This window comes from Hibiscus syriacus, unplaced genomic scaffold, assembly GCF_006381635.1.
Source record: "Hibiscus syriacus cultivar Baekdansim isolate YM2019G1 unplaced genomic scaffold, ASM638163v2 tig00110474_pilon, whole genome shotgun sequence".
NCBI classification, from domain to species: domain Eukaryota; kingdom Viridiplantae; phylum Streptophyta; class Magnoliopsida; order Malvales; family Malvaceae; genus Hibiscus; species Hibiscus syriacus.
In genome coordinates this window covers 1,200,369-1,311,503 of record NW_024062753.1, presented here as the reverse complement: position 1 = coordinate 1,311,503, position 111,135 = coordinate 1,200,369, and the positions used below count along the sequence as shown (strand labels likewise).

The 111,135-nt window shown below is 34.7% G+C and overlaps 9 protein-coding genes, 1 non-coding gene and 4 pseudogenes across 10 annotated transcripts; 8 read left to right on the top strand and 6 right to left on the bottom strand.

Moving 5' to 3' along the window:
• Positions 1-17,904: 17,904 nt before the first annotated feature.
• LOC120128130 (synaptotagmin-1-like) lies at positions 17,905-22,826 on the top strand (the record flags this gene model as incomplete). Its single annotated transcript, XM_039145895.1, has 12 exons — positions 17,905-17,997; positions 18,731-18,829; positions 18,938-18,988; positions 19,093-19,216; positions 19,832-19,950; positions 20,031-20,132; positions 20,980-21,054; positions 21,323-21,399; positions 21,499-21,745; positions 21,830-22,180; positions 22,265-22,396; positions 22,626-22,826. Coding segments are annotated over 12 exons (1,602 nt in total), but the record flags the coding sequence as incomplete, so codon positions are not given.
• Positions 22,827-23,139: 313 nt separating this feature from the next.
• Positions 23,140-25,676, bottom strand: LOC120128007 (peptidyl-prolyl cis-trans isomerase CYP21-1-like). The gene is made up of 7 exons (XM_039145792.1): positions 25,382-25,676; positions 24,751-24,832; positions 24,608-24,655; positions 24,342-24,365; positions 24,046-24,220; positions 23,687-23,770; positions 23,140-23,448 (listed from the first exon to the last, which is right to left on the bottom strand). The coding sequence occupies exons 1-7, from the start codon at positions 25,478-25,480 to the stop codon at positions 23,286-23,288; spliced, it is 675 nt and encodes a 224-aa protein (XP_039001723.1). The 5' UTR covers positions 25,481-25,676; the 3' UTR covers positions 23,140-23,285.
• Positions 25,677-26,546: 870 nt separating this feature from the next.
• LOC120128012 lies at positions 26,547-28,540 on the bottom strand. Its single transcript, XM_039145795.1, has one exon. It carries the CDS (start codon positions 28,538-28,540, stop codon positions 26,591-26,593), a length of 1,950 nt encoding a protein of 649 aa, XP_039001726.1. The 3' UTR covers positions 26,547-26,590.
• Positions 28,541-38,921: 10,381 nt separating this feature from the next.
• LOC120127975 (peptidyl-prolyl cis-trans isomerase 1-like) lies at positions 38,922-39,447 on the bottom strand. Its single transcript, XM_039145764.1, has one exon. It carries the CDS (start codon positions 39,437-39,439, stop codon positions 38,924-38,926), a length of 516 nt encoding a protein of 171 aa, XP_039001695.1. The 5' UTR covers positions 39,440-39,447; the 3' UTR covers positions 38,922-38,923.
• Positions 39,448-40,087: 640 nt separating this feature from the next.
• Positions 40,088-40,171, bottom strand: TRNAL-CAA. The gene has a single exon. It is a non-coding gene; the product is annotated as a tRNA-Leu (tRNA).
• Positions 40,172-42,041: 1,870 nt separating this feature from the next.
• Positions 42,042-46,597, top strand: LOC120127997 (SH3 domain-containing protein 2-like). The gene is made up of 10 exons (XM_039145782.1): positions 42,042-42,175; positions 43,819-43,941; positions 44,019-44,088; positions 44,187-44,338; positions 44,566-44,667; positions 44,946-45,146; positions 45,420-45,482; positions 45,573-45,707; positions 45,804-45,878; positions 46,305-46,597. Exons 1-10 carry the CDS (start codon positions 42,116-42,118, stop codon positions 46,410-46,412), a joined length of 1,089 nt encoding a protein of 362 aa, XP_039001713.1. The 5' UTR covers positions 42,042-42,115; the 3' UTR covers positions 46,413-46,597.
• A 2,607-nt stretch (positions 46,598-49,204) lies between these two features.
• On the top strand, positions 49,205-59,762 carry LOC120128094 (annotated as a pseudogene).
• A 1,947-nt stretch (positions 59,763-61,709) lies between these two features.
• Positions 61,710-68,767, top strand: LOC120128153 (annotated as a pseudogene).
• A 1,105-nt stretch (positions 68,768-69,872) lies between these two features.
• LOC120128151 (WD repeat-containing protein 13-like) lies at positions 69,873-76,518 on the top strand. The gene is made up of 13 exons (XM_039145907.1): positions 69,873-70,227; positions 70,631-70,740; positions 70,972-71,041; positions 71,379-71,526; positions 71,642-71,779; positions 72,287-72,426; positions 72,766-72,813; positions 75,330-75,440; positions 75,533-75,714; positions 75,785-75,906; positions 76,024-76,100; positions 76,184-76,336; positions 76,367-76,518. The coding sequence occupies exons 1-12, from the start codon at positions 69,973-69,975 to the stop codon at positions 76,292-76,294; spliced, it is 1,512 nt and encodes a 503-aa protein (XP_039001838.1). The 5' UTR covers positions 69,873-69,972; the 3' UTR covers positions 76,295-76,336; positions 76,367-76,518.
• A 322-nt stretch (positions 76,519-76,840) lies between these two features.
• Positions 76,841-79,468, bottom strand: LOC120128152 (chromatin remodeling protein SHL-like). Its single transcript, XM_039145909.1, has 5 exons — positions 79,349-79,468; positions 78,919-79,264; positions 78,361-78,429; positions 77,395-77,530; positions 76,841-76,996 (listed from the first exon to the last, which is right to left on the bottom strand). Exons 1-5 carry the CDS (start codon positions 79,419-79,421, stop codon positions 76,970-76,972), a joined length of 651 nt encoding a protein of 216 aa, XP_039001840.1. The 5' UTR covers positions 79,422-79,468; the 3' UTR covers positions 76,841-76,969.
• Positions 79,469-88,434: 8,966 nt separating this feature from the next.
• On the top strand, positions 88,435-91,870 carry LOC120128147 (annotated as a pseudogene).
• A 735-nt stretch (positions 91,871-92,605) lies between these two features.
• On the top strand, positions 92,606-94,210 carry LOC120128149 (40S ribosomal protein S25-4-like). Its single transcript, XM_039145905.1, has 4 exons — positions 92,606-92,742; positions 92,857-92,931; positions 93,042-93,176; positions 94,043-94,210. Exons 1-4 carry the CDS (start codon positions 92,740-92,742, stop codon positions 94,154-94,156), a joined length of 327 nt encoding a protein of 108 aa, XP_039001836.1. The 5' UTR covers positions 92,606-92,739; the 3' UTR covers positions 94,157-94,210.
• Positions 94,211-94,951: 741 nt separating this feature from the next.
• LOC120128128 lies at positions 94,952-96,420 on the top strand (annotated as a pseudogene).
• Positions 96,421-106,664: 10,244 nt separating this feature from the next.
• On the bottom strand, positions 106,665-107,182 carry LOC120128150 (protein RADIALIS-like 1). The gene has a single exon (XM_039145906.1). It carries the CDS (start codon positions 107,145-107,147, stop codon positions 106,905-106,907), a length of 243 nt encoding a protein of 80 aa, XP_039001837.1. The 5' UTR covers positions 107,148-107,182; the 3' UTR covers positions 106,665-106,904.
• Positions 107,183-111,135: the final 3,953 nt, after the last annotated feature.

Below are 111,135 nucleotides of genomic sequence, written 5' to 3'. Positions count from 1 at the left end.
GGCTTTGCGACCTACAAAGCCGTCGTCGATGGATGAGGAAGATTGGGAAGAATTGCAGCAGCGAGCGGCAGGAACCATACGATTATGCTTGGCGGACGAGGTCATGTATCACGTCATGCATCTATCGTCTCCAGACGAAATTTGGAGGAAGTTAAAAAGTCAGTTTATGTCCAAATCCTTAACAACAAAACTGTATCTGAAGCAGCGCCTGTATGGGATGAAGATGCAGGACGATCACGATTTGACGCAACACGTGAATGTCTTCAATCAAATCGTTTCTGATCTGGCTCGGCTTGATGTGAAAATTGAGGATGAAGACAGAGCGATGATTCTGTTGTGTTCGTTGCCTCCCTCTTATGAACACATGGTGACTACTCTTACATATGGGAAAGAGACTATCAACGTTGAGGAGATTACTGCAGCCTTGTTGGCTCACAACCAGCGGAAGCAGAATGCAGGGGAAAGCTCTCAAGCCGATAGCTTATATGTCAAGGGTAATCGAGATCGTGGACGGAAGCCAGAGAAGGCAGGGTCCGGGAAGCGGAATTCCAGATCCAAATCCAGGGATAAGAAGACAATTCACTGTTACAAGTGCAAGGAGGCGGGACATATGAAGCGAGACTGTCCGAAGTTGAAAAAGCAGACTGATGAGAAGCGTGATGGCTCATCCAAGTCTGTGAACGTGGTCGAGGATGATAATTCTGATTGCAGTGAGGGTGATATGCTTTCTATTTCAACGACACAATTGACGGATGCTTGGATTATTGATTCTGGATGTTCTTATCACATCACGCCAAATAGGGAATGGTTTTCGACATACAGGCCGGTTAATTCTGGTTCGGTTTATTTGGGTGATGATCGATGTTGCAATATTGTTGGTATTGGTGATGTCAGAATTAAGATGCACGATGGTTCCGTTCGGACGTTGAGTGGTGTTCGACATATCCCAGACTTGAAGAAGAATTTGATTTCCTTGGGCACTTTGCACAAGAATGGTTTTATCCCTAAGGCTGACGAGGATAAGGAAACCATTCGGATTGTTAAAGGAGCATTGACTGTGATGAAAGGCAAGATGACTGCAGGGAATATCTACATATTGTTAGGGAGTACCGTTGCAGGTGGAGTTTACTCTGTTGAGTCCTGTGATGATACGACAAAATTGTGGCATATGCGCCTTGCTCATCTTAGTGAACGTGGTATGGCAGAATCACACAAGAGAAACTTGTTGCATGGTGTCTGTTGAGTTAATCGATCTACGGAATCGGCCAAGAGGGGGGTGAATTGGCAATTAAAAATTTCGTGGAAGCTTTTGCAGAAAATTTAAAGTAATTGCACAGCGATTTACAGTCGTTCGACTTTCTCAAACAAAGTCTACGTCCACTACCTTAGCTATCCACACTAAGGATTTTCCAACAAATTCACTAATTTGTTCTTTCTTTTGAGGCCAAAGAGATAACCTTACAAAATCCCTCAAGAGTATACCCCAACTCTTGAGAACACTCTTTTTCCCAAAGAGAAGATTACAAATTTGCAAACTTACAAGAAAACCTCACAAGGTAAGATGTTGCACAATTCTAGAACAAAGAAAAGAACACTCAAGGAAATACAATTGAGTACAAAAGTGTTCTTGAAAGCAAATGAATATTGGATGAAAAATAGGCTTGAAATACTCAAACTTGAGGTTTGATGCTTCTCTTTGATTCTCTCTTGATTCTAGTTGATTGATGTTTCTTGTTGTTGATCAATGGCTCCAGAACTTGTTTAAATACCCCTTGAATCAATTCTGAACGTTGGTGATAATTAGTGGGGATAATAGAGCCGTTTAAGTGTGAAAACAATTAATTTTTCTAGGTGGAGCGTCTCATGCATCGATGCATGATCAAGTATGCATCGGTGCATTCGTGTAAAATTCAAATATTTGACCGTTGGAACACTTGATGCATCGGTGCACCAAGTGTGCATCGATGCATGAAATGCATTCGATGTTTGAAAATAGCCTGATGCATCGATGCATGGCTTGTGCATCGATGCATCAAATGCATTCGATGTTTTGAAAATATTCAGAGTGCATCGATGCATGGAGAGTGCATCGGTGCATGGAATGCATTCGATGTTCAATTAATTCATCGATGCATCGATGCATGGACTGATGCATCGGTTCATGCCTTTGAATATTGATTTAAGGCTGTTTTTGGTTCAAAATACTTTGTGAAAATTGTTTCAAAAATAGTTTAAGTACAAATCACAATTTTACACATTTAGTAAGGATTAAAATTGATCTTGAAAAACTTGGAGTAATATTTTGATATTCGGTTAATTGAATCGAATTTGTAAAATCATTTGTGAAATCTTAAAATTCATTTAACTTAATTTGTTATATCGAAATATCAAAAATGTTTTCAACAATCTCCCCCTTTTTGATATAACAAAACATTTGAATAATTTTAAGATTTGTTTAAGAAATTATTTTGAAATCGATTTTGAAAAACTTACTCCCCTTACTATAGCACATCTATAGCACATCTTAAATTTTCTCCCCCTTTTTGTTAAATCAAAAGACTCTATATAAACGTTTTAAACAAGAATTTTGAAAAACATTAGCCAATTGATTTATTAATAATAAGTTGCTAAGATCACAATCAAAAGAGAGATTAGCCATTAGTTTTCATAAACAATATTCATAATAAAATGTGAAATGGCATAATTGGTCATATATCTAATGATGCAAAATGAATAAAATTCAAACCAAATATATTAAACATTCAAGCATCCAAACATCCAAACAAACATAAACATTCAAATCAAAAAGTTTAACAATCCAAGTTCTTAAAGTTTAAAACCAAATATCATCAAATAACGTTTAATCATCCATAGCGGAATCGGGAGGAGGAGGAGGATAATGAGCTCTAACTTCAAGAGTAAGAGCATCCATACGATCACGCATCTCCCTCTGAAACTCAGAAATCGTAGACTCCATGGAAGCAAAACGCAGATCAAACGACTCTAGAAAAGATTGGAAATAAGGTGGCGTTTGATCATCTTGCCGAGCTGGTACTTCCTCGTCAATATCTCTCATAAGCCTTTGAAGCTCTGGATCATTATCAGCGTCAGGAGCTGGAGGAGGAGGAGGAGCACGAGAAGAACTAGGAGCAGCTCGTGAAGAACTAGCTCCCGGGGTTTGCTTACCGGATCGAAAAGACCATAGTCCGGTGTTCTCATCCAATTTCCAATCCGATTTCTTTAAGGATGTGATATTGATTGGATTTTGGAGCGGAATAGGATTGTCAAGGGAGACATCTAGGCCGAGTTTGATAAACAAATTGCTTAGTAGACAACCATAAGGTAGGGTTTCTACATGCTTTGAGGGAATGATGTTTATGATATCGACAAGCGCGCTAAAGACAATATGTGGAAAATTGATTTTCTTTTTGTTCTTTATACAGTGCATTTACCATAAGTCTGTAGTACGTAGTGTGGAGTACCGACCTGCAGATAGTCTAAACCACCAAGAGATCATTAAGTGAAGAAATCGATCGTGGTGAGACCTAAAGGTACTGACACTAGCATTAGGGAGATATGGTTATTCCACATCTTCCTTCTCATTAAATAAACCCTCGTCATCTAAACCAAAATGAGATGCGATGGATTCAGAAGTAATATTGATATATTATCCTAAAAGATAGGATCTAATCGCTATAGTACCGCACTGAGTTGTGTTCTGAATACAAACCGCATTGGAATAAAATATGCGGACAAGTTGGTGAAAGACGATGGGTTGAAGAGAAAATAGTTTATCAAACTTCCATCGGTGAAGAATTGAGAGGTATTCAAATTCAAGTTTTATCATAGCTTGTAGAGAAGGAATACGCTCTTCCCTAATACGATAGGATTGGAAGGAGTTCATGTACCTAGAGTACAATTCATCCCTACGGTTTTCAGGCATGTTAAAACAAATACTAATGAGGGATGAAGGAATATTGGATGGATTTTGAGGTCTAGGAGCGGGAGGACGGTTTTGGTGAGACCGACTCGAGGATGATCTAGGGCGTTTGGGATTAGACATTGTTAGGGAAATCGGAAAAGAAATATCACCTGCAATTTAAAAACACATGTATGCACAAAATTCAATCCCAAAACTCAAATGAGTCCTCAATAATTCAAGGTTCTCTAACATAATCCTAATGGGCAAAGTTTTGAAAACTATTTAAAATTAATATCATAATACGCATAGTTTTCATGAAAACAACACAATTGAATCAATAATTTTCGAATAATAATAATAATTTTTTTGAATTCGAAATTTCCAAATAATTTTGAAAAATTATGCGTTTTTGATGAAATTCGTTGTAGAAACTAGTTTAGAATCATCATATAGCCAATGCCCGATAATTATTTCAAACTAGAACTAATCTAAACTAGTCCTAAGTTCAAAATTTTAATGAAATAGAGTTTTTGTGAAAATACCTTGAAAAATTTGGATTGAGGGGAATGAGGAGATGTTTTGTGCGATTTAATGAGTGTAGCAGGTTTGTAGGATGAAAAACTTGAAGAATCCGATGTTTTCCCGAAGATTTTGAGCAAAAATAGAGATTTGAGGTGAGAGGGGGACGAACGGCCGAGAGTTTGTGTTTTAGGTTTTGAGAAAAATGAAGAAGATGAAGATTTTAAACCTAAAACCCGACGGATGCATCGGTGCATAGTCTTATGCATCGATGCATATTCAAGGATGCATCGATGCATTGTTAAATGCATCGGTGCATGAAGTGCAAAAATGTCAAAAATCCATTTTAAACACTTAAATGCTAAATAATTTGGCTCTAATGGTAATGGCAACTCATATATATCAAAAATTAATTATGTTCAATCAATCAAATTATCTTCAAACTTTATTTGAACATAAAATTAATTTTTATTAAGAATCATAAACTCCCCCTAACTAATAGCAAGAATACAATCAAAATTATTATTATAAGCATTTTTCAGTATTTATTAAAAGTGCTAAATTATTTTAAACACTAAGTGAAGATAGGTCAGTTAAACCTAATTCTCTTCTAAGTGTCCAAAATCTTTCTTTATCTAAGGGTTTTGTAAAAATATCCGCTAATTGGTGCAAAGTATCAACAAATTCTAGAACTACATATTCCTTAGTGACATGGTCTCTAATGAAGTGATGTCTTATTTCAATGTGTTTAGTTCTAGAGTGTTGGATGGGATTTTTAGTGAGACAAATAGCACTAGTATTGTCACACTTGATAGGAATAGTACCTACTTCAATTCCATAATCAAAAGTTGTTGTTTCATCCATAAAACTTGTGCACAACAACTACCAGCTGAAATGTATTCGGCTTCAGTGGTAGATAATGCAACACAATTTTGTTTCTTTGAAAACCAAGAAATCAGCATATTTCCAAGGAATTGGCAAGTACGGAGGTGCTTTTCCTATCTAATTTGCATCCTCCATAATCCGCATCAGAAAAAGCATGCAAGCTAAAACTAGAGTCTCTAGGATACCAAAGTCCTAAACTAGGAGTGTCCTTAAGGTATCTAAAGATTCTCTTAACAGCTAGTAAATGTGATTCCTTAGGACATGATTGAAATCTAGCACATAAGCAAACACTAAACATAATGTCCGGTCTACTTGCAGTTAGATAAAGCAAAGAGTCAATCATTGACCTATATAATTTAACATCTACACATTTACCTCCTTCATCTAAATCAAGCTTTGTTGAAGAGCTCATTGGAGTGTTATGAGGTTTCCCATTTTCCAGTCCAAACTTCTTGAGCATATCTTTGACGTACTTAGCTTGATTAATGAAGATGCCATCTTTTCTTTGCTTGATTGGAGTCCCAAGAAAAATGAGAGCTCCCCCATCATGCTCATCTCAACTCACTTTGCATTAGCTTAGAAAATTCTTGGCAAAGAACATCATTAGTAGAACCAATATTATATCATCAACATAAATTTGAACTACTAATAAATATTACCTTTTCTCTTTAAAAACAATGTAGTGTCAACCGTTCCTTTTAAAAAACCTTTTCAATTAAAAATTTGACAATCTTTCATACCAAGCTCTAGGAGCTTGTTTTAAACCATAAAGAGCTTTTGTCAATTTTAAAACATGATCCGGAAAATTTGAATCTTCAAAACCTGGAGGTTGTTCCACGTACACTTCTTCTTTTAACATTCTAATTGCTTCCATCCTAGCTACGGGAGCGTATGTTTCATCATAGTCTATGCCTTCTTCTTGAGTATAGCCTTGAGCAACAAGTCTAGCCTTGTTCCTCACTATATTACCACTTTCATCAAGTTTATTTCTAAAAACCCATCTAGTACCTACAGTAGATTTATTACTAGGCCTTTCAACTAATGTCCATACTTTACTTCTCTCAAATTGATTTAATTCTTCTTGCATAGCCATAATCCAATGTTCATCTTTTAATGCTTCTTTGATGTTCTTAGGCTCTATGCATGAAATAAATGCAACATAATTACAGATATTTCTAAGAGAAGATCGAGTAGTTACCCTTTTTGATGGATCACCTATAATTTCACCATCCTTGACATAGTTGTACTCTCTTGGAAAAGATACTTCCCTTTCTTCAATGGTTGTATTCTCGAGGGGATCATGAGTTTCCTCATCTTTTGTTTCTTCCTTTGATGATGATTCTCCAACGTCATGTCTAACGTCATTTGCTTGTACAATACCTACATCATCATTAACAGAAGAATCCTTCCTTGGAAGGGGATTATCATCGAAAACAACATGTATAGACTCTTCTACAACTAAAGTTCTTTTATTAAATACACGATAAGCTTTAGAATTTAAGGAATAACCCAGAAAAATTCCTTCATCACTTTTAGCATCAAATTTGCCAAGATTTTCTTTACCGTTGTTTAAAACAAAACATTTACATCCAAAAGGATGAAAATAGCTAATGTTAGGCTTTTTATTTTTGAGAATTTCATATGGAGTTTTCTTTAAAATTGGCCTAATCATTACTCGATTTACAACATAACAAGCGGTATTTGTGGCTTCCGCCCAAAAATATTTTGGCAAATTATTTTCACAAAGCATGGTTCTAGCCATTTCTTCTAAAGTTCGATTTTTCCTCTCAACAACTCCATTTTGTTGAGGGGTTCTAGGTGCTGAAAAATTATGACTAATACCATTAGAATTACAAAACTCAATAAATCCAAGATTTTCAAATTCAGTTCCATGATCACTTCTAACACTAGTGATAGAGTAAGCTTTTTCATTTTGGATTATTTTTGAAAATGTGATGAAATTTTCTATTGCTTCATCTTTAGTACTTAAGAATAGAACCCAAGTGTATCTAGAATAGTCATCTACCAAGACAATGCATATTGTTTCCTCCCAAGCTAGTAGTTCTAGTTGGCCCAAAAAGATCTAAATGGATCAATTGTAATACTCTACTAGTTGATACATCATTAATAGATTTAAAAGAAACTCGTTTTTGTTTTCCTTTAGCACAAGCATCACAGATTTTATCATTATCAAATTTAAGCTTAGGCAACCCTCTTACTAAGTCTCCTTGAAATAACCGTTGCAAAACACTCATACTAGCATGACCTAGTCTCCTATGCCATAACCAACTATCATGCTCATCCTTAGCAACTAAGCATAAATTAGTCATATCAATAGAATCTAAATGCACCATGTAAATGTTTCATATTCTATGACCAACAAGCATAATCCGATTAGATGCAATGTCTATGACTTTACAACCATTAATTTCAAATAAGACATTGAATCCTTTATCGCATAATTGACTAATACTCAATAGATTATGCTTTAATCCATTCACATATAAAACATTCTTAATTTGTATGGAAGAGGTATTACCTATTGTACCAATACCTTCAATGTGACCTTTTGAATTGTCTCCAAAAGTCACTTCTCCTCCATTTTTGGCGTTAAGCTCAATGAACCGGCTTTTGTCTCCGGTCATATGTCTTGAGCATCCACTATCAAGGTACCATGAATTTGAATTTGTTTCCCGTGCCTTGTAGCAATGCTCCTTTCCCTACAAACATAGATTAATTTTTGATTTTTGGTACCCAAATTCTTTTGGGTCCATATTCATTAGTTTCCAAAATCCTAGTCCCCTTAGGTATCCATTTGTGTAGGATATCTTTATCTTTAGTGGTAATGAGTCCTTTAGGAACCCATATACTTCTAAAGATTTTTCCATTAGAGGTTCTTTGGGGACCTCTATGATTGTAGTTTCTAAAACTTTTTCTAACAAAGTTGGATTTTGAATTTCCACATTTTTCAAAATGTTTTGTTCCAACTTTATCAAAAGAAGTTTTAAGATCATCAATTTTCTTTTGATGATCATCATTGATCTTTGAAAGTAAATTTTGCAAATCTAAATTTTTCTTTTCAAACTCTTCTATTTTGATTTGCAAATCTTTGATTTTACTTTCAAGATCGTTGTTGGTTTTGGATATGAGTTTGTTTTCATTTTTCAATTTTGAAACATCATTTTTATATTTTAAAAACAATTTCTCATAATCCGAAGCCAACCCATTGTACTCCTCAAATAACTCATCATAAGATAAATCATCAAAATCGGATGAGTTAGAGGTTACCTTAGAATCTTCCCCGAATGCCATCAAGCACAAGTTTGCTACTTCTTGTTCCTCTTCATCGGAACCTTCTTCATCGCTCCATATAGCCACATGAGCCTTGTCTTATTCTTTGATTGACCCTTTCTTTTCAATTGTGGGCAATCATATTTGACATGCCCTGGTTTTCTGCATTCATAGCAAATGATCGGGTCCTTCTCTTTTGGTTCATTTTTGAGACCTTCGTTTCGTTTGAATTTTCTTCCTTGGTAAGGTCTCATCATTTTTCTGAATCGTTTGGCAAACAATGTCATTTCCTCGTCATCATCATCATTATTAGAATCACTCTCATCTTGTGTGGATTTGAGAGCAACTCCAATATTTTTCTTCTTCTCCTTTTCCTTTGGTGTCTCTTCAACTTTATCAAGGTCCACCTCATCTTCAAGCATCATCTCATGAGTGAGGAGTGAACCGATAAGTTCTTCAAGAGTTAAGGACGATAGGTCCTTAGACTCGATGATTGCCGTCTTCTTTGATTGCCATGATTTTGGGATGGAGTAGACTAACTTCCTCACAAGCTTTTCATTGAGATGATCTCCATATGATTGAGACCATTGACAATCGTTGAAAATCTATCCGTCATAGCTTTGATGTCTTCATTTGGTTTCATCCTGAAATTTTCATAGCTATGCATTAGAATACTGATTTTTGATTTCTTTACCTCATATGTACCTTCATGTGTGACTTAAAGCTTGTCCCATATTTCTTTGGCGGTTGTACACGATGAAACTCTTCCGTATTCATCTGGTCCAAGAGCACAAAAAATAATATGGATGGCTTTGGAGTTGAGCTGGAACATTCTTGTCTCTCCTTCACTCCACAACCTTGGATGAGTGATAGACTTGATGTATCCTTCTTCTACGGCATTCCATGCTCCCATGTCACTTGCTTGAATGAAGTACATCATTCTATTCTTCCAATAGGCGTAATTAGCTCCATTGAAGAAAGGAGGCTTGTTGACGGGCATCGAATCAAGACCGGAGTCGTAATTTGAAGTGGAGGCCATTGATGACTTGGTAATCGATGTAACTCTTCCCGAATCGACTCAAGAGGCGATAAACCTTCAAATGAGTGAGGCTCTGATACCAATTGTTGAGTTAATCGATCTACGGAATCGGCCAAGAGGGGGTGAATTGGCAATTAAAAATTTCATGGAAGCTTTTGCAGAAAATTTAAAGTAATTGCACAGCGATTTACAGTGGTTCGACTTTCTCAAACAAAGTCTACGTCCACTACCTTAGCTATCCACACTAAGGATTTTCTAACAAATTCACTAATTTGTTCTTTCTTTTGAGGCCAAAGAGATAACCTTACAAAATCCCTCAAGAGTATACCCCAACTCTTGAGAACACTCTTTTTCCCAAAGAGAAGATTACAAATTTGTAAACTTACAAGAAAACCTCACAAGGTAAGATGTTTGCACAATTCTAGAACAAAGAAAAGAACACTCAAGGATAAATACAATTGAGTACAAAAGTGTTCTTGAAAGCAAATGAATATTGGATGAAAATAGGCTTGAAATACTCAAACTTGAGGTTTGATGCTTTCTCTTTGATTCTCTCTTGATTCTAGTTGATTGATGTTTCTTGTTGTTGATCAATAGCTCCAGAACTTGTTTAAATACCCCTTGAATCAATTCTGAACGTTGGTGATAATTAGTGGGGATAATAGAGCCGTTTAAGTGTGAAAATAATTAATTTTTCTAGGTGGAGCGTCTCATGCATCGATGCATGATCAAGTATGCATCGGTGCATTCGTGTAAAATTCAAATATTTTGACCGTTGGAACACTTGATGCATCGGTGCACCAAGTGTGCATCGATGCATGAAATGCATTCGATGTTTGAAAAATAGCCTGATGCATCGATACATGGCTTGTGCATCGATGCATCAAATGCATTCGATGTTTTGAAAATATTCAGAGTGCATCGATGCATGGAGAGTGCATCGGTGCATGGAATGCATTCGATGTTCAATTAATTCATCGATGCATCGATGCATGGACTGATGCATCGGTGCATGCCTTTGAATAATTGATTTAAGGCTTGTTTTTGGTTCAAAATACTTTGTGAAAATTGTTTCATAAATAGTTTAAGTACAAATCACAATTTTACACATTTAGTAAGGATTAAAATTGATCTTGAAAAACTTGGAGTAATAATTTGATATTCGGTTAATTGAATCGAATTTGTAAAATCATTTGTGAAATCTTAAAATTCATTTAACTTAATTTGTTATATCGAAATATCAAAAATGTTTTCAACAGTGTCAAAAGCTGTAAGCTCGATTTTTGCAAGTATTGTGTTCTTGGTAAACAGACTAAAGTCCGTTTTAAGACTGCGAAGCACACAACTCAAGGGATTATTGATTATGTGCATTCTGATGTATGGGGGCCTTCCACGACATCGTCTTTGGGTGGATCTAGGTACTATGTTACTTTTATTGATGATTTTTCACGGATAGTTTGGGTGTATTTTTTGAAACAGAAATCTGAAGTTTTTGAGAAGTTCAAGCTGTGGAAAGCTGAGGTAGAAAACAAAACATGACGAAAAATCAAGTGTTTGCAGTCTGACAATGGTACGGAGTACACAGATTCATAGTTCCTACAATTCTGTAAGGAGCATGGGATTCAGAGGCATTTTACAGTGCGCAAGACACCACAACAGAATGGTGTTGCGGAACGAATGAACAGGTCGTTGAATAAAAGAGCCAGATGTTTACGGTTGAATGCGGGGCTTCCCAAACACTTCTGGGCTGAGGCTGTTAACATGGCGTGTTACCTTATCAACAGATCGCCAAGGGCATCGCTGGCTGGGAAAGTTGCAGAAGAGGTATGGACTGGTCATGATGTTAGTTTTGATAACATATGAATTTTTGGTTGTCCTTCTTATGTGCATGTACCTGCTGATGAGAGATCCAAACTTGATGCAAAATCGAAGGAGTGCATTTTTCTGGGTTACAAGAAAGGTGTCAAAGGATTCATGTTCTGGGATCCAGTTGCGAAGAAAGTTATGATTAGTAGAGATGTCGTTTTTGATGAACAGTCCATGTTGCAGCAGAAGCAAGACACGACAGTGGCGAATTTCGAGCAGTTTCCAGTTGAGAAACCAGAAACTTCTCAACCGACTTCTGGTGGTTCCACTATGGATGATTTGCAGGATTATAGTCTCGCCAGAGACAGGGTGAGACGGACGAATATAAAGCCTCCGAACAGATTGGGTTTTGAAGACTTGGTATCTTTTGCACTTATTGTTAGCAGTGATGATCCGGTTACTTTTCATGATGCCGTTGCTAGTCAGGAAAATGACAAGTGGATGGCAGCCATGGTTGAGGAGATGGAGTCTTTGAATCACAATCGCACATGGGAGTTAGTTCCCCTTCCTGAGGGTAAGAAGCCGATTGGTTGCAAATGGGTGTATAAGAAGAAACCAGCAGTAACAGAAAAAGAGGGGGAGAAGTTCAAGGCTCGTTTGGTAGCAAAGGGTTTTTCACAGCATAAAGGAGTTGATTATGATGAAATCTTTTCTCCTGTGGTCAGGTACACTTCAATCCGAGCAGTACTTGCATTGGTGGCTAGTTGTGATTTGCATTTAGAGCAAATTGATGTTAAAACTGCTTTTTTGCATGGTGATTTAGAGGAGCAGATCTACATGCGGCATCCTGAAGGTTTCACTCAACCTGGAAACGAGCATTTAGTTTGCAGATTGAAGAAATATTTGTACGGGTTGAAACAGTCTCCGAGACAGTGGTATAAACGGTTTGACTCCTATATGATCAAGATTGGCTACAACCGATGTGAGTATGATTGTTGTGTCTATGTTAAGAGCCTTGATGACGGTTCTTTTATTTTTCTATTACTGTATGTTGATGATATGTTGATTGCTGCGAAGAACATGGATGATGTTATCGGTTTGAAAACTTTATTGAGTCAGGAATTTGATATGAAAGATTTAGGTGCTGCAAAGAAAATTCTTGGAATGGAAATTTGCAGGGACAGAGACTCAAGGAAACTGTGGCTATCTCAACGGGGTTATGTTGAGAAAATGCTAGAAAGGTTTGCGATGAGCAGCGTGAAACCAGTTAGCACTCCATTGGCGAATCATTTTAAGCTCTCATCAGAACAGTGCCCTAAGACAGATAAGGAAGCTGAAGATATGACAAAGGTTCCGTTTTCTAATGCTGTTGGCTGCTTGATGTATGCGATGGTATGTACTCGTCCTGATTTAGCTCATGCTGTTAGTCAAGTTTGTAAGTACATATCTAAACCTGGTAAGCAACATTGGGAAGCAGTCAAGTGGATCTTTCGGTACTTAAAGGGTACTGTGGGACATGGAATTGTTTTTTGGAGTCAGCGGGATAATCCTTTGGTTGTAGGATATGTGGATTCAGACTATGCATGTGACTTGGATAATAGAAGATCTACGACAGGGTATGTCTTTACTCTTGGTGGAGGGCCTATTTGTTGGAAGTCTACTGTTCAATCTGTTGTGGCTCTATCTATAACTGAAGTTGAGTACATGGCAGCGACTGAAGCTGCAAAAGAAGCTTTATGGCTTACTGGTTTAGTGAAGGAGTTGGGTGTTCAACAAGGTGGAGTTCAATTGCTTTGTGATAATCAAAGTGCTATTCACTTGGCTAAGAATCAGATGTATCGTGCTAGAACTAAACATATTGATGTAAGGTTCCACAAGATCAGAGAGTTGGTTGCATCTGGAGAGGTTTTGTTTCAGAAGGTACATACTGATGAGAATGTCGCTGATATGTTCACCAAGCTAGTTACGATAGACAAGTTCAAGCATTGCTTGGACTTGTTGAATGTTTCGAGTTGTTAAAGAAGCAAGGTAACCCAACCCACATTGAAGTTTCCAAGGGGCAGGATATTCGCCAAGGTGGAGATTTGATAGGTTACGAATTATGTGGGTTGGGGGTGCGGGGGCTGTGGCCCCACGGTACGGTACAGGGTTGATTTTGTAATTATGTACCAGGGTTTTCTATTATAAATAGAGATGTAACCTAGACCTAAAAGATCATTGAATAAAACTTCTAGCGCCGCCTAGGCACCGAGGACGTAAGCATATTGTCGAACCTCGTAAAATTCTCGTGTTCTTTTGTTTTCTTTACCCGTTTTCGTCAACAGTTATTACATACAAAGGGAACCACCACCCCTGATAATCGGACCGTCGAAGACAGAATCCGACGGTCTTCTGATCCTAAGTCCGAACCCTATAAACTATAAATAAAATAAAAATTCACACTCGGAAGAAAAATGGAAGAAATGTAAATTAACAAGGAAGAAACCGAGATTCGGTGATTATTTGGTGAATTTGGAAGTGAAGAAGTTGAGGTTATGACGACACCTGAAACCGGTGATTTTTCCAAAAATAATCGGTGATCGGTATATATATCGATCTAACACCAGTCAGATTATATTTTCCTATTTAACATTCGTAGCAGTAAAACGCGTCCCTGAAACGCATTATATGCTAATTTAGCGCCACGTGGAGTATAGCGTGCCCCCTGTACTACGCTATACGCTGACTGGGTTACACGTGGGGTATAGCGCGCCCTCTGCTCCGCGCTATACTCCACATAAGGGTATAGCGCGAATCAGGGGCCGCGCTATACGCCGTACCAAAATTATATTTAACGTGGTCCCTGATCCGCTCTATATAATAATTACATATTACGCGGTGCAGGTACCGCGTCTTATATGTTTATAAATATCTCCGGTTCTCGCATCTCCTCGCATCTCTCCTCTCTTATAAATTAATACACTTTTTGTTCATTTTAATTTTGCAAAGAAAGCAAGTTAGTAAGTTATATATTTTTTGATCAGGTTACAAACTACTTCCTCAAACGTTTGAATCAATGCTTATGATGGTGTATTATAAGGTTATTTTCGCGAAGAACGAGGAAAGATACAATTACATCAGCCTCATCGATAAAGAAATGTGGACGAACGCATATGATGGTGGATATCGATATGGACACATGACGACCAACTTAGCTGAGGCAATCAATTCAACCTTAAATGGTACACATCACTTACCTGTAGCGGCTTTGGTAAAAGCTATATATTTTCGTTTGGGGGTGCTTTTTACGAAACTCGGGGGATAAGCTCAAACCTGGATGCAAGGCGGTCATGTCTATCACCCTAGATTAGTTGCAGATCTACAGAAAAAATTGCTGTATCAAATGGAATGTCTGTAACAAGCTTCTCAATAAGGCATGAAATGTTTCGTGTCACAGAGTTGCAGCGACCTCTTCAAGGGATTGAAGCTGTGTCGTTAAGAGTACATCTAAGGGACAGAACGTGCGACTGCGGGTTTTTTCAAGCTCTGAAGTATCCATGCTCTCATGTGATAGCAGCTTACTCGCATACACGTCAAGACTATAACCATTTTGTGGATCCCATATACATACTATCTGAAGTTTTTAAGGTATACGAATTTGAGTTTCCCCCTCATAGGTAATGACAAAGACCCTAATGAGGTTCAAGATTGGCTTCCGGTTGTACCAAATCCGAGTTTATTGAGGGAGCGTGGTCGTCCAAAATCCAATCGAATTCATTGCGATATGGATATTCGAGAAAGATCTAGACAAGACAGAAGATGTGGTCATTGTAGAAACCCATGACACACCAGAAAAACGTGTCCACTTTTGTTGTCATCAAGTAACAATTGATGAGGAAATGATGGGGAATTTGAGAGAATTTGGTGTGATAAAAGTGATTGAGGATGGGGGTATTTATAGGGAGGATGGGACGTGAAGGGTTGGGTATTTAGGGGTATAGCGCCCCCTGCACCGCGCTATACCCCACGTGACGCCAAATCAACGTATAACGCGGTTCAGGGGGTGTGCTTTACTGATACGGGTGTTAGATCAGAAAATATAATCTGATCGATGTTAGATCGATAAATATACCAATCACCGGTGATTTATTAGGAAAATTACCCCCGAAACCGGTTGTTGGTTCAGAAAAGTAAGTGAGTTTATTTTTGACAATTGCTTTATATAAGAATGTTATTGTATGAGTTTTTAATTGCTATTTTTCTATTTGGGTAAACTACATTATTAATCCCTAAACTTTAAGTTCTATATCAATTTTAACACTGATTTGTTATTTCAAAAAATAATAAATGATTAGATTACATGGCAATTCTTTATTCTGATTTGAAAGTTATACTCTCTTTTCTTCATTCCATCTCATTTTCATTTCTTAAAAATTAAGATTTTATGTTCATTTTCAGTCACCGTAAAAAATTCAATATCTTTTATAATCATGGATGATAATATGAGGGTTTAAGGGTCGTACTCTTAAAATATGTTAATTTCATGTAATTTAAATAATTTTTATTAATATTATAACTGTGTATCTTTAAATTTTTAATATAACTTCACAAAAATTTACATTCATTGTATAAAATCTTGTGTTTGTCCTTGTTTATGATCACCTCAAACGCGACGAACTCATATCATAGACATCTACTATTTTATTGGTTTAAATTTTCTCAAACTCTTTTCAAAAGTAATAAAATTAAATATAAAAACCTATCATTTTAGAATTTAAGGATTGAAAATTAGTCTCATCGACCTATTGTTGAATGAAAATGGACCACTAGAGCATCAATCATTTAGATGATTTTTTTTTTTCATTTTAGAATATGTTTCATAAAAAATAAATTCAAGTAAAAAAAAAGAAAGTGAAATATAAATATTTTAATATAATGGTATTTAATTTACCCTTTTCGATTCAAATTTATTATTCTCAGTTCAATCTTGTTTTACAGTTTTAAGAATGCCTTGTCAATTGTATTATGGTCCTCCTATTAAAGAGGAATGGACAAATTAATCCCTATACATTCAACAGGAGTAAAATGACCCCTGTAGATGTTGATGTGAAATTTTAATATGGTTTTAACTTAGGTATCGTTTTGCTTCTATCGAAACGTATAAAGATTTATTTAGTTATTTATTTTTAAGTGAAAATCAAAATACAATCTAAAATATAATACATAAATTCTATAATTGCAACTTACTGCAATTAAATTTTTAATAGAATGTATCCATGTTTTGGTTTAGGATATAATTTAGAAGCAGAACTGTTTTGTTGTCAATTTGAGTGGTCTCAATTAGAGGTGCATAAAAAATTCAAATATTTGATTTTACGTAAAAAAATATCTGAAATTGGATTTGGGAAAAGCCTTTTTTTTAAAACCGGATCGTATATTTAAAAACCGAATAGTATAACCGGTTTGAGAAAAAAATTAGACGATCGGTTTTTTTACTGGATTAAAAACCGGTTTGAAAAAAACCATATAAAAACCCAGATTTTTCGAGAAAAAAAGGATAAAAACCGGTTTTTTCGGGGGGAAATCCGATCTGGGATTTTAAAAACTAGCCGTTAATATAGTCGTTGGGGGGGTTTTGTGACCGTTTTTTTTTTCCTAAAAAAAATCACCATTTTTCCACCCTAAACATGTATAAATAGATTGAGGATGTATTTGGTTGATTACAACTTTCTCAAATCTTATTACACAACACCTAAACATCACTCAAATCTTATTTTTGTAATTTTTTGTTTATCATGCTACAAATATCAACCCTAACACAATTAAATCTTTCGTCAGGGGAAACCTCGAAGTAGTGTTGCTCATCACCACCGGTTTTTTTTTAAATCAGTTTTTTTAAACCAAAACCGGTTACACCATCCGGCCCTCCAAAACGGTTAGGATTCGAACCGATTTTTTTAAAATCTGATTTTTTGGCTAGGTGAAAAAACTGAATCGATTTGTATCTGATCCGGATCGATTTTTTATCCGACTTTGTGCATGTGTCTCATCTAAGTGTAGTGGACCCAATAAATAAAAAATTAGTTATGCAAAGCTCTTTGATGATTCGTTAATCATCAGTGTCCGTTAGAGGAGGTCTATTACCTGTTCATCTCCCCCGTCCTTTTAGTTCTTCTTTCACAATTCTTTCAATTAACATTTAACATACGGAACTTCCTACCGATATGAATTTAAATTGACCTTGGCTTTTAAATTTCCCAAGTAATGATCAGTGAAGGACAATTCCATTACTCCGATGTTTTAACTTTGATTTGCCGCTGCAATTAGTAAATGCTCGTTTGATTTCCCGGTTAGATTTCGGGGAAGAAGATTTTCATTAACGAGATCGATTGATCCAAAGAAATTCGTGATTCTAGGCTTTAATTACCGTTTGTGCGTTTGATTCGATGGGTTTTTTTGGTTTTGTGTTGGGCCTTTTGGATTCGGATTTGGTATGACAGCGGGTCTTGTGATCGGATATTACTTCTTCATCCACATCGATCCTAGCGATGTCACGGTAATCCTTGTTCTTTCATTGCTCTTTTGTTATTTCGGGTTAAAAATGCAGTAGAAATGTTTTAAGCTTAGAGTTCTTAGATTGAAGTTTCTTTTACTTTTATTTATTTATCTACCTATTTATGTTTGTTTTTGTTTTTATAACCAAACACAACATAGTTTGATGCTCATTTTATACATGGATTTCTGGTTAAAATATGTTCATTCCTTTGATGGTTTTTATCGGAGAAATAGTTTATTAGATGATTAATAGATGCCTATTAGACAGAAATAGCTTTTGAAAATTTTAAGATCGCTTAAGAAAATAGCATGTGTATTACCGTGGGGGAAGTAGTTAAATAGTTTACTTACTCCTTTTTTAATCCGGAATGAATTAATTAACCCGTTAAATTCTTCAATCCGGTAACTGGTGGGATTCGTAGCATTCAGAGTAAACTCAAATTCTTTAGATTAATCACATCGTACACTTATGTTGTTTGAAATTCTGACTTCATGGTTTAGTTTTGATTCTAGTACCAGGGCCTCTAGAGCTATTTTAACAGAAAGTAAGCTACAAATGAGTTGAGTAGAAATCAGGGTAGCTTCCCTCCTAGTTGCTTGGGAAAAAATGTGAAAAAAATGAATGCACAGGTCAGGGAGAGCTGAAGGGAAGAAAGTCAGTTGACATATTTGATATCTTTCTCTTTTGTTTTCGTTTTATGGAGTTACATTTATGTGCACATTTGTTTGTCCAGGATCCTGGAATCCAGCCATTGGTCGATGAAGATCCCGAAACATTAAAGAAGATGCTTCCAGAGATACCTTTCTGGGTAAAAAACCCAGACTATGAACGCGTACGTAAATATCGTTAGTGTCTGTCACATTCTTCCCATGTCCTGATGCCTTCTTACTGCAAGGAATCTTAAAACTACTTTCCCTTTTTTGTTTTGGCTTTTGAGTAGGTTGACTGGCTAAACAAGTTTTTGGAATATATGTGGCCAAATCTTAACAAGGTTTAACTTCTAGTCCCCACTGACAGTAGCCTTTTCTTGGTATCCTTTTCTTTTCGTTATATGCTTTTTCTTAGCTCTTTCTTCATGTATTTGTTCTTTTGTAGGCCATCTGTACAACTGCGAAGAATATTGCCAAACCTATAATTGATGAACAAATTTCACAATATAAAATTGATGCTGTTGAGTTTGAGACATTTACATTAGGATCTTTGCCGCCAACTTTCCAAGGTTAGTGAATCAATTACTCTTTAATGGTTGTTCTACCACCAGCCAATCTATTGCCATTTGTCCTTTTCCTTTCTTTTTGAAAGTCATCTCCAGGAGAAGCTGGGTAAATACTGAGAACTCTGCTTGGTGATCTTGAATAGGTATTGGATATAGCATAAATGGTATTGTATTTAGCATGTACGTTATTCTGGAATGCTACTTTCTAGGATGTGGTACATTATTGGAAAACTCAGCACGTCACGTAAAATCCAAGGGTAATTTATTTATTATGTAAACTATTCACAAAAAAGACAAGGTAAAAGTCACTTAAATTAAAAGACGAGGTAAATTATTTATTATGTTAATTTAAATACTTTGCACTGCATGCTGAGATAAAGTTCAGGCCACATGATAAAGGTCGGTTCCCTCTTTCCCATACACCAAAATAGATGAGTACCTTCTGGATTAGCTGTTTAGATGCAGAAACAGAAGCAACATACTCTCCCCACAAATGTTCAGTTTTTCAAGCCCACATTTTCATATAAAAAAGACATTTTTGAAAGTTTAATTTAGTTATTTTCTTTTATTTTTCTTCAGATTTCTCCCTGATCTTTTTAGTCTGCTTCTCATTTATAGGTATGAAAGTTTATGTCACGGAAGAGGAGGAGTTAATCATGGAACCATTAATAAAATGGGCTGCAAATCCAAATGTTACTATTGCCGTAAGAGCATATGGAATGAAAGCAACTGTTCAGGTTATTACTTTTTTACACTGAACTATTTATGTTGAACTGGGAGAGGTTGTTTGATAAATGTGTTGCTCGGATTGTTCCAGGTTATTGATTTGCAAGTGTTTGCCATGCCACGCATTACCTTGAAGCCACTGGTCCCAAGTTTTCCATGTTTTGCAAATATTTTTGTGTCCTTGATGGAAAAGGTATTAAGGTTTTAGATTATGGATTAGTTTAAATACAAATTCCCTTATTTATATCTTTGATGATTCGACATTTTATTGTGTTGAAGTATATTTTAGATTTTAGCTACAAATTTTGTGGCTATCCACGTAAAGTAAATGCTAGGTGTGCCGTTTCTTAGACATGTATGTAGTACGTAAATGAACTAATAGAAAATGGAATAGTTTTTAGTACACCAAACATAAAGGTAGCCAAAGTATAGCGTTAACTCCCTTAGAGTTCTAATTTACTTCATGACTACAAATAATTGAATGTTCGATCGAGTCTTTAGGCTTCAAGTAGATAGGCTATATGCTCTAGGACGTGGGGCAGTCTTGATGGTTCACAGGCCATTGTGCACGAGCTATGGTATTCTCTGATCTTTTATACACTGGTACCGAGATTTCACTTAAAGATGTGATTTTTAAATTTCATGATGGAAGTGCTACCGAGTTTCAGAATGATATTTTAATCTCCAAAATCAATCAGATAATTTTTTTCCTTTTTATTTTTTTGGTATTCAGCACGTTGACCTTCAATAAATAAATCCTAGCTTCCCATAGACTTTTTTCCAAGATCATCCTGTCTATAGGGATGTTGAGATAAACTATTATTTATATGTTCTGTCATTCTTGTGAAAAAATAAGAGGAATTTGTATGGATCACTCTTAATTGAATTCAAATGCACAAACAGCATTTGCGAAATGGGATAACCATGTCGTTGTTTCTACATACAACAATTCGTGCACTTTCTCTCTTTTGGATGCATTGTCCCTTTCCCTTTCACTTTTCTATGAATAGTGATTAGTTCCTTTTTTTTCTTGTCTGCAGCCCCATGTTGACTTTGGATTGAAGCTCGTAGGCATTGATCTCATGTCAATACCTATTCTCTACAGGGTTGTCCAGGTAAAATGTCATTTGGTGCTCTATCTTGTTGTCTCTTTCTTAAGTTTCTCATCTGAATGGTTATTGTATACGCTTTATAAAATGTTGCAAATTCCATTTCTTTCACCAGAAGTGCCATCTCTTTTAGGCATCTTTCTTCTAAATGCACAAGTTTTATCTACGCTTACTTCTTGTTTTGGAGACGGGAAAAAATTATCATTAATGCCCCCAACCGATTTCTGTCTATATGAATCATAGTTTTGAATGTTTATAAGACAATGTCATGCAGGAGATCATCAAATATCAGGTAGCAAACATGTATCTTTGGCCGAAAACTCTGCGAGTAGAAGTTCTGGATCCGGCAAAGTAAGCTTCAAGACAGCTCATGTTATATTCTATGTTACATTTGCCATTTTTAACTTTCACTCTTTCGGCCCTGACTTGTAAATCCATTTGAACATGCAGAGCTTTTGATCGACCTGTAGGGATTCTCCATGTGAAAGTTATAAGGGCAATGCAGCTAATAAAGAAAGATCTTTTGGGTTCATCAGACCCTTATGTGAAAATAAAGCTAACAGAGAGTAAGCTTCCAGCTAAAAAAACCACCGTGAAGATGAAGAATTTGAACCCAGAATGGAATGAGGAGTTCAATGTAACAGTTAAAGATCCTCAAACCCAGGTCTTAAAACTTCAGGTTATTGACTGGGAGAAAGTAAGTTTTCGTAGTTTTTTACTGATCCCAAGTGTCCTGTTTTTTTCATCAGTCGTTCCCTTAAATATTAGTTCTGTTTCTCAGCTTGGGAAGCATGACAAAATGGGTATGAATGAGGTTCCATTGCAAGATCTAGCCCCGGACGAACCAAAAGTTATGACCCTTGAACTCCTTAAAAATAAGGGCGCAGAAGAGTCTGCAAAGGACAAGTCCCGCGGACAGCTTGTGGTGGAACTAACGTATAAACCCTTCAAAGAAGAAGAAATACAGAAAACTTTCCAGGAGTCGAGAACATTGCAGAGGGCTCCTGATAATACACCTGATGGTGGAGGTATGCTTGTAATCATAGTCCATGAAGCAGAACATATTGAAGGGAAGAGCCACACTAATCCTTATGTGCGTATCTTCTTTAGGGGCGAGAAGAGAAAGACTAAGGCATGCTATTTTGTCTGAATAGCACCAAATCAGTAGAGTACATCGGTTGCTTGTATTTATTAAAAATGACATTGTTTTGTGCAGAAAGTAAAGAAAAACAGAGATCCAAGATGGGAAGAGGAGTTCAAGTTTATGTTAGATGAACCTCCCCATGGTGATAAAATTCATCTTGAAATTTGCAGCAGTTCATCAAGGATGGGCCTGCGGCTCTCAAAGGTACTCTTTCCACCAGTGCATTGCATGTTAATGTTATGTAGCATTATCTGCCATGCTTATTTTAAGTGACGTAGGTTTCCAAGGGACCCGTGTTTGACCCATTTTCCCAAGGGATGCGCCGTGGATGTCTAAAATGTTCGGCTCTATTCTACATGAATAGACAAACATACCTAAATGCATTTATGCATGCATGTGTCTATGTTAACCATATGTGTTTCTAATGGAACAGGAAAGGCTAGGTTTTGTGGATATCAATCTTTCAGACGTTGTTATCAACAAAAGAATCAACGAGAGATACCATCTCATAGACTCCAAAAATGGACGGATTCAGATTGAGCTGCAATGGAGAACTAAAGAGTAATATGCTTCTTTTACCTTAAACATTGTTGATTTGTTAATGAAATGGAACCATTTCTTAATGTTTTTCAGATCGAACAGGCCATTTCTTAATGGATATTTTCGCTTTGACCATGTTCATCTAAATCCAAATATTAATACTAGAGAAGATATTTAAAAATAACATCTATTTGATGTACTGTCAAATATACGTGTATATATCCGACATAAATATATAAGATAATTTTAGTGCTTTTATTCAATGATATCTGTAAAGTCATTTCCATTCCCATATCTAAATATGCAGCAAACGGACAATAACACACCCATTTCCTGGAATTGCTTGGAATTGTTTGTGTTAGTTGCCGATATAATAACTAAATATTTTAATGTGAAGACTGCTGGTCTTGGATCTAAGTTACTAGTTCATGAAGGAAATGATACAATGGAGCAAAATATGAAACAATTATATTAGAAAGAAATCAGCAAAGTCAAGACACACCAAAAAAGAAAAGAAAAGAAATCTCTGCTGTTTTTATATAACAAGGGAGCTTCATGTTTCCTCATCCCATCTGTTCTTGGGAATCTCTCCGGAGTCGGTGATTATGACTTTCTTTCTAGGTTTCCCGCTGTAAGTCCCGGCTCCCCCTTCGATCATAAACACAATGTCCATGCCCTGAATAACCTTACCAAAAACAACATGCTCCCCATCCAACCTGAAAAAAAATCAAACCACAATTAGAAATTAGCCAACAAGTTATTTTCTAAAGACAAATGAGATGTTCTATCTCCCCTTACTACTGGGATAAACAAGAACACTGTTTCTAATCTTTCATGATCGACACATTTCCATTAGTATATTAATAGGAAGCTTTGTTTGATGATTATAACTTTATAAGTCTCCACATTAGAATTCCACACACAAATTTATAGTTTTTGGGTCATAAAGCTTACCAACTGGCTTTGACAGTGGTGATAAAAAACTGAGAGCCATTAGAATCAGGTCCTGTATTGGCCATGGAAACTACACCTGCAAAAAATATCAAGAGAGAAATGACTGAATATTTGAAGATAAATTTACCATTAAACGGAAAATCAAGACAATGTTAAAGCTTTTAAGTTCAGAAAGCATTTGCTTCCATAAAATTCTGTCTAAACAAGATAAGCAGTTAACTAATAGCTTCTGCGTTTAGACCAATAAGCACTTTTGAAATGTTTTTTTCAAAAAATAAACTATCTTGTTTGGGAAAGTTTTTGCTGCCCAAAAGTGCTTTTGGCTTTCCAAAAGCATTCCCAAACGGACACACCTGCATGAATTCTTTATCTTAAAGTTCTCGTCACGAAAGGTGCCACCATATATAGATTCACTTCCCCTTCCATCACCATAAATTATATCACCGCCTTGAACCACGAATCCAGATATTATGCGATGGAAGGGTGTTCCCTTGTAACGAAGTGCTTTCCCATTAGCACCTTTGCCTTTCTCCCCTGCAGTTCCGAAGGAAGAATTTAAGCATATTTACCATGTAAAATTGAAACTGTGGACTATAAATACTCTGAACTGTTTTTTTTTTATTCGTACATAACTAACATAAAAAGACAAAAGTACCTGTACACAAAGCCCTGAAATTTTCTGCACACAGAAAACAATAGCAATATTAAGCAACATGTACAAGTTACAGTACATCTAAAAAATGGAAACAATTGGAAAAGAAAATTAATACACCCGATTAGCTGAAAGCTAAGCTTACCACACACAACAATGACAACAAATGACAAGGCTGAGAGTAGCTTGTACTCAACAAATATGCCAATGCTTTCAAGGAATTAAGTTTTTTTGCAACTAAAACTACTGGTCAGAAGATTGAAGCATACCAACAGTTTTGGGTACAACTTCACCATACAATCCGATAACAATTCTACCTGTAAAACACATATTATAGCAATGTAAGCTGGAAAAGGGACAAGTAAGATTTCTTCTCATCACCTTTTCAAGTAGGAAAGTTAAGGCATTGTACCTACACGCTGGCCATCAATATCGACATCCAAGTATACTCTGTGGGTGATTTCATGCTCCTCTTCTACAATATTCTCTTCTTCCTAATCAAGAATTCAGTGCAAATCAGTTAATACAAACTATTTTTGAGTTAAACTATCGCGATTGGAAGAATGAAGCAATATTAAATAAACATACAAAAGAAATTGCAGACTCAAGCTGATCTCAACAAAACACAATCAGAAAAGCAACAAAATCCTTTCACTTGCAAAATTCAAACTCAGAAACAAGGAAATGCTCAGATTGTAAAAGCATATTTTCCAAATCTTGGAAACAAGAAAATGCTCAGATTTTAACAGTATACTACAAAAGAAATGAACTTTAAACTAGGCGTATGTTACTCCGACTTGGTCACTTCGATGTTAGTGTCAGATATAGAAAAAACAAGTCTGTTCTACCGTATTAAACGCAAGAATCAAAACGAAACCAAGCCAACCAAATTCATGAAAGCTAAATGGAAACCCAAACCTGTTCTAGCGTACTAAACGCAAGAAATAAACAATATAATCCGAATTCAGATCCAAAGGCTACATATATTCACATATCCTAGAGATAGGTATTTAGAAATGAATAAAAAAGAGTTAAAAACGCACCCGCTTAGCTCCAGAGAAAGCGAAAATGAGTAGAATCGATAGCGCAATCAAGAGAAGAAGGAACCGAGGCTGTAACAAAATCGAGATCTCCCGACGCATCTTTTCTCGAAAGTTGATTTCTTTTATCCCCCTAATTGTTAACAATAAATCTTCATGTGATTTTCCATGAGAATTACATAGGACAGATAGAGATCTTGTATTTCTTCTCCAACACTATCACTGACAGATTCAGTCACCAACGAAGACTGAATGAGTTTGGGCGTCGAGTTTTATCTTTTCTTAATTAAAGCTTTTAAGCGGCTTAGTTCATATAACCAAACATTATATCTGAGTAATAATTCCTGGAAGTTATATTATTTAATTTATGATTGAAAATATAATATTATCAAATTATTTTATACTGTATTAATATGAAAGTTTATAAAAAAATTAATTAGATTTTATATAAATTTTATATTTAATATATTATTAATGTAATTAATATTATACAATATTAAAAAATATTGTATATATTATTAATATATATCTTTAACTTATGTCTGATAATATTAAGTTTATATAAAAATAAATTATAAAATAATAATAGAGGTGAATAAATTGTTACAAGAGAATTAAATAAACATATATATAACAAGAAATTTATTATTTACAATATTACATTAACTCCATCAAATAATATTATAATAAAAAGAACTAAAATATTTTTTCTCCAAAATCTTACATTTTGAGAATAATACAAAAGCAAACAAGATAATATTACCTAAAATCTTACATTACCATATCACAAACACAGGCCTCAAGCCCTTCGGTTATGATAAGAATTACGGGCCTTCTTTCAAAAATTAATTAATTTAATTGAATCTTTATGAATTATTAGGCCTTCAATTAAATGAAAAGCTTGTATTTTTTAGAGAAAAAAAATATTTCAACACAAAAATGTTGAAAAAAGAAACATAAGAGGGATTAGATTTTAGATGCATGCATTATTGATGGCAGAAAGGGTTTTGTTGAGTAGGAAAGGGCTCACTTTCGTCATCTTAATTCAAACTCCTCGTGACTTTGCACATCAAACAAAGGTTACTGGTGTGATGAATGCTAGATGTATATATATATATATTTATATATATATATATATAGATATATATAATTTGATGAAGGTGAATGGAAGTTACAAAATTGAAACTATAAAATGTTTCACAGAGATGAATTTTAATGGTATCCTCTTGAACCTCTGGATTGATAGAGTTCCAATCTACTCTTTGCTTCTGGTAATAAACCTTCAATGTCGGGATTTCCAGCTAAATGAGCTTGCTTTAATGCCCATTCTAGCACTATTAGCACTTCCTCTTGAGCAAGCACTTCACTGTCGGGAATATTGTACGCAATGTAACACAGAAGAGTCAATGATGGAAACTGCACCATCTGTTCCCCAAAGTAAACCAGTTGGATCAAATGCTTCACCCCGCCCGCCTCCACTATGGCTTTCGAGTGGTTAACATGGAGGTAGTTTTGCGGTGACGCAAACTTGTTAAGTGCAAACACGCCTTCCATCGAAACTTCAGCTTCCATTTCGTCCAATAGTTTCACCAACGGCCCGATGACCCTCGTTTCGGATGCTCGGAATGTCCTCGCCAAGTTCCCTATTGATTTTATGCACGGAATGAGGAGGTCCGAGTCCCCCTTATCGATGACTTTGAGTAATTGGTCGAGAACTGCTTTGGCTGCAGGGGCAGTAGGTTTGAAAGAAGAGCGTCTCAAGTCAGGATTTTGCTCGGCCACGGCCGTGATCTCCATTAATGCAAGGGAAGAGTAGTACCGAATGTCGTCGGTGCTCTTCTCTAACAAAATAGCAAAGCATAATAGAGCTCTGGATTCAGTTACGCTACGACAAATGCTGAGGTTTCCCTTGCAAAGCTGCCACAGAGCCCTTGCTGCCATTGCTTTCATTTGTGCTTTAGTGCCAGGGTCTTCGAATTCCCTTCCCTTAATGCTAGTTCCAGATATGGGGACATGGTGATGCGACCTGGCACCAGCAATTTGGTGGTGGGCGCCTTTGGGATGGTTAGCTTGTTTGTTGGGTAGCGGTGGTGTTGCTGAGCTTCCAACATTCTTGCCTTTGGTAGCCATAGTGTTGGTAACCACATTTTGCATTTGGCTAGGCGCTGCTGCTTGTTTCCCCATCGATTGATCTATATGACTCTGGCCTTCAGGGTCCTTTTTCTGGGGATCTTCCGGACTTTTACTAGCCAAAACAACCGAATGAATCGATGACGCTTGCTTGGTCACGATACTATACTTACTATGTTCCTCGACGGTCTCGAAGGCAAGATGGCTGACTAGAAACCGGATTATATTGTTTTGTGAAAAGTGGTCTTGGCATTTGGGGTGATGTGCAGCCAATTCGGAAACAGCCCAAGCCACCACAGTTTGAACTTTCATTCGACCTTCTTTGAGGATTTTCGCAAACACTGCACAAACACCAGCATTGACAATCTGTTCGACACTTTCAGCGTCACGTCCGAGCAACCCAATTGCCCTTGCCGCATTCTCCTGACCCTCGGGGTTCCCTTCCTTTGCCAATTTCAACAATGGAGGGACTCCTCCTTCCTCGATGATCAGCTTACCGTACCGATCATTGTCCCGAGCCAAAGACACTAATGAAGCAGAAGCATCGCACCGCTCTTCTATCGTACCTGTGTAAAGAATAGCGATTTGTTCCCATATAAGACATAATATAGGTTCATTCGCCGCAATGGGAGGAAGACCCAGATATTCATCATCTTTATTGTCTCCCGACACAGCCAAAAGCCACGAAACATCTCCTATAGAATTCTCGAGTTGCATCGACAGTTTCCTAAAGGCTGCTGCAGGAATAATGGTGAAAAGTCGCCCCAAGAGACCAGTTCTACCACACTTGAGAACGAGCGTTAGGGCCTTGTCAAGGACTTGTTCGGTGTCATCCACGATTCTCCGTGTCGGGCGTTCGTAAACTTCATTGCTAGCTCGGGCAACTTGACGGAGGAGGCCGGCTAGCTTGTCGGTCTTGGCTTTAATCTCTTGGCATTCTTGTTTAAAAGATTGTGCTTCATCCGCAGCCTTTGTCACCATATCCGCCACCTGTATCGGCCTTGCCAACAGTTGTTTCACAATGCCCGCCATGATGCAAGCGGACCCGGAAACAATGGCAAAATCCAATTACGACAACGATCCTTTTCAAGACAAAAAAAAATTATTCTAAACTGTCTGGTTTGAACGACAAGATAGCGCAATATTGTTTGAATGTATTGAGAAATTTATGTTAATACTTCCATTTTGGCACTGAGAAAATGAAAAAGGAAAAAAAAATGTAAAACCAGAGTTAAAGAAATGAAAGGAGTTTTCGTAAAGGAGGCATCATTGAATGCACGGTTTCCTCCGGAGAGGCGTGGCCAGGGAGGATGTGGTGGCGCCGCCAGTGAATGCAAAGAAGAAGATAGCTATAGATTTGTAATGGTCAGACGAGGTTTTCTCCATGTTTGATGTCCAAAAATAAGAGCCACCGCTCTTCTTGCGTTATATATAAGAATTGGATTGTTTTATCCATAAGTTTATTTTTATAAAATTATACTACTATCAATATGAAATCCCTTTAAATAAAAAAACGTTCGACTTTTACGCTTAATTCTCACGTTTTTTATAAATCAATTGGATTTAAATCGAAACCCAAATACAAACATCGCCCATTATTGTGAATGTTCAAATTAGCCATCATCGGATAAGGTTTAAGCACTTTGCTTTGAGATCCAATGAACCATGTGGCTCAAATCAAGCACGTTAACTCATCCTCTTCACTGTCACATGCATATATAAGTCTATGTTGCTTAGATTGGAACTTTTAATATTTTTTCATATCTTTTACTTTTTATTTACGAAATAACACTTAATTTCTATCAAATAAATGTACTAAAATTATAATCTTAATACACAAAATTTTATATAAACTAGTAGATTAATCACAATGATGATTTTTTTTAAAGATTACTAAATAACATAAATTAACCACAAAATAATAAAAATAGGATTATATAAAGATTGCTTAAAAAATTTAATCAAAAAACTCGAAAAATAGAATATATGAACAAATAACTTGAAAGATAAGCATGAGTGAGTGATTATGAATACTTGTCAATATAAAAAAAATCAACTTCAAAATTCAAATCAAGGGTGAATCAACAAATCAATTTAAAAGATGATATTAAATTTAATTATGAAAATATACTATAATAGCAAATTTATAATTTTATAAAAAAAATAATTATTAAAGAACTTAAACACAAATATAAAAAGAGAAAAGGTTAAAGAGTAGAAAAGAGAATAACATAGAAGACGAAAAAATTATAATAAAATATATGTAAGGGGGCATTTGGTTCAGGTCATTCCTCGTTTGGTTGGCAAACATTTCCAACATCAGTAATAAGTTATTCCCAACAATGGTATTTTGGGGTATATTACCGAGAATGTGATTACTCCCCTTCCCTTAGGTATTGTTACATTTCCAGCGTTTTGGACTAAAATACCCTTAAATATTTTTTCAAAAATATCATTCTTCTGTTGTTGAATAAAAAAAACTATGAATGTTAAATTATAAATTTATCCTTAAACTATTTTAGATTTACAAAAAAATCCATAATTAGAATTTTATATGAAATTCAGGGGTTAAAATAAAATTTTAGCCTTTCATTAAACCTATTTATCTTTTCAATTTTGTAAACTATATATATATATATATATATATATTATGAATTTAAATTTTTTAAAGAAAATATATAAATTAAGTATAGTAAAATTATAGTAGAATTCAACTTGTTAAAAAGACAAATATATAATAAGGAAAATTTGATAAAATATACATTCTAATAATATTTTATTCTTTAACCAAACATTGTAATCTTATATTTCTGCTAAACGAACCAAACACAACAATGCAACATTGTAACACCCCAACCCGTATCCGACCCGGATCCGAGTCCGAAGTGTCACATTGACTTTTCAAAAACCTTTACTTGTATAAAATAGTGAGTAATTTAAAATTTATTATTACATATAACTTATTCAAAACCTTTATCGAACTATTCAGAGCTTATACAATATATTATCTTGAATACATGCCAACTAGAAATTTATGTATTAAAATACATATTATTCACCTTTCTTCTGATCTGGCCTTTGGTAAGAAGAAATGACATGTCTTGCTCCACATTGCTCTTTACTCTTCTCACTTTGGTAACCTACGTGTGAAACAATCACACGCTAAGTCGATGACTTAGTGAGGCAATAAACATAAAATATAAACTATAGCTTGTAATCATGTATGAACCATTACTACTATCACTCATACCCTTATTCATGTAACAAATCCCTGTAACGCATATGCAATATATATCATTACATATAAAAACATATACACACATATATTCCTCACTCATCATTTCTATCATTAGCCTTATTTCACTATCCATATTACTATTTATATGTGTTGATCATATCCTCTTGAACTTAACCTTATTAACCAACATATGCTTCATGTAACCAAACAATACACATATCATCATATGACTCGTGCAATATACATATCAACATATATCACAAAAGCATATTTTTCACATGTAATATATTTATTGTTATATCTTTGTCTAGCCCATGTACATTTCTGAGAACTATAGATATGTGAGTTTATAGAGGTTGTGCACTAATGCTGTCACCGAAGTGCCGCGTAGAAATGCACCGAAGTGCCATATAAGGTTGTCCCTAAGGACCACATATCATTCCTTAAGAATCATATACATATGCCAAGGATCAAGTATGTGTCTCAAAAGACCTCACACATGTTCCGAAGAATATATATATGTCCCGAAGGACCGCGTAGACCCTCGACTCTTGGCATGCCAACTATACCTCTAGCTCTCATGACACATAACATGGGCATTAATCTTTATGTTATCACACATTCACATATACACATAGTCTTTTTATTACATTTTTATAAGATCACACGTAGTCAAGTAGTTCATTTCCATATAAATCACACATACACATAGATCACTTGCACGTAGAACATCTTTATATAATCATATGATTCAATTTACTTATCACATATACTTTTTCTTTCATATATCTCATGGCATATATCACATGGATCTTTATTTCATTCTCATATGATCACATAATCATGTAGTTCCCTTCTCCTATCACTTTGCATGGTTTTACATAAACATATATCATACCTTATTCATATATATATATATATATATATATATATATATATCTGCAAATACATGTAAGCCCATATTTTCTTAACTTATAACTTACGTTACATATGCATGTAATCTTATGACTTATTGTTAAATAACTCAAATAACATTGTATTATTACATACTTTGTTCCATAGCCATATATTTACATACCTTATACTTACCTAGTTTACTCTATTTCACACATAGTCACATAATCACGTAATTTACTTACACATAGATCATTTTCATACCTAAATCATATAACACCCAATTCTTCCTCATAAAGTTATATTTTATATTCATATTATATTATATTATCCTATAAGTAAATACTTATCTTATGGTTTGGTATAATCATTTATACTCAATTCCCTTCACTAATATATTATTCTCATATTACTCTATAGTCTAATCTTATTTAACTCATCACCTTTCTCATGTAGTCATATAAATCTATTATATTGATTATTATAATTGATCACGTATACTATTAACATGTATGGTCACCTATCATATAAACTATTTCACATTCCCATGCAATCATATAGACCATTCATATTAATTCCTATACTTATCACAATACATGTATTCACACAATCATTTAACACATATTGTAATATATATCACATATACCCAAATCAAACATATGCTTATGATCATAAATTAATGCATTCTAATATAGGAAATAGACTTGTCGCAAGTCTTATTTCCATTAAACATCATAAACTAACTTGTATGCACTCACCTGAGCCTCACTAAGTTCTAATCCACTTTTATGTTTTCATCTCTTTCGATTGAATCTTGACTTGATAATCGTTCCGGGACTTGTTCGTGCTCGATATCTATATGATCATACATTGATACATATCAGTATCCAATTGATATACTCCAATCTATCATTTCGTAGACCAAAAGAAAGGTATAATTCTATTTCCCTTTAAGTGCATCGATGCATAAATTACATTCGATGTTTCCATTTTTTAAGGGTGCATCGATGCACTTCCTGTGCATCGATACACACTGAACAATTTCTAGAAATTTACCCTTGATGCATCGGTGCACCTTGAATGTGCATCGATGCACATAGCCCAGAAATCCAATTTATGCCCGAAAATCCCCTCTTTTCAACTTAATTACTTCATATATCATTCCATTTCGTATTCTTAACTTACTTACTCCTATTCAAACTCATTTATCTCGTCTTGAACCTTAATATCCTCTCCTCTTTATTAACTTCAAGAATTATACCAGATTTCCAGCATGTTTCAAAACTCATTTTATCACTTCATATCTCTTAATTTAACCCTTGACAAATCAAATTTATCTTCCAATTTGAGTAATGAACTCTATTTTAAGATTTCACCCAAGAACCCCAAATCTTTAATCCCTCCTAACTCCATCATACTTTGATTTTAAGATAACTTAAGCTTTCTTTAAGCTTAGTTATCATCTAATAATCAAAACCTAACCTTAAAATCAACAATTAATCCATAAACAAAGAAACTTACCTTTGAGCTTGGAGATACGGGAGAAGGAAGAAGAAGAAAGAAAACTCTGGATAATTCTCCTTTTCCACGTGGTTCCTTATCTTATAAAAGAAATATAAAAATCTTACTAGTCAATTGACCATTTTACCCTTTAATTCATTCCATAATTACTAAATAACCTTCATCATATTTCTAATAAATCATTAAACTATTCAATTATCCTACTTTAATCACCAATTTCTAAAACTTTACAATTTGGTCACTAACCCGGTATTGAGGATGTTACAAATCTCCTCTCCTTTAAAGAAAATTCGTCCTCGAATTTTCACTGAACGAATCAATAAGAACACATATTCTATTGTTCTCATATTATCTCCTTTCTTAATCTTTTCTTCCTTTATTTCTTCAACTACTTTTTTTTATACATTTATCTACTGTCACTAATCATATAAACAGTAACTAGTAACTTTAATCCCTTTGTCTTTTCTCTCCTTCCATTATGCATTTTCCTTTGACCATTTCTACGACTTCATATAATATCACTAATCATGTAGACAGTAACATCCATTTCATCACTTAACCTCATAAATCCCTCTTTAATTGTCTTATAACAATAACCAACTCATTTTCCAACATCATTTGACCGAGAACACAACATTAGATCTTCTTTAAATATGATTCAACATACACTTTAAAGAATCTTTTTACATCACCTTGCACACTTTTCTTACTTTATATCAAAATTATCATCTACACTTCCATATAACCCTTATCGTATCTGATCCTTTAACTAAATTCTTTTTCATTTCTTTACTCCAGTAATCATTTATTTATTCCTTATACCCCAAATCATATCTTTCCCTTCATGTTCATATACTCTTGTCTTACCACTTATACTCATCTCTATGTATCAATCTTTATGGCATCCTCATAACTTTGATAACCCATTTACTTATACAAAACTTCATTCTTTATCATTTCTTATACTTGAATTTTCCTTCCTTAAGGTTCCATGCAAATACTTATCTTCTTTTCTACATCATAGCTATCTGATCAGAATACACAACTACATTCATTTCACATCATAATTGATTAACTCAACTTTACCTTTTCTTCCAATCTTATAACTTTTACTCTGACAATTAATCAATAACATTTGTCCAATCAAGGGCACAAACCTAGTCAACCAATCACATACATCCTTTCCAATCGAAAATATCTCAAAATTTATTTACTTAACTTGTCAATTTCACCTCCATTCTCATACATCCTGAAATTTCCGTTATTCAAACTCAACATCATAACTTCCTTTGTCTTATAAACTGATCATTGATATATACATTCTCAAACTCTTCTTATCAATCCTCAGCTTTACTCAAATATACAAATCCTTACTTCCTTTTCCTTTACTATACGACATTACTATGATTCAAAATATGCAACTGTATCCAGATCCATTTCATATTTTGGTTATCATATCCTGACAATATCTTATAATCTTATAATTCCAATACATTTTTATCACATACTCTGGTTAGCCAACGCTAACTCTTTCCATCTTAACTGCAAACCCTTATCATAAACATACTCTTGTTTATGCTCAATACTATCACTTCGTTTCAAACATATAAGCTCTGACTTTATACATCTTATACGATTGTCACTGATGCACTTATCCTTGAGTTCTTCTATAATTACTCACCACGTCATTCGATCTTTTTAACGTTCTTATGGTGACATGTGTTCACCATATTCTATCTTATCCACATACTAACAAACCTAATCCCTATCGCTTTTCCGATTCAAAACAATAAAGATCTTCTTTCACTATTCTAATATGATTTAAACTTTCTAAAATCAACCTTTAATCTTATAAGACACTTTCTGAGGTTTCTGCTCTTCATCTTGTCTGGCCAGGGTAAGTGAATTGCTATCACCATCAGATTTGTCAGCTATCGATTCACTTCGACAATTTCTATAATCAATTTCTACTATATTATACAAATCTTATTCTATTGGCAAGACAACATACTCCTTCCCCTATCAGATCAGAAATTTTTACTCTGTGTTGGCATGTACATATTTTATGACACTTTGGACTTTAGTTTATGCCGAGAATCGGTTAAACTGTAGCTCTGATACCATTAAATGTAACACCCCAACCCGTATCCGAGTCTGAAATGTCACATTGACTTTTCAAAAACCTTTACTTGTATAAAATAGTGAGTAATTTAAAATTTATTATTACATATAACTTATTCAAAACCTTTATCGAACTATTCAGAGCTTATACAATATATTATCTTGAATACATGCCAACTAGAAATTTATGTATTAAAATACATATTATTCACTTTTCTTCTGATCTGACCTTTGGTAAGAAGAACTGACTTGTCTTGCTCCACATTGCTCTTTACTCTTCTCACTTTGGTAACCTACGTGTGAAACAATCACACGCTAAGTCGATGCCTTAGTGAGGCAATAAACATAAAATATAAACTATAGCTTGTAATCATGTATGAACCATTACTACTATCACTCATACCCTTATTCATGTAACAAATCCCTGTAACACATATGCAATATATATATCATTACATATAAAAACATATACACACATATATTCCTCACTCATCATTTCTATCATTAGCCATATTTCACTATCCATATTACTATCATTTATATGTGTTGATCATATCCTCTTGAACTTAACCTTGTTAACCAACATATGCTTCGTGTAACCAAACAATACACATATCATCATATGACTCGTGCAATACACATATCAACATATATCACAAAAGCATATTTTTCACATGTAATATATTTATGCCCATGTACATTTCTGAGAACTATAGATATGTGAGTTTATAGAGGTTGTGCACTAATGCTGTCATTACAGCTCGTATAAATGCACCGAAGTGCCACGTAGAATTGCACCGTAGTGCCGCGTAGAAATGCAACGAAGTACCATATAAGGTTGTCCCTAAGGACCACATATCATTCCTTAAGAATCATATACATATGCCAAGGATCAAGTATGTGTCTCAAAAGACCTCACACATGTTCCGAAGAATACATATATGTCCTGAAGGACCGCGTAGACCCTCGACTCTTGGCATGCCAACTATACCTCTAGCTCTCATGACACATAACATGGGCATTAATCTTTATGTTATCACACATTCACATATACACATAGTCTTTTTATTACATTTTTATAAGATCACACGTAGTCAAGTAGTTCATTTCCATATAAATCACACATACACGTAGATCACTTGCACGTAGAACATCTTTATATAATCATATGATTCACTTTACTTATCACATATACATTTGCTTTCATATATCTAATGGCATATATCACATGGCTCTTTATTTCATTCTCATATGATCACATAATCATGTAGTTCCCTTCTCCTATCACTTTGCATGGTTTTACATAAACATATATATATATATATATATCCACAAATACATGTAAGCCCATATTTTCTTAACTTATAACTTACGTTACATATGCATGTAATCTTATGACTTATTGTTAAATAACTCAAATAACATTGTATTATTACATAATTTGTTCCATAGCCATATATTTACATACCTTATACTTACCTAGTTTACTCTATTTCACACATAGTCACATAATCATGTAATTTACTTACACATAGATCATTTTCATACCTAAATCATATAACACCCAATTCTTCCTCATAAAGTTATATTTTATATTCATATAATATCATATTATCCTATAAGTAAATACTTATCTTATGGTTTGGTATCATCATTTATACTCAATTCCCTTTACTAATATATTATTCTCATATTACTCTGTAGTCTAATCTTATTTAACTCATCACCTTTCTCATGTAGTCATATAAATATATTATATTGATTCTTATAATTGATCACGTATACTATTAACATGTATGGTCACCTATCATATAACCTATTTCACATTCCCATGCAATCATATAGATCATTCATATTAATTCTTATACTTATCACAATACATGTATTCACACAATCATTTAACACATATTGTAATATATATCACATATACCCAAATCAAACATATGCCTATGATCATAAATTAATGCATTCTAATATAGGAAATAGACTCGTCGCAAGTCTTATTTCCATTAAACATCATAAACTAACTTGTATGCACTCACCTGAGCCTCACTAAGTTCTAATCCACTTTTATGCTTTCATCTCTTTCGATTGAATCTTAACTTGATAATCGTTCCGGGACTTGTTCGTGCTCGATATCTATATGATCATACATTGATACATATCAGTATCCAATTGATATACTCTAATCTATCATTTCGTAGACCAAAAGAAAGGTATAATTCTATTTCCCTTGAAGTGTATCGATGCATTCCTTATGTATCGATGCATAAATTGCATTCGATGTTTCCATTTTTTAAGGGTGCATCGATGCACTTCCTGTGCATCGATACAAACTGAACAATTTGTGGAAATTTACCCTTGATGCATCGGTGCACCTTGAATGTGCACCGATGCACATAGCCCAGAAATCCAATTTATGCCCAAAAATCCCCTCTTTTCAACTTAATTACTTCATATATCATTCCATTTCGTATTCTTAACTTACTTACTCCTATTCAAACTCATTTATCTCGTCTTGAACCTTAATATCCTCTCCTCTTTATTAACTTCAAGAATTATACCAGATTTCCAACATGTTTCAAAACTCATTTTATCACTTCATATCTCTTAATTTAACCCTTGACAAGTCAAATTTATCCTCCAATTTGAGTAATGAACTCTATTTTAAGATTTCACCCAAGAACCCCAAATCTTTAATCCCTCCTAACTCCATCATACTTTGATTTTAAGATAACTTAAGTTTTCCTTAAGCTTAGTTATCATCTAATAATCAAAACATAACCTTAAAATCAACAATTAATCCATAAACAAAGAAACTCACCTTTGAGCTTGGAGATACGGGAGGAGGAGGAAGAAGAAAGAAAACTCTGGATAATTCTCCTTTACCACGTGGTTCCTTATCTTATAAAAGAAATATAAAAATCTTACTTATCAATTGACCATTTTACCCTTTAATTCATTCCATAATTACTAAATAACCTTCATCATATTTCCAATAAATCATTGAACTATTCAATTATCCTACTTTAATCACCAATTTCTAAAACTTTACAATTTGGTCACTAACCCGGTATTGAGGATGTTACAAACATTTCCAGTAATCTTATTCCTGCGGTAATCCTATTCCCGCCAGTAATTTTACATTCCGTGAATCAAACGCACCCAAAAGTGTTTTGATCAAGTAATGATAACACTTTCTTTTTAAACCACCTGTCAGTGTATTGAAAAAGCGTCCTTAAATTTGGACTTGATTGAACTATGCAAGGAGATGTATTTGAGTTTGAATTTTAATCATGCCTGTGTAACACTTAGGGTATTCTCTCATTTACAATACTAATACTAGTAGGAACTGGGAGACTGCTCAATATTGGTTCCTGTGTACGTGGATGAAAATAAATTGATCATGACAATGAGTAAGAGATATATTGGTTTAGGGAATCAAGAGATTCGAGACTTTATATTCATGTCAACTTCAAAACTGAAATTTTCATCAGCTAATTGACGGTTATGATGGAAACTAACAAAATCGCTATCTTATTCTATGGTTAGTTCTTGGAGAACAACCATTTAAAGGAACAAAAAGAAAACAGCATCATAAAATGAGGCCAGAAACTCAAAAACTTTGAATCTTTTGTTTTTTAAAGCTGTCCACAATCAGCAATAACAACAGGCTTGGAAGTCCTTCCACCGCTGGACCCGACCTTCTCGATGGCACGAACCACGTCCATGCCTTCAGCAACTCGTCCAAACACCACGTGCTTTCCATCCAGCCACTCCGTCTTGGTTGTGCAAATGAAGAACTGAGACCCGTTCGTTCCCGGTCCCGCGTTGGCCATCGAGAGGATCCCAGGTCCGGTGTGTTTCTTGATGAAGTTCTCGTCTTCAAACTTGGCTCCGTATATGGATTCGCCTCCGGTGCCATTTCCGGCGGTGAAATCGCCTCCTTGGCACATGAAGTTGGGGATTACGCGGTGGAAGGTCGAGCCTTTGTAGTGGAGAGGTTTTCCACTACGCCCGACGCCTTTCTCGCCGGTGCAAAGGGCACGGAAATTCTCCGCTGTGAGGGGAGTGCAATCTGAGAAGAGCTCCATCACGATCCTGCCAGCCGATTGGCCGCCGATCGTCATGTCGAAGAAGACCTTAGGATTTGCCATTGATGTAGAAAATATTTTCTTTGAAAAAAAAAACTAACGAGGAAAAGATTAGTGGCTTTATGAAATTAATTTTGATGGTTAGTTAGGAACTAAGCAAAGGGAAGGGAGTTTAAATAGCCGGACAGGCTTGTGGACCAATTAAAGATGGACACGTGGAATTGTGAGGATTTGCCGATATTTAAGGCTTGAATAGACTAACCTTTGGGACCTTAGGCTGTGGGAATTGTTGTTGTTATGGTTGTTGTGATTAGTATAAATCTTTAAATTATATTTTACTTTTTATTTTGACATATTTATTTTAAGATCTTATGTTATTTACGTCGAGTTAACTCCTAAGCATTATAATAAAATTCTTTCAAATTTGGATATAAAATATTATTTTAAGAACATAGAACTTCTTTTTTGTCTAAAATATTTAATATAAAATTGATACTTTAGTCAAATTTTCTTTTTGAGGGGAATTATTATTTAACCAATGAGTAGCTAAGTTCGTGGTGCTTCTGATGGATCGAACGGTGACGTGAGGGTGGATCGAACGGTGACGTGAGGGTTGACGACCGGTAGTTGACGAGCATCCAGGAGATGGAAATTAACTACCGAGAAGTCAGGCAGCATAAGAATCAGCAAACCATTATGCTAAAAAAACCATGTCAGAAGTGGGATTTGAACCCACGCTCTCTAACGAGAACCAGAACTTGAGTCTGGCGCCTTAGACCACTCGGCCATCCTGACCTTTTGATTTACTTTAAAAATGAATTTTAATAACTTAAATATAATAAGATTTTGATGCTGAGGATTCTGAAGTGAATAAGAAAGGAGCCAACGGGCAATCAGTTAAAAACGAAGTACATAACTCCCTAAACAAAGCCAAAAGACTGAAGAGTTAAGTTCAACTCTTCTAATGTTAATGCGATGCACCAAATCATGTCAACTTTGATGTTTACATTGCACCTTTCAACACTAAGCCCCAATGTTAACACTTATAGGTGTGAACTACAACTAACATAAATGGCCACGACATTCTGAATAGCAGCTTCTGAAACTTCTTGACAGCATTGTTCCTCAAACTCTTTATTCTTGTTGAAATACTTATGTTCGGCATCCCCATTTGATGCATTGATATATGCATGGATGAAAAAAAAACCTTAAAAATAAATAAACATATCCATATTCAAAGACATACTCATATCTAACTCTTATTCCTAAATTTCGTGGTTCAAAGTCAATTCGAGAGAGACTATAAGAAGTAATATCACGGTCTCAAGCAAAATGACAAGAAGAGATAGAATGATTCATCAAGGCAGCACCTCTTTTTATTCTTGATCTTACATGGATATGACTGATACATGGTTGTTTGTACTAGGATATCAGTGTCCAACATGAGTATACATCCCATAAAGGTATGTTCAAGATTCCCATATGTTTGAGAGGTCTTTAGTGGATCATATCCCAAGTTCATGCCCGGCATGAGTGTCATATGTATATATAAGAGCAAAGTTGCTATTGATGCACGTCTAAGGTTTTGATTGCTTCTGACTTACGATGAAGCTCATAAAGGATTGGACTGCATGAAATTTGGGTTTTTATGTAAGGAAAGTGGGCTTTTTCCAACTCATTGAACCAAATTATGCCTGCATGATGTTCCATGCAACACATTATATGCAGGTATACCGTTTTCTAGAAAGAGGACGAGAAAAGAAATCAAAGAAAGAAGATAAATGATTCTCCATCCATACAGATTAGTTTAAACGTCATAACACAGAAGGCGACTGATTAATCAAATTAAAAATTCTCCAATGCTGATTCAATTCATGGACTTTTCATGCTTATTCTTCATAAAGCATAAGTCTACCACAATTAGAATTCCTGGCTTTGCGCTCTAAGCATACAGATCTATGCCCCTTGACTCGTCATTGTATTGTGCCCCTTGATTCGCGTCATTTTTATATCAGGGTCTATAATTATGTGATAATATTATAACCCTTAAACTTCATCATTTTAAATGGATTTTTTATATTTTATTGTATTCAAATATAAACTAAATGATAAAAATGTGTTTTAATATAATAAAAATTATTTAACAAAAAATGAAATAATCCACTTTAGTATATCTTATAAAAAACACAAACACTTCGACTTTAGATGTATGCAAAATACAATTCGAAAATGATAAAGATATGTAATTTTACTACATCAATAATTAAGTTAATATTTTACCTATACTTTTAAAAATAAATTAAATATTATTTATTTTATTAATGTGTCATATTATCAAATTAAAGAAAAATAATGATGGCTGATACCTTTTTATGAATAATATTAGTGAGATAAAATCTTACTAATATTTCAATGACTTTGTGTAGTTTAACCAACGATACAAAAAGCAAACTACCAAAACAGAATAACACAAACTAAAAAATAGATAAAGGTAACATTGAATATATACCCAACAAAAGAAAGGCTCCTTGAAGAATCCGAATTTAAAAATTCTCCAAAAACACACACCGTTCGAGTTCGACGATTTGATTTCTCTCTCTCTCTCTCTCTCTCTATATATATATATATATATATATATATATATATATATATATATATATATATATATATATACACATATCGCTTTCTTCGTTTTCAGCTCTTCGAATCCATCGTTAAAGGTCAAATTGTGTCGCTTTAATGGAGGCAATCAGAAAACAAGCCTCCCGGTTGAGGGAACAAGTCGCACGCCAACAACAGGTTCTCTCTCTTTCTTAATTTTATATAGATCCGATATTTCAACGTTCGTTTCTCAGCTTAATCCATGACCTCGCTCTAAATTTTCATTAATTCTGTTATGTTTTGTGTTGTTTATATTTGATTTGTCTGTTCACATACGTGGTTTCGATTACGCGCTCGTTCAGTTTTTAACTAATTTTTGGATCCATTTTCGTTTGGTTTCATGCGTTTATGATTCCGAATCGATTCAAAAGAACTTAAAATAATTAATGTTGAATAAAAGTTGTTAATCCGAGAATAATATAGATAAATAATATAATGGTAATAATTATGAAATATCATTGTAAAAAAATAAATGATAAAAAACGAATTTATCATAACTTAGGATTGTTAAAAGTATAACAATCCGAGACTATAATCACGTATGAGAAGATAAAACAAACTAAGAGGTTGTTTGTTTACTTCAGAATGATTAAGCACTGAATGATTCAAATGTTGAATGATTTAGAGGCTGTGTATGAATTAGCTCTGAATGTGACATGTTGTTTGATAATGGCTCTGAATCATTCAGAATGTACTTCTGTGCTGAATCATTCAGAATGTACTTATGTACTAAATCAGTCAACACTGAATCATTCAGAGGTGCGAAACAAACGCGCTGAATGCTGAACGGTTCAACATTCAACGCTGAATGATTCTATTAAGAGGCAAACAAACAGCCCCTAAGTTAAACTTCTTAAAAATAAAATAAAATAAATAGAAAAAAATACTCTTTTTTATTGATCTTTTGATCGGAAACAATTGAGGCTTATCGCTACACAGTTTCCTTAACATAGATTTTCAGCCACTCTTTTAGTGCTCGAGATCGTTGGTCGTCTGTCTCCTAGGATAAAACAACTAGATGATCAGCTACAGTAACACAATTGTAGAGATCACGAACTATCATTGCATTCATCTATCACCGGAAAACTAATGGAGAAAAACTTTTCTTCTTTTGAACTAGCTAGCCAAAAACCTATTGAAAACTTATTATGAAATTGTGATTATAATCTAGCAGTTAACTCAGTATTTATAGGGGATTTTCAAGAGAGATTTACTCCAACTAGATATCTTTTAATACTCAAGTTTAAACAGATAATAATATTTTTTTAATTTGAAATATTCAAAACATAAAACCATCTTTTACTATTCAAACTTAAATATATATTATTTTAATTTAAAATGTTTAAAAATATATAATTATATTTAATATTCAAAGTTAACTAGGTAACTCTTACCTTTTAATTTTACATATTCAAAGGATAATTATCTTACTAATATTCAAATTAAAAATATCTTTTAATTTATAATATTCAAAATGAACATGAATTTAATTTAAATATAAAATCCATCAATAAAATTCACTATTTTTCCAACAATTAATTGTTATACGAACAATATGAAATGAAAAATGAAAATGAATGTAAAATATTAAAATTCTTAATGTATGTTGAATACAATTAGAAACCTTTCAGTATGTTTTTTATTTGTTTATAGCTATGTATAAGCAAGTAAGCATCTTAACGTGTTGTAATTCAAATACTTTGACTATTGTAATCTTGCACTTTTGAACTTATTCGAAAGTTTTGCTAAAAAAGACGGTTATTGGCCGAATGTTACTTCAGGCTGTCCTCAAACAGTTTGGTGGCGGGGGATTTGGAGGTTCAGAGACAGTAATTACCGATGAAGCCGAACTCAAACAACATCAGAAACTTGAGAAGCTTTATATCTCAACGCGTATGGCCAAGGTTGTTTAGTTGATACCTGCCATCAACTTTTGCCTCTTTTATTTTTCTCATTCTCGTTGGCCGATTTTGTTTTTCAGCATTTTCAAAGGGATATTGTCCGTAGTGTAGAAGGATATATTTTTACTGGGTCCAAACAAGTTGAAATAGGTATTATGTCAGTGAAAAAAAAATTAACATAGAAATTCCACTTTGAATTTAATAGACTTGCCATCATTGTTTTATTCTGTATTTTTTTCTTCCCGAAGGAACAAAACTGTCCGAGGATAGCAAGAAATATGGTTCTGAAAATACCTGTACCAGCGGTAATACGTTGTCAAAAGCAGCATTAAGCTTCGGACTTGCTCGTGCTCAAATGGAGAAGGAACGTGGGAATCTGTTGAAGGCTCTTGGCACGCAGGTTTCTCTACAATTTTTGTTAGTAGAACCTAAAATCCTCGAAATTTAGGTTTCTAAGTTCTTTGAATCCATGGAAGCAGGCTCATGCCTAAAATGTAAAATGTCATTTGATGACCTATACATGGATTCTTAGTTTTGGCATTTGTGGAGGATTTTTTTAACCTTCCCCCTGATTATTGTTTGCAATATAATCATCTAAGTTATGTTTTGAATGATTTTATTTGTTAGGTTGCTGAGCCACTAAGAGCTATGGTAATGGGAGCTTCTTTGGAGAATGCGAGACATCTTGCTCAGCGTTATGACAGAGTTCGACAAGAAGCCGAATCACAGGTTTTATAGGCTATTGCTATCTTATGCATTGGATGCTGCTTGCATTAATTCCTGCGAACATATGTACTCACTCATTCATGTATATTCTGAACAACTAGGTTTAGGATGTAAAAGGTTTGAATCCCACTAATCAATTGTGAAGACGGGGCTTCAAATTATATCCCTTTTGTTTCCTCTAGAGAGCTGTGGACATGTACACTTTGTGATTTATGATTTTCAAAGCTTAAACTTGAGAATTTGATTATGCTATAACTTTACACCCTCTTGGACCTAGACAGGTAATTGAAGTCTCCAAACGCCAAGCGAGAGTGAAGGAAATGCCGGTATATCACGAGAATATCATGAAATTGGAAGCCGCGGAAAACAAACTGGAAGATCTAAAGTCGAACATGTCAACATTGGGACAAGAAGCTGCTTCAGCAATGGCCAATGTTGAAGTCCAACAACAGAGGTTGACACTTCGGAGACTTATTGCTATGGTAATCCAAATTTATGTATATATATACTTAATTATAATTTACATGTAGCATGTAGGAACTTAATTTTGAAACATTTACCCTTCCTGGGTAATCTCATAAACAATTTTACCCTACTCCTTACTACAACAACAAAACCCTATTTCATATGCAATGGGATAAAGGGAGGTAGGGTAGTAAGCTGCCCCCAACGGTTGAGAGCAGCTCTGTGAAAAACCTCCGGCAGTCAGAACCCTACTCCTTACTAGATAACCTCATTTTATCTCTGGCCTGAAGGTTGAAGCTGAACGTACATATCATCAACAAGTCCTTCAGATACTTGAGCAGCTTGGAAGCGAGGTATGCAGTTTGTGCTACTGAGCCATTTTTCTCGATATTCTTTCACTGCAACTAAATTACAATATCATGTTTCCTCCATCTTCCGGATAGATGATATCCGAGCAACAAAGAATTGAAGCACCAAGTGTGGCGGACAACATGCCGCCACCTCCATCATATGAAGAAGTTAATGCATCTCAAACACACAGTGAGTCAACAGACGCGATGGGATACTTTTTAGGCGAGGTTTGTAACCCGGTCCTATATGATACCATTGGCACACTTGGATTACCAACTTATTATAATCTGTAAGATGACCGAGTAATTGATGTATTGTTGCAGGTTATGTATCCGTATAACGGTGAATCTGACACGGAGCTGAATCTCTCACTTGGAGACTATGTAGTTGTGCGAAAGGTTTAACCATAACTGTTTTATATTCATATATCTCTTCCAAGAATCTATTTTCACTTGTTGCCAGGGAAGAGAATTTGGTTATCCGGTTGTTTTGGTTTTAAAATACCGAAAAACCAAACATACTTGAAGAAACAACTGAAAAGTTTTGTTTTTTCACGTCCATTGGGTTTGGTTGGATTGAATAATATTTGAAATTCTGACCAAACCCAAATTAAAAAAATAGTATAATGTTTTTACTCAAGTGTCAGTTTGTTCGATTTTTCTGTTAGAAAAAATGTAAAACGATTGAATAAACACATCAAAGCTGAATTATATAATTGAATAAAATCGAAACCGGATGAACCGAGTTTGACCAGTTTCGGTCGGCTTGTTCCGTAAACTGACATTATACTCACCCGGATTCACTTTCTATGTACTCTTTGGCAGGTGACAGACGGTGGGTGGGCTGAGGGAGAATGCAAGGGCAAAGCAGGTTGGTTCCCTTTCGCATACATCGAAAGAAGGGAACGTGTTCTTGCGAGTAAAGTAGTATAAGTTTTCTAACACGTCTTCACCTTTGTTTGTTTGGCGTCTGAGAAAAAAAATTGTGATTTTTGTGTTATGTGTGCAGCTTTTCTTCTTGTGATATATATAATGTATGGGACCCTATGGGTATCCAGATAGAAGAGTTTTCGTCGTCCTGTGCCCTTATTTTTATGTGATTTATATAGAATAAATGCTGTATTTTCCCCATTTTTTAATATTCTTTTCATCAACATATTCGATTTTTATTTATTTGATTTTGCCATTAGTATTGTATTATATATTCAAAATGAAATCTAAATTTGAGTTTAAACATAGAATAAAAATAATTATTTTCTTTAAAATAAAGTGTTAATTGAGTAATTGACATTAATTTTTGAATTTGATATCAAATTTCTCATTTCCCCCCTCCTCTAATAGGTATTACATATTTAGAATTTGATATGTGTATTTTAAGTGTGCTTTATATCAAAACTAATTTGACTTTATGCTAAAGAAATTAAGGACTTCATTGATATATTTACTAATATTTTGAAGATTAAATTAAAATATTTTAAAATTTTATATTAATTTAAAATCTGAGTGATAATTTAGGGATGTTTGGTGAAAAAAATCCAAAGATGTGGGAGAGCGGTGGCATGTGAAAGGAGACAAAATTGAAATGAAGGTTGCACGTGAAGAATCAAAAGGAAAGGTGATGAGTGATATAGCTTGTGCTCGCGGTCACTAGGGGAATTGGCCAGGAACGACACTTGCCAAATTTCTCAAGTCATTTGCCCAGCAGCAGCAGGACCATCATCCCGCGAAGGCAGGGTCTGGCCGTGATAGATTTCACGTGCCAACTCCATTAAACTCCCACCGCTTCTCCTTCCCAATTCTTTGCTCGCTATATGCCAACGGACAACTCAATTTATGACACTACTATAAAAAATACAAATCTATTACCACAATAATTCTAATTTTTATTTTATTTTAACTCACTGCTGGCTCAAGAGACGAGCATTGTCTTAATATTAAACTTTGTATTATTGGAGCAGACAATCAACCCTTTACTCACCTTTTATTTTATTTTCTATTATTTCCATTAATCATCTCTTTTTATATATATCTCTCCTCGTGATTTATGGGATGATTATTGGAGGATCTTCCGGTTGTTTGAACAAATTTTCTAACAATTAAAATATTTGTGTTCTCGAAATATTATATTTTATCATTTATTAATGTGATTTTGCTTCCAGCCCCTAAAAAGATATTGATAGTACCTCAATTGAGAAAAGTACCGTTCATATATATAGTAGGTATAATATCATAAAACATCTATTAAATAGTCATTTTAGCATCTAATTTTTTAAAGTATTTTGATCAAACGTTTCTATTTTAGTTTTAAAAATTCATTTTAGATGAAAAAAATATTATATATATTAATCTCAGGGGATTACAAATAGTATTTGTTCTAAAAATTCTTAACCATCTGATAATGAAAGCTCAAAACACCCCTGCAGTCTCTAGTGCTCGAACATGAGACATTTAGAAATAATAACAATCCTTTAACAACTAAGTTAACTTGGTCCATACAAGTCTTTCTACCCTAAAATGAATAAAAAATCCAAAATAACTATTTAATCAAACATGATAAGCTCTTTTTCTAAACAAAATGTTAAGAACCAAAATACTTAAAATATATATATATAAGTTAAAGTGACAATTTAATTAAATGTTAGGAGTATTTTTTGGTATTATGCCTATATCATGTCATACTTATCTTGGTTTATCTATGATGTCAAACAATTGTGTAGTTCATCATGATTGATTTGAACGGAAAATCACAAAATTGTAACACTTAACAATTAATTTATAAATTTTAAAAATTAAATAACTAAAAAATGTTTAAACATTGTTCAATCGCATCTATTATACATTACCCTAGACTTTCCAATAAAATAAAAAGTAAATTATAGAAATAATCCCCGATTATGAGATGTTAATTTATTGACTTTCTCAACTATTAAAAATTACAAAATGATATAATGTATTTTTTTTAAGTATCAATTATTAAAAGTTATAAAATGGTCACCCGACTATTCATATATTCTAAGCTCATCATTTTTCATTAAAAAGTTGACAGTCGTATGAGTTGATGTTAACATACTAATTATGTTAAAATTATATTTTAGTTATGTCTATTGACACCATCGTTACTTTTAAACATTAACTCAATGACATAATGTTTCAAGCACTAACTCGACGACAAGATGTAAACAAAGACTTGATCCACAAAATATAACTCAAATATTTATGATGTAAAATTTTATCATATTTCAGTGAGCAAATTAATATCTAACTCAAACGACCGTCAATTTTTAACAGAAAAAACGTGTTTAGAATATATAAATAGCTGAATAATTATATTATAACTTTTAATAATAATTTTTTAATAAAATGATATTTTATAATTAAATAATCATTTTATAACTTTTAATAATAAAAAAATTCATCAAAACAGTAGTTTATAATCCGGGACATTTACGTACTTTATCATAAAATAAACCTCACACCTGAAAATTTAAAAAGGATGGAGTGATTGGGCGGACCAAAATAGATGCAATTTAAGCAAAAACCTACTGATTTTAGTAATATAAGCTTTGTCTTCTTTGTGGACATCCGCCAGTAATTGGCGCTCATTTTTAATTATATCTTCCAAAAATCCATATATTTCGAAACCCCACCGACTTCCACGTCACTCCATACTCCACTGTAAAAAACACAGATCTGTAACCCCCCACCAGTTCTTTGGGCTTCTTGCTTCATTTCAAATTTCATTATTTTTTTAAACATAATTTTATTTTATTATCTCTCTGCAACTCCCCCTTTGTCTTAAAGAAGACGAAACAGTCTCTTTCTTCTCTAACTTTTCTTCTAATTTCCATAGCTACTCTCATTCCAAGTTCATATTTATGTATATATTGAAAATGCTCTTCAGTCTTCTGCATGTCAAGCCATGTGAACTTACTGACACGCTTTTTCCTTAGTCTTCTTATTCGTATGTATTGTCTTTATTGAGTCACTGTCTCAGTGAGTCACGCACGCATTCTCTCTCTCCCTTGTATGGATTCTTCTTCTTACCCAACCAGAAGCAGCTCGCCGTTATCGTATCGGAAATCTTCGAGTTTCTCATCCACTTCTTCGACTTCTTCGTTTTTGAGCAACAAACTAACGCTTCACATGAGCTTCTCTTCGGCGTCTTCGTATTTCAACCCGGGAAGTGAATACGGTTCTCGATCCATGTCCGATTCGGTGCACTACGGTTCACAAAGTTTCAATGCTCGCACGCCGGTTGCTTACCCGTCGGACGAGATGATCGGCGAGCCATTGGATACGCCGTCGGGGGATAGTATTTCAGTCACGATTCGGTTTCGGCCATTGAAGTATGTTGTAGATCTGAGTGTATCATATTAGATCTCAATAAAGGAATTAATTTTCGGAGTTCTATTTTCAGGTAATGCAATTCATTTGATCTGTTTTATCTTTTTTTTCACCTGGTTGTAGTGAAAGGGAATTTCTGAGAGGGGATGAGATCGCATGGTATGCGGATGATGATAAGATTGTGAGAAACGAGTATAATCCAGCTACAGCTTACGGTTTTGGTAAGTGCTGAATTTGTTTTTGACATTAAAAGGGAATTTATTTCCGATTTGCCTTTGTTGTCAATTTCTGGAATTGCTGAATCTATCCATTTGCGAAGTAGCCTAAATGAATGAAGCAATATAATGTGCTGTTGGGTTTACTTATTTTTAGTTAAAATGATGATTTTTAAGCCTGACAAGTGGAATGAATGTGGAATTTGTATAAGTGTATTTGATTTGCCTTTTACAGACAAAGTATTCGGATCTCATGCTTCTTCTCAAGAGGTTTACGAGGTAGCTGCTAGACCTGTAGTGAAGGCTGCAATGGAAGGTGTTAATGGTATGGCAATTGAAATTTATGGAATGTGTATTGATTTCTTTCAGTTGATTGCTAATTAAATTTTAACTAAAGGTATCCAAAGATTAATCTACCTCATTTATTGTAATGTTGCTTTGTTTCACTTCTGAAATAATATTTTGTAATTGATTGAAGCTAATATTAACTTGTTGGAATTATAGGAACTGTTTTTGCATATGGTGTTACAAGTAGTGGAAAGACACACACTATGCATGTAAGTCTAATACTCTAATTGCCTCACTCAAACTTTTTTCCCCTATTGCTTATCCTATTTACTTATGAATTCTTTGAACTTTGTTGCATGTCAATTCTGTTTCTTATTAATAGAAAATTTGCTAGTTTTATGTTGCTTTGGGATGAAACTTTTATATATGGCAATTGGGGAGGAACTCCTTAAATACATAACTGTGTGGTTTCCTCCATAAATGGTAACAAACATTCAAGTAAAATAGGTACAGGTATTACACACTGTAAATGCTCTTTTTGGCATAAGGCATTGTATTTAAGTTTCTTGCATCATTTATCAGTGGAATTCTTGTATTATTCTGCGTTTATATTTGAAGTTATTCTGCATGAACTTAGAAACTTCGGAACTTTAATCTCAATTTCTAAATTTTGCTAAATTTATCCATTCTGAAAGTTAGTTTTCACATATATAACATGGGTAAAACTTTCATCAATTAGGACATATTTACTTGTATATTAGTGGTGAAACCAAGTCATGTATTATATATTTTCTTCTTATATCACACTCTCTATGTACCTTATATACTCTGGAAATGGCAGAAGAAAAAAAGATTTTTGTATCTGCGTTTTAGTTAAATTTAATTTTTACTACTTTATATCTGGGGATATTCTGTTGCCTTGAAACTGTATATTCCTTTGTCCCCTTATTGACAAAATTTTAATCACATTACTACTTAGTCCAATTAATATTAACATCCTGTGTGATACATCCTGATATTTATCAATAATTTTCCACCTTTTATTTAACATGAGTCTTATGTTTCTAATTTTATGATATGATAATAAAAAATTCCACTCATCTTACTTTTGACTCTTTTTTTTAATATCTACAGGGAGATCAAAATGCTCCCGGTATCATACCATTGGCAATAAAGGATGTGTTCAGCATCATCCAAGAAGTAAGTGTTCTGCCATAATTTATCAGGCAGGCCTAAATACAGGAACTGACAGATGATTGCTGTTTTCCCATTCCTTTTCAGCATGTGTTGTTTCTTAACCTTCTTTTGTACCTGTTTGACTTGAATTTGTTGGCTCCATTTTGATGCAAGCCCCTAGTTTTCTTCTCAATTTTTTTCCATCAGTTATAGAAATATAGTAGCTTGTTTTGATGTATGTCAATTGGTACAGCAGTACATTACATAAGTTACCTTTAGCACTTGATTAAAAAATGTTCTTTAAGTTCCATATTCATTTCTTTGCTTGGGTTTTTATGTTTCAATGCAGTCTTAAGGTTTATTTGTGCTTCATCTGTGCAGTGGCAATTGCATTTACTGGTTCCATAGGCAACTACTTACATACCCTTTCCCATTACCTTCAGTTTATTGGTGTTGAAAACTCGGTGCATTGATTATCTTGGAAAATAGTAGTTATACTACAGAAATGTTAGCGTGTTGGTCCATGGTTTTCTTGCTTCACATTGTTTTCTCAATTTGTATATGTAAAGTTTGACTAACTGTGCTCATATCTCAGACCCCGGGACGGGAATTCTTACTTCGTGTGTCTTATATTGAAATCTACAATGAGGTGAGTTGCACTTTCAATTTTCTGATTAAATTTCAACATGATCCTTGAGGTTTGAATTTCTTTCGTCTCAGGTTTACATTTCTGCTATAATTTATGATGTTCATTAAGAGTAGTTTTGTTCAAATATTAGTCGTATAACTTGTGGTTAAAATATTTTTCCTTCTGTTTCTTTTACGTTTAGAATTTTTTTATATGGTTTTCTTCTTATTTTGCTTGTTACATCAGGTGATAAATGACTTACTTGATCCAACTGGTCAAAATTTGCGCGTTAGAGAAGATGCCCAGGTATTTTGCTCAGCTTATTCAAAATTTTGCATTGTGTTTAATTTTGTTAATGGACTAGGTCTCATTCTCTCAAGAAGTCGTGTCTACACAGGACTCACATTCTCAATGTCTAATATCAATCTATAGATCTTCATTATAAACACTATTTTCTTTCTCAGTGGCCTTATGCTGATGTTATTGAAATGACTCAATAAAGTTGTTGATGGAATGGCTAGCAATTAAGGGCTAGTTTCATACTTTTGCTTATGTCAGCATTATCTTTCAGGGAACTTACATTGAGGGTATAAAGGAAGAAGTGGTTTTGTCTCCTGGGCATGTCCTTTCTTTCATTGCTGCTGGGGAAGGTGCTTGCTTTTTCTGTTTTCATGCCTTTTCCTAAATATATTTTCTTTCTACCTTCTATATTGATAATCTATTTTTAAGTGTGAATTTGTTCTTGGTGAACAGAGCATCGTCATGTTGGTTCAAATAACTTCAATCTCTTTAGCAGCCGAAGTCACACTATATTCACATTGGTAAACATTCTTGACATAGGAACTTACTTATTTCCCTGACAAAGTTTAGGGTATCCTTTAAATTTGTTTTAGTTGTTGTTTAGTTGATCTCAGAGGTTTTCTGAGTGTGGGTTTTAACTGTTCTGAAACAAAATGGATAATTTTGTTGTATGTTTCCTTTCTTTTCTATTTGGTTCTGGATTTGCAGATGATTGAGAGTAGTGCTCGTGGTGATGAATATGATGGAGTGGTCTTCTCTCAACTTGTATGCTTTAATTGATCTTTCATTTTTCAAGAACGTATATTTCTCTTTAATAAATGGCCTGACTTGTTAATTTCTTTGTTCCTTTATCCAGAACTTGATTGATTTGGCTGGATCTGAGAGTTCAAAGACTGATACAACTGGAATAAGGAGAAAGGAAGGATCCTTCATAAACAAAAGTCTTCTTACTCTTGGAACTGTAAGTGATTTGTATAATTTTTTTTATGGATGAATGCTCATTTCTTTCCCCTTGTTATTAAGAGGCTAGAACATACAAAACAATGTGCGTGTCCCTTCATCTAGGCTGCAGGATTTTAACCTATATTAAGTTGGTGGAAAAAATGAATTGAATCTTGACAAATGTATTTCCTCCAACTGTCGCAAATTATTCATCTCTGACTTGGTTTTATTAGCTGTTGCCTTTATTATTTTAGTTCTATAGTTTTGATCATCTGGTTTCATTGCGAAGGTAATAGGAAAGTTAAGTGAAGGAAAAGCTTGCCATATTCCATATCGTGACTCCAAGCTTACCCGCCTTTTGCAATCTTCACTAAGTGGGCATGGACTTGTTTCGGTCAGTTGATCAGTATATCTTATTTATAACTGTTTTCTTCTTGCTAATTCATATAGGTTCATTGGTTTTATCTTCCTCCGACATGAAATCATAATTTTCTGTCAGTTTTTTCCTCTAATCTTATTATGTAATCTGTCTGCAGTAATGCATCCTTTACCAACTTGTGATTTTTTTGCAGCTCATTTGTACAGTCACACCTGCATCTAGCAATATGGAGGAAACTCATAATACCCTGAAGTTTGCTAGCAGGGCTAAGCGAGTGGAAATCTATGCCTCACGTAATAAGGTTTCTATAATCTCTACATTTTTTCTATGAGCTAGTAGTAGAGAGATGCACTTAAGGCTGAATCTTATGCTGCTTTCAAAACTAAACTTCATTTCAGATTATTGATGAAAAATCATTGATCAAGAAGTATCAAAGAGAAATTTCTGTCCTCAAAGAAGAACTTGATCATCTAAGGAAGGGAATGGTTGTTGGTGTTAATCATGAAGAACTTTTGAGCTTAAGGCAACAGGTTTGGCAATTTCCTTTCTGCAGTTATATTGTTTTATTTGATGGCGTAACAATTTACCGTATTCTTCATGCTATATGCTCTTTTTGGGACAGTTGGAGGAGGGTCAGGTGAAAATGCAATCAAGATTAGAGGAAGAAGAGGAAGCCAAAGCTGCTTTGATGAGCAGAATCCAAAGGCTTACCAAGCTTATACTTGTTTCTACTAAAGTACAATCCCTGGAGGTTTGGGTGATTTACCTAGTCATCAAAGGAGTCATTCTGTTGGTGAGGAGGATGTAAGTTCTTTTGATAAATAGGTCAAACGAAAGGCTTATTGCTTTTACACTGGTGGTTGAAGAAGGAAGCCAACAAATTTTTCTAAAGGCGCACAAACATGTTTGTATATATGCAAATACATGTGAAGATACTACACAGCAAAGCCAAGTGCCCCATTTTATTCAAATGACGAAAAAGATGAAACAAAATATGTTCTACCTGTGAATTCTTCAGTGTTGATACCTGAACCATGCATCTGTATCACTAATCATATATGTCTGCTACTGAGTTTTGCTATCCTTGCATGTTTTTCTTTTTCTGGATTGTATTATGTGGTCATGTAAATTTTTTGTAGGTCTTGTTTTTTTAGTTTAATAGCATATTATGACTTTAATCTTTTTGGTACTTTTCCTTCATCAGAAACTGGACCTACGAGTAGGTGATGCTTTGCTCATAGATGACGAGAATCAAAAGGATTCTCCGTCTTTGGTATCAGCATTCGTTACGGATCCATGCTATGATTTCAAACACAGAAGATCCTTCAGCAGGAGGAATGATGAGTTCTCACCATCCAGCCATATGTTCACTGAGTCAACTCAAGCGGGTGAACTTATTAGTGGGAGTAAATTGCCGGCAGTATGTTCTGCTTTTTTCATTTACTTTAACATTTTTCTGTTTCTTTAATTAAGTTTCTCTTTTTCTGACTTGACAGTTAGATGGTCTTAGACCCACATATTTTTATTTTGTTGTCTTTTTAAATATTTTTTTATGCTCTAGTATTAAAGTCTCTGAAGCTTTCCTTTCTCAGAGTAGAGAGTAGTACTCTCTAATCCTCAATTCCACTTTATTTTCCTTTTCCAGTTTAGCTATTTGCAGATGAAATTTTACAACCCCTGCCACCAACACATAGGGTTTGTGTGCTAGATAAGTTTTAAATCATACTACAGTACCATATCATCCTCCATTATTGCTTTGGTTAATCACAATCAGAATTGCCTTCTTTATCCATACGTCTTTCTAGTTTTCTTAAATTGCTATATGTATTGCACTGATAAAAGGTAAGATTTCTGTGGTTATAGGGCCGGATGACATCAGATCAGATGGACCTTCTTGTTGAGCAAGTTAAGATGCTTGCTGGAGAGATTGCATTTAGCACTAGTACCCTGAAACGTCTGGTTGATCAATCTGTAAATGATCCTGAAAGCTCAAAAACCCAGGTATTGCTTTCCTGTCTTACATCTTTAGTACATTTTAATTAAGCGGCAGTACCAATGGATGTTCCTAATGGTAGGAAGAATTGGAGGGGTTGTTGGTATTCCTGATTACTTTTCTTCGGCAAAGACAAAAGGATGAACTGATCAATAATTAATACTTATTCTTTAATCTATTCTTACATTTTAATATTATCCTAGTGTCTGTGAGATTATAGGACTTATGACAGTGCAATCTGGACTAAACTTTGAGTTCTTGTATTTCCAGGATCTATCTACTCTAGAGTAAAATTTACTTAGTTTTTATAAAGGTCTTAATTAGCTTTTTCTGAATGCAGATTCAGAATTTGGAAAGAGAGATTCAAGAAAAGAAGAGGCAAATGAGGGTTTTAGAGCAACGCATAACTGAGAGCGAAGCTTCAATTTCTAAAGCATCATTTGTGGATATGCAGCAGGTAGTGTTATCTGTTTGTGGCAATGTTGTTTATACGTATTTTTTAAGATTATGGTAAATTATTTATTAGGATTTTATTGCCATTTTTTGCTTCTCTAACTCTGAACGATTTCTTATTGGCTTGTTGTCAACAGAAACTTATGAAGTTTATGACCGAGTGTAATGAGAAGAATTTTGAGCTAGAGGTTAGTGGTGTTCCATTCTTCTGATTTTTGGAGTTGAAGTACATTTCATGTGCACTGCTTTGCCATTGATTACGGCTTGTTAAACAGTGACAATTTTAAGTACTCAATTTTTTCCAGTAGTAGCGTGGCATTGATAGACAGGGTTTTTTACATCATTGTGTAATGAGTTTTATTCTTCTCCTTGATACAGATAAAATCAGCAGATAATCGTATCCTCCAAGAACAACTGCAAAACAAGGTCAGAGCCTTGTGATTGATGTCTAGTTTTCTCCATTAATAAAACAGTTTATTATGCCCTAATATAAATATTTTGTTGCATTTGGTCCTTTATGCGCATTTGGCTTCTTTATCAACTTGTTGATACTTACTACATTTATAATTGTGGGGCTATTTTGGCTTATAGTTTGGTGTGTTGGCAGTGTTCTGAGATTGAGGAATTGCAAGGGAAGGTGAATCTCATGGAGCTGCAATTGGCGTCTCTCTCCATTGACAATATATCATTGTCATCCAAACAAGGAATATCTGAAGAATACGTTGATGAGTTAAGAAAAAAGGTTCAATCTCAGGTAATTTACTTATTGCTGCAATTGTCCAAATCTTAATGGCTGTAGCTGTCTGTTGTCTTTAGTTTTAGTCTTCAAATGGTTTATCTGCATGTTGTAGTTTGACTTATTTATATAATCGATTTCAATGAAATTTCATGACCATGCCTCTACCTAAACTCACCTACATTATAGGAACAAAAAAAAAAACCGTTATCATGTGGGAACCAATTGCTTTTATATATTTTGTTTCTTATACCTTAAGAAATTTTAGTACAATTCAAAGCATGATGGTAGTAGCTTGCATTTCAAGTTTTGTGTCATCTTTTGTTATCTTTGTATAGGTGACATAAAATTCTCCTTTTGAGTGTTGCTTCTGCTACTTGCCCATAACCCAGTAGCATTTCTGGTATGCAAGTTCCTCGTAAAACTATTGTAGTTCATGGGGTCTAGACATGGACAATCACAAGAGGGATTGTCTTACATGTGGTTAGGTAGGAAAAGTACATAACAAAACATGGACTCTGGTACTATAGCAAGCATCTAACCTAAAACCTGTTGGTAGTAAGTGAAGAGGCCCGATTAAAATATGAGATCAGAAAAAACAATACTAAACAGGTGTGGGGTAACATCACTTAAAATTTTCTCTTAGATATTGCGTAAATTTTGGTGGAGGTATGTAGAGTTTCTATACTAAAATCATTCATTAGTGTGCCTTTGTATATTTAATTATATAATACGAGAATATCACTAGGTTAAGAGAAAAATTTTGATTGTCGTTGTGTATTCACTTCTCTTTCACCTTTGGGCTGTTCTAACTTCAAACTTGTGTTTATCCCTGCAGGAGATTGAGAATGAAAAACTGAAAGTAAAACAGGTGCAGCTTGCGCAGGAGAACAGTGGGTTGCGTGTCCAAAATAAAAAACTTGCCGAGGAAGCTTCTTATGCTAAAGAATTGGCAACTGCTGCTGCTGTTGAGTTAAAGAGTTTGGCTGGTGAGGTGACTAAGATCTCTATGCAAAATGCAAAACAAGAGAAGGAATTATTGGCTGCTCGAGAGTTGGCACACTCTCGAAGTCTTGCTAATCCAAATTTACATGGTGTCAACCGGAAGTACAATGCCAGCATGAGACCTGGACATAAGGGGTTGCTCTCTGGCCGCTCTTATGACTTTTCAGGAGTGGCTAGTGATGATTTTGAGTCCTGGAATCTTGATCCACATGATCTAAAGATGGAGCTACAGGCTAGGAAACAACAGGAGGCAACTCTTAAAGCTGCTCTAGCTGAGAAGGAATTGATGGAAGATGAATACCAGAAAAAGGTTGAAGAAGCAAAGAAGAGGGAGGAAGCTCTGGAGAATGATTTAGCTAACATGTGGGTGCTTGTTGCTAAGTTGAAGAAAGAAGGCGCTGCTAAGATTGATGGTAATACAGATGAGCAGCGTAGTAATGGTACAGACAATGTAGAAGTTCCAAAAGCAAACAACACTGAGAGCAACAATATCCTGAAAGAGAGACAGGCATCAGAAGTATCATCAAAACCAGCAAATGAAAGACCTAAGGAAGAACCCTTAGTTGTTCGCCTGAAGGTTTGTTCCTCTGCCAACTTTTCACTACCTTCCGTTTTTTCTTGAATTTTCCATATCCAATGTATATCTAGACAAAGTATGAGGATATGTTCCTCCAAGGATTCTCCAAATAAAAGGAAGAACAAAGAAAAAATAATAAACATACCCATGTCAGACACATACCCGTATCCAACATCACATTCATGTTTACTTTAGATTTCTGAAAGTGAGATTGCATACCTTGATACGTCTTGAAAAATGAAGATTGGGAACCGTGATGGGGTTTATGTGCCTGTGGATTGATTCACCGGTGGCAGAAAAAAGGTTTTCCTAGACGAACATTTTCTGTGTGATTTTTCCAAGACCAAATTACATTATTTCTCAAAGTTAGTCGATTTTCATAGACGACTACTGACTTAAAAGTCTAATACTAACAGGCTCGAATGCAAGAAATGAAGGAAAAAGAGATCAAGTCCCTTGGAAATGGAGATGCCAATTCCTATCTGTTGTAAAGTATATTCTGAACACCTATTTCTGCACCTCTTCCCCCGGTATTTTTCTTGTAAGTGATTTTCTGAGCGATATACACTGTCCTTTTTTTTGGCAATTAAGTGCTTATATGTCTAGAAATGTTTATGTTTTTTCCATTTTGCAGTATGTAAATCTTGTTCGCTTTCTTGTTCTGATGAGTGTGTCCAATTTATCGCATAAAGATTGCGAATATGCTTTTTTTGCATTTCACTGACACAACTATTCATACCCTCCTAATGAAAGGTCATGCAACTATCCCAAACTCGTCTTTTATTCTCAGATCTAATAGAATAGAGTAACTCTTACGAAAATCATTTGTTACAAGTATTTGTGTCCGACATTATTCAGATTTGAGGAAAGTATGATTCTTCAATATATGAAGAAAAAAACTTAAGCAAATTGACCATATGTTTGTTGGATGATGTGTACCCAACATCCGTATGCGATATTCACCTCGGGATGCAAGTAACAGAATCATTCTTGAATTCTGTTCGCATCAATAAAAGAACCATCCTGATTATGAAATTTTGACTCCACCCTTTCCTTCTTTTTGCAGGCTTGGGATCACCAGTTTCCTATTTTCGATGTGATAAGCGGGTACAATTCTTTCTTTAATTTATCTGTGTAACCGTTTTAAAGTAGTAAATCAAAACTTCAATGAGAAGCTGTAAAAATAATAAAAAGATTCAAGGTTTAAACGATTTTTGAAAAAAAAAAATTGAAGTTATTGATAAAAATGCAAGTACAAGAAGCTGCTTTGTTTTAAACTTTCAACTGTTTTGTACAGAAGATTTGTAAAATGTTCTTTTTGTTCATGAATCTCTTGTCCATGATTAATTTGAACCTTTTTCCTCCCTTCGCATGAATCTATTTATAGATATATATATGGATAAATATAACAACAACAACAAAACCTTGATTCTCATATGCAATGGGGTAAAGGAGGTAGGGTAGTAGGCTGACCCCAACGCCAGGTTGAGAGTAGTTTCCGTGAAGACCTCCGGCCGTCAGAAACATATATATGGATAAATGTTGTGTATTAAACGAAGTCCAAAAACAGTAAAAAAACAACCAGGTGTAATTTCATCAAGTGCTTATGTCACACCATGGTTTATAGACACTAGGACCTCTATTTTCTTTTTCGATGCGAGATTAATGTCCTATCAATTCGAGATGTGACACTTGGATATAGTACTACATGTCGAAACGATTTGAAATAATGGTGAAGAATAGAGAAACGAGTGAGGTGAGCATTTCGATCAGTCTCCACAGAGCAGCTTCATCGGCTTCTTTTTTATCCTAATTATTTTTTCTTTGATTTATATGAACGTTCCTTCCTATTATTACTCAAGGCCTATGTTTTCTTCCCCTTGCACCGACCTTATTAAATAATTTAACTCATCTTTCTTAATTGTGAAGTTAATTCTCTTGGACAATTCTATCAAATCTTATCATTATATTTCTGACATGAAAATCTATAATTTATTTATGATTAAATTATGATGGATCAAATTAATGAAATTTGATTCAAATTTTATGATGTTTGATTCGATTTTTTAAATGAATTGCTATTTGTTAATCATAATTTAAACAGAAAAAATTAACAAACCATTTAAAAATATTTAATGAACATTTATACGTAAATAGACCGCACGAGTTAGTAGGTCATTTGGTTATATAAATAATTTTTTTTAGCAGAACACACTAATTTTATTAAAAAAAAATATCTAAATTATAATGAAAAATTATGTTTAGAATCGTAAATTAAATACATATTAATATTTTCTTATAATCATTAATACAAGAAATTAGTCATTTAAGATAATAAAATGATCATACAAGGAAAATATCAAAAACATAATCAAATAAACTCGAACAAAAAATGTAGATACGAATATATCTGATTGCATCGATAAACGAACCACAAAAGGAGATCAAATTTTGAAAAACCTCTGACAAACTGCAAATCAAAGTCAAACGACGTGAAAAACTATATCCGAACATAAATAATGTATCTAAATCCAATCCGATATTCCAAAGTAGGAAAAATCAACATGATAACAAATAAATGTCATATTGATTAGTTGTGGCGATTTCAAATCAAACCCTGAGAAATAAGATAAATGAAAACAACGACTAAATTATCAAACACATGCCATTAAGACATAAAAATCAGTTATAAAGACAAACAAAAAGTGTCATAAAGATAAAATTATTAAAATTAAAAAAAAATAAAGATATAATATAACAAAATAAAAAAAATAATGAATACCGGTGGTCGATGACAACACCAAAATTTATGTTACCGTCGATCACAATAAGAAAAAGAAAAAATACTAACCGTACCCAAAGAAAATTTTTAAATATCAATATACCGGAAAAATTGACCATTACGCAAATATTAAAATAATTTACGATAACACAAAAAGAACTGCTACAAGTTTAAATTTAAGCTTAAGAGGAATGAGTAAGAAATTAAGTAATTATATATATATATTTAAAGTAATTATTTTATCTTTATTTGAACTAATTTGCGCAAGTAAGTAAAAATACGAATGAAATTAATTTATTATAATTATAAGAACTAAAAAAAACGATTAGTGGGGAAAATATCATAAGGAAACGAGAAAGAAAAAAATAAAAGGCTTACGTGGAAGCATATGGAGGTAAGAGAGCACAAAAATAAATCTTAACAATCTATCAGTTCGCTCGCTCCAGTTTCGTTTCTCTCCCTCTCCCCGCTGACACTGCGTTTCTGTTTTCTCACTACGCACACGCGCTGCTGATTCATTGAACTCCAAAAACCATACCAAAACAAAGGTGATTGAACACTCCATTGATCGATCCCGGCGTGCTTTCTTATCATCGGAAAGTTAACAGAATCTTAACCGTCGGTATAGTCGGGAGCCAATGGGAGACTCTCGTGGTGGATGCTGTCCCCCGATGGATCTGTTCCGTTCGGAGCCAATGCAATTGGTTCAACTCATTATTCCGATGGAGTCCGCTCGTCTCACCGTCTCTTATCTCGGAGACCTCGGCCTCCTCCAATTCAAAGACGTCCGTACGCTGTCCTTGTTTTTCTTTTTTCTTTTACTCGTGAATTGTGATCACTTGTGTTAATAATAATGTTGCTATTCAATTCTTAATTTCTATCGGAAATGTGTAATCTCACTTTGTTCTGCAATGTAATAGAACTTGAATTCCGGTATCGAGTCTTTATTGTAGTTTATAAAAAAAATCCTAGACTGGCATTAACTGCCCTGCCTTGTTAGTAGTAAGGATCGATATCTCGTTTTGGTTCATTTCTTCTCGATGATTGGTAGGGTTTTGGTTTCATGTATTAGTATATTTCTTTTTCTAGTTCTGTTTTATAGATTGTATGAGAAGCTATTTTGTTAAAGATTTCATTGATTTGATGGATCAGTTAATGGAGATTTGAGTCTGGTGTTTTTTTGTGTGTGTGTGTGTGTGTCTGTGATGCCTTACAGTTGAATTCAGAGAAAAGTCCATTTCAACGAACTTATGCTGGTCAGGTATTTTTTTTTTTTTTAATTTAATACTGTGGTTGATGCATTCTCGTTTACGTTAACAATTATAATGCTGTTAAGGTTCATTTCCATAATTTACTTTTAAGTATTATTTTTGAGATTTTTCGTTTTTTTCCTTTGTCTGTTAACATCTCTTTCTCATGAAGATTAAAAAATGCGGAGAGATGGCATGCGCTTTGCATTTTTTCAAGGAGCAAATGCTAAAAGCAGGCTTATCCCCTTCAGCAAAATCTGTGGCAGAAACTGACTTCGACGTGGATGACTTAGAGGTGCATTATCTGTTGCAAAGATATGGTTTATACTTTATATTATTCCTGAACTGAACCTTTTTTTTTAATAAAAAAAAATTGTAACTTGCTAGGTGAAACTAGGAGAACTTGAGGCAGGGCTGATTGAAATGAATGCAAATGGTGAAAAATTGCAACGTAGTTATAATGAGCTGGTTGAGTATAAGATTGTTCTGAAGAAGGTATGCCTTTTCTTTTTGCTTCCCTAATTAAGCTAGTCGTGGTAGCCTTACTAGTTCCCATACTTTTGCATGATGAGAAAAAGTATCATTAAGTATTTCTGGTGCAGTTGCTAATTCTTCCATTGAAAGGGTACGCATTTTTAGAGGAATAAAATATTCAGTATTTCTATCATCGAATGTTCTTGTTTCTAAAAAATATTTTAGCGGACTTAAATTAAAATATAAAATTTCTCTCTTCTGTAAATCATTTATAAAAAATGAAAATTTGTCATTCTCTCTACAGTCAAGTTGATATCTCTTTCATTTCCTTCCAGCTTGGAATGCTTTTAATAATTGCATATGATAATTTATTTTTCTGTTTAGGCTGGTGACTTTTTTCCTTCAGCCCAACAAAGTGCTACAGCTCAACGGAGGGAAATGGAATCAAGTCAAATGGGTGAAGAATCCATAGAAACTCCTTTGTTACAGGAGCAGGTATAGCAGCATCTTTCTTTTAGCATACTGTACTGATTAGTTTTGATGCATGCTTTTACTTATAAAATCTCCTGACTGTTCATGTAGGAAACCTCAACAGATTTGTCAAAGCAAGTAAAGTTGGGGTCTATAACTGGCCTTGTTCCTAGGGGGAAGTCTATGGCATTCGAGAGGATTTTATTTCGTGCAACTAGGGGAAATGTGTTCCTAAAGCAGGTTCCTATAGAGGCACCTGTCACTGATCCTGTTTCTGGAGAGGAGGTGATTGTTTTTGCCAGTTTTATTCCTATTCTTTTGATATTTTGAGAAAGGAGACAAAACTTAATTAATTATCATACAATATGTTAAAGTGGTGTTTACTGAATAATACTTGCATCACAGAATACAGATAGATATACCCACATATGCACGTGAAGGAATGTTTCTTGTGTTCATGTTACTCAGACTTGCATATGGTTATGGATGTGAATGTACGCAAATAGAAAACCCTTGATGGCACTGAAATGTTAAAATTGATCTAGTTTTTAAGTTTTTGAGAACAATAGGTTTCTTGGTAAATGTTTTTTTTTTGGTATTGATCATGCTTATGTTTGTTGTTAGTTGGTATCGTTTTGAAGCCCGGGCTTATGAAGAGAAGATCCTTAATCTTGAACCAAGTTTTGTTTGTCTTTGATTAGTGAATATCAATGTGCAGATGGAGAAAAATGTATTTATGGTTTTCTACTCTGGAGAAAGAGCAAAGAACAAAATTCTGAAGATCTGTGATGCTTTGGGAGCTAATCGTTATCATTTTTCTGAGGACTGTGGCAAACAGGCGCTGATGATTTCTGAGGTATGCATCATTTTTTCTTCTTCTTTAAACTGTCATTTCTTTATGCTTTTCTTAGTGGTTTGGTAGACTGGTCCTTCAATGTTTCTTACATAATATGTTGGTTTGTGTGACATTTCAGGCTTTCCAATTCTCTATTAATTAGACTGTTTGAGTTGCATGCATATCTTTGTTTTCATAGACCACTCCCTCAATTTTACTTCTTGATGAGGAACACACCCCCTGCCCTTGTTGTGATTGTTTCAATGCCACCCTTAACGCAACTTGAATCTTTCTGCTTTCTGTTTGGGATTTTTGTGATTTTTTTACCTGACTGGTCTCTGCGATCACTATAAATTTCAGGTATCAGGAAAAATTTCAGACCTAAAATCTACAATAAATGCCGGATTGCTTCATCGGGACCATTTGTTGCGGACAATTGGTGACCATTTGAGCAATGGAACCTTAAGGTCTGTTTGAAATTTAAATTATGTTACTTGTTGATCATCTTTTGCATGTGACATGTGCTTATGTTTTCCTCTTGCACATGAGATGCTAATGCATTGTTGAAGTCATAAATCGGCGAGTAAACTATTTTCTTTTACTCCTGTAGGTCAAGAAGGAGAAATCAATTTATCATACTCTGAATATGCTTAGTCTTGATGTAACAAAGAAATGTCTTGTGGCTGAGGCATGGAGCCCTGTTTTTGCCACAAAACAGGTATTAGTTTCCTGACCTTTCTTTACATATCCCTTTGTCCTTGATTGATATTTTTTAATTTGTGTCATCATGATCTTTGTTGAATTGTGGTTTGTTTGTACAACCTTGAAGAGAACTTTTAATTAATAGGTTAATGATGTATGACTTTGAGCATTTTTTATTCAGATTCAGGAGGCATTGCAGCGGGCTTCAGTTGACTCCAGCTCTCAAGTCGGAGCCATATTACAGGTTTTGCATACAAGGGAGTTACCACCTACCTACTTTCGCACAAATAAATTTACTGCTGCTTTTCAGGAAATTGTTGATGCATATGGGTAAGTTCACAGAAACTCTTTCAACCAATATAGCTCTGCTTAAATAAGAAGAAAAACAAAACCCAGAAAAAGTGATACCGATGAATTCTGAGTGCGAGTATATCCTAATTGTTATATCTAATTTGTTTCTGCACATTGGTGGACTGACCTGCTTCTATAACATATCAGTTCAAATTAAATAAAATCACTGACCTCATTTGGACCCTGGGAATTAGGTGTACACATTCTAATCTGTTCCTTTCAATTGTAATTTGATGCAAAATTGAAGGGATGAGGTCTATACTACATCCAAATTGAGAGAGAGAACTGAAATGGCTAGATAGATAAATTATTGACTGCCAAGCTGCATTGGGTTAGAAATGGAGAGTCGTGGTGAAATATTCCTAATGCATTCTTAAAGATTCTGAAAAGTTATTTTAGGTTACTATTGAATTTGAAGAAGAGATTGTTCAGTATTCATTTTTGTCTTATTTGACATATTCTCATTCTTAAAGCTTATTGTTTCGTATTCTGTTTTGGAGTCTGTCTTTTCTCTGTATATTGTATATCACTGTTCATGTGCTAATTATCATGTGACAGACAGAAATGTAATGCTCATTGTCACATTTAATTGCAGAGTGGCAAAGTATCAGGAAGGAAATCCTGGTGTTTACACTATTGTTACATTCCCTTTCCTTTTTGCTGTCATGTTTGGTGATTGGGGGCATGGAATATGCTTGTTACTTGCAACATTAGTTTTGATTGTCCGGGAAAAGAAACTTTCCAGTCAGGTAAGCTTGTGATGATATAATCAACTTTTCAGTTTCTAGAACTTTAGCGTTGGTGTGCAAAACTATTTGAGGACATATCGATTCCTCCATTGTTTTGTCCCTTTTCTGTTTATTTGCTACTTCTTTGTTGGTCTCATCGATGATTAAACTGCTGAAGGAATAAGATTCTCTTATGTTTTAACTTTGCTAACATGGTAAATAGATGTGTGACATTGGGTTATATTATATTACTAAGAGATTTTTGGTTTATTTTTGTGAACAGTAAAGTTCAATGAGGATCAACTTAATGTATAATTGTATACCATGAATGATATCATATAATGGATTTTGTGGAAATATGGCCTTGCCATGTTTTTGGTTTTGATTCGATGGGTTTCCTTACAAAGTAGGGATGCTTTTAGTTCTCCGTGTTTGTAATATTTATCTGCATTCCTTCTTGGTTTGTTGTCTCTATCGATGGAAACTAAGTTATAATTCTTGAAAACTGCAGAAGCTTGGAGATATAACAGAAATGACATTTGGTGGCCGTTATGTAATTATGATGATGTCACTCTTCTCAATTTACACCGGGTTTATCTATAATGAGTGCTTCTCTGTAGCTCTTGATTTATTTGGTCCCTCGGCTTATGCTTGTCGTGATCTCTCTTGCCGGTATTTCAGTTGGGATGTTACCAATGTTGTATACTCTTCCTACTTTAGTATAATCCCTTCCTCACAGCCTTTGGCTGCCTTTTTGCAGGGATGCATATTCAATTGGTTTGATTAAGGTGCGTGACACTTACCCATTTGGTGTGGATCCTGCATGGCATGGAACCCGTAGTGAGCTGCCATTCCTAAACTCTCTGAAGATGAAAATGTCAATCCTTCTTGGGGTGGCTCAGATGAACCTCGGAATTATTTTGAGTTATTGCAATGCAACATTCTTTGGTAATTGTCTGAATATCTGGTAAGTTTGATATGCTAATCGAGATATTTGCTTTGCTTAGATATTCCAGGTCTTTAGCTCACTACTGACTGAGGTTGCCTTTGCTTATGCATTCCTCAGGTTTCAATTTATTCCCCAGATGATATTTTTGAACAGCCTATTTGGCTATCTATCATTCCTTGTCATTTTAAAATGGTACACTGGTTCACAAGCTGATTTGTACCACATAATGATATACATGTTCCTGAGCCCTACTGATGAATTGGGGGATAATCAGCTTTTTCCGGGCCAAAAAACAGTTCAGGTTATTTCTTTTGCTTTTTATGATCATTTTTAATTTAATACCATTCTTTAGAGGAATGTTCATCCCACTTAATATTCTTGTGCATTGCTTTCCAGCTTGTGCTACTATTACTTGCCCTGGTTTCCGTACCATGGATGCTGTTACCAAAGCCATTTTTTCTGAAGAGACAGCATGAAAACGTATGTTATGCTGTTTCTCAATTTAGTACCAAAACATGTTTTTAAGCATTACTTCGATCCTCTTTCCATCACTTATTATCTTCTGCCTTTTCTTTAGAGGCATCGAGGCCAATCATACGCACCAGTTCAAACAACTGACGGCACTCTCTTATCAGAGTTGAATCATGACTCCCATGGTCATGATCATGAGGAATTTGAGTTTAGTGAAGTCTTTGTGCATCAACTCATACACACCATAGAGTTTGTGCTTGGTGCAGTTTCAAACACAGCCTCATACCTCCGATTATGGGCCCTCAGGTATGTTATGTTTTCAGTAACACCAATTTTAAACTTTGTTTTTGTTTGAATTTTTAAAAGATGGATTCTTTGGTGAGCTCATTTTTTCATTCACGTTCCATCTGATTTTGTAAACCCGATAAAGATACCACGCGGATAATCGTCCTTTTCGCAGAGAAATTGCTTTGTGCCTTCCAACATAAGCTCCCCAAGAATATGCTAGAGTTATTTTTTTACATATATTGTTTTCATTCATTTATACTAAAAGTTATCGAATTTTGTGGAAGCGGCAAATTCATCATGTTTGCTCTTCTCTTTTTGCAGTCTTGCTCACTCACAGTTGTCAGTTGTGTTCTATGAGAAGATTCTTCTCCTTGCTTGGGGGTACGCCTTTCGCATTACCTTATGCTTTTGCATGTGTCCTCAACGAGCAGAAATAACAAATCTTGACAGTTAACGTCTTATGATATTGCTCCTATGACTTATATTATCTAAATTTAGAATGAGCATTAGATAGGAGTATAATTAAATTAAACATGAGTGAGTGTATTCGATTTTATCTAAACTTCACGTCCATGTCGATATGCATATGATGATGGTGTGCGCTTTGCTTGCAACAGAAACGACAATATGGTCATCCTCGTTGTCGGTATCATTATCTTTATTTTTGCAACCGTCGGTGTATTGCTAATTATGGAAACCCTGAGTGCTTTCCTACATGCTCTGAGACTTCATTGGGTGGAATTTCAGAACAAGTTCTATGAGGGAGACGGTTACAAGTTCCAGTCGTTTTCATTCGCGTTGGTTGACGACAAAGACGATTGAAGCATCAAGTAGTCGAATAAAAAAACTATGTCGATGGAGTTGAATTTTGATAGGTAAGAAGTTCTGTTCCAACAATATTAGGAAATCGGATTTAAATGCACCCTCTGTATTGGGGAGTTGAGGAAAGCCTCAACATTGCTTTTTTTTTTTTTACTTCCCATTGGTCAGTTCTTTTTACCAGCATTTAATAAATTTATTTTTCTCTCTCTTTTGAAATAGAAGAAGTTACTAGTTGTTTACTTGCATGCAAACCTCTAAGTTCCAAAAACTTTCATGCAAACTGGTAGCAGGGCAGATTTTGTTACCTGAGTTCGATATTTATACATAAAGAATAAAAAAATTGTGTCATAGGTAAATTTCATTTTTTTCGTTTAAACCATGTGAAATCCATTAGTTTTAGGTGAAAATATAATTATGGAAGTAGTGACGGATCTAGAAATATTTTTCAAAGTGAAAACATATAAATTAAAAACAAAAGATTTTCGTATGGAAACGGGACACAAATAAATTTTTAGAGTGGTATATACATTTGCCACTAAATGAAAGAAAGAATGAGATTAAAATAAAATTGTTTATTTTATGTAAAAAAATATTTAACATAATTTTAATATTTCCTATCTATTTAAATTCATTCGATGTTTATATTTTTTGTAAAATTTAATATAATATATAAATAGATTTTATCTCTGTATATTATACAAACATCAGGTATATATATTCAAAAAATATGACATTAATGAATTGCTCTATTGCCAAACATTGTTATGAAATATATTATTTTTTAAATAATATCGAGAATTATGAACTTAAATATCAATAAGAAAATTTTAACCATTATTCTAAAGAGCTATTGACAATGAGAAAGATTATATAACTTGTGTACCATAAATACTAACATATATTATGTAAATGAATTTAATCTAGAAGTGATTTTAACGTATTTAAATTTTATCTAAAACATATTTGTTTTCGAATATTTTCCATTGACCGGAATACAGAAGTCAGAGCATTGTTTCATCTAGAACGGCGAAAATGATTTATTTCGATAATTCATTTAAATACAGCTAATAAAATAAACAAAAAAGGTAAAAAAGAGATAAAGGTGCGAAGTCGGTAGTTCTTTTGGGGGCGGGTATATAAAGGGCAAACTAGTAAAAACGAACGTGCTTCTTTCTTCTCTGCTTCATCTCGATTTTGATTTGAGATCCAATCCCAAAGCCCCAAAAGTCTTTGCTGTTGGTTTTCAGTAATATATGTATCTGCGCCTTATCCCCAACTTAAGCCCAAAGGTACTTGACGGTCTTTGATGAAGCGACGGCAACAAGTGTAATTCAATGGCGGAAGTTACAAGCATGAACAACTGCTCCATACACGACGGTGCCACCGATACCGAGACTAACAACGGTTGTACTACCAACGGTACCGTTATGGATACCGTTAAAGTCACTGTGAAGAAAGCGAATGTGAAAGATCCGGAAATTTTCAGTTGCTTGCTTCAACCGGCGAATTCAGATTCCGATCGCGATTCTGTCGGTGTTCGGCGATTTCTTCTCGCTCGCAAAGCCGAGTACGGTGTTCATCGCCGACTTGTAAGCTTTTATTCTTTCTCCTCTCAATTTGGCTGCGTATATTTGTAGGTTTTAGCTGCGGATCTGGATTTTGGTTTGTTAAATAGCATGATTTTGAGCTACTTTTATAGGATTTGCATAACTAGTAACGCTAGAATCATTGTTCCATTTGTTCGTATTGAAATGGAAGCTTTTAAGTTCGTTTATTTGTTAAATACGAAGCAAAACAAGTTCTTTTATCTGGTTTCATTTTACATTCACCAATTTTCCACGATTTCACTTCGTTATAGGTTTTCTTAAGCTTTCATTTTATTTACAAAGAAGTGGCAAGAGAACGTATCCTTTTTGTGAAAAATTATCTATAAAAATGACATTTTCTTTGTTTCTGTTTGGAATTTATCTTAATTCTTCAATTAATTTGAAGGGTTGGAGATGTAACGGAAAAGGTTATGTGGCTTATCGAAATTACATTAGTAGGCCAAGAAACTGGGAAAGTTCACAACTACCAAGCTACTCAAGCACTCCTGGGAACAGGTATCTTAACTATCCAGAACTAACGTTCTTTTAAACATTTGTTCATTTGCTTCACGAAATATGGCTATGAAAGTACCAACTGCAGCTGCATTTTTTAGATTGAATGAATGTCAGTGGCTAGGGTTAAAGATGTTTAATGAACAATCAAGTGCTAATTTTGTGAGTTCTACTTTAAAATTTTATGTTTTATAAAATTCTGACGTCAGGGTAATTTACTGGTTGATGCATCAGTGGGCGATGGATGTCAACTTCAAGTCCACTCTCACATTTGTTCGAGGTGGAAAGCTGGAGCTCAAGCAAGGTATATATAATATTTGTCATGCAATTTTCGTTCTCAATCAGTTAGGGCATGGATTATATTCTTAGTTTGCATTGTCCATTGCTGTCTGAATTCAGCAAATGACTCTTTTTATTTTATATTCGTTTTGATCATTTTTCAAGACCACTCATTCATCATGTTCTTGATATGAAATGAAAGAAAGGAAGGCTTTAATTTTCTTATTCATTAAAAACGGACTTCTTGCATGTCAAGGGATAAAACTTGTATGTTTCAAAGTCTCAGTTATTATAGGATTTGGAACCTTATAAACATGCCTTCAAAAGAAATGAAAGAGCTGCATACCTTTCCCTTCTTGCAGGATTTAAGAAGTGGAGCTCTGGCTTCAAATCATAGAACAAGTTTCAGCTCAAGCATGAGTGATAGTGATCGCTCTCATGGAAAAGGAGCTGAACCTGCATATTCGTTTGTGGGAATGCACTGCATCTTTGATCAGTGCAAAGCTGCTGGTACCTTCTTATAAATCTTTAATGCAATCTAAACTCCTTTCTTCTTTATCATGCTATTTTGAGCAGTGAATTTTGATCTTTCGAAATGAAGCAATATGATTGGTCTTACATGCAGTTACAGTTTTGAAGTTTGGGCACATGAGTTCTGATCTACTTGCATATGGGGCTGCAGATGGGACTTTAACAGTTTGCACTGTCTCTGACCCACCTTCAGTTATCCATCAATTAAAAGGCCACTCAAAAGATGTCACAGGTTGGATATACTGGCATTATATCTGTAGTCTTTCTTATATCTTAAAGTTTTTGCATCCATGCTGTCTGCTAATGTCTTCCATTTATTGAGATTGCGGTGTGGTCCATGTCTGGTTTACTTGGTCTATTCCATTTTCTTTATTCTCATTTTGGAGTTACTGTGGAGTTGAACTGGGTCAGCAAGGTTCTATCCTTTTACTTATGAATATTCCTCATGATATAAAATGGATGCTAGTCTCATTAAGTTTCCAGATATATTTGAACAATTCATCATTATGGTACCCTACAATAGCTCCTATGGCTTGCTGTGGGAATGATACATTCAACCAAATCTTTAAACAACTGGTATTAGGTGTGCATATATTCCCCTTAATCTAAAATGGATGCAAATTTACATGCTATATGTTATTGTTCTTCTCATTAAATTTCTAGATATTGGTAACTAGGATTGAGTATCATTTTGATAAGTGTGATTTGAATCTAATGGTTTTAACTATGTTTCTATCAGATTTTGACTTCTCATCTAACAATCAATATATCGCGTCATCATCAGAGGATAAGACTGTGCGAGTATGGGAGTTATCGAAAGGCCTTTGCATAAGAGTAATATATGGAGTCTCTCAACAATTGTGTATTCGCTTTCATCCTGTGAGTACCAATCGTCATCACTAATAAGATATCCAATTCAGGCCATGTAAATTTTTTATGGTTATTCTGCATTTTCTTGTTATCTGCTGTAATATTGAAACCAATTCCGTTTCAACCATCCAATTTTCTTATCAAAAAAGAAAATCTGCTCCAACCTGTGAACATGAATGCTTGGTTTATATGGCCTAATTTTAATTGAGGCTGCAAAACAATCTTTATGTCTTATGAAACTTTAGTTTATATCTTGAAAAAAAAATTGTGGATATACATTGTATGTATATTTAATTTGGGTCAACTGCTGGCTAAAATGTTTCTAATCTCTTATTTTCTTGGCCATAGGTAAATAACAACTTTCTTTCAGTTGGCAACACAAATAAAGAGATCACTGTAAGAACTCCTCCATGTCTTTACTTACTCTTAATTTACAGCTTCTTAGCAAAGTGAGAAATAACCTGTTGATCATCTCAAGTCAAATTTAATGAGCAATCACTGTGGTTGATGTAGTATGGTAAATTGGGTAGTCTATATCATCAAATTTAGACTCTAGATATGTTAGCAAAATTCATTACTTTCTCTAGTAAATTGTTTTGTGAATTTTGATGTTTAGCTTGGGGTAAGACAAGCCTCTGCCCGTTTAAAGATCTACAGTGAAATGTCCAGTTGGAAAGCTTCCACACTATCTATGGCGGGCAGATTGGTGTTGATAAAATTAGTTCTGTCCTCCTTGCCGATTTTCTTCCTCTCTGTTTTCAGAATCCTGAGTAAGGTTTATAGGAAGTTAAATTATCTTATGGCTAACTTTTTGTGGGGAGAAGGTTCTTCAAAAAGTCGAATTCACTGGGTGAATTGGAAAAGGGTTTGTCAACCCTTCGAGGAGGGAGGTTTGGGAATCTTGGATTGAATTTCGCTAACAGAGTGCTGCTAGGTAAATGGGTATGGAAGTTCGCAAATGAAAAAGACACTCTTTGGAAGAACATGATTTGTAGTAAACATAATGTGAGTAATCTGTCTTTAGACCTCAAAAAGGTAGTCTCTCCTTCGGATTCTTGGATATAGAAGGGTATTACAAGAAACTATTTGGCAGATGATGCAATTGGACATGGTTTGTGATCTCACTCGAAGATTCAAGTAGGCAATGGCAAGTCTATTGTATTCTGGCACGATGTTTGGCTAAATGAGGATTCTTTAAAGAATCAATTTCCAAGGATCTATGTTCTTTCTAATAACAAGTGGGGAAAAGTTTCAGAGTTTGGCAGTTTCTTGAGTAATAGATAGATTTGGAACATTCAAACGAGAAGGAAACTATGTGATTGAGAGCTGGATTACTGGATTCAATTGATGTCATTATTGGAGAATGTTGGTATGTCTGATTCGGTGGATGATTTTCTAGCGTGGTCGGGGAAGAGAGATGGACTGTTCACCGCTAAAGCATGTAGGTTGACTCTTTCTACCAATTCAGGGGGTAGTTTCAAATGGAAAAGGTTCGTTTGGTCAGGTTTGGCTCCCCCAAGAGTTGAAACTTTTCTGTGGCAGGTCTCTCATCAAAGATTGGCAGTTAGAACGGAGTTGATAAGAAGAAGTGTTACATTGGAGGAGGTCTCTTGTTCGTTTTGTGCTAAGCAGAAAGAAACAGTTCAGCATTTGTTCATATCGTGTTTGGTTGCATGGGACCTATGGAGCAGTTTTTGGAGGTTATAGGAAGTCTCGTCAGTCTTACCTAAAGATCCAGTCTCTTTGCTGTGTTCTTGGTCGGACATGAGGCCAAATTCTCTAATATGGAGCTTTATACCGGGTGTAGTTCTATGGTCATTATGGAAGGCTAGAAACTCGGTGGTTTTTTATGATTGGAAACTGGACAACCATACTCTTTTATTCATTTGTAGATTTAGATTGGCTAAATGGTTCCTGGCTAAGCACCCGGACGTCATTATTCAGTTAGACTCCCTTGTAGGGGACCCTACACTTGCAGACAAGCATTATGCTAGGGACCTTAAAAGGATGAAGGTTCAGGGCTGGCTTCCTCCTCCACTTCATTTTTTTAAAGTTAACGTTGATGGGGCAGTCAGTGGGGACGGGCTGCTAGGGGGAATTGGGGGCATTTTAAGAGATTCAAAAAGTAAAATTCTTGGGTCTTTCTCGCACGCTGTTGGCCCAGGTCCTCCTCCACTCGCTGAGCTGAAAGCCATTGAGAAAGGCATTGACTTTTTTCTCTCGTCGGACTAGGCGATGAAGGAAAGGTTAATTATAGAGAGTGATTGTAAATCAGTAGTGGATTGGATTTTGCTACCGACATCATCTCCTAGCTTTTTTAGTTTGTTGGTTCAGAAAATTACTTCCCTAATCTTGGAGAGGGAGATCATTATTAGACACATCCCGAGGAGCTGCAATTGTGAGGTTGATACTTTAGCTAAACAGGGGATTGGATGATAATTAAGGTTGCCTTAGAGGTTTTTCAGTAGGGTTGGTGGTCTATTGAGGTTGTTGGGGCTGAGTTAGTTTTGGTGTTGCTTAAGGGAGGTCTGGTCGCATTGGGGGTTTAGTTTCTAAGTTCTGTAATTTGTAAGGTTTTGTTAGTGTCTTCTGGTTGTATTTTATGTACTTTGTCTTTGATTAATAAAATCCTAAGGCTCTTTTCCTCTCCTAAAAGATCCATTAATCAAGGAGGTTTTTAATGAGGCCTGAAATTCTTATAAAAAAAATATTTTAATCTTCATGCACTCCATACATTGTTTTGCATGATGCATTTGGATTTTCTAAGTTCCCGTATTTACGTTTTCAAAAATTAGGAATCTAAACTCCTTTCAGTCTCACTTCAAACTTCATTGAATCAAAAACTGCATATACCTATCCACTTCAATTTACCCCAACATTTAATTGGTACCTTCCTCTCTTCTGTACACCAGGTTTTCAATTTCAGCACTGGGAGGATTATTACCAAATCCATCTTCGACAGTGAAGTTACCTCAATGGACCATGATCATACTGGTCATCTCGTTTTCTGTGGTGATGCACAGGTATCTCTCCTATGTGTCCATGTTGTAATCGGAGAATCAAAGAAATTCAGTATAGTCCTTCCAGAAAGTTTCTAATGAGATGACATGTGTAGGGATGTGTATACTCTGTAACTATGGACTCTCACACAGGTGCATTATCCCGTTCTCATCGTTATAAAAGTACCAATAAGCAGAAATTTCCGATCACTACTGTAAAGTATCGAAGTTTCTCATTGCTGGCCGGGGGTCCTGTGTTGCTGACATGTACTAAAGACGGAAGTCTTTCATTCTTTAGGTTTGTTGAGAACAATATGCCTTCTACTTTAGTCTTTATGTCATGTAACTGATAGCTGGTATGTTTGCAGTGTTGCTTTGGAAGTACAAGGTTATCTAACCATACGTTGCTCGCTCAAATTGACTCCAAGAATACATAGTATTCGAGCATCCTTCTGCCCCCTGCTTTCCCTTGATAAGGGAGAATATATAGGTTTGTATCTGCAACTTACTTGCCACTTACATGTGTTTGACCTCATTCTCAAATCACAATAGCCAGAGATATGGTTGTTATATCATTGCTGATATTATGGTGTTTTGTGCTGTGAAGTTACTGGGAGTGAGGATTCAAATGTCTACTTCTATGACTTAACTCGGCCGAAACATACATGTGTAAATAAGCTGCAGGTTACAATCTCGAGTACTTGTGGATAACTCATTCGGAACTTTTTTATTTATGTTTTAACACTTAAAATCATTGTTGTTTGCAGGGTCATCGTTTTCCAGTTATAGTAGTAGCTTGGAACCACGGAGAGAACTTGTTGGTTTCAGCGGACCTCTATGGTGTTGTTATAGTATGGAAGAGAGCAAAAACAAGTTAACGCCGATGTATAACATTATACAGCGATATACGGTAAAAGCCCTAAAACACATACACCCGATAGATGCATTAGACTGAAGATGGAAAATCTCGGTTTGGTCATGTCGTGAACCATTCCAATGTCCCATTGATGAGTAAACCATGCGATCATCGGTTGACTAAATTTTCATTTATGATATTTTATATTAAATGTTGAGGGTTTTTTTTTTGGGGGTGGGGTGCAATTGCTACAACTTGGGGTAAGCCAGATGGGGAATGGAAAGCACGTAGATTTAGTTTATGCTCTGCTTCTTTGTGTAACTTAGCCATTGCACCAAAAATTGTAGAATTACATTGATGAATTTGATTTCCTTTTATTTGTCTGTGATTGATCTTGTCATATATTATGATTTTTAAGTTGCACCAATTCAATTAGTGAAATACTATAAAAATCTGGATTGGGTTGTAATAAATTTATAAATTGGAAAACAACATAGTATGCAACACAAACTTAATTTACAAACCAGAGACGAACAACTGGCTTACAACCAAAGCATAATTGAGCTCTACTGACTGGCCCCAAACCCTATAATCAGGACAGAAGGTTTTCAAACCAGTGAGTCAGTATAAACTCGGCCATCATTTAGAAAACCACTCCATTCTCTTGACAAAAAGCACTAGGCTTATGTACCCTTCTTCACCTCCGTAGCCGTTTTGTATCCACCTGTAACACAGTGTCGATGTTTGCACAAATACACACACTTGTTCATGGTGGGAACAAAAATCCATTCATGTAAACATAAGACTCCAAGTTATTCTCAATACAAAAAATGATATAATCAGCGGCCTCTAGGATCTCTTTAAGGTGTGAGCTCTAGATTCATACGAGAATTTTATGTAACAATGTTCAACAACATGTACTCTCTTTTTCATGTTCGAGTGTCGGATGCAAATTTGTTCAATTTCTTCCAAGTTTTTTTTTATGTATTTGATAAAAGCTTGGTTGTGTGGTAGACACGGGTTTTGGGTTTTGGAAATGGATACTTTAAGAAATTGATTAGTCGAAGCATCATAGAGTAAAGGCTACCGAGAAGGAACATAAAGAGAACGGAATACGAATACCTTTGTATTCGAGTGTCTGGAATTGGCATGGGAATTCCGCAACTTCTTCTGACCTTCAGGTAAACAAGTTTCACAGAAGAAGTGATCAAGCCTTTTCGCCTCCTCTTCCGTCATTTCTATACAAGCAGGGTGAAACCTGAATCAAAAGTATATGCTGAACATGGCAACCGTTTTTACACCATACTGTATAAATCCGCTGTATTTTATTCACAGAAGCTAACAAAGAAAGAGCCATCGAATCAAAGTATCATGCCCGACATGGATACTTAGAGAAAAAAGAAATTCAAGTGTTGAAACTCCAGTTATAAAACATCTAAGGAATCTGTCATAGCTAGAAAAGTGTTACACCAGCACTCAATTCCCTCTGAACCGGAAACACACTAGGCCGTTTCGGGGAACTCCAAGAATCGATTGAAACCCTCGGTTTCGGAGCATTCTCTCAAAGGGGTAATCTCGTTATATGAGTCTAACATCTTTTAAGCTGGACCGTTAAGTGCTAATAATAGGAGGTTCACTGTCCGACACGATGTAAGAATAAAGGAATAAATCAAGATTGTTAGATGTCGAATCTCCGTCTCTAATTGTCATCCTACATCTCGATTTCCAAGGAAAAAGTTGGAGGGGTTAGAGAATATAAAAAAGGAAGGAAGAACCCCGGGGAGGCATTCTTAAGAGATTCCCAACATTCCAACAACCAGAAAGAAAGTCAATCTCAATACTCATTATCCGATCTGTAAAATCGGCTCTTCGACCAGACATTAATTGCAGCTTACCAGTCTACCATTGTCTCTTAATTAATTTGACCACCTAAAATTATCAGTCGTTATACGTGAACAAAAACCATTATGGGGAGAACTCGTGCTCATATTTTGAACAGCTTCATACAAAATATTAATCCACAAATCGTCACATATAAGATAAAAAACTAAACTAGTCGGCTAAAATAACCCAAAGCATCCAACCTACCAGTCACTGCAGCCTTCGCACTGAACCATTAGATCGTCAGGATTGTAAGGCATCTCACATTTGCAGTAACTGCCAACATTAAGTAAAACCTCAACAACCCCAACCTATAATATGCTAAAAGAAACCCTTTAATTTTGAATTTAAGCAAGTAATGGTGTCTATTGAATGAATGAAAATGAACAAGTTCTTTTAACAATTTCCCAAAACTTTAATTAAACCAAGTATTGCTATTAATTGAAACCAACTAAACCTTTTCATATACTTCGAGACAAGAACAATGCAGCTCAAAATGCACAAATTTAAGCAATTAACTTACAACTGTTCCGTACATAAAATTTTAACCATTTCCTTTTCTAATATTCAAGCCAATGTATAACCAACTTCTTTTTTACTTGTCGAGTGATTAACTAATCAAAACATAACTAGAATTTTTTTTTAAAAAATGATCATTAAGTCACTAGAATATCAATTTGGTGGGAAAATGAAAACCATTAGCCACTCAGAAATTAAAAAATATAGTAAAAGTAAAATGAAAATACTGAAGGAAAAATAACTTACACGGCCACACGATCAGGATTGAAAGCACCGGTGCAGGAATTGTACTCGAAACGACAGAAGTAGTCTTCGTTTCCAACAGCATCAAGCTTGGTATAGCTTTTGAAGCTATGAACCGTACACTTCGCTTCAATGGTATCAACGCTTTGCACGTCGTAATGATCAGAGGAGAAAATCTCCTTAGAACCGTGGAACTGCCTCCTGCCTCCGATCGACTCCTCCGGCCGATAATACCACTTCACGTGTACCTTCACGTTTCCCCCACGTGTGTCCGCCTCGATCCGTTCGATTCTCGCCACGTATTGCTGTTTCGATCGCTCCGCTGGTCGCATCAACACGCAATCCCCCGCTATCAATTGCCACCACAACTTTTAGGGACACCACAAAAAAAAACTTATTATTGCTCTCATCTTATTTAGTTCTTAAGGCTTACCTTTAATTGTCTTATTGATTTGCCTAAGTGTATAAGACTCGATAGCTCTCCTCGGAGCTTTGCCTTTGGCCATGGCGGAGCAATTTTCTTCGGGAAACAGATATTGCGAATTTGACGAAAAAAGAAGATTTTGAAATAATAATTATTTTAAAAACTTTTATATTTTAGATTTTGGCAGGGAGTTTAGATTCAGTGTTTGTCGGGGGAATTTGTTGTTGTCTGCTGGGAGTTTAATCGACGTTGGATGGGTTTAAAGTGGGGACATGATTGAAATTATGGTAAAAGTTTGAGGGGTTTTAGGGGAGGATAAGCGAGAATCCACGTAAAAGGATGATTAGATTTGAGACGAGGGAGCGTGTTTGTACGGTGGCGTTTCATGTCGCGGGAATCTGGGAGTACGGATTCTATGCAACCAACTTTACATTGACAAAGTGTTGTAATTCCCTCTGTCGTTGCCACGTAAAAGTAAGAAAGTTTATTCTTTCTTCTTCTTTTCACATTGGAAGAAGAAAGTAATACCAAATATATTACAAATCAAAAACGCATTCACTTTGATTCTATATAAATAAAACCTTACGTTTGGGGAAGATTGTTCCTCAAAGCATACAAGGATTCATTTCACTTTGATTCTCCATTTAATATTCGACATGTGAAATTTAAGCATAATGTTAGTTACCGGTGTATTTTACACTAATTTTTGTACGATAATATGTACAAAAATAATTCAATCTGAATATGAAAATCATGCAATTTGGCTCTTCTATATTACATTTTTGTCCATTATTATTAGATTTGGTTTTCTCCTATTACTCTTCTCTTCATTATCATGTAATGCAAGTTTAATCATAATTCATAACTTACTTTATGTTTAATAATAGGTCGTGTGTGCAGTGAAAAATATAATAAACTGGATATTAACTTCGAATTTAAATAATTTAATATTTATCTTATGATCTAACATAAACCTTTAAAATATAAATTTAAATGGAGTGATGAAATTGAAATTAAATTAGACTTAAATAAAAATTGGGAATATCAATCAAAATTTAATGTAATTTTGTAACTCTCAAATCTCAACCTAAATTCCCACTTTCAAGATTGGAGTGTTTATGGAAATAGAGGATGCCATGTTATTTATTTCTTTAGGTTAAAGAGGTTGGAAATAATGGGATGGTAAAATCACACTGTTAGCATTGATCGAACATAATAATAAAAAATAAATAATCGAATAATTAGAATCTTGTTGTAGTGAAACCATTGCCTTAGAAATAAATTCGTCCCGTTGTGTGTAATCGCTTCAACAAGAGGATTGTCCCTCGAGGTTAGCACGATCGCTCGGAGATTTTATACACCTGAGATTGGAGTGTACTGCTGATAGTATTGCTCTTCTTCATCGAAAAACAGAGAATGCTTAGAAAGCTTTGAGAGAGGATACGTGAGTGTTGAGTGAGTGTTGAGAGTGTGTTGAGAAGCTAACAAAGCTTCTCTATTTATAGGCTAAGTTCAGAGATAAAATCGCCCAAGGAAAAAATCATATATAAATATGATTTAATTTTCGAATTTAAATATGTTGTGACTGCTTATCATAAACGACCACAAGGCGGACGGATTGCGACAGCAGTGCGAGATGATCTCTTGTTCTGTGTCACTCAACAAGGGAGGAAAAAATATATATTATAAATACCTAAATTAGTAGTATTTCCTAACTCTATGTGCGGTAGTGTCTAAGCATTACTGACAAAAAATGACATTTTGGGGGGTTTTTTCAAGGTTCGAAAGTCTGGACGAGAGATAGTTAAGCGTTTACCATTGACAATCTTTAGCTGATTTTTTTTTACTTCTTCAATGCCCAAAACAATATCTAATCAAAATTTAAAAAATAATAGATAGTAAACGTTTATAGTTCACAACTTAAAATTCTAGTTATTATAATTTAATCAGATTTTTGGATAAGTAATTTATATTCCATCCAAGAAAGCAGCCTAGCTACTAGAGTAAACAAAGAACCTCAATACAGACCCCAGTTCAAGTATAAATGGCTATTAACATCCTCAATCCTAGGACATCCAAATCTACACAACTTGACTCTAACATCCTCTTTTATGCTATTTACGACTACATCAACCGAGCGAGTCGAGCCTCGAAAGAGTCTATGATTACGCTCCTCCCAGACAAAATACAGCAGACCAGTACAAGCCAACTTCATGATACGAACTCTGATGGATTTGCCCTTCAAGTTTACAATCAACCAATTGAAAATGTCACCCCAACTGTTAAGGTCATAACGAATATCACAAGCGATTAAAATAATCCCCCACACTTCTTTTGCAAAAGGGCATTCAGCAAAAAGATGATCGCGAGATTCAATGCCAGAGCCACACAAACCACATACATTGTCAATATCCAAACCAAACCGAACAAGCCTGTCTTTAGTAGGCAATCTGTCGAGAATGACCATCCACGAGACAAGAGAGAATTTTGGAATGTGAGCAGGGAACCAGATCAGTCTATGCCAGTTTACCTTCGCCTTGCAATCCCGGATATTGTCCCAAATCCATTTTCCGTTAATAAGACTCCAGTTGGGGCAAGGGAGGAATAAACGTCTAGCCTCCTCCCGCATACTCAGAAGCTTGCTCAGGATCCAACTGAAGTGAGCTTTACACTCAACATCCCAAAAGCTAACTGATTTGAAACAATATTCATTGATCCAGGCAATCCACAGAGAGCCTTCATTAGCCAAAATGTTCTTAATAAGGAGCAAACAACAAGCTTTATTCCACATCACAAGGCTTCGAAGACCCAAACCACCCTCAGACTTTAAGGAGCAAATATGGCTCCAACCCACACGAGCCCCTTTAGCTGAAGAATCACTGCCTTTCCAGAAAAAACACATACAGAGGCATTCAATATCCTTAATAACACCCTTGGGCAGAACCAATTGCCTACTCCAATAGTTAAAAATACTGAATAAAACAGATTTAATCAATTGGAGCCTACCACCATAGCTCAGGTTCTTGTTAGACCAAATCCTGAGCTTGTCCTTTATCTTGGTCAAAAGTGCTTCACAGTCTTTGCCAGTGAGCTTGCGGTCACCAGGGGCACACCAAGATACCTCACAGGCAGTTGTCCCACCCTGAACCCAATAACCATTTTGATATGTTCCAAGTCAAACATGTTCACACCACAAGCATATAATTCTATCTTTTGGGCATTCAGTTTAAGACCCGAAAGCTCATAGAACTTATCTAAAGTGCATTGCACTCCCAGCACAGCGTCCAAAGAGCCATGACAAAAAACAAGAAGATCATCCGCAAAGCATAGATGAGTGAGAGATATTCTTCTGCATTTGGGGTGGAACTTAAAAATACCATGCTTAGCAGCAACATCTAAGAGAGATGACAAAACATTCATGGCTAAAACAAATAGGTAAGGAGATAAAGGATCTCCTTACCTAATCCCCCTACCTCCTTTAAAGAACCCCACCAAGCTACCATTTAAGGAAAAAGAGAACATAGGTGTAGTAATACAGGCCTTAATCCAATTACAGAAAGTACAAGGGAGACCCATAGCAGTAAAAACCTTCAACAAGAAATCCCAACTAACAGAGTCAAAAGCCTTCTGTAAATCAACTTTGATTGCACATCTAGGAGAAAGGCTCTTTCTAGAATAGCCTTTAACAATTTCCTGAGCTAGCAAGGTGTTATCAACAATGTTCATGCCTTTAACAAATGCTGACTGACTAAGTGATATCATACTAGGAAAGAAAGGAGCAAGTCTATTGACTAGAATTCTTGTAATAGTTTTGTAAACTACTGAACAACAAGAAATAGGCCTGAATTCTTTAGCAAGACATGCATTAAGGGATTTAGGAACCAAAACAATGGTAGTGGCATTGAATGCAGGCAACAAACAGGAGGTCTGGAAAAAATACCTCACAACAGAAGTGAAATCAGCACCTAAAATATCCCAGGCAGCCTTGAAAAAACCAGAGGTGTACCCATCAGGACCCGGGCTCTTGTCCTTACCTTGCTTAAACAAGGCCTCCTTAACCTCCATATCAGTCACTTCACTAATTAAACAATCAACATCTCCTTCTGGTAGGGAGTAGTTTAACAGGCCTTTCAGATCTTCAATAGAACTACTCTTGACAAGAGGGTCCTCAACTCCAATTAGACTAGTGAAAAAACTTAATAGTTCAGCAGCCATGCCCTCAAAAGTGTCATAAAATTGACCATCTTCACCTTTAATTACTCTAATGGTATTTCTTTTCTTATTGGATTCGACCCTCTGATGGAAGAATTTAGTATTGAGATCTCCCTCATTCAACCAATGCATCTTAGCTCTTTGTCTATAGAACTCAGACTCACCTACTTCCAAGTTAACAAGCTCATCATAGACTCTTTTCTCCTCATCAACTCTTCTCTGCTCAACATGAGTCAAATTAAAAATCTGAATTTGCTCCAACTCAGATCTTTTACCCTTCACTCTACCAGAGATGTCAGAATAAAACTCCTTATTGAGCTCTTTTAAGAGAGGCTTAAGCCTTCTCATTTTACTAAACAGAACTTGCATGGCAGAACCTGCACAGTGCACTTGCCATGAGTCTTTAACTATTGTCAGGAATTTGTCATGTGAAGACCAACAATTAAAGAACTTAAACGGTTTAGGCTTCTTAATCAAAATACCCTTTTGAGACCATAAAAGCCCAAGGCAATGGTCAGAGACCCCCTGAGCTTTGAATTCCACAAAAGAATTAGGATAATCCAACAACCACTGAGAGTTAACCAAAATCCTATCTAGCTTCCGAGCTAAAAAAGAACCCTCCTTCCTATTTGACCAAGTGAAGATAGGCCCAAGGAAAGGATGGTCCATCAGATCAAGCTCCTCCAAGCAGTCCTGAAACTCCTTCATGTCAGTAGAATTATGAACTCCCATAACATCGAAGTCTGAACTTTCCTCAGCTCTGGTAATTATGTTGAAGTCCCCACCAATCACCCAAGAAGAGGATCCAATAGCATTCTTGACAGTCTTCAAATGCTCCCAAAGACCTCTTCTAGTACCACCACTGTTGTACCATAAACAACAGTAATAACAGTTTGAAAACCATCCATAGTGTCAATAATAGAGATGGCCTGATCACATCTTCTCAACACAGAAAAAGACAGCTGCCTCTTCCAAATAATCCATAATCTGCCCCCATCAACACAATCATAATTTTCAACTAAATTCCAATCAGCAGAGAAAACAGTGGAAAATTTGGCTGAATTATCCCTTCTAATCCTAGACTCCATAAGACAAATAACATCCACTTCACAAAAATCCAACCTCTTAAGCACTTTCGCCTGTTTTAGGGGGTTATTAATCCCCCTAACATTCCAAAAGCTTACTATCATTATCAAGAGGAGGAAGGAACATCACAGCCAGGACCCAAAGACACCACATTACTCTTCACTTTATCCAAATAATCCCACTTCTTAGCCTTAATCGCATTAAGTAACAAAGCTACACCAATGGAAGCAGCCCTGGTCTTCCTGGGGCCATCCACCAAGTTTCCTACCTTACTAGAGGAACCAACATTCTCTTTTTTCTTACCCCTAGTCTTCTTCTTCAGAGAATCCTGAAGAGAAGGAAATTCACTAGGCTTGACAACTCCCTCGACCCCCAAGTTGCTAACAAGCCCACTAGAGTCACTATTATGATCCTTCAAAACAGAAGACTGGTCAACAGTAACAAGTTGCATGGGACTAGACCCCAGACCAACAAGATGGATGACCTCACTAGCTTCCTGAAGATCTTGGACAGATGATTCCATGGCAGTTCCAACCTGGAGATCAGAACCATGATCAACAGAAGTAAGATTCTCACAAGTAGCTTCACCAATAGTAAACAGAGGTTCCTTACTACCAGTCTCATCAGAATGGGTGACTTCTTTCTTCCTCCAGACTTGAACTTCCTTAGGCTTAACAGAAGTTTGCCTAATCTTAGTACACGAGCTAACATGATGCCCAAACACTTTACAGGTAGCACAGGACTGAGCCATCCATGGCACATGCACTTCTATTTCCACAAACGACCCATCCTTAAGCATTACATGAATAACATCAGGGAGAACACTGCCAGCGTCAATCTCAACACACAGTTTAGCAAATTCTAGCCTCTCACGAGATGCAGTGATGGAATCCATAAAAAGATGATTACCTAATGCACTAGCTATGTAACTAAGTCCTTTTTGAGTGTAGAGCTCAAGCGGGATATTATAGAGTTGAACCCAGATAGGCATTAGTGCTAGGTCAAAATTGAGTCTCTGCAATCCAGGCTCCCACCTCCTTAAAACCAGAGGTTTATTCTGGATATGCCAGGGACCGTTATCGAGCACCCAATCCCTCAGATTAGCATCCGTAAACGAAAACACATAGAGGTTAGGACCAGCTAAACTAACCTTCACCTGCGAAGATTTCCCCCAAATCGAAACGATTATACGCTGCAATGAAGAAAATCTTGGAGCCACGCCAATGAACTGACCCACTAGGGCATGATTCCAATCAGCAATGCCTTCCTCAATTACCTCAAGAGGAGGCTTAACCGCAACAGCTCCATCATGAATCTCAGGGGGGAAAAATCAAGCGACTGATTCTTCGAACCCACAAATAAATTCCTCCAATCAAGACTCAAACTCGACGAATCCATACCAAAGAAACAAAAACAACTACAAAAAAATCTCTGCTAACAAGACCGCAGAAGAAATCAGAAGCAAAGAAGAGAAACCGAGGACCCATTAGGCCGGCTAACGTGCGCCCAGAGAAACTTCATTTGGCCTCCTTTATCTTTTATCTTTATCATTATCCAAGTTTCATTTTGCAGTATAGTTTAATCAGATTTGTTTTATTAAAAATATTGAGAAATAATTGAAAATCCTAAACATTTTAATAAAAATGCTTTTGATGTTTAAAGTGGCATTTTAAATAAGCCTTATATGAATTCCACAATTTGAGCATCATTTTAATAAATAAATAACGAGAGGGTTTTGCCTGATCGACAGGGATGGTTAAACATTGTCAAAGTAGGGAAAGCTACATATGTTTGTAGTGATGGGCTACCAAACTCATCCAATTACTTGTCATTTGCTTTGTAGTTATTAAGACCCCACCAAAATCCAATTGAATAACCAAATGTGGCCAACTGTAAAATTCATGACTGAATCATAATTACCTATTTACCCCTAACTATAAACATGTTTTTTTTTTCTGTAAAAGTAAAAACATTTCTAAGTATTAATAGCTACTACCCCTCCCCCTCGAATCGACAGTAAGATATCAAAACAATGTCCTATCGACACATTAGCCGCAACAATAATATATCAATAACTACTACCTATTTATTGTCTTCTTCAAATATTTTATGATTATTCAGACATATCATATAAGATTGTAATAAGATATAAAAAATGCTGTATAATATCAATTATAGACATATTAAAACTTATATTGACATACAAACACTAATATAAAATATACATGTATTATAAAATTATAATTATTTGTTATATTAATAATGGAAAATGCTTTAATATATTGTCATAGTCATACTAAAACTTCTACAAGCATACAAACACCAATAATGAAATTATTGTTCTTCCTATAGATTATGGGTTTGAGTACAAGTGACTGTTAAGGTGATTGAGCGTTTGTAGTCAAATAGTTGAAAATATTTAGAACATATATTACTTTGTAATCACCTTATTTTAATAAAAAATAATTAATTAAGTCCTCTAATTGAGCAATATTTTTTAGTGACCATTGTAAAGAATAATAATCTATATCATTAATCTAACAATTAAAAAGTATAAGAATTTTTGTACAGCAGAATTTGCGAATTATTGGTTGTTGTTAACCAGTGACGAAACCATGATTAAGTTCAAATAGATAAGGTATAATGAATAACAAAAAATGGAAAGGGGTAAAATCAAAATAAATTAAAACTTGAAGGTGTAAATAAGTATTTATCTATATATATTTTAATGACAAAATATAGGAGAGACAGTGGCCCCGGGACATAAATAGCTCCGTCCCTATGTTAAGGGCTATATTTGTAATTATTTAAAATTTTGGCAAAAAAAATATAAAACAAATAATTTATTAAAGAAAAAAAAAAGGTAAATAAGACCAAAAAGAGGTGGCAAAATAGCATTTACACAATATAAATTGAAAAGCTCATGTAGTCATTTTCGTAGTAATAAAACAATTAATAAAAGCTAGAATAAAATAAAAATAGGCGGCAGTGATACTCCGCGTCAACCTGTGTTTTTTGGATTTTTGCCCTCTCTTCCTCTTCCCCACTCCAACTTTCACTATTTATTTTCCTAATTTCTCTCTCTTTTTCTTTCTTTTTAATATTTTCCTAGTTGCAGAAGAAGTAGCCGGGGCCTTTCACCGTTTCTGATCGAAGATTGTGTTTCCGCCTCCGATTGGTGGGTAACTCATTCGCATTTCTCTCTCTCTCTCTCTCTCTATTTTTAAACTTGGTTCCGGAGAGGTGATTTGGTGGTCTGGTTCCGTAAAATTATGGTAGAAATATTTTAGTATTTAAAACAGTTGCATGTTTGGTAGAGGCGTGATTATTGATGACTGTTTCTTTTTCTTTTTAGTTTTATTTGTTTACCTTTTAACTTACTCTGGAAATTCTCGTGTGCCGTCGTCATTATTTGTTAGAAATGTATAGGAGTTTCCTCTTGCATGCATCGTTAGTAGATGCCTTTTTAAGTCCTGAGATCTTTTGTTTTAAAATGGCTATGAATTTTTGGATTTTGATATGTTGAAATATGATTTTTGTGTGTGCTGATTTTAGTGACTTCTGATTGCTATGTAATGGGGTTGACCTTGATTAAATAGTTGTTTTCATTTCGAAGGACCTTTCTTTTTACTCTTCTATTGGAATTTGGATACTTCCAGTAAATGCTTGGTAGATTCCCTTGCCTGGAAGGTTTATTCCTGGATTTTAATTGTGCTTTTGAGTCTTAATTTTTATGTTCTTCACATTGATTTTTGACCTCGATCTTGTTTCTGACATGGGTTCTGCTGCACTTCCAGAAAAATTGTCTCTTTTGTTTACAGTTGCTAGCCTTCATCCTTGAGCTTCTGTTTGGCTTTTAGTTGGGTTGCCTGCTGACACCACGATGGATATTTCTAATGGCAATGCAAAGCCTGATCCACAGCGGACTTACCAAATTGTTGTGGCTGCGACTAAAGATAAGGGTATTGGCAAGGATGGGAAGTTACCTTGGAAACTGCCTTCTGATCTCAAATTCTTCAAAGAGATCACTCTGACTACATCAGACTCTGGGAAAAAGAATGCTGTAATAATGGGTAGAAAAACATGGGAAAGTATTCCCCTTCAGCATCGGCCTCTTCCAGGTCGCCTTAATGTTGTTCTGACTCGGTCAGGAAGTTTTGATATTGCAACTGCTGAGAACGTTGTTATATGTGGAAGCATGACCTCTGCTTTGGAATTATTGGCTGCATCACCTTATTGTCTTTCAATCTAGAAAGTTTTTGTCATAGGTGGTTGCCAGATATTTAGGTGCGGAACCTATTTTTTAAAATGTTTTGCAAAATCTTTTGTTCAGTTATTTTTCTTCCCCTCTCTTATATGCCCAAATGTATAATGCAGGGAATCCGTTAATGCAGCTGGATGTGATGCTATTCACATTACAGAATTTGAGACAAGCATTGAATGTGACACTTTTATGCCTGCCATTGATTCCTCTGTATTTCAGCCATGGTGCTCTTCATTTCCCTTGGTGGAAAACAACATTCGGTATTGCTTCACGACTTATGTTCGTGTGAGAACCTCAACAGTTGAACAAAACAACCAGAGCTGTGATCTGGTCTTTGATAATAAACCAGATACTGATAAATTTGAGGTAAAGAAGTTCTCTTTCCTGCCCAAGACCATTTTTCAGAAACATGAGGAGTACTTGTACCTGAATTTGGTTCAAGATATCATCTGTGATGGTAATCTTAAGGACGACAGGACTGGGACTGGTACTTTATCAAAGTTTGGTTGCCAGGTAATCTAAGGAATCTTGTTAGAGTCCTGATGTTTTTTGCTTGCGGAAATAGGTTTCAATCGATCTTTTTGTTTCTGATCACTGATCTGAATATTTATTTTGTTGTCCATAGATGCGATTCAATTTGCGAAGAACATTTCCGCTTTTGACAACTAAGGCATATACATTATCATTTTTATTATGTTTATGTAATGGAGTTATTTCATTTGAATATTATTTTCAGTGTTAAGTAGACAGTTAAAGTGATTTTCATAAGTGTTGCTTCGTCTGCAGAAAGTATTTTGGCGAGGTGTTGTAGAGGAGTTGCTCTGGTTCATCAGTGGTTCAACTAATGCCAAGGTGATAATTTCTTGAGCAACATGAACATGCACCATTTACATTGCTAAACGTCTTTATGCTCTGATGGGATCCACTTTTTTCTGTTGACATTTGATTTGTTTCAGAATAGTCCATTTATTTTGCTTGGGCCATCAAACAATTTTGTCGTCCAGATGAACTGATCTTATTTGCAGGATGGTTGAATTAGCAACTGCTGGTTTTCTTTTGATATATGAGAGCTGAGGGTTATGATTCGTTCTAAAATATTTGCATCACTAACAGGTCCTTCAAGAAAATGGCATTCACATATGGGATGGTAATGAATCCAGGGACTTTCTTGATAGGTATTATTTGACTATTTTGCTATTCATTTCTTGTTGAACTAAGTACTGCTTTCTTCTTGTTGCTAACTTGCGTTTGAATTGCAATCACAGCATTGGTTTGACTAATAGGGAGGAGGGTGACTTGGGACCTGTGTATGGGTTTCAATGGAGACATTTTGGTGCTTGGTTGGTGGATTTTGAATTTTACTATGCTTGGCTGGTGAATGCTGATCCATTTTTCTGCAAGATGTTTTACCTGTATCTGTGATACTTTCCAGGTATACGGACATGCATGCTGACTACACTGGACAAGGATTTGATCAGTTGTTAGACGTCATTGACAAAATTAAGAAAAATCCAAATGATAGAAGGATTATACTCTCAGCTTGGAATCCTTCTGATCTCAAACTGAGGGCACTTCCACCTTGCCACATGTTTGCCCAAGTCAGTATCAAATAGTGAGCTTGTGTCTCTTTCTTTTGTACTTAAAAAATAATACTTTCCAATATGAATGTTGCAGTTCTATGTAGCCAATGGGGAGTTATCTTGCCAAATGTATCAGCGTTCTGCTGATATGGGATTGGGCGTGCCATTTAGCATCGCATCTTATGCTCTCCTGACATGCATGATTGCTCATGTTTGCGGTATATTGTCATCTTATGCTGTTAAGGGTTATAAGGTTTGCTGGAAGAAGCAAGAATGACTATCTTTTCTAGTAACATTTTTATAGCGTTGCTTTCTTGTATTATAGACTTGTAGAGAATAAATTAGTAAATGGGATAAATAAATAGAAAACCTGCTAAGTCTAGACTCTAATGGATTGGATTAAATTGTGAATGGTACCTACTTCTCTGAGATGACATCATGACAACCCTTGTCTTGTAAGAGCCTTTATTAATTTCTTCTATTGTGTACAGATCTCGTTCCTGGTGATTTCGTCCACATGCTTGGTGATACACATGTTTATATCACCCATGTTAGGCCCCTGCAGGAGCAGCTTCAGAAACTGCCTAAACCTTTTCCATTGTGTCTGGTGAATTAATCTTAAAACCATGCAACCTTGTAACTTCTAAAGCATGTTCTTACCATGTTAAAATGCAGATTTTGAAGATCAATCCCGAGAAAAAGAACATAGATTCCTTTGTGGCATCTGATTTCAAACTCATGGGCTATGATCCTCACGATAGAATAGAGATGAAAATGGCTGTCTAGAGCTTTGTTTTAGTTTCAGCAAACTCAGGCTGCAGTCGAATTCTAGGGAGCATCTGCTCTGTTTTTAGGTAAATTTATGACCCTATAAACGTGCATTTGATGATTAGTTTCTTTCAACCGGTTTCTCTTGTGCCATAATTACGGTGTGAGAGCCAGATGCTAGGAGTTGTATGTAGTTGGTATGATCCTTGCTTTTGAAGTATTCATGTCATATATATGGTGTTACTCGGAGAAGGAAAAAATTTGAAAATACCCATGTTAGATTTTTTTTTTCCTTTTTAATTTAGCACTCACATCATACCCGAGACCGAGACTGAATGTTCTGGTATATAACATTTCAGGGCAATTTACTGGAGGCTTATGCTGATGTAGAGACCTACCGTTCACTGATAGCAGAAAATTGAAAAACCAATGCTTCTTTTTTTCTTTGTTTTTTAGTTGGATAGAATTGAAGGGATGATATGATATGTAAGTGAGAATCCTTTAGTTCCACATTATTCTTGAATGGTGGTTCTAAAGAGATTTAGGATTACTCTGTATTTTCGAGGGGTTTTTCCTCTAATGCTTGGCCAAACATATTGTGGAAAATAGACTGAAATTTGGAAGACCAAAGTTCAGTGCTTTATTGGTTGAATTAATTAGTTTTATACCTTATTACTTGACATGAGTTATGTCAATAATCCGAGAGGATTAAGATCACAAATGATCAACATATGGTATTAGAGCAACAGCTCATCAATGAAACAGCTAGAGCTACGCATTTATCGGTCTAAAGACATTGGTTTTAGACAATCTTGCGTAAAGGTAAGTATCTTTTAGAAAAAATTTCAATCGTTTGACAATGAATGTTTATATATTCCTATAAATATTATGTTCGAATCCAAATCTCAAGAGATATATATAATTCTTTAATTATTAAGGCCACTTGGTTATTTAGTTATTATTAATTATATTTAATAAAATATATGTAAAAAATAGTATATAATTAAGAATACTAAAAATTAATAATGTATTATTCATTCAAATAAATTAATATTTTATTTATTTTATTTTATTTCGAAAAATATAAAAACTAAAAGTTATGTTAAATTATATCGAATTAAATTTTTAGATAATATTTAAATTAAATTTAGAGTAAATAAATTTTTTTAAAGATAAATAAAATTAAAATTTATTATTAAATTATCGAGTCAAATTTAAAATTGAATATAAAAAAGATGAAGCTCGTTATCCAATAATTTACGTTTTAATTTACAGATTCTTCTAACTAACCCAACAAACAGATCTGGTATCGAAATTGTATTTATTTGTGAGGTTATGGGGTTTATGTTATGAGTTTGGGCCGTCTACAACCAACCCAAACCCTAGTCCCACTAAAAGCCAACCCTTTTTACCCTCCTTCTAAAAGCGCACCCAAATCTAAAAGCGCCCTCATCTCTTCCCCCTTCTTTCTTCATTTTCAGCAGATCCCAATGGTTTGTTCATCTCCTTCTCTTCATTCTTCAATACATTCTGATTTTTATCTTCTTTAAAGATACAAATCCAACGTTGTTTTAGATTTGTAAATTGTAACCATCTTGTTTTTGCAGGCCCCAAAGAAAGACAAAGCCCCTCCTCCATCATCCAAGCCTGCAAAGTCTGGAGGTGGCAAGCAGAAGAAGAAGGTCAGTTCATTTTTGCTATCTATTTGACGGGGATTGATTTTATGCAGTTTTAGAGTTGGATATGATTTGGGTTTCTTTCTTTTTTCCTTTACGTTTTTGGGTATTAACAGAAGTGGAGCAAGGGAAAGCAAAAGGAGAAGGTCAACAACATGGTGCTGTTCGACCAAGCTACTTATGATAAGCTTCTCGCCGAAGCTCCTAAATACAAGCTCATCACTCCCTCTATTCTCTCTGATCGTTTGAGGGTACTTTTAACTCTCTTTTTTACCTCTTTTTGTGTTTATCGTTTTTATTTGTAAATTGTTCCTTTGTACGGTGTTTTCCCTTGATTTTGCATTTGTGAATTGTGATGCTATTAGATCTTGTTTATCTGGATGTGGAGATCTAATTTGTTCATTTGGTTACGTAAATTGTGATACTATTAGTTGTTGATGCTACATGGAACCGAATGATGTGGTTTTGTCCAGGGATTTATTCATGTTCTTGAATATAGTGCCTAGTATAGCTTACAAAAGTTGAACATTGTGGCACTGGCAGCTAAAACCACTGAATGCCAATCTAAAGTAAATTTCGGATCAACTCTTGTTTTCCGATTAATATGCATAAAGAATTCATTCTTTCAAATTGTCCATCTCTCTAATCAAGGCTTCAATAGAGTTAGATGTTATTTGTTTCTCTGGTTACTGTTATATATATATATATATGGCTGTTTCTAAATGCATGTATGAGTTATATAACATGAATCTGTATTTGGCCATTTAAGTCAAATATCGTCTTCTTGTTCCTCACATGGATTTCTTCGATTAAGGGATTTTCAGGTATTTATCTAGGTTCTTGATTATAGCCTGTAATATAGCTTAAGAAAGTTAAACATTATCTTAACGGGAGCTAAGATACCTTTGAAATGTAAGTCGAATGTATCTTTGGGATGAACTCTTTCTGTTTGATTACAATGACTGTAAAGCTTTAGTTCTTTTGAATCAACTGTTTCTCTGATTAAGGTGTTTGGCATACACTTGATTCATTGTGTGCTTCTTGATGTATGTGTGAATTCATATTACATGAATCTGCATCTGGATAGTCTTAATATTGTTTTGTTTGTGCCTTGCAGATTAATGGATCACTTGCTAGAAAGGCTATAAGGGAATTGATGGCAAGAGGGTCGATTAGGTTGGTTTCTGCCCATTCGAGCCAGCAGATTTACACTAGGGCTACAAACACCTAGATTTTTTTGTTATAATTTTCCTTAATTAGTCATATATGGTATCGCCTTTGCTGAGTTTGACTTGTGCAAATGGTTCCTTTTGTTTAAACTTAAGACCATAGTTATCCTTGTGATTTAAAGGATGATTTTTGAGATTTTGTTGGGCTCAGTTTTCCCAAATAAGACTGATTGGTGGTCTAAACACTTGCATCTTAGCATTGCATTTTCATGTTTCGTTATTGTATGGGTAAATTGATGCCAATAAAGGGCATTTACGAACCAACACTTGTTTCAAGTTTACACATGTATAGCATATATTGTCAGACTTGTCTAGAAAAGCACATTTAAAAAACAGATCAGTTTTTCATATTCCAACTTTAAAATTTGTCTTTCATAAGCAATCCACTAAGAATGAATAATCAGAAACATGTAAAATGCGTAGGAATCGATAATCAAATCGTATTGTATAGTATGGTTTTTCATATTATTTTAATAAGTCATTATTATTACGTTTACCGATATATTTGAATTAGAACAAAAAGATAAAGGAAATGATAAGAAGGCATATTCCGTTGTTTACAACGACCGTACTACCCTGATCAAGTCGCCTTGCTGTTCCGTTCAACGGTATTAAATAATAGGGTAAATTACACTGTTCCTTGTTGAACTATACTCTCTCTCTTATTTTCCTCCTCAACTTTTAATTTTTCTAATTTCTTAGTGAACTTTACAAATTGAATTATTTTGCTCATTCACTTGTTATCTCTCTAACGTCGTTAACAAAAAGATTGAGGATATCACTGTTGGCCACCGCAGATGGTGGTCGTTCGGTCTCAAATTTCATGGGTCGCTTCACATCGACACCGTGAGTCCGAATGCGACCTCTATTTTGTCGAAACTTGCTTTGAAGTCCACGATTTTGAGATTGAAAGTGTGGAAGCCGAAACATTTCAATCTAGATTCACAGGGGTTGGGATATTTTCCGGTGAAATAACCACTAGATTCGGTCTCAGGGGATGAGATGAGCCAGCCCATGAATTTGGGATCGAACGACCACCATTAACGGCAGTGGCCAGAACGAAAATAGCGTGGTGGCCGGTGACATTTATTGTGTCATGTCATAACACTGTTAAATAGTTAACAACAGAGTGAGCAAAATGATTTAATTTGTAAAGTTCAGTGATAAAATTAAAAAAAATGAAAGTTGGGTGAGGAAAATAGGAGAGAGAGTATAGTTCAGTGAGGAACGGTGTAATTTACTCTAAATAATAAAATGAAAAAAATATTTATTGAAAATTAAACGACCATCTCCGAACACTTGTTTTTCCTCCTCTATTAATTGAAAATGAGTAGCTCTGGTGCTTTATCTCTGTGCTTACTAAAATATTGAGTTAATGGATGTTTTGGGGGAAGCTAATAAACTTGATTAGATTCTTATGTAGGGTTTGAAGTGGAGCTAATATTGAATGGAAGGGATCACCTTTGTCACAATGCTTGGAGTATGTATCAGTATTATGCGGATAAGACTACTCCTCATACAGCTTATAGGTGCCCTTGTTTACGGAATATTCAAGGCTTGGCCTTGGGATCTACCTCCCTGCTGAATTTGCTTATAGGATTTTTGATCCGATGAGCCTTTACTGCCTACAAAAAGGGTCTGATGAATTTAAACCATTTATTCCAAGTCTACCAGAGTTTAAGTTCTGGTAATTGAAATTTTATCTTTTTTATTTCTCTTCTGTAATGAATATATATGTCGCAGGAGTTCATTCTATTAAGGCAACGACACTGTCTGATTTTCTAGACAAAATTGAACATATTCGTAATGGATGTGATTGTTTCCCATGATAATATTTCTTCAACCATTAGGATGCTTGTTGTCTTGCTTAAGATTTGTATGAATATATGCTTTAATGAATGCATATTTAAGAATAATACTTGCTCTGTTTAATGATTTTTGCAGGTATTCCATCACCAAGGTTTTCTGCATAGCATTTATGATGACTTTCTTTTCCGTATTCCATGTTCGTGTCTTTTGGCCTATATTGCTGGATCCTTGTCTTTGTCCTTACAATGAGTCCTCAGATTGCACACATGATTAAATACATCCCATTCAACATGGGAAAGCAGGTCAGCTTCAAATTACTTTTTAACAACTGCAGCTTATCAACTACTTGTTGCTTGCTATGGCCTATGGGGTAGTTTCAGGATTGTCTGCTTGAAAGGTGACGTTATTTTCTCTTCCCTTTTTACACCGGCAAGAAAGCTTCTGCAATGGGGATTGAAGCACAAAACAAGAAGTAGCATCCATTTGTGATGATTGTTTTTCCATCTTCCAAGTAGATGCATTAATTGCTGTTGTTACGGATTTTTAACGTGCACTTACTACAAACACTGGCCCCGTATGAAGTAGATGAAATTGAATTTTTCAAAAGTTTGAGGACTAATTTAGAACGATAGTCATAGTTTAGAGATGAAAGTAGAATATTTAAAAGTTTATGAACCAATTTAAAATGAGGATCGTATTTTGAGGACATGCGATGCAATTAACCCTTAATCAAAAGGATATTATTTTGATCCATTAATATTGTTTGAGTGTCATTTTAAGTTTTTTTTAAAGTAAAAAAAAAAAGAGTATTATTTCCATAAATGGGTAATAGCTTTCAAACCCATCATAGATTTTGATCATGTTTTACTACTTTCTTGGGACCATTGTCTTGTTATGTTTCAAGAGATTACATATTTCAATCATTTGGAGCAACCAAACTACAGTAAGAGACGGGTCACTCCGCTCGGCAAAATCTCCACTGGTAAAGCTTATAAGTAGAGCATATGGTGGTCTCTAGCACAAGCCAGTAACTGCTCAACTATAAGCCATCTTTTGCTCTTTCTTTTCTAGCAATCGTTTTAGTTTAAAATTCCAAAGCGATTGATTATGGCTTCCAGCTCCGGAGATTCAAGTTCATGAACCCCGAGGCAAAACAACCTGTTCGAAATGGCATTGGCTGCGTACGACAAGGACACCCCAGATTGCTGGCACAATGTCGCCAAGGCTGTCGGCGGAAAAACTGCTGAACAAGTGAAGACACACTATCAAATCCTTGTCCAAGACGTTAACCGTATCGACTCCGGTTGTGTACCCATTCCTGATTACAAGACCACCCACGCGCACACCACCAAGAACAAGAAAGGTAATGAAATTCGAGATTGATCCTTTATTAATTTAATATTAATTAAAATTAAGATAATACTCTTCATCAGTATAATATTGATTTAATTATTATCTTACGGTTGTTATTTTTGTTGGTTTTTTTGGCAAAGTCCCACATTGGTTGTGTATAAGGAGGAGGGGAAATTCTTTTGTTATAAATAGAGCTCTCCTCCACCTTAATTAAGCATCCCACAAATATAAGTCTTCTTCTATATTAAAGGCTATTTGTATTCTTTTTTTCTCTTTGTAATATTTCCTCTATTAGTGAAATATTATTTTAGTAGTGTTCTAGGAGGTAGGCATAATTTTGGCCTAACCTCGTTAAATTTTGGTGTTCGCTTTATGTCTATTTAATAGCTATTGTCGGGTATAGTTGTTGTTAATTATTGTCCTATTAAAATTACTTATCTTGGTAGTTCTGTCTAAGGAAAGTGGGTTTTAAGAGGGACCATTGTGACCCATCCTCTTTCCTGGGAATCTACTTTGGGGTGATTTTTAGTATAATCGTTTTCACACTAGTTACCTAGATAATAGTTTTCAAGGTGAATTTGTTATTATTGGTGGAAATAAACCCGAATTCCACAAAAATTGGTATCAGAGCTCTTGATTTATTTTAGTATGCTCTGTGGTTGCTCCTTAGGCTGATCTTCCACATCAGAAAAAAAATTCCTTGGGGTAATTGACATTCCGCATTGACAGCTATTAAATAGAATTTATAATAGAAATGGCAGACGACACAAAAACATTCGCAAGAAATGCTGTGACAAATGTTAGATTTGCAGTGGAGATTTTTTTATGGCACCGATCATTTCGGCATGTAAAAAGTGAGGTTCTAGATGTCCTATTTCAGCAGGGTCTAGACATTGTTATTGAAGGAGATAACCATATGATGTTGAGGAGAAAGAATGGAAGAGGATCAATAGATTGACATGTGTTACTATTCGATCGTGTCTTTCTAGAGAGCAGAAGTATGCATTTTCTAAGAAAACTTATGCAAGTAAATTGTGGAAGGCACTGGAGGATAACTTTTTGAAGAAAAGCGGTCAGAACAAGCTCTACATGAAAAAGAGATTGTTCCGCTTCAACTATGTACCAGATACTACTATGAATGATCACATTACTAGCTTTAATCAGCTGGTGACTGATCTGATTAATATGAACGTGACTTTTGAAGACGAAGATCTAGCTCTAATGTTGATGGGATCACTTCCTGATGAGTTTGAGTATCTTGAAACTACTCTACTTCATGGGAAGGTTGATGTGTCTCTCAGTGAAGTAACTGTTGCCTTGTATAGTTATGAATTGAGAAAGAAAGACAAACAAGAAAACACAAGTGTTGAAGCAGAAGCTCTTGTTGTTAGAGGTTGTTTGAAGAGTCAGAATAAAGGAAGGAGAGGGAGATCGAAGTCAAAGTCCAGATTGAGTAAAGATTAATGTGCCTTTTGTCGAGAAAAAGGGCACTGGAAGAAAGAATGTCTCAGGCTAAAGAATAAAGGCAAACCTGAAAGAGGAAAGGTTGTCTCAGAATCAAATATGGTCGAGTATGATGATACATATTCAGATTTCGCATTCGCTGCTACGCCATCAACCAGCTGTTCCAGTTCATGGCTGTTAGATTCAACTTGTAGCCACTATATGACCCCCAATAGAGAATGATTCTTTGATTTTAAAGAACTAAAAGGTGGAATTATCTACACAACAAATAATTCCCCTCTTGACACACTTGGGATTGGTTCAATTCGCTTGAGAAATCAGGATGGATCAATGAGAACCTTAATAGGTGTCCATTATGTACCAGATTTAATGAGAAATCTCATCTCTATGGGAACCTTAGAGTCAAAAGGTTTAGAAGTGAGGGCAAAATATGGCATATGCGCTTGCAAATTAGTTTTTTTGTGAGCATTGCATCAAAGGGAAGAAGACGATGGTGAAATTTGGAATAACAATCCATGATACTAAAGGTATTTTGGATTATGTTCATTCAGATGTATGGGGGTCTTTCAAGACAACTTCATTGGGAGGAACACACTATTATGTCACCTTTGTTGATGATTTTTCCCTGAGAGTTTGGGTGTATACAATGAAGACAAAGGATGAGGTGCTAGGATTTTTCCTTAAATGGAAAAAGATGGTGGAGACTCAAACAGGTAGAAAAATCAAATGTCTCCATACAGACAATGGTGAAGAGTACAAAAATGATCAATTTCTAAAAGTTTGTGAAGAAGGTATTGTCAAACACTTCAATGTCAGATCTACACCACAATAAAATGGGGTAGCAGAGCGAATGAACCGGACATTAGTGGAGAAGGTTCGGTGTATGTTGTCTAATGCTGGGTTAGACAAAGAATTTTGGGCTGAGACTTTGGTCTATGCTTGTCACCTTGTCAACCACTTACCATCGACTGTTATTGGTGGTAAAACACCATTAGAGAAATGGTTTGGAGTACCTGCTACAGATTATGATTCCTTACATATGTTTGGTTCCACTGCATACTACCATGTTAAGGAGTCAAAGCTGGATCCAAGAGCAAAGAAGGCGATCTTTATGGGGATCACCTCTGGTGTGAAAGGCTATCGTCTTTGGTGTCTAGAAACAAAGAAAATAATCTTCAGCAGGGATGTTACCTTTGATGAATCTACCATGTTGAGAAATGTGACTTAAGAAAAATTGGAGCAGACAGGTGGAACTCTCAAACAGGTGGAGTTTGAAGGAAGCAGAATTGACCTAGCCAGTAAAGAAACTGATGATGACTCTCCTATGGTAGAAGAAGAGTCAGATGAAGAAGAGGTTCAGACCGAAGAACCTCCACAGCAACATGAATCAATTGCACTCGGAAAGGGAAAGAAGACCATTAGACAACCTGCTCGTTATGCTGATATGGTCTCTTTTGCATCACCAATTGCAATTGATGATGTTCCTGGCATTTTTAATGAAGCAGTCCAAAGTTCAGAACATAAAAAGTGGAGGATCGCCATGAATGAAGAAATGCAATCCCTTCAAAAGAATCAGACGTGGAAACTAGCTAGTCTTCCGAAGGGAAAGAAGGCAATTGGGTGCAAGTGGGTATATACAAAGAAAGATGGATTTCCTGACAAGAATAACGTCCGCTACAAAGCAAGATTGGTGGCTAAAGGCTACGCTCAAACATAGGGAGTTGATTATAATGAAATATTTTCTCCAGTTGTAAAACATTCATCCATCAGAATTTTGTTGGCTTTAGTAGCACAGTTGGATTTGGAACTAGTTCAGATGGATGTAAAAACTACATTTTTACATGGAGACTTGGATGAGGAAATCTACATGACCCAGCCAGATGAATTCAAAGTTGCTAAAAAAGAAGAGATGGTGTGCAAATTAGAAAAATCGTTGTACGGATTGAAGCAATCTCCAAGGCAATGGTACAAGCGATTAACAAGTTTATGATAGGACAGAAGTACATAAGAAACAAATATGATCATTTTGTGTATTTACGCAAGCTACAAGACGGATCCTATATATATCTTCTTCTTTATGTTGATGATATGCTGATAGCTTCCAGGAGTTAGTCAGAAATTGCGAAACTAAAGACTCAATTGAACAGGGAGTTTGAGATGAAGGATCTTGGTGAACCGAAGAAAATTCTAGGCATGGAGATATCAAGGGATAAGAAATTGAGGAGACTTTGTTTGTCTCAAAAAGAATATCTGAGGAAGGTACTAAAACGTTTTGGCATGAATGAGAAGTCAAAACCAGTTAGTACACCTCTTGCTCCTCATTTCAAGCTCGGTGCATCCATGTCACCTAAGGATGATGCAGAACGGGAATACATGTTAAAGGTTCCGTATGCAAGTGCTGTTGTTAGCTTGATGTATGTAATTGTGTATATGAGACCCGATATTTCACAGGCAGTTGGGGTTGTGAGCAAGTATATGCATGATCCTGGAAATGAGCATTGGCAAGCTGTGAAACGGATTTTGCGGTATATTCTGAATACCGTAGATGTTGGTTTTGTCTTTCAGAAGGACAAACAAGATGATCAATGTGTAGTTGGGTATTGTGATTCAGACTATGCAGGTGATTTGGACAAGCGTCGATCAACTACTGGTTATGTGTTTACATTTGCAAAGGCACCAGTCAGTTGGAAGTCCACCTTACAGTCAACAGTGGCTTTGTCTACTACAGAGGCAGAGTATATGGCAGTTACAGAGGCTGTGAAGGAGGCAATTTGACTTCAAGGGTTGCTTGGTGAATTGGGAATGGAACAGAAGCACATCAAAATGCACTGTGACAATCAGAGTGCTATTCATTTAGCAAAGAACCAGGTTTACCATGAAAGGACGAAGCACATCGATGTTCGATATCACTTTGTACGAGAGATTCTAGAAGAAGGTGGAGTCATAATCCAGAAGATTCAGACCACTGAGAGTCCTGCTGATATGTTGACAAAAGTGGTAACTGCGGTCAAGTTTAAACATTGTTTAGACTTGGTCAATATTGTTACAAATTGAAAGATGCATTTGCAGACACTACTGAATATTGGATTTTTGAGAGATGTGTGTGGAATTTGCCAAGGTGGAGATTTGTTGGTTTTTTGGCAAAGTCTCACATTGGTTGTGTATAAGGAGGAGGGGAAATTCTTTTGTTATAAATAGAGCCCTCCTCCTCCTTAGTTAAGTATCCCACAAATATAAGCTTTCTTCTATATTAAATGCTATTTGTATTCTTTATTTTTCTTTGTAATATTTCCTCTATTAGTGAAATATTATTTTAGTAGTGTTCGGGGAGGTATGCATAATTTTGGCCTAACCTCGTTAAATTTTGGTATTCTCTTTATGTCTATTTAATAGCTATTGTCGGGTATAGTTGTTGTTAATTATTGTCCTATTAAAATTACTTGTCTTGGTAGTTCTGTCTAAGGAAAGTAGGTTTTAAGAGGGACCATTGTGACCCCTCAACTTTTCTGAGAATCTACTTTGGGGTGATTTTTAGTATAATCGTTTTTACACTAGTCACTAGATAATAGTTTTCAAGGTGAATTTGTTATTATTGGTGGAAATTAACCCGAATTTCACAACAATTTTATCATTTCAGTTTATATATATTTTACATTGTATTACTTTGTCCACGTATTTTGTTTTGATGTAATCACATATATATATATGTCTATCCGTTTTACTATGGGGAATAACATGTCAAGCGAAGATCCAAGGTTTAAGCCTATGTATACATCATTTTACAACCACAGATTACTAAGAAAGTGGACTTACAAATCAAACATGTCGCCAAAGCTCGTGTTTATATATATATATATAAACATATACGTAAGTATTATACTAATAAAATATAAATTTATAAAATCATTAAAAAACATATATTCTCTAACAAATTTTCTATTAAAGTGTGATCGACTAAAACATTGAACATGATGTAAATCAATGCATAATCATTGAACATACACTTTTGATAAATCCAATATTATATTATCTTCGTAAAAGAAAATAAAAAACCCATATACACTCTAGAGGTTACATTTGTTTTCACAATTTCACTCTACGAAATTGATTATAGATAGTACACATCCGATCATTAATTTAAGCAATTAAACCAATGATTTGATTGATTGGACTGAAAAAGTAGCTCATGCATTGTGAACACTATGGATTGTACAAGTGATGGTCGTGCATAAATCCACTCTCTTTAGTACATTACATATAAATATATATTTAAACATATTTTGAAAAAACATATATATATATATATATTTATAATTTATAATTTATAAATTAGATATTTATTTCTTTTTTAAAAAATCGAAAATCATAAACTGCAAACTTAATTTATGGTCTGTAAAGAGACGGGTCAGGCCTTTTGGCTAAATCTACACCGGTAGTGGCTGCGTACGGCAAGGACACTCCGGATCGTTGGCACGATGTCGCAAAGGCTGTCGGTGGAAAACTGCTTACCAAGTGAAGAGACAACTTAATTCGACGTTAACCACATTGTTTTATTATTTCAGTTTATTTATTCACGTGTTTAAAACACTATATGTGTGGTGCATATCATGTTTCAAATTGAAACAAATCTACGCTTCTTATCCTGCCTCTTTTTTAAGTGAAACCCCACATGAATTTCATTCAAATATATCTCTAGCCAAAACATCCTACTCTCAAAGCTTAAATGAATCAATCATGCTCAATTATTTGACATAATTAATGAAAAAGTTTTTCTCGCGATTTAAAATACACCGTATGTCACTAAATTATTAGTTTGTTTATAAATGGATATTTTTAAAAGTTACAATTTAGTTGCTCGATTAAAAGATTATTATAAATACATCACTAACAATTAAACATTAGACATAACAATAACATGATACGTTATAATAATAATTTCAGTATTAAAAAAGTATGCATTGTATCAAAACATAATAATTTTTCTCAGGATTATAAACATATTCAAATTCGTATAACTACAATTTTAATAAATCATTATGATTTTTAAGTTGACAAATTCATCATGAAGATGTGAGCACGTCCAAATTAAAACACAAATGAAAAAAAAAACTAATTATAACTGAAACCAATCAATAAATATTAAATTAAAAAAAGGAATTAATTGCCCATACATGATGTTTACACTTAAAGAGACTCAAACATAAACACTAATGATCATCCACATCTTAATTGGTAAGGGCTCAAGTCCATTACCTTTTGCTAGTGGGGCCTTGGAAATGCATAATATAGATCGATTAAGAATTGATGAAAACATGTTATTCTAAAAAATAAAAATAGATGAGATGTACAATGCTTGATGGAATTCTAGACTTTTATGATGCATCATACCAACTTGCCACCAACAAACATCGAAAGTAGTATAAAATACAGTTAAAAGTACGTAAGATGCAGATTATAAGATTGGAATCCTTTTAAAATGTGGAGTCAATGTGCACGAGCTTCGATAGGCCGCCACAAGTATGTTCAACGGAACTAACCTAACACCACGCTTCTCAATTCTTATTTGTTGCTCTAAATATACCCAATGTTTGATTTTTTTTATTAATCTAGGGTGATTACAAAGTAATATATGTTCTAAAGGTTCTAAATCATTTGATAATGAAAATTCAAACACCCTTATAGTCTATGATGTTCGAACCTAATACCTCTAAGGATAACAACTATCTATTAAACCATTGAGGTAACTTTGTTCGTGCAAAAACTTGAATACCTTGATTCATGCAAATGTTTGAATACCTTTGAAGGCTAACGTCGATGGAGCTGTGGGAGGACTGAGGAACATGGCTGCCGCTAGGGGAGTTTTGAGGGACTCTTAAGGTTAACTGATTTTTGGCTTCTCTCGGAGTCCAGGCATATGTTCTATTTTGAATGCGAAATTGTGGGCAATTCATGATACTTTGAAACATGCCTGGAATCAAGGATTTCGAAGAATAGAAGTGGAAACTAACTGTGCAATGGCCGTGGAAGTTCTCCATGGATCCTCCCAGGCGGCAGAGGGTAATACAATAGCCTCTCTAATTCGTGAGGTTTTAAAAAGGGGTTTGGAATTGAAGATACGCCACATACGTCTTGAAGTTAATACAGTGGCCGACAAACTTGCTACAATGAGTAGAGGTTACCCCATAATCACGATTCTTCATTGAGATCCTCCAAATGACATGGTTGTCTTAATTAATCGGGATCAAATTTTCATGATCTAAGCCTGTTGTTTCTGTATTGTTGAGAGATTTTTTTTCATACCTTATGTTTAGAAAATTAGAGCAACATTTGAGCCATTATCTTGATCATATTCTAAGCTATTACATATAAATGCTAATGGGTCAAATATAAATAATTTTTTCTCATTCATTAATTAATTGTCATCTAATACTCTATATAAATTTTAATTTAATTTGATCTACAACTAAAATTTATCAACAAAATCATATATATATATATATATATGTAAATACCTCTAATTTTATACATGTGTTATAATATATAAAATTATACGATATAAGTAATAATATAAAAAACTAAAAAAATAATTATACATCTTTTCATGAGGCATGGGGGACTGACCCTGACTTATAGGAAAGGGTGATAATTGAGAGGTTAGGTTAGTTAAGGTCTCGATGCTCCTAAATTTAGTAATATATGGAGCTTAATTTGCTGACAATCTTGTCCTTTTTCACAATTTTATTCTTACTAAACACCGTCAATGTTACCCTTTGTGGCAGCTAATTATTTTGCACCACGTCTCATTATTTTATTATGAAAATTTACTTTATCTTTTAATGTTTGGTTTTACTGTAAGACAGTAAAACTGATAATAATACTAATTACATATAAGAGTGTAAAATGTTCGCTTGAACTTCTAAAATTAAATATTATATATATATTTATCAAATTTATTACTGATTTATAATTATATATATATATATATATTAATCTAGAGTAAGTACAAAGTAGTATATGTTTAAAGATAGCTTTCAACAATTTAACATTAAACGCTCACACCGTTGAAACTCATCATACTTGAACCCGAGACTTTAAAGAATACAATAAATTTTTTTACTATCGAGATCGCTTGGTTCGTACTAATTTTATATGTTAACTGATGATATATTATTAAAAATAAATTAAAAATAATTTATTTTTTATAATGACGTATCATGTGATAATATTATATTTATTTAAAGATCAAAATACTCAATTCTATAAATTAATAAACATTAAAATGCACATTTAACTATAATACGTGAACTGTATGAACACACTCATTTTCTTTCCACATGCTTTTGTTGCATTTTTGCCATCTAACCCCATATATATACTCATACGCACACGCTTTTCCATTATTGTTCTTTTGCATCCCATTTTAATGTAACCTTGTTTTCCTTCATTTTCTTGTACTTTCATTGTCAGATTATATCTGTTTTAACATTCTTATATATCCTACTTTAGTTTCAAATTTACATTATTGAATCATCGTACTGATAATTAAAGAATTTCGCAGGCCAAATATAACATTAAATTATTGATTAAAGAATACATTCATAGGTTTATATTATAGTTTTTTTTTATAAAAAAAATGATAAAACGATTTTAAAATGCTGTATGTCTCATTATACAATAAGTATTATTTTTCATGTATGCGTGTGTCTATTGATTTTTGTTAGATCAAGTATCAAGAAACATAATATTCTTTAAATAAGGTTTTTAGTTTGAATGTTACGAATAAAAAACGTCGTAACTTGTAAAACAAAATCCCCGACTCCATCTCGAATTTAGTCGATACACAAATGGCTTATTTCATATATTATATTCCAATAAGAGCTTCTTTGGTAACGAAAAACAAAGGAGGGATCACAAATTATTTTTCTCCTCCTAATACATACATTAATGGCGGCATAAATCTACAACTAATTCCTGCTATATAACTGATACTCGCAGCAGTCTGATATATCTTTATTGGATATGCATGCAAGTCCACCAATGCTTTTACTTGGATTTTTCATGCTGCAGATTTCAAGAGAAAAAACACAACAAGAAAGGGATTAGGCATAACAAGTTTGTTGGACACTAGTGTGGGGTTTTACCAGCTGAGTGATTCCAGTAGTTGGGGAAGGGGACTCGGCCGGACTCGATGCGCTTCACATCCTCAAGGAGAAGCTCATAGTGTTTCTTCACTTCCTCCACGGTTTTCCCTCCCACAGCTTTGGCAACATTGTACCAACGATCTGGAGTGTCCTTATCATACACCGCCAATGCCTTTTCGAAGTCCTTGTTTTGCTTGGCTGTCCATGAACCAGACGACATCGCCATTAACGTTGTTTCTCTCAACAATGTAATATTATTAGCAGTAGATATGGATGATATATGAGCAAAGCTTTGGCAATAGCTGCTCTTTATAAACACAAGAGTAGGGGGGGGTATATGACCTGACCTGACCAGATGGGCATAAATCTAACAAACCAATTTTTCTACTGTTTATAAATCATGTGACTTGGTGGAGTGATAAGAAACGAAACAGTAAAATGTACTGTTCGTAAAGAGTAAGACTCCGGGAAAGAAGGTGTCACTTCCCTTGTTTCCGCTAGTAGTGAGTTCATCCGCATAATTCACGTGCTTTTACTGTACAAATTCAAATTTCTACTTAACTTCACAGTAAAGTAATTTCATTTTATATTGTTTGGATTCTAGTTTTTTACGAAGGGATAAGATTAGGGCATACTGTCCCGTAACTGTTATTTTTCATAATATTAACTGAAATTCCTTCATTAACAATAACAATGTGCCATCTGGTCTGCATCGTGAACATCATTTTGCAGGCATTTTCTAGCTGGCTTTGTTGTTCACTTTCGTGCCAAAGGTCTTGCCCACTTTCTTCTTCTAATTTGTTGTTGAATGTTCGGTTTTCTGGTAAAAAGGTTTGTCTAATTAGTACCACTTCTGCCTAATCTATTCTTCTTTGACAGGACAGTCTTACAGACTCTTTTGAATATCATACGTTTAAGGATTAAATATCATCAAATCGAACGGGGATGTTATTTAATTTATTCACTCAAAATACATTAGTATTAATATACATAATATGTCCGTCAAGAGTACTATTAACTATTTTGATAATATATATATATTATTTTATGTATATATATTATAACGGTGCACTAAAGAAAAATAAAATATGAGAAACAAAGATAGGATGGATACTACACATGCCAACTTATTTGATGCTAGAAATTCGAAAATAGTTCCTAAAATGTGCAAAACACGTCCAGAGTTGGTATCAAATAAAAATGAACCGGATACAGCTATATATGAGAAAGGGTATCCATAATTTCAGTGCTTTATTATAGCACTCAAATCTTGAGTATTAAATAAATATTCTTAATTTTTTTAAAAAAATATTTAAATTATAATATTCCTCGATATATATTCAAATGTATGTCTATAAATATAAATAAATATTCTCAATTTTTTTAAAATATTTAAATTATAAAATTCCTTAATATATATTCAAATGTATGTCTACAAATTTTGGTACAATCTTTTTCAAATCGTACTAAGCCTCTGGATTATATTGATTTATAAATTAGATTAGATATATACTTAAATTTATATTCGGTGACTACTATATTTATAAATATCTGTGTATGAATATATACATGGAGAATGTATCAAACAAATATTCATTTATTTTTCAAATAATTAAAAATAGGGAGTGCGACCCATACCTAAATTTGCAAGTACTGCCTAGTTTGAATGGCTCAAAATGCACATTTCCTCAAAAATATACATAAAAATATATAATAATTAAATGACCTAAGTTATTTTTCCAATATGAAATTTACATAAAAATATATAATAATTAAATTAAATTTAAAAATATTAACATAAAGAACAAAACATTTAAATAATAATAAAACTAAATTTTTCAAAAAAATCCAAATATTAGTATTCAAATTGATTTTTACTTTTCTTGATTTCTTTAGTACTTAACCTTAAGGTATTTTTTTTCTTTTGATAATAACCTTAAGTTAAATGTTAAAGAACTTTGTTTCATCATATTTTAAAGAAAGAAAAAAATAAAACTAAATTACATAGTTTGATAGTATAAAAATAAGAATTATTGGCTAAACTTGTTATTGTCTTCACTAGTGGTTGCTAGTTGCTACCATCGTCGCTCTTGGAGTTGAAGCTGGAACTTTGTTGTCTGGGGGTTTCACGTAGTTCCTCCAATGGAACACCATCCTCCAATGCACGCACAATCTGCTTCGTCAACAGATTTAGAAATTTTAGACAAAATATTCAAATAATGATATTTTACAAAAATCTAATCAGAATTGAATGAATAAATTTATAGAAACGCAATTTATTTAAAAGGAAGAAATGACCTGTCGCATTTTGGGTCGTGAATCCAGCAGAAAGCTTAATACAAGCAGCAGCACATGAAACAATGGATGCCATCTCATAGTGGTCAAATTTGTTTCCAAGGCGTGGATCCACCGATTCACTAAACTTTCCATCCTCCATTGCTCTTCCACATAACGGCCTTGCCTATGTATGTTTATTAGTGCATGTTGGTGTTATTATCAAACATGTTCAGCTTATATATACCAGAAAAAAAATAATCATAATTTTTGTACCCAATCTACTAAGCTTTCATCCTTATTCGATGGTGGATCCACCGGCCGGCGTCCGGTTATCAATTCCAATAACACAACACCAAAGGAAAAAACATCAGATTTGCCTGTCAGTTTCCCACTTTGTACATATTCAGGTGCTAAGTGCCTGCATTGATTTATTTATTAAAATCAAAATATGCAAATTTGAAAAAAAATAGAAAAGATGATTGTTATAATAATATGAGAAGAGAAAATGAAAAATAAATATAAGTTGGTATAATTTTGAATTTACCAAAATTGAGATGTTAGTCCCCTATATTGATTTATTTGAATTTGATTCTATTACTCTACCAGAACCGAGAGTTAGTCTAATTATTGGTAAACATGTAAAAAAAATTGAAAAGTGATAAACATGTAAGCTTAAATTGCTTATGTTTGCTGAGTTATTATGCAACTTATTAAAATAATTGATTTTTGCTAAATCTTTTTATATATAATTGTTTATTTCATGGACAATAATTTAACTATAAGGTTTAACCGTCAAGAACAAGGCTACGTGCAACGTGGGAGGGGTCATGACCCCAAATTTTTTTAGGTCATTCTTAGTTTTGAAATTAAACAATTTAAATTTTGTCTCTTTAGTTTTTTAAGATTCAATTGGTGTTTAGGTGTTTTTAGTTTTGAAACAAAGTGAATTAGATCATAGCCTTCTATTGTTTGGGCACAATTGTTTTTTAGATCCCATAGTTTTGAAACAAGACAAATTAAGTATTTGCCTTCTAGTTTTCAGTTTAAATGCATTATATATTTCTTTCAATTTAAAAATTAAACAAATTTTATCTTAATCTCTCCATTTTTAGTTCTAAATTGATGGCTTGACAATTAGATTAAATATCATTTTATTCTTGTTTATACTTATCCACAAAAATTTCATTATGACTCCGCCCCTGTTAACAATATTGTCTAATTGAACTATTTTTTGCAAATTTGCAAAGTATGAGGATACGTTTATGACAAATTAAAGGGACTAATTTTTTAAATTTCCTAAAGTGAAAGGATGAGATTCAGAATTAGACCAATAGAGGTTAAGTGCGCTTATTTCAATCTCTACCCTTCCATTTTTTTTTCATTTCAATTTTCATCTTTCCGATTTTCTTCCGGCATACCAAGGAAAACTTAGATATAATATATACTATTTTTACTTGCCCAAATGTTCCCATGACAATGACACGAGTCGAGATATGAGAAATACTATCTTGAGTAAGCTTAGGCAACCCAATTGGGTTTTTGCATTTTTTGCGGCGTAACGACATTTTAAAACGTCGCTAAAAATTTATTTTGTTGTAATACAAAATCCGTCACCTGATTTACATATATATATATATATATATATATATATATAAAGTTAGAATAGAATAATTTAATTAAATCAAAATTATTAATACAAAAGTTGTGTGACACACCATGGTTCAAAACAAAATTCAAGTAGGATGTTGGCAGATTTGATGTCTCTATGAATGATGCGAGGGTAGCATGTTTTCCTTAAACAACATTAGCAAATATTTTTTTTTGGATAAGTAGATTTTATTACTCAAGTAAGAATGGTTCATAGTACAACAATCATCCCTATTAGGAGTATAAACACATATTTACAAACAAAAGGCTTAGTCTATACCCCAATAATT

Bases quoted from the DNA above. Each gene is read 5' to 3' on its own strand.
- LOC120128007 (XM_039145792.1), bottom strand. From the start codon at position 25,480: ATGCGTCGGGAGATCTCGATTTTGTTACAGCCTCGGTTCCTTCTTCTC. The intron at 24,656-24,750 runs GTACAATGCCTT...TGTGTTTTACAG, and splicing joins TATTGATGGCCAGCGTGTAG to GTAGAATTGTTATCGGATTG. The intron at 24,221-24,341 runs GTACTTTTGTCT...TCGGAACTGCAG, and splicing joins TTTCAGGGCTTTGTGTACAG to GGGAGAAAGGCAAAGGTGCT.
- LOC120128012 (XM_039145795.1), bottom strand. From the start codon at position 28,540: ATGGCGGGCATTGTGAAACAACTGTTGGCAAGGCCGATACAGGTGGCG.
- LOC120127975 (XM_039145764.1), bottom strand. From the start codon at position 39,439: ATGGCAAATCCTAAGGTCTTCTTCGACATGACGATCGGCGGCCAATCG.
- LOC120127997 (XM_039145782.1), top strand. From the start codon at position 42,116: ATGGAGGCAATCAGAAAACAAGCCTCCCGGTTGAGGGAACAAGTCGCA. The intron at 42,176-43,818 runs GTTCTCTCTCTT...ATGTTACTTCAG, and splicing joins AAGTCGCACGCCAACAACAG to GCTGTCCTCAAACAGTTTGG. The intron at 44,668-44,945 runs GTTTTATAGGCT...GGACCTAGACAG, and splicing joins GACAAGAAGCCGAATCACAG to GTAATTGAAGTCTCCAAACG.
- LOC120128151 (XM_039145907.1), top strand. From the start codon at position 69,973: ATGGCGGAAGTTACAAGCATGAACAACTGCTCCATACACGACGGTGCC. The intron at 75,907-76,023 runs GTTTGTATCTGC...TGTGCTGTGAAG, and splicing joins TGATAAGGGAGAATATATAG to TTACTGGGAGTGAGGATTCA. The intron at 76,101-76,183 runs GTTACAATCTCG...TGTTGTTTGCAG, and splicing joins CATGTGTAAATAAGCTGCAG to GGTCATCGTTTTCCAGTTAT.
- LOC120128152 (XM_039145909.1), bottom strand. From the start codon at position 79,421: ATGGCCAAAGGCAAAGCTCCGAGGAGAGCTATCGAGTCTTATACACTT. The intron at 78,430-78,918 runs GTAAGTTATTTT...TAATGTTGGCAG, and splicing joins AATCCTGATCGTGTGGCCGT to TTACTGCAAATGTGAGATGC. The intron at 76,997-77,394 runs GTATTCGTATTC...ACTGTGTTACAG, and splicing joins CCAGACACTCGAATACAAAG to GTGGATACAAAACGGCTACG.
- LOC120128149 (XM_039145905.1), top strand. The intron at 92,932-93,041 runs GTCAGTTCATTT...GGGTATTAACAG, and splicing joins GTGGCAAGCAGAAGAAGAAG to AAGTGGAGCAAGGGAAAGCA. The intron at 93,177-94,042 runs GTACTTTTAACT...TGTGCCTTGCAG, and splicing joins TTCTCTCTGATCGTTTGAGG to ATTAATGGATCACTTGCTAG.
- LOC120128150 (XM_039145906.1), bottom strand. From the start codon at position 107,147: ATGGCGATGTCGTCTGGTTCATGGACAGCCAAGCAAAACAAGGACTTC.